The following is a 144,179-nucleotide window of genomic DNA, read 5'->3' on the forward strand; positions in this document are numbered from 1 at the left end:
TCAATTCCAAAGATGGCACTTCCCTTCCTTTTACGTCAGAAAGAGGGTGTCATGCCCCTGGTGGAGACTGACTCTGAGGAAGAGGAGGAACAGCCAACAAGGAGTGGGAGTGTGGCTCCAGAGGTGGTGGAGGAGGCTGGGGAAGGGCAGAGGCCGGCTGAGCAATCAGAGGAGGATCCAGGCCCATCCCCTATCCATCCTAAGTCACGCAGGGAGGAGAGGATCAGGGAAAAGTGAGGTCTACTCAGGAGGAGATTATCATGATCCTCCTCGTGGCTTGCAGCTGGGAGCTATGTATATAAGTTTGTAACTGCGTAGTCAGAATTGCTGGAGTCAAAGTTTAATGTTTCCCGTGAAAGAGGTTTATCTTTGCTGGCGTTCTTCCCATGGACTCTCCCTGTTATCTTCCTGGAGTGTATGATTAATTATCTTGGCTTGCTTCGGAACTCTCGTCAATGCGTTTTGTTTTGGTTTTCTTTTTGCCTCATTATTTACTTTTGTGACTTTAAACTGTGCCTAATAAAACAGTGAAGTTAAGTTGAAGGCATTATCGGACTTTAATGTATGTTTTGGGTTATTTTGAGAGACTACGGGTCATCACATTTTGACTCCAGCCATCCCTTCAACTTATTTTTGTTTTTTGTGGGGTGACCATGGATCAGCTCAGAGCAGAGATTGCCCAGTTAACCCAGCAAGTGGCTCTTTTGACTGCACAGGTGGCACAAATGCAAGCTGCCCAGCCATGCCGAAAATGAGGTGGGGTTTTTGATTAGTTTGTTGTCAGGCTCTGCAGCACGTTGGGTGATGCCTCTGTTGACCCAGCCCAACCAGGTGTTGGACAATTACACCGAGTTTTGCCGTCAGTTTCAGGCCATGTTTGAGAACCCTGTTCAAAGCCAAACAGCAAACAGACATTTGAGAGAGTTGAAGCAGGGGCGTGGCTCACTCATGGATTATATTGCTAGTTTTCGGGTGGTTGCTCAGGATGTACAATGGAATGAGGCAGCACTATTAGACCAGTTCCAGGAGGGTTTGTCGTCGGAGCTCCTGGATGAGTTGGCACGCACTGAATGCCCTCGCACCCTTCAGGAGCTCATGCATTTGTGTCTTGGTATCAATGCTAGACTTCAGCAACGACGGGTGCGACAACAGACAGAGACCGTATTTGTTTCCAGCAAGACGGCGCCCTTGGTGGAAATGCCTTTGAAGGAACCCATGAGTTGGGGGCTGGCCGCCCTCGCCTGACTCAGGTAGAAAAGAATAGATGACGTCATGATGGTTTATGCCTCTATTGTGGCAATCGAGGCCATTTTGTGCCCAAGTGTCCTGTTAAGATATCCACAGCGGCGATGCCTGTGGTGGCAGGAAATGAGCATCGCTTGGCCTACGTGGGTCTGTAGGTTGGGGTGTAAAGTCCTTAGGCCTGCCATCTTCATCAACCTTGCCATCTTCACCACCTTTGACATCTCCACAATTGTTATTGGTGAAGCATCTTGTGCTGACAGTAAGTGTGTTTGTGCCTGGTGTGGGAGCGGTGGAGATCCAAGCCTTGGTTGATTCAGGGGCCACAGCCAATTTCATGGATGCTCATTTTGTAGGGCAGTGGTTCATTCCTCAGCAACAGGTGTCCCCGCTAGTAATGGTAGAGACGATTGATGGTCGGCCCCTTCATCCGGGACCTGTGATTGCTGCAACCAAACCCCTTTGTATGCATATTGGGCAGCATGTGGAGAAAACCATATTCTACGTTACTGCAGTGCCTCATTTTCTGGTGGTGCTGGGTTTGGAGTGGTTACAGGCCCATGATCCACAGATTGTCTGGTCATCTGGAGCTGTGCAGTTCCTTGTGTGCCAACCATTGCTTGCTCTCCCGTGCAGGGAGTGTGGCTACGCCCGTGGACCTGGATCTACCTGCGAAGTTGGTGGACTTTGCTGATGTGTTTGGGGAGAAGGAGGCGGATCAGTTGCCTCCGCATCGGGCATATGACTGTCCAATTGACTTGTTGCCCGATGCAAAATTGCTGGTGGGTCGGATATATTCCCTGTCGGAACTGGAGTTGGCCGCGTTGCGGGATTTTATTGACAACAACCTCTGGAAAGGATTTATCTGGCCTTCTACCTCCCCATTGGCTGCACCGGTGCTTTTTGTAAAAAAGAAATCAGGAGAGCTACGTTTGTGTTATGATTGTTAGGGATAACATTGTTTACCCTAACTGGTTTGGGTAAAAATAATAAATAAGGTATCATGGTTTGTTGGTTAAAGTGTGTGTAACTTTAACAGCAAGAATGTAATTAAGGGTGTGGTTGTAAAAGCACTATATAAGAAGCGAGGCAATTGCAGCTCTCTCTCTCTGGCTTACTGATCCCTAATTACTGGATGGATTGATGACTGCGTTCTTGCTGGAACAGGGAGAGAAAAAGGAGTGTTGATTTTTCTCAACGGAGAGAAGATAAAGATTGGACTGATTTATTGTAAGTGTACTGACATTGGCTATTCAACACGGACTTTGCAAAATAGAGTATCCCCGACAAGACTTGACTGAAATTGATATATGATTAATGGACCGTTTATTATGACTATGCTATAATTCTTAAATGGAATAAACTATATTTTTGATAGCACAAGCGTATCTATATTTTTACTGCGTGTTAACTAGAAAACTTATCTCACACATTTACCTGTCTTCCTATCTGACTTCGCTGCACGTTCTGTTTAGTTTGTTTTCCTTAACACCCGTTGGGGAATCCAGGCTTAACACTGGTTATGGGCCCAGAGACTGCAAAGTCAGTTTAACTAGGATAAAAAAACAGGTTTATGTAAAAAGTGAGATTTTTGTGTTGTTACACGTTACAGTAAACAGACAGCTGTGTTTTATCAATTATAGTTTTATATCCATATAGTGAAACATGGCACAAGTCAGTCTACAAAGTTTGTCCCTTATATCCAAGCTGGATGGAACAAACTATGTTTCATGGTCTATGAAATGTAGTCTACTTCTACGAAGAGAAGGTCTGTGGAACATAATTGAAAACCCACCAAACGTAGAAGAATGGGATTCTGAAGATGAGGAAGATAGTCAAAAGATAGAAGACTTTAAACAGAAAAATGAACAAGCTCTTTGCATCATAGGACTAACACTATCTGATCAGCAACTTGTTCATATACGCGGAGAGCAAACTGCTATTGGGTGTTGGCAAAAACTGAGGAGGATTTATGTTCGAGATAACGTTGGTGCTCACATAAATCTAACACGGAAGCTTTTCCGAACGTATCTCCAAAAGAATGGTGATATGCTGAGTCATTTGAATACTATGAAAAGCATTTTTCAAGAACTTCATGAGAAGGAGTTAATTTTCTCTGAGCTACACCAGGTCTACATAATTTTATCTTCATTAGACGAAAGTTTTGATGACTACGTAACTTCCCTTGAAATATTGCCTTAAAAAAGCCTAACTTTAACTGATATCACTGGCAGATTGATTGAAGAGGCCAGAAGAAGGCTTGAAAGAGATCAGTTAAGGAGGGAGCAACCTCAAAAGGAAAATAATGAATCTCCTACTGCATACGCAATTAAAAAGTGTTTTAATTGTGGAGGGAGAGGACATTTGGCAAGATTTTGTAAGAAAGCAAAGAGCCAAAATGCAAGCCAGAATGCTGTAAGCCATCAAAGAAGAAATAAGAATTTTGAGTTAGCCATGTATAGTAATGGAGTTGTAAAAAATAATTTATGGGTGGTTGACAGTGGTGCGTCCCACTGTATTACAAATGATAACAAAAAATTTGTAAAAATGTCCATGAGTTCACAGCATATCTCATTGGCAAACGGATGGAAAATGAAGGCAAAAGGTGAAGGTATTGCTCATTGTTCTTGTATAAAGGAGAACATAAAAATGTTATATGTACCTCAACTTAAATTTAATTTGCTTTCAGTTAGAATGTTGGTTAGATTAGGATACATAATTACCTTTAGGGGAGATACTTGTTTAATTGAAAAAGAAGGTAAGAAAATTACTGCGTCTTTAAGAGGTGAACTATATGTGTTAAATGATAATGGTTTAGAGGTGGCTAACACGGTTTATGATAATAAGAAACCTCATGATGAATGTATTCACTTGTTACACCGACGGCTAGGTCATTTAAATTTTAAAATGATTAAGAGAACTGTTCAACTATCTAAAGGAATAAGTTTGAAACCTTGTAATAAGTATTTGCAATGTTCTGCTTGTAATCAAAACAAAAGCAAAGATATACCGGCAAATAGAGTTGATGGATTTACTACCAAAGAACCTTTAGAGGTAGTATTTGCCGATATAATAGGTCCTAAAAAGCCAAGTGTAGGTGGTGCTAGATACATATTAAGCATAATGGACCACTATTCTAGGTATGGTTTCTGTTTTCTAATGAAGAGAAAAACTGAAACGTATACAAATTTCTTTAATTGGTTAAAATTTGCAGAGAGGAAAACTAAAAAGAAATTAGTAACTCTTATAACAGATAATGGTGTGGAATTTACAAATAATAAATTCCAGAATAGACTTAGAATGGCAGGTATTCAACATAAAAAGTCTGCACCATATAGGCCTCAACATAATGCCTTTATAGAGAGACGAGGCCAAACACTGCAATCAATGGGAAGGACAATGTTATCTGATTCTGGATTACCTGACAATTTGTGGGGAGAAGCTATAATGTGTGGTAATCACATATTAAACAATGTTGTTAATTCAACAACAGGTGAATTACCATTCACACTGTGGCATGGTAGGAAACCTGATTTGAGTTATATTCACACATTTGGTGCACCAGCATGGGTGCATATCCCTACAGAACTCAGGCACAAAGGACAACGTAGAGCTAAAAGATTAATTTTTGTTCGATATCAAGCAAACCATAGATCTTATAGATTCTGGGAACCAGGTACATCTAGAGTATACTGTAGTGCTAGTGCACAATTCCTAGAACATATAGGATGGAATAGATTAGAGCAAGATTCAGATAATGATGTTATTATAGAACCCTATAAGAGGCAGAAAGAAAAGACTAGTTATAAGAAAAGTCCAATTAAAGAAGAAGTCCATGAAGAGCAAATAGAATCAGATCAAGAGGAAATAATTGATCAAGAAGAGGTAGATAGTCAAGAACAGGAAATAAAGGTAAGTCCTGTTATACCTAGACGCACAACGCGTATAACCAGACCACCTGAAATATATCAGGCGAGTATTGTTTGCCAAGTAAATAAAGTTCCTTCTAGCATAGATGAACTTAGGATGTATCCTGTAAAGGATCAGGAGAATTGGCAAAAAGCAATGGAAAAAGAGTTAAATTCATTAAAGGAAATGAAGGTTTATGAAGAAACCAAATTACCTCCAGGAGAAAAATCCATTGGGTGCAAATGGATATTCAAAGTAAAGACTGGAAATAATGGGAAAGTAACTTATAAAGCTAGATTAGTAGCACAAGGATTTAACCAAAATACATTTGATTATGATGAAGTATTTGCACCAAATCTTAAGGCTACAACTTTAAGAGCAGCTTTAGTGTGGGCAGCTAAGAATAATTATATAGTTAACCATTTAGACGTAGAAACTGCATATCTGCATGCACCATTGCAGCATACAATATATTTGAAAAAACCAGTTGGTATAAATGATAATAAAGTAAATAGCAATGATTGTTGGAAACTCAAAAAGAGTTTATATGGATTGAAACAATCTGGCTATGAATGGAACCAATATATTGTGAAAGAATTAAACAATATAGGGTTTAAATCTGGTTTAGCAGATCCATGTATGTTTAAAAGAGAAAATAATGGAACAGTGTCATTATTGTTATTATTTACAGATGATATTGCTTTGATTACTAAGACCAATAATGTAGCTACTGAGATTATTTCATTATTAGCCAAAAAGATAAAATTAAAGCATTTAGGTGAAATTAAAAAGTATCTAGGATTGACAATTAACAAAACCACAAAAGGATTTAAGATATCTCAAGAGGATAAAATTTGCCAATTAATTAAATTGTATAAAATGGAACTTTGTAAGCCTGCAAAGACTCCAATGAGTCAGGAAATTTGCAAAATTGATGCTCAAAGTCCCAAATTTGATAAGACCATATATCAATCTTTGATTGGTAGCTTATCATATATAAGCAATTGGTCAAGGCCAGATATAGCTTATAGTGTTAATCAGCTGGCACGATATAATAATGATCCACATCAATGTTATTGGCAAGCATTAAAGAGAATTTTAAGATATCTTAAAGGAACAATGCACCATGCATTGTATCTAGAGCCAAAAGGTGATTTGAATCTTAGTGCCTATGCAGATGCAAGTTTTGCAACTGACATAAACACTAGAAAATGAACATCTGGGATGGCTATATTATTTGGTAAGACACTAATAGGGTGGAGGTCAATCAGACAACAGCATATCAGCTTGTCCACGATGGAAGCAGAATTTTCATGTCTGTCATTACTATGCACTGACTTAATTCTGTACAAACAGTTATTATTAGACATGGGTATAACTGTTAAAGATTATATTATTGTATACGAGGACAACCAGGCAGCTATACAGTTAGCTACTAATATTGCTGTAAAGACTAGATCAAAGCATACTGATTTAAGATACTTAAATGTTAGAGAATCTGTTAAAAATGGTCTAATTAAACTAGAGTACTGCATGACGGAAGAAAATATTGCAGACCAGTTTACAAAAGCTCAAGGTGTTGTAAAATTTAAAGAGAGTTGTGACAATTATGATTTAAAGGTGTAAATGGTTATATTATTGTAATATTATTATTATTACCCAAAAGGGGAGAATGTTAGGGATAACATTGTTTACCCTAACTGGTTTGGGTAAAAATAATAAATAAGGTATCATGGTTTGTTGGTTAAAGTGTGTGTAACTTTAACAGCAAGAATGTAATTAAGGGTGTGGTTGTAAAAGCACTATATAAGAAGCGAGGCAATTGCAGCTCTCTCTCTCTGGCTTACTGATCCCTAATTACTGGATGGATTGATGACTGTGTTCTTGCTGGAACGGGGAGAGAAAAAGGAGTGTTGATTTTTCTCAACGGAGAGAAGATAAAGATTGGACTGATTTATTGTAAGTGTACTGACATTGGCTATTCAACACGGACTTTGCAAAATAGAGTATCCCCGACAAGACTTGACTGAAATTGATATATGATTAATGGACCGTTTATTATGACTATGCTATAATTCTTAAATGGAATAAACTATATTTTTGATAGCACAAGCGTATCTGTATTTTTACTGCGTGTTAACTAGAAAACTTATCTCACACATTTACCTATCTTCCTATCTGACTTCGCTGCACGTTCTGTTTAGTTTGTTTTCCTTAACACCCATTGGGGAATCCAGGCTTAACAATGATTACCGCAAGTTGAATGAAATCACAGTGAGGAATCGGTACCTGCTTCCCCTCATCCCTGAACTGATTGAGTGGCTTCATCAATCTAAGATCTTTATGAAGTTGGACTTACATGGGGCCTAGAATCTGGTTTGCATTCGTGCAGGGGACGAGTGGAAAACAGCTTTCCGGACGAGGTACGGGCATTTTGAGTATACTGTGATGCCTTTTGGATTAACCAATGCCCCAGCTGTATTCATGCATTTCATGCACAATGTTTTCCATAATTTGTTGGCGCAATTTAGATGACATTTCAATTTACTCAGACTCCCTGCAGGAACACTGGCAACATGTGTGGCTGGTGTTGCAACGTTTGTGTGACCTGTTTGCTAAGCGTGAGAAGTGTCTGCACAAACCACGATTGACTTCTTGGGACATTGTATTTCACCTGCTGGGGTGAAAATGGACCCGGAAAAATTACAATCGTTGCAGGCGTGGGAACCTCCACAGCGGGTTAAGGATGTGCAATGACTGTTGAAGTTTGTGAACTACTACCGCATATTTATTCCCCGCTTTGCTGCCTTGACTGCTCCCCTTTCTAATCTGCTCAAGAAGGGGGAGAAGTTCCATTGGGGTGCTGAGGATCAGGCAGCTTTCGAGGCATTGAAAGTCGCCTTTGCTTCTGAGCCTATCCTCAAATACCCTGATCCAGGCCAGCCATTTGTGGTGGAAACAGATGCTTCTGATGTGGCTGTTGGTGTGGTGCTCCTCCAGGCCTATGCTCCCGCAGGCATCTTGTTCCCATGCGCTTATTATTCCCGGAAGTTGTCGGCTCCAGAGCGCAACTATACGATTTGGGACAAGGAGCTATTGGCAGCTAAGGTTGCTTTTGAGACATGGCGGCACCACCTGGAGGGGGCTCATCACCAAATCGAGGTTCAGAGGGATCATTGCAATTTGGAACACCTACGTACAGCTCGGACATTGAACCAGCGTCAGGTGAGATGGTCCTTATTCTTTGCTTGAATGATGAGATCTTGTTCTTTGCTTTAATGATGAGATCTACATGATATAAAATAGATATTAGAAATTTGAATGTTATAATTTTAGAATGCACAAATTCAATGTTTAATGATATTTCATATGATAATAACAATAAGATTTAAAGGTGTTGTACTTCAATTGGCAATCATAGGGGGAATTTTACTTCTTAAGAATGTTGGAAGAGTACATATGAAATTGTAAACAAGACAGACAAAAGTATAAGTACAATGAATAAAAAGATATAGCAATTTAGGTAAAAGAAATACAATTGAATAAGAAGAAAATGAGATAACCATAAAAGAAAATTAAGAGAAGTAAAGGGAGAAATAATGAGAAGTTGGAAAAAGAGTAATAAGATATGAAGTTGAATACATAAGATGAATATGCATATGAAATTGTGTCTGAATGGAAATGTGATAACCCGGAACGATGCTGTACTCAGATAAGATGTTTTATTTGTTTTGTTAAAACTCAATAAAACTTTATTAAAAAAAACACACATGCATCCACCCATGTGTCCCCTTTCTTTGCTAACTATGGGTTTCATCCACAACTTTTCCCTTTAGCCCAATCTGATTCCCCAGTTCCGGCAGTGGACATGTTCTCGCAGGAGTTAAAAGCCATGCACCACATGGTCCACGATCAAGTAGAGAGAGCCAAGGAGGAGTATAAATGGTTTGCAGACTGACATCGTCGCGATGTTCCACCTTTAGTGGTAGGTGATAGGGCTTGGCTCTCTACTTGATACTTACCAATGACGCGACGATCAAAAAAGCTCGATCACTGTTACTTAGGACCTTTTCCAGTCAAGGCAATGATCAATCCTGTGGCTTATCATCTCACCCTGCCACGGACCATGCGTATCCATCCTGTTTTTCATCATTCCCTGTTAGTCCCTGCCTCGGCCAACAGTCTGCATAGACCGGCTCCATCACAGCCCCTCTGGGAGAGGAGGAGTATGAAGTGGATAGCATCCAAGATTCACGCCAGTTGCGAGGCCGATTTCAGTATTTGGTGACATGGAAAGGTTATGGACCAGAGGACTTCACCTGGGTCGATGCCACTGATGTTTATGCTCCTCGTTTGGTCCAGGACTTTCATGCTCAGTTTCCTCAATGTCCTCGTCTGCCTGGTCCCGAGAGAGGGGGCAGACTTTAATGTATGTTTTGGGTTTGGGGTTATTTTGAGAGACTACGGGGCATCACAGAAGGAAAAAATGTTTTAATGATAAAGATGTTATTCCTACTGATATTACCATAGCAGAAAGTGCAAAATGCCGAAGACACCAGACATCAATGCAAAAAATTATACAAAAAAGGAACTATCATGAAGATGGTGGCTGAGCAATGTGGAACCTGCCTGATGTTTGACTACAAAACCCTCGCTCAAAAATATCCTGATGAAAAGTCAGAGAATCAGAAGGTGGGATGTGAGGAATATTAAGAATGTTTCTGGCTGCTTTATCCCTGCCCCATGCCTGTAACTTGGAGTTAGTATAAGAGGTGTGAGGTAATGCAGAGTAATTGATAATGAGTAATTCTATGGCTCTTATTTTATCAAAACATTACACTGCTAAAGGTCATTTCTTTCCTTCTACTTTTAAAGAGACCAGATATGTTTTGAATGAACCTTGCAATGCCAGGCAATATAGAAAATACCAGAGCTTATTCTTAGTTTTGTTTTTTAATTAACTGGTATATGACTTCTTTGTAAGAAACAAAATTTTATAATAAATGAGTGGTATTTGCAAATGGGATCAAACAACAGTATAAGAAAATATACACAGAAATTTCAGAATATTTGCTTTGTTGAGGCTCAAACTCATGCACAATAACTTATTGTCTGTAAAAGCATGTATACAGTACATTTATAATCTGTCAAAGCTAAATTCACTTGGTTATTAATGCCAAGCTGTAGGTTCTTTTGTTTTACTTATAGGTATGCCTGATCCAGGAAGTAAGAAAACAGTTCTCTATCTCACAAATGTCTTAAGGTAAACTGCTATGTGTTTCAACATGTTTGTGATGATTACAAGACCTCTTAACACTGCAGAACAGGAAAGAGGAGACAAATGGCTTTTGTACTTAAAACAAAAGCAAAGGAAGACCAGCTGTTCCCTGAAGGCTACTGGTTCTTATGGGGCTTTGATAATTACAAGATGCTAAGAATGTGGAGATAGAAATTTAAGGGGGGAGGGGGCTCTTCAAACGCAGCAACACTGCTGAATGCTAGCTTTCAGAATACAAGCTGTAGGAAAGGATTATTTGGGATCAATTATATAGATGGAAAAGTACGGTACCCATAAAATCAGGTCAGAATTTGTTTGTTGTCTGAAGACCAAACTAGATTTAATGCTCAATGCAGGCTAGACACATTGTTGGTTTCCTTATTTTTAAAAAAGGAACACTGCCCCACCCTGCTCATAGAAAAGTACCAAGGAGAGCAGGGATCCAACAACTTTTTCTAAGTGGAGGGCCACCCTTGGTCTTGGAAAATTCTGTAAGTGTCAACCCAAAAAGCAGTGAGTGAAGCCAGAATTAGATCTAAAATTGATTTTATTTCATTTAGTTTTAAAAATGAAGTATATAGTTTATATTATTATAACTATAACAACTTTGTTAAGTGTTGAACATATGAAAAATTATATCATGCTAATAGCCATGTCTAAGATTTTTAGCAATTGAATGTAGTCTTGGGGCTTCCGTTGGCAACCTCTAAACTAGAGCTAAGATTGAAAATTTCATCACATTTGTGAGTAAAGGTAGAAAGACGAAAATATCCAGAACTGATGACTTTAAAGATACACTGTACCTATGAATTGATTTGCCATTACTTTCTTCTGAATTTATTTACTCCCAATCTATCTTAAAGCCCAGTCAACTGCATTGTTTAGTTTTGAGGGGAATAGCCCAGGTCATCTGTGAGCTGCCTATTAGTTAGGCTCTTCTCTGTATGTGATGAGGGGAAAATAAAGAATCCTCTAAGTTATACTTGATTCCTTGTAACTGTCCTGTTGAAAAATTGACATCCCCCATTCATATAGTTAGTCATACCATCAGCCACATATTTTGATTGGATTTGCCATTTTTATTCACCTATCAAGTTCTTCCCAAGGACCCAAGAGAGGCAGATGTTGTTTGATGGTATTAAAAGTACCATTGTAGGATGTAAACTGTTCCATGTGAAGCTGCCTTTTACAATTGACTGATGGTCATTTTGTCAATGCTAATAATATTCATAGCATTATATTCATAGCGTAATGTTATATTTGTGTGTGTATGTGTGTATAGTTATATATAGTTATATTCATTTGTTATGTTCATAGTGTGCATACCAGTAGCGCTAGCAACAGCACTTAAACTTATATACACTTCACAGTGTTTTACAGCCCTCTCTAAAAGGTTTACAGAGTCAGCCTATTGCGCCCAACAATCATTTTACCAACCTTGGAAGGATGAAAGGCTGAGTCAACCTTGAGCCGATGAGAATTGAACTGCCAAATTTGCTGGTAGGCAGCAGGCAGCAGAAGTAGCCTGCAGTACTGCATTCTAACCACTGTGCCACCATGGCTCTGGTGCAGTTGGCCTGGGTTTGAGACCTGAGCACCACACAACAGGGTGAGCTCCCATTTCTAGATCCAGCTCCTGCCCACCTAGCAGTTTGAAAACATGAAAATGTGAGTAGATAAACTAGATGCCACTTTGGTGGGAAGTTAACAGTGTTCTGTGCCCCTTTGGCATGTAGCCCTACTAGCCACATGATCACAGAAAATGTTTTTGGACAATGCTGTCTCCCTCCACCAAGACATGGAGATGGGCCCCGGGCCCCAGAGTCAGACATGACTAGATATAGAAAGTATTAAAAATATTATTTTAATGTCATGACTTCCAATGGAAATTTACCTTTATTTCTTGTTTGGGCATTGCAGTTGATTAGGGATAATATAGTTTGCATTCTGACACTTTTGAAAGCATTAAGCTTGGGAAAAGCTGTGACAAAAGAAAACATTATGTGTTTCTGTTCCTAGGAATCTGATTATCCACAAAAGTTAATCATAATTTAATGTGAAAATGAAATTGCTACCCTATCAAAATGATCTTCATTAGCAATATTTTAGCATTTCCTACCCAAATAGTACTTGTATTAATATGTCTCCTGAATTAGTCATTTTAAATATTGTCTCTTATTATGATTAGGAAAAATGTACAACATATGTCTTCTGTTATAAAGTGGGTCAATACAAGGAGTAAATAATGCTATATTATTATTTTGTTTATATAAACAAATCACTACAGTGGAATAAATATCTCTCAATATTATCTCAATTTCTTTGAGACATGGGAATCAAATTTAAGAATTGATATCTCAGATACACTTTGGAACAGCTCCCATTATGATCACTATCAGCAAATATTAGGAAAATTATTTAAAGTAATGATATGAATTTATTTATATCTGATTCATTATACCCCATTTAAGTTGATAAAATTACTGGGAAAGGCCCATGTATATCAGAAAACTTAATAAAGGTAGAAAATATGGTTACTGTTATATAGTGAAATACTGGTAACTCAAAGAATTGAAAATATAACTGCATTTCACGATTGTTGTTACAAGGTTGGCTGTAGCACAATATTGTGAAAATCCAGAAGCTCCATCATTAAATGTCTGGTAGAAAGCATTATGATAGTGTTCTAATGAAAAAATAATACATATAAAAGATGGAAGGTATTGGGATATATTTAAAAAGTTAACTTTGCTTCTATTAGAGAAAAGGGAATCTTTTTTTTCAAAGCAAAATAAGCCAAAAACTAAAACTAAATAAGCTAGGAAATGTGTTTTGCAATGTCTTCTCATGTAGATAAACTTGGAGGATAATATAAACCACACTAACATATTTTTTCAGATATGATATCTGGCTATCACTCCAGAAAGAAGGCCCTGAAGCAGAGCAGGCACAACACTTGGGTCCTACAAAATGACTCTGCTTAATTGATGGGACTTGAAGCAACCCTCTTTGCCAGATCTTGCCCAGAAACAACCAGACAGAAGTGTTCCCTTGAATAATCACAGCTGTGTAGAGGTGGTATTCAGCCAGTTCTAACGGGTTCTGGAGAAATTTTCAGTAGTTCGGAGAACCGGCAAATACCACCTCTGACTGGCCCTGCCCCCATCTATTCTCTGCCTCCTGAGTCCCAGCTGATTGGCTGGGTCTTTTGTTGCCCTGCACAGGAGAACAGAGCTGGAAAGCAGGTTAGTGGATGGGGAGGGAATGGAGATTTTGCAGTATCCTTCCCCTGGAGTGGGGTGGAAATGGGGATTTTACAGTATCATTCCCCTGCCGTGCCCACCAAGCCACGCCCACAGAACCTGTAGTAAAATAATTTGAATACCACCACTGCAGCTATGTCATGACAAACATGTTTTCCTGTACTATCTGGGAATTGGAAACTGTATGTTTCTGTTCTATTCCTATTTCCTCTTCTTCTGCACTCCAGCAGCTATACTGAAGGATTCCTCAAAACTTTTTTTTTAATCTCCAATCCTGTCCATTATTCATACAAAGCCACTGGAATCAATCATCAAGCGTTTGAGGGCTAGCATTATCAGCATTATGCAAAATTAGCTAAATTAGATTTAGCTTTACTTCTGGTAACTTCTACATCAGGAAAGGCTATGCATGTCTAAACACAACAATGGGATGAATAAATCCTGACAAGCAGAGGCTTTGTTTGGAGTATGGTTTCTGGCTGTAGGAACTGGCTGTTATCTGTTGTAAATGGAATGTATTTTCATTGTTCCTGGATTCACTGCTGTAATAGTCTCAATAAACTCTGCAACCACCTAGAGTGGCAAAATATCTCCTCCTTTATATCTGACAAAGACCGATCATTTCACTTACATGTCTTCTCCTGTGAGGATGTTTTGCTTTTATCAGAACTGTTAATATATTATTTTTATTAACAATGGTATTGTAAGCTGTTTGAAGATATGCTCATACAGGAAGGAATAAAATAAAATAAAGACCTACAGGCAAACATTTCTGGAATCTTTTTATATAACTTTGCTTACACATGTTATCCAACTACTAATACAATGCTTGGTGGAAAGTCTTAACTAAGAAGACTAATTCAATTTACTATGATAGCTGACATTTCAATATCCCATTCCCCCTTCCTGTTTGTTAGATTTATATCTTGCCTTTCTTTTGGGAACTCAAGGTATCATGCAAGAACTCTGTTGTTCAGTTTTTCCCAGAGTAACAACTTCATGAGATTAATTATCCTTCCAGTATTTTCTGAGTATTATCATTTTTATTTCAGGTTTATTCACAGAAATTGTAACAATTGACCTAAAAACCATATGTTTGTATTTTAGACTATTTAAAAACAATCATTTTGAAGTTCTGACCTTAATTGTTAAAATCAAAGTGTTGTTTTAGTAGAAATTGACAATTAAAGTATAAATAAGTGACAGCAGATAAGTGTTGAAAATGATCCCATCTTATCTCATTAATCCTTTTTACTTCAAGATTCTATTTTCAAAAGAACAGATAAGGAACAAAGGAAAGAGATAATAAATGGCCTTGGACAAGATTCCACCTTTCATCTGGCATTTGAATATTGATCTCTGAAGGTCTAAATGTCTAAAATGCTAGCAAATGGTCAGATAATTAAGATTTTACTTTTACTGCCTTTAATTTTCTAGGACAGGCATGAATTAAGCATAAAATAAGTCTCCCAGCAAAGAAAACAATATATTTCTGCTTTGCAGAAATTAGCCCCTATTAAGAAAGGGCCTAGTTGCTTAAATATCTCAAGTATTGCTGGAAAAGTTGAAATAGATTACATGTTTCCTAGTGAATAGTACTTACATTCTTGAAAATGGTTGACAACAATTTTAAAAGTCATGTGTACAGAGTAATACTATCTAAATCCATAGTATTTGAACAAGCACAACTTCCCATGTTGTTCTAGAAGTATGAAATTTTCACTGAATGTCTGGGTATCTTCACGTGCTAAGATGTTGCATGGAATTATTTAGGACCAGGTATCATCAGTATGGAATAACTTCACCTAGTTTCAGCTCAGTTACCTGAATTACCTACTCAGTCACTGAATACCTCAATTAGCTTCTTTTTCTTCTCCTCAGTTTTGGTCACCACAATACAAAAAAGATGCTGTGGCCCTAAGAAGAGTGCAGAGAAGAGCAACAAAGATGATAAGGGGTTTGGAGGCTACATCATACAATGATGAACCTACGGCACACATGTCAGAGGTGACATGCAGAGCTCTCTCTGTGGGCACATGCACCATCACAAGCTGCTCTTCTGGTTTCTGGTGCCAGCTGGTCTTCACAGGCACTGGAGCACCGGAAAATGGTCTGAAAATCGGTCAAACAACGGGCCATTTTTCAGGCCGTTTTCAGGCTGTTTTCAGGCCGTTTTCAGGCTGTTTTCCAGGCTGTTTTCAGGCTGTTTTGGGGCCATTTTCAGGCCATTTTTTATCTGGTTTTGGCCCCAAAACGGCCTGAAAATGGCCTGAAAAATGCTCAAAAAATAGGCATGCACACTGGCCAGCTGGACTTCGGGTATCCAGTGTTCTGGCACTCACACATGCACACACATGAATGCACATTCCAGTTTGGGCACTCAGTGCCGAAAAGGTTCGCCATCACTGGGTTAGGGGAACTAGGTATGTTTAGCCTAACAAACAGGAGACTTAGAGAGACATGATAGCAGTCTTGAAGTACTTGAAGGGCTGAGAGAAAGAGGGTATCAATTTACTTTCCATAGTAACTGAAGGCAGCACAATGGGTGAAAGCAGTGGGTGGAACCTCATCAGAGGGAGATCCAACATGGAAATAAGGAGGAATTTCCTGGTAGTGAGAACAGTTAATGGAACAGTTTGCCTCCCTGAAGTGGAGGTGTTCCATCATTGGAGCTTTTCAAGGAAAGACTGGATGACTATTTGTCCAGGATTGTATAAGGATTCCTGCCTTGGACAGAGGGGTTGGACTAGCACTAGAAGATTAAGGTCTCTTTCCTTTCTATTATTCTAAGCAAAGATCTTAATTTCCCAGATCTCTCATTTTTCCTTCTCATTTCCACTGTTTTTAGGTACTTGTATTTCCTATTAGTTTAGTTCAGTAGTTAGTTTAATGATTCCTTTGCTTTGGGGACATGTTTTAGTGGTGTTTTTATTGTACTTCAATATAAGAATTCTCACTTTAGAATGACTAATACTTATTACAGTAGAAACAAATAAATATAAACCAAAGAAATACTTTCCCCAGTGTACATGAAAGAGTCATTTCAATGGCTTGAACCTTTCCAAAGGCTATTGCCTAAAAAACCTTACAACTTTATAGTAATTACATTATTAATTACAATACAATTGAAAGAAGTATGTATCTTTTATTAGAAAAATGTACAATATTCATCTTAAACATTAATAGTTTTTAAATGCTTTATAAACTTGAGTAAACCATGGAGAGAAAGACAACAATGACAACTATGATTAATTGTACTATTATTTTGTATTAGATGAAAAGGGTAATTGGGTATTAATAAATAGTCCCAATAATCCCCAAACAACATTAGGCAGTTGAACCACAACAATTAAAACATTTTTTTAAAGATCTGTGGAACTCAACTCCCAGAATTCCCAAGCTGGCATAATCTGGGAGTTGCCAAAGATTGAGAAAAACTGCTTTAACATATCAAAACAAAGTTAAAAAGTACCTTTAATAGGAATGTCTGAGTTATTACCATTTAGTATTTTTTCTTGTTTTTCTTTCCTGCCACTCCCTCTGTTTTGCAAGCCTTTCCTCTCCATTCTCTGTGCTCTTCAAGGAGGGGAAAAAAGAAAAGAAAATTTGCAAGGAATCTATAGGCAAACTTTCCTGAGCTTGACCTGTTACTTCTTCCTTCCATCTTGCATTCACAGAGAGATTAGCTGATTCCTAAAGGGTCAGTGTGTAGTGAATTCATTTAATCTGTCAGTATGTCCCGTCTGTCCGTCCCCCCCAATATTCATACTTATGTTCAAAGTTCTCCCTACAGTTCTATTTTTGCATCTTCAGAATTTGTTTTTCTGCATGGCAATATCAGCAAGTAGATATTCCAAAAGGCTTTAGTCAAACTTTCGTTATTTTCTACCATGGCCTTATATTACCAAAATAGTTTGCTAATTTACCAGCAAAGTATAGCTGAAGTGTGGCATATAAGCAAAGAAGACTCTTGGCATCAGTAGCAAATGTTTGGATTGGATTGGAATGGAGTGGCAGAGTTGGAAGGGGTCTTGAAGGTATACTAGTCCAACCCTATATCATTTCAGACAAATTATTGTCCAATCTTTTCTTAAAAACCTCCAGTGTTGGACCATTCACAACTTCTGGAGACAAGTCATTCCCACCACTGATTAATTGTAATAACTGTCAGGAAATGTCTCCTTAGTTCTAGGTTGCTTCTCTCCTTGATTAGTTTCCATCCATTGCTTCTTGTCCTGCCTTCAGGTGCTTTGAATTATGGGACAAGCTGTGTGTCTGTTCTGTAGTTCTGCAGTTCTTTTGTTATATGTTAAACAGTTGTGTTACACATATTCCTCAGGATACACGTGTTCCGAACTGTTTTGGGCTTCTTGGCACTGGCACTTCATGGATTTTGAGGGCCTGTTACAAATGGACTCACAACTGGCACAATCAATCATATTAACAGCATCACACTGAAGAGAAATCAAACTGCTTTAGCATTACTGAAATCAGTAATGCTAAAATTTTTTGCTTATGTATCTAAATATAAGGTAAAAATAATATCACTATGTATTTTCATTGACAAAATACAATGTACCCATTTCACAGCATACATGCATAGATATGCACACACAGTGGTCAATTATAGCTCATTCTATCAATATAGTACCTCTTTTCATAGAAATCCACCTACAACATTTTGTTCTTAACAATCCAGAATGAAGTATGCCAGCCTCCTAACTGACTTTTTACCCTTACTTTATAATATAGGAGGAATCGAAACAGGGCGGGTAAGTTATTTAAAGCTCGGCTGGGAATTATTTTCTTATTTTACTGAACCTCTCAATTAGCAGTGATAATAGTTTCTAAATGTTAGGCTTGAAGTAACCTCCTCCACACAACCAGCCTCATCGGTCTGCACTCACGCCTTTCATCTTCCCATGCCACATGCCATGCAACAACCTACACCAATAGTTATACAGTAAGTTCATGAGACTTAAAAAAGTAAGCTTCCCTTTTTTAAAAAAAACTAGATAGGAAAAATCCCAGTGTTTCTTTTCTAAAGCTTAATTGCAGTTTGTAAGTCATACACTCAGGAAGATTCCTTGGATGCTTAAATGAGAATTCAGAGTGGAAGGTCAGGTCAGACTTTTCTCCGCTATTTGCATTAAAAGTTAAAATTGCATTTATTTATCTACAGTGTTTTTATATTGTCCATGTCACCAAATGTTGGGCAGCAATGTATACAATGAAGATCCACTTCAAATGGTAGCTTCTCACTGTGTGTACTATCTTGTTCCACAATATTCATGTCAAACGGTATGAATACATAAGTGAGTTTCCTCCTGCAACATAGAGATGTAGAAAAAATATTAAATAATTCTCAGTTATCTGCTAAAAAAAAGAAACCCATGAAACCGATGTTTTAAACAGAACAACATCAAAATAAATCAACCCTACTGCTCAGAATTCTTCTTTTTTTCCCCTTTAAGAACAATTAATACAATCCATTGCTAATCAGATATAGATATACAATACTTTTTCAATAGTTTATGATGATCAATTACATGCTAGAAAAATATACAGTACTCTTCATATCTTAATAGATTCCAACAACAGATAGGAAATAGCCAAGAAGTACAGATACACATGAAAAAATAAACCTAAAATCATTTTAATAATTTCAATCAAGTGTGAGACAATAGGATAAGTTCCAACCATGACGTTTAATGTCCTACTATCTGAAATGTTTGTCCCTCCACAAAGTAGTTGTAACCAGCCTTTATTAAACATTTTCTGAAATATCCAATATACATTACACATTTTATGGTCTTACTTTAAAGCCTTACTTTAAAATCATATTCTTGTGATGTTTTGTGCATATGCTCAAAGATTCTGAAAACAATCTGCATCTGAATGACTGCATAAGTAAAAAAAAAAAGGGGGGGGGTTCTTCTGAGATCAAAGGAATCTTTGCATGCCTCGAATGACTTAAAATCATTAAGTATTTGATTTATTGCCCACTATTTAAAAAGGGTTTGGGATTATTTAAAGGTATGTTAGAGGTAAGATTCCAAATAGTTCATGTAATCTTCTTTATCCATGGGCAAAGACAGACAGCACATAGTTGAATTGCATAGATCTCTTATAAGCTTAGAAATGTGCATCTGATTTCTTTGTAGTCAAAAGCAACAGCAAATACTCGTAACACAATCTGCATTATTCCCATTTTTTTGCTATTTTTTATTGGTTGTGAATTCAGTCTGACATGTGTATTAGCCCAGATTCAGGAATAAGTGCTGTATTTTGCAAATTGTGCTAAGAGAAATAGAAAGGAAACCAAGAGTGATGGGGCTAGATTCAATGGAAATATTTCCAAGATTTCTCCTAACCCAGACAGGCATTGTTTTAGTTTCTAGCACACCGTTTTTGGCACATGTATACATTGCCTAATGCTAATGGTAAAACAGTTTGGAGAGCTGAATGATATGCAGCTAGCCAAAGATTGATTAAATCACTGCTTCCCAACCTGAGCAACTCTGTGGACTTCAATTCCCAGAATTCCCTGCCCAACAACTTGAAGTTGCCAAGGTTGGGCAACAGTGGTTAAATACTTTCAGCTCATATGAAGATACTAGATTCATCAGATTCCACTCCATATTCATTACATGAATCAAATCAAAGCAGCCTAGGCACTCATTGTTGAGGTGCTGTTTGAAAACATCCAACAAAGAGGAGCCCACCTCTTAAGTTCATTGGTTTCAATTCCTTATAAAAATATCTTAACCACAATCCCAGTATACACTTACTTGGGATTAAGTATCCAAATTATGTCGGATTGTTTGTGAGTGTGCATGCATTTAATGGCATTATAAATTATAAAATATCAAATTGCATCAAGATTATCTCCATATTTATTTATGTATGTAGTTCAGATCTGATTTAGCACTTTCTAAGGGGCTACTTTTCCCACCATGGACCTGTCCAGCCACTTAGATTAGCAGTCTTCGCTTTTCTGACCACTTCCTATAGCTATGGAATCCTCTCTGTACAAAAGCGTGCTTGATTCTCACTATCCCAGAGGTTGGGAAAAGGACAAAAACACATTAATTTCACCAAATTTTTAACTGAATTGAGTTTATTGATACTCATTTTAATTGCAGTTATATAGTTTCTTTCTCTCTCTTTATAGGTGTTGTATATATTTGCATACTCGTAATACTGCGTTCTGATTGGTCCGCCAATGCCGCCTATTGATTGGTCCGCCTGACGACGGGAAGTTAAGAAGCTGACATTGGCCGCGAGCCGCAAGCAGCTGCTATAAAAGAGGCTGCCGCGGCTCCAGTTTTGTTGAAGTTACTGAGAGCAAATAAAGAGCTGAATTCACACTGGTCTCGAGTCAGATCTTTCCCGCGACAGAACAATAGGAACTGGAGGCTTTTTGTCAGGAAGAATGGGCAGCTTTACCATCTGAGAAGATAAAGAGCCTCATCCACACATACCACAAAAGACTTCAAGCTGTCATTGATGTTAAAGGGGGCAATACACCCTCTTAAGAACTGGGGTATGTAAACTTTTGGTCAGGGTCATTTGGGTAGTTTCTGTTGTCATCATGATTTAAAAAGAGTAAACACAGTTGATTGATAATAAATGGCTTCAGCCAACCACTAACCATGAGTGATAGAAAAGTTATTGTGTTAGAGCAATAGCACTTAGACTTATGGACCGCTTTATAGTGCTTTACAGCCCTCTCTAAGCGGTTTACAGAGTCAACCTATTGCCCCCAACAGTCTGGGTCCTCATTTTACCCACCTCAGAAGGATGGAAGGCTGAGTCAACCTTGAGCCTGGTGGGATTTGAACTGCCAAATTGTAGGCAGCTGGCTACAGATGTAGCTTGCAATACTGCACTCTAACCACTGCACCACAGAGGCTCCTTCATCATATTCTTTATTCTTTATCATTCATCTTCTCTGAAAAATGGCCAAGAAATCATACATTCTGCCAGGGTATGTAAACTTATGAGCACAACTGTACGTGTGTGTGTGTGTGTGTGTTTTCGCGGGTACTTACATGTTTGGTATTCAGCTTTGTTCGGGTATTTTCCCACGTCATTATAGTTGTGCTTTTAAAGTTGTAGCAACGTTTCGGCAGAATCTCATCTGCCATCATCAGGCTTCTGTATTTTGTTCGTCTGTGAGTCAGACTTTCACAGCCGTTTCTGTTTTAAATTTGGTGCTAGCCTACTGCTGTGCCAGAATGGTTTTTTCTTCATCCTGATTGGTTGGGAGTCTTGGTCTGTGTTTATTGGTCTTGGAGTTTGCTGTGTTCTGCTTGATTGGTGTTTCTAATATCTTCTGTCTGTTTTGTGGCTTTTTTTGTCTTGATTGGCTGGCAACATTATGTTCCTGTATTGGAGGCTTTTAGTGCAGCTTGGCTCCGAGTAAATGGACGGCTATCATTTATTAGGAAGCTAGGTTTTGTCTGGGTGCCTGGTTGGGGTGTGTTTGAGCTGGAGGTATCAGGGGGGATCTGTTTGTGCCCAGGTGTTTGCCTGGCTTGTGGTGTGGAGATTTTTTTGTTTGTGAGTGCAGGCTTCCAAATAATTGACAGTCTGGTGGAATCATCTCTTCTATTCATGCTTTCAGGTCTGACTCACAGATGAACACAATACAGAAGCCTGATGATGGCAGATGAGATTCTGCCGAAACGTTGCTACAACTTTAAAAGCACAACTACAATGACGTGGGAAAATACCCGAACAAAGCTGAATATCATACACGTAAGTACCCACAAAAACTTAAGAAAACACACACACGCACACACACATATATGTATATATGTATATGTACACACACACACACACACAGACACATATATATACACACACACACACACACACACACACACACACATATATATATATATATATATATATATATATATATATATATATATATATATATATATATATATATATATATATATATATATATATATATTCAGCTTTGTTCAGGTATTTTCCAAAAATACCTAAAGTTCAACGTTTCGGCAGAATCTCATCTGCCATCATCAGGCTTCTGTATTGTGTTTGTTCATCTGACTCACAGATGAACACAATACAGAAGCCTGATGATGGCAGATGAGATCTGCCAAACATTGCTACAACTTTAAAAACACAACTACAATGACGTGGGAAAATACCTGAACAAAGCTGAATACCATATATATATATATATATATATATATATATATATATATATATATATATATATATATATATATATATATATATATATATATATATATATACACAGAGAGAGAGAGAGGGAGAGAGAGAGGAAAAAAATATATAACTGGATATAAATGCATTTTAACTTTATATTATTTATATATAATTACAAAAAAGATTGTACAGAACCTCCACACACACAATTAAATTGGATCATGTGTAAATGTAATGAAAAAAAAAATAAAGGAGAGAAAAGAAAAAGGATTTTAAAAACAAACAAATTAACAAAGGAAAAGAAAAAAATAATGTTAAAAATTAGCTTGAATGTTCTCTCTCTCATATATATACATATACACACACACACATAAGTATGTATGTATGTATATGAGAGAGAAATTATAAATAAATAATACATAACATCATGATTTTCTCTATTCTATTTTCCTTCTACTGAAGAATCTGAGTATTTCTTCCCAGCAACCCTTGAGAAAAATCTCAGGTATAACCCAAAACGGCCTTAGTGCTCAATGAAGCCTAATTTGAATGTCTACAGCCTCCTCTCACATTCCATCTGAAGAGTGTAACTAAATATGGATTCCGCCACCACACCTTTCTCTCTCGCTCTCTTTATTTATTCTTTTGATTGATGTAAAAATTATGGGGAACTTGGAAGTCCACACCCTAATATGCAACTGTAAGTGGCCTGATAAAAGTACATAGTCTATTTGTCTAATGGCTATTAGGGATGTGCAGCATGCTGCATTCAAGGGAAAAGTACATAGGATGCTCATTGCATCACCTGTTAGTAACTATTTAAAGCAGCTGTATCTTTTCCTGGAATCTTTTCCTGCTGCAGCTGCTTTAAAAAACTGCCAACGTGCTATGTGAATAGTTGCATGCATTCTTTTTATTTCCTTTTGAGGTGCTGCATAAACTTAAAAGTTACTCCTGTAAGTTAAATCTGCTAAATTCCCTCTTCCCTTTACTAAGGGTTTGTCCTCTTTTATATCCAAAGCAAGATCAAAACATGGGGGAAGAGGAAGGAAAAAAAAAATCAATGTCTGGGCTTGCTTAAAGCATTTGAGATTATCAAGCAATTTAGTTCATATTTTACAAGCTGAAATGCTTGATTTTTATCAAAAGATTTGGGTCAGAAGTTTTTCCTGTTTGGAATGAAATATCTCTAAGGTTCCTTCATGGAATTTAAGTTTCTAGGTTAGTTTAAGTGGTTATTACTTCACATGTTATTTTTATTTTTCATAAAATAACCACAGAAGTATTATGGAGAACAGTACAGTGAAAATTACTTAGCTCCTTGGATTTTGTTTACACTTTATAGTTGAGGCACACCTTCCCTAGATTTAAGCTCAGTTATTACTCAAGAGGAATCAGACTTCATGACCTCATATGTTATCCAAGCACTGATAGCAGTGTTTACCAGTCCATCAAGATTAGCAGTGTGAAGGATGGTTGCAGTATGTTTCCATGGAAATGCTCAAATACCCTATAGAAATTACTGAGTTGTTCAGTAGACAATAGGTATTCTTTCACCAAACTACTTGCTCACAATGCTGTGTTTTAAATCAGCTGTAGCTCTGGGCAGTGACAACCTTTTCACATATTTTTCAGCTGCTGAACAGCTTCATTTTTCCTTGGATCTGCTTTTTCAAGAGTCAAATGCCTGCCGTTTCAGGGCCTAGAGCAGGGGTGTCCAACCTTGGCAACTTTAAGACTTGTGGACTTCAACTCCCTTTGCTGGCTGAGGAATTCTGGGAGTTGAAGTCCACAAGTCTTAAAGTTGCCAAGGTTGGACACCCCTGGCCTAGAGAAAGAGGGGCCATGACTGTGGAGCTGCTCTAAACTCCAATTATTTTCTACATAAAAGAGGAGTACACAACAGTAAGTGTAAAAGTAGAATTGCTCCTAAAGAATTATGGAGAAGATGTCCTCTTCTGGCCCTCTTCCAGTCCAACAGGATTTTGCAGGAATAGCTGGCTACAAAATCAGTGTTTCAGAGAGATGTAAAGATTTGTGCCCAATGTTGTTTTAATTTATTTAGTGCCCGGAATGACATTAGATCATGGGTGTCAAGCTTGCCCTGTCATATTGCTGTCACACGACATTTTGCAATTTTTCTCCCTTTGTGGAGCTGGCCTGTATGTGACGTATCCGGTGCAGGCCACCAGTTTGACACCCCTGCATTGGATGTATTTAATGAAGTGTCTGCTATTACTGGAACAGCCAGCTATCAGCAGAAAATTTTCTTCTCCTTTTGTAGATTAAAGCAGGGGACTCCAACCTCGGCAGCTTGAAAACTTGTGGACTTCAACTCCCAGAATTTTCCTGCTAGCTGTGCTATGCTGGCTGGGGAATTCTAGGAGTTAAAGTCCACAAGTCCTCAAGTGGTGTAGGTTGGAGACCCCTGGGTTAAGGCAAACTAACTGTCAAATTGAACTTAGCTGCTACTGACTTCATGGACATGTCCATATTGTTTGTTTGGCAACAATACAAAAGGTTATTTTATTGCCCCCCCCTTTCTGGCCCCCAAAAGGCTTCCTATTTGGCCTTCTGTCCAAGAATTTCCATTGATTTTTCCTTCCATTTGCTAAGAATCTAAACAAATTCTAATGATAATGTGATAATGGTAAATAAGCTGATGTACAAGATACAAATGTCACATCTACCTATCGTGGTATCAGTGTTAAAAAAAACCATATGAGATGAATTAACAATAACATAACTTATAAACAGAACATTTAAAGCAAACAAATTTGGGAGTTTGTATCATAGACAAAATGCCATAAGAAAAGTTGATCAGATTGCTTGAAAGTCCTTACCCACGAACCTTTTGTTGAAAAAAGATTAATTCAAATATTGAAAAATATTATGTGGCATGACTTCAGTGTTACAAAATGGATATACGTAAGTTTATCTTTCTAATATGGCATACTTCTTTTAGCTGTTTCCTTTACTATCCATGCTTGAAGGATCCATCATGCTTGCTGCCTTGATAGCTGCTGAGAAAAAGAAAACACATTTCTCCGTGACAATCGGAGCTCTCTCTAAAGTCATGTTGACATTCCTGTTGCTCTGGATTCTGCTAGAATGCCAAGGTTCTGGCAGCTATGCAAGGACACCAGGTGCTGGTTTTGACCCTGGTTTATATTCTCACAAAAGGATTGACTGACTCAGTCGGCATGTTTACAGTGCCAACAATACAATAACACAAGGTACATAGTTTTATACTGAGTCAGATCTTTGGTCCATCCAGCTCTCTGAATTTGAGGGCAGGAGAGGGGAACAAAAATATTCAAATCTTCCCATTGAATTGAACATGAAGGTGTTTCCATACAGTTCATTCTGCCACTATCTTAAGAGGGGTGGATGTGGAAATCTATTCCTTTGTTTCTGCAATATTCTGGCATAAATGTAGGACTAAATAAAGATAACAGAATAACAGAGTTGAAAGGCACCTTGGAGGTCGTCTAGCCCAGTCTCCTACTCAAGCAGGGGATTATATACCATTTCAGATAAATGGTTGTCCAATTTCTTCTTAAACTCCTCCAGTGTTGGAGAACCCATAACAACTTCTTTTTTTTAATTCATGTTTTATTTGCAGTTTTCCTTTCACACCATACATATTTTGTGGACAGTGTATTGACTGGGTCAATGTCCTTTTTAAACAATGCTAACAATAATAATAATTATGCATAATCCTAATCTTCCAACTTCAACAATACCATTCTCTCTTTATAATTCTTTATCATTTTTTCCATTAATTAATTTCAACATAAATAATATTTCTTTGCACCATATATTTGTTATCTCCTAAGTCACTAATATTTAATATTTTAAAAAATTACTCATTATTCCATCACAATTTCAATATCCCAAATATCTAGAACTACTAATAAGGCCAAATATTAACAAATTTTAATCAATCCCAGGATTATATCTCAAAGTCCACACAATTTCTAATCCTTAAAACTTTTAAGTTCACAATATATTTTAACTCACTGTTAATATTAATAATACAATTAGATTACTTAATCCTAAACTTCTACCTTCTACCCTTAATTTGTTTGTAATTGTAATAAATTCCATTATCTGTTAGTATATATGCTACTATTTTCCCTATTTATATGTTCTACTTTTTCATTTTATTAATATATTTTATCACTATCCATCATCTCTTAATCTTTTTGGAGTTCCATCATTTGTTGACTTTTTAATCACCTTTTTATTCCTCTTTCTTGGAATCTTATAACTTTTTTGATATTTTTATATCCACTGAGTACCCCCTTTGAGTTGCCCTTTGTCTCTTTCTGCTGTATCATTTGAGCACCCATCCATAAGTCTTCCTTTTTTAAAAGAGATTTTTATTTTTTTCTCTAAATCTTTTTTTTTTTAAGAAATTTTTCTTTCTTTTTTCTCTGTTCCATTGTAAACTTTTAAGGAATTATCTATTTGATTCCTACTTTCTCTTCATTATCTTTGTCTTCTTGCATCTCATTTTGATTTTTCTCTTCCACTGCTTCTTCTAATTTCTCATCTATTTTCTGAATATCATGTTCATCTTTTCCCCCCAGTTGTTGAGAGGCTTATACACTCATTTCTTTATCTTTAAACAATTCCCCTGTCTTCTTATTGTTCTTTATAGTTTCATGCATGCTTTTGAGCATCAACAGTATTTCTTCATATTATCCCCTGATAATCCATTTTGTAACAATTTAATAAAAAATACTCAATATACCTCTATGATTCCATCTCAATATTTAAAAACTCCAACAGAGCCAATTATTGATAGAATTTAGTCAATCCCATAGTTATACCTCCAAATCCCCTAAATTTATAATCTTTAAAATTCTTTAGTATTTTGCAGTTATTTGTCTTGCCAATTGTCCAAGACAAGTTTAACTTTTCTTCTTTTCTTTTTTCTTCTATCACCTTTCTTCTTTTGCCTCGTAGAATGTTCTCTCAAATAGCATTAATGATCCAAATCCAGATTAATCCACTAGGTTTCCTCCAATCTTTCAAATCCACAATCCAATAACCAGTTTCAATAGAGTTTAGGTAAAGGTAAAGGTTCCCCTCATTCATATGTGCTAGTCATTCTGGCTCTAGGGGGCGGTGCTCATCTCCATTACAAAGCTGAAGAGCCAGCACTGTCTGAAGACATCTCTGTGGTCATGTGGCTGGCATGACTAAATGCCGAAGGCGCACAGAATGCCCACCAAAGTGGCCCCTATTTTTCTACTTGCATTTTTACATGCTTTCGAACTGCTAGGTTGGCAGAGGCTGGGGCAAGTAATGGGAGCTCACTCCGTTATGTGGTGCTAGGGATTCGAACCGCTGAACTGCCGACCTTTCTGATCGACAAGCCACTGAGCCACTGCGTTCAATAGAGTTTAGTTATTTGCAATTTAGTTCATCTTAAAAATCTTCAAAAAAGAAAAGAAACTCACTAAATATTTCAAAATATCCAAGTCGTCTTTTAAAATAGAATCAAGGTCAGTCTGCCTTCCAGGTGTTGTTTACTTTCTTCTGTTATGTATATTAGACATTCATTGAAAGTTCTCATGCTGTAGTGCTCTTCTTCTTCCAGTAGATGGTTCTCCTGCTCCAAATTCCAACATTAAACAGTAAGTCAAAAACAGCTAATTATTCCATAAGTCCAGGGGGGTTAAAAATACAAATAGGAAAGACAGTTTCTCCCAAAAGCCACCTTTCAGATTTTTTAAACTTTTTTCCAGGTTTTCTATATTTTAAAGCTTCCTTTGGGCATTATTTTAGCCTCTTAATTTCCAGTCTTTAGTCTTCTCTGTTTGTCTAATCGCCGCTTCCTTAGCACTTGGAGTTTATGTTTTGAAATTCTTGTACTTAAGTCTTTAGTGTAAGAGTTGGAAGTTATCTCACCCAGTTTCAATGCTCTGTCTATGAACCGCTCCAGCACAAATCTTATGGTCCTGGTTGTCCCAGCTTGTGACTTGCCAAAAATGGCCATAGTCCCTGCTGCCACTCAGGAGAGCTTGCTTTGGACCTAATGAGGAAATTGCAAGTTCCTTCTATGAAGCACCTCTCCTTTCTTTGCCACCCCTACAAGGCGGCTTTGACCCCGTAGGGTCTCCTGACAGCAGTTGCCAGCTGGATTTTGCGGGACACGGCTGAGCCTGCTATTTTCCAAGTTGTTCTCACCGTGATGTCAACCGGAAGTCGAGAACCCACAACTTCTAAAGGCAAGCCATTTCATGGATTAATTTTCTGTCAAATTTCTCCTTATTTCTATATTAGTTCTCTCCTTGATTAGTTTCCATCCATTGCTTCTTGTCCTGCCTTCAGGTGCTTTGGAGAATAGGTTGTCCCACTCCTCTTCTTTGTGGAAGCCCCTTAAATATTGGAACACTGCTATCATGAAACCCCTAATTCTTTTTTTAATTAAACTAGACATACCGAATTTCTGCAACTGTTTTTCACATGTTTAAGCCTCCAGTCCCCTAATCATCTTTGTTCCTTTTCTTTGAGATTCTTTTAGAATATCAACATCTTTTTTATATTGTAGTGACCAAAATCGGATGCAGTGCTCCAGGTGTGGTCTTGCCAAGGCATTATAAAATGATACTGACACTAACATTAGACATTGCATCTATCCCTCTGTTAATGTAGTCTTGGACTTTGGTTGGCTTTTTTTGGCAACTGCAGCATACTGCTGGCTCATATTTAAATGGTTGTCCACTATAACTCCTAGATCCATCTTGAGTTACTGCTATTGAGCCAGATACCTCCCATTCTACACCTGTGCATTTGGTTTTTCTTGCCTAAGTGCAAAGTGTTACTTTTCTCACCATTGAATTTCATTTTGCTATATAGGGCCCAGTGTTAAAGTTTGTCAAGATCCTTCTGTATTTTGAGCCTATCTTCTGGAATATTGTCTATTCCCACCAATTTGGTCTTGTTCCTCTTCTATCCCCTCATCTAAATCGTTTATGAAGATATTGAAGAGTATTGACCCTAAGACAGAATTTTGAGGTGCTCCACTGCATACTTTCCTCTATGTCGATACAGTTCCATTGAGAAATACATGTTGAGTGCGGTTAAATGGATTCCTTGAAATGCTTTTTTCTCATATATTAAAGGCAGTGATGGACAGACTTCAGGCTTTTAGGATATGGGATCTATTTTGGCTACCATTAGAGCTGAGAAATCCATGAGGTGGAGTCTGCTGGATTTACCCCAGGTTTCCCCTAAACTTATTTTTAGTGGTACATTTTACAAGATATTTTGTTGCTGCTATTATGGCACAAGTTGTACTCTGAAATCTTCATGGTTTATTCAAAGAATTATCAACAATCTGTTATTTTCGCTATCCTCACTAGGAGCCTGCTATTCAAGATACAGCACTTTCACATTATTTTCTAATACTTATTAATAATATTCATGGGACACTTGTACACCCTGAGTACTTCCACTCATACTCATTCATATTCCTTACAAAGCAGTCTGAACCTGGTCCATTATCTTCTTCACTTCTGCTGACCAACTGCTTCAGAGAAAGTGCAATGGTTATCCCCCAGCTAATTAAGGGGGAAGTGCCAAGAAAGCCATCCAGTTGGGATACCACCTCTGAGCTACCAGTGATCATAGAATAAAAAAACACTTCCCTCCATTCAACATGCAAACAACATGCAAAAATTGTTTGCACCCACCCTACATGTGTTTCATTATGTGTATCTGCATTTGTTTCATCTTTTTAAAGAAACTGTAGCAATGGGAAATTGTGGGAAAACAGGTTAATTGAGAAATAATATAAATCTACTTACTGCTGTTCCTCTGTGTATTTAAAAGCATAAATGCAATGTTGTAGTCCTATAAGTGTAACAACTGACCATATTTATTTGGTCAACTCTGGGCAGTTGAACATCAGAAAGAGGATAATAAATCTCTGTGTAAACAGTGGTAGGGTGTTGGTGGGGAAGAATAAATATTGTCTGGCACCCAGGAGCTGGATTACAATAATTCCCAGCAGGGGGAAAATGAATTCCCCACATTTGCAGAACAATGATTCAGCGGAATTATCCGCTTTACTTTGGTTTCAAATAACCTGCAACAGGATCAGAAAAAAATCAGTTCCAGCCCCCAAAAGCATACAATGGGTTGTGCTCAGTTTGGAGCCAGTTCCAAATTGGGCACAAATTTGGTATGGAGGTGCCAGTAACTGAATATGTTTTTCCTTGTGCTGAAATAAGAAGCTAGTTGCTCAATGCACATTAGAATCGAACCTGTATTGTCTATCAGTTGCTCAGAAATATTTCCTTTGTTACCAGTGAATTAGAACAATTTATGATATACCACGAATATGCCAATTCATTATACTTTGCTTTGCTTTTGCTTCTGGAAAATTTCTGTCTCTTAACCTATTTTCTCACTCAAATAACCACAAAGGGTAGTTATGCCTGCAGGAAATTTTTGAGCATGTTGAGATCTGTGTGCACAGCATGGGAAAATAGCAGAAGAGGGAGGAGAGGGAGAAAAGATTAGATATATTTGCCTCCAGGAACAAGTTTCCCATTCTTTCTTCTGGTTCGGCAGGTAGTTTTAACTTGCTTTCATACATATAGATCCAAGCTTATCATTGCTCATTGGGCTTGATTCCATCTACTTCATGCAGACAAACCTTTCTTTTAAGTTTGCTGGGCTAGAAATAAATTAGCAGATTTTGACTTTGTATGCCGCAAAACAACAAAAATAAATGTTTCACGAATGATTCATATTTTCTTTCATGTTCCTGTTTTCTTTATTAGCAATTGGCTCTTAGAACAACAGCAGACTTTGATTACCTAGATTCCAACCTTTGTCTAGATATAGTCTGTGTATATATGCTGAAATGACAATACTTATGTGCTGACAAATTAGCTAGGATCTGACAGATATATCAATCCTATTTTGCTGCAATATGCTTGGTAAACTCTGGGCAGTATCTGGAAAGTCAGCTGGGGTGCCTGCCCTGTTTATGACTAACAGCTCAATCCTCTGCAGTTCTATTTTGATTTAGACTCCCTGAATTCAGTGAACCTTATTCCCAAGTGAGTCTAATCACAATATGAGATCATAATCCAAATTATGGAAATTAAAGCCTCATGTTGGAGTGGAAGAAAAAATAGTGTGCAACATGGAGATCTCTGGATATGTTAAACCATACCCCAGCCATCCCTTACAATTGAACGAGCTGAGTGGGGCTTATTGGAACTGAAGGTCTGTTAGCCTATTCCTGCTTTGGGCTATATTGCTTCATAATGAAGAACGGGCTTGTATGACAGAAAGTTCTTATAAATATACACCATATTTTCTTGACAGAAAGAATGTTTTTCCTGAAATAGTAGAGGGTGTTATTTTACATTTGCTGTTAAGATTAGAAGAAATGATTGAAAACAAAGGAATTGACAGCAGGTGCCTAAGGCTATAAAGTATTCCACCTTCTGAAGTTTAGGTACTTTTGAGAGGCACTGTTTGCTGGTGTTTTTAACATTTTGTAACATTTAAACAAGCTTTCTCTCTCTTTTTCATTTTCCTAGGTAATTTTTTCCATTGCCTTATCACCGATATTCTTTTTCCTTTCACTCTTTTCCTTCCTAATGCTGCCAACCTTCCCATTATATTTTTCCTATTTCCTTTTTGCTGTTTCTGCTAGAAGAATGTATCTATTAATGAATACTTTTTCCAAGGGATCTCCATAAAAATAGCGATAGCACTTACATTTATATACCGCTTCATAGTATTTTACAGCACTCTCTAAGTGGTTTACAGTGTCAGCAATTGTCCCCCAAACTATGGGACCTCATTTTACTGACCTCGAAAGGATGAAAAGCTGAGTCAACTCTGAGCCTGTCACTCAGTGGGCAGAGTTTGCCTGCAATACTGCTTTCTAAACCACTGCGCCACTATGGTATAATTCAAAATAATTCACAGCATTAGAGAATCATAAGTTATAAGGAGCCATTTATGCCATCAAGTTCAGGTCTTGCTCAGTGCAGAGTTCCAAGGCAAAGCACCCCAAAAAGACGGCTGTTTAACCTCTGCTTGAGTAGACCTAATGGAGAGATGTTTTCTTTGTATTTGGTTATATTCTTATTGTATAAATTTTGTTGAATTTTTCTTTCAGTAAAATAGTTTTTTACCTTCATTGTAGCTTCAGAGACACTTGATTTTCATGACAGCGATTATACAAAGTTATTGATTATAGAGTCCAGGCACCTAGCCCAGCAAGCTATCTATAGGATACCCTGGTATCTCTTCTTGTCTAAAGCTTTAAAATATAAAACAACAAAGTTGTACCTACACATAACACAAGGGCTAGTTGTGTGATTCTATAGTTTTTCTTGAATTAAATCAATACAATCAAACTCTAGATATAAAAATAAGTTGATTGGGAAAGAGTGAATAGAAGGAAGCATGAGGGAAGACAAAAGTTGTACATACAGAAATCCAGGTTAGCCCTAGATGAAGTAGTTATTTATCTACTTCTTGGATAAATTCTTGGTACATGTTCAGAGTTCAGAGAATACAACTAAAAAGAGATCATCTAGGCTTCTTGTTTAGATGTTATTAAGACAGATCCTCCTTGCTAGGTTTCCCCTCCCTTCCTTTTCTTCTTTCATTTGTTCTTTTTCAAACGACAGATTATATAGAACAGGGATCCCCAACCACCGGTCCGCAGACCGGTACCGGTCCGTGGAACAAATCCTACCGGGCCACTGGTTTGCTGGCGCCGCCATCTTGTTTTGATGAAAAAGTGCTTCCGGTGAGCTTTTCCGGGTAGAAAGCTCACCGGAAGCACTTTTTCATCAAAACAAGATGGCGGCGCCCCGGGCGGCGCCGTGATGCTGATGCACGCTGATGCCGTACCGGGCCGCGGCATAAAAAAGGTTGGGGACCACTGATATAGAATACACAGGAGACTATAAGCAAAGAGGCTGGCTGTGCTTTGCCCAATCAAGTCAAATGGTCATTTCTGATATTGGTCTAGCCAGTAAATTGATATTTCTAACAACCTTTGTGGAATGAGAAATATGTTGCCTAGTTTTCACCAGTTGCATCACTGGTAAAAGGAGATATATGGAAAGCTGATCTGAAAAACAAAATATCAGTTCTGTTGATTCAGGTTGTCAGCATTGGGTCATTTACCAGATGCTTTGGGAGACAGTAGTGGCTTTATCAAAACCTCCTAATCGTTTGTCACAAAATTTAGAGTTAACAAATGCATATATTTACTGGCAATGGAACAATTTACAGAAGTAGTTTCAACAGGAGTTGATAATGCTGTGCATTTTTTCTGCGTATTCTTATCAGAGAGAAAAATTGCAGAATCAAAATTCTGTGCATGTCAAACTTCCTTGCCTTGTCAATCTTGGGTTGCTAAGCCAGCTGTAGCTGGAACCATTCTTGAAGATTCCCTTCTGTAGCTAGATGGTAGACCTAGCTGACCTTAGCTTGTGTGATCTACCAAATTGTATCAATAAAACTTTTGACATTATTGTGAGAATTATCTTTTTCTGGGGAATTAAAGATTCTTTGGAATTATTTTATGACAGAATTTTTATAAATGAATAATATGGAGAGAATCATTTTTCTCTTATACTATATAGGAATGGCTCTCTGATATTCAGTGGCTATAAATTTCAGGAAATTAGATGCATTATGCATTATGGAATACAACCTTGCATTCCAAATTTTGGTACACTCTCCATAGTTGCTGAAATAAGTTTGGTTTAATATTTTCTTAAGTAAATTGCTATTTAAATAATGGAAATGAAAATTGAAAAGTGCCCAAATTTATTTTTTTGATGAGTCAGTTTGATGCTGTTCTCCATAAAGTTATGAAATCACAATTTAGTGTAACTTGCAGAATCCTGTAGAAAATTAGTACCCATCCCTCTGCTAGAAGAATGAAATATTTTGAGAAATATTAAAAAGTCAGAATATTATATTTCCCTGGATGAGAAATGGAGAAACATTTTTAGAGGGAGAAAGCAGCCACCACCTTTCCTTAATAGCCCATAGCAGATGTCAGCACTTAAGAGAAAGAGATAGATAGTTCTATTCATAAGCAAATACCTTCACCCAAGATCCAACACAGGAAAAAGCCATTAAGCCACAATAGGAATTACCCAACATCCTTTAAGAACACAACCCCCTTCATTGCATTACTCCAGACATCAACCAAACTTAGACAAAAATCTAGGATTTGTACTTTGCTATAGAGCCAGTTATGACCCCTATATAACCCCTACATGGCCCCCTGGGAGCCTGATAACAGTCAATAGAATACATGTTCTTGCACAGGAACAGGAAGTTCAAGTGCAAAGCCCAAGAGAAGGTATAACACCCTCCCCCCACTCTCAGCTCCATGTGATCAGCTGCGCAGAATCACACGCTTGGTGGTTCTGCTTCATCAATAAATCAATCAGCCTCCAGCCTCCATTTTGTCACCAATGCCTTTCTCCCAGGTTGGAACTTAACCAGATGGATATTTCTTCCCACAACCCTCATTCGTGAAATGTAGGACTTCTAAAATGGCATCTGGCTGAAGTTTGCTTGGTGACAAAATTGTAACTTACAATGTATGCTCCTTCACTGTCCTGTGAAGGATGTATGCTCCTTCACTGTCCTGTCCTTGTGGCATGTATTTTGGTTTCTGTTACCAGCATTATAACCTTACTGTAGCATACATGTGTACATAAACATACCATCATGCTATTCAGTTTCACTACTTAATACATTAAGTATTGATCAATCAAAACATTTGTGTCATTTTTAAAGTAAGATAAAAAAGGTGCAACCTAGGTTACTATCTTTATTTGTATCACGCACAATATTTCCTTTTAACACCAAGAACTGTGCTGGTTAATTCCGCAACATTTTGTCCACTATGCCATAAATGCAGCCAAAGCCCTGCTTTCAAGCTTATCCTAATTTATGCAAGCTAGGGCCTCTAACATAGAGACTACCTTGCAAACCAGTATACTATTGCCCACATCCCCTGACCTAGGACTATATACATATGCAGGATGCTTCACTGCATCTTTTTCAGCCTTTTTGGAAAGGTGTTACATAAAACTCTGTGATAGTTTCCATTGAGAAATTAATGTAATATATGGTTTTCCTAATCATTGAGAAGGAGTCACTTATGGATCAAGTCCAACTTCTGCTCAGTACAGGAAACAAAACAAACAAACCAAATAGTATTCTGAAGAGATCCTCCACAAAATAAATATTTAGTTGCCAGTTTCATTTGTATTTCCTTAGAATTAACTGATTCTTAATTTTTATAAATCAAGTACTTAATATACTAGGTTAGAAAATATTCCTTGTTGATCCATTTGTTATCAGAAACAGGTTTAAGAAAATCATTGGTCAACTTTGGGCAACAGTTTAAACATATGTTCCTCACTACCTGCCTAGAAAAAAGTACTGTTCACAAATGCAAAGGCAAAATTTATTCAATTTTTCCCCATCAACCATTGGTCTACTCTCTTTTATTTAATCAGCATATACAGATGATATAGACTGAACTTGGATTTAGCAACGTCAAGCAGATACGGCGTGTAAGAGTTCAGAAATGTTCCCTTTAGGTTGAGTGGATAACATGAATTTCCTTCCATGTTTTGCTTAGGACAAATGTTTTTCTTTAGCATTTGTTCAGTCTACCTCTTTGTGGTCAGTATCACCTGCAATGGATATTATACTCTAATTTGCATCCGGGGAGTAAGCTGCTATGCATTTTTGTTTCCAGAACAGAACCCTCCTATCAGTTGCTACAAATGATACAAGTGGATATATGATGTCAGTTTGGAAAGGGTCCCTCAATATCTACCAGGAACACAGAATGAAATATGAAGGGTATTACGGAAAAATGACCTTTCACCCACCTGGACCCAAATATTTACGACATGATAGAACAGACGAATTGGTGAATTAATAACTGGCAAACCAATTTCAATGGGAAGAACTGCTTTCCATCTATTAGATAAGCATTATACTTAATTAGCAAGCAATTTTGTAAATATATTACCTCATTTAGATCACGAGATGGATTCAGCTTTTAATTTTACTAGGTAAGAGGACCATAAAATATTACTTTAACATTAGACTATCTAATTTCAGGTAACACCCCATGTTGTCTTATGTGTAGAGTGGTATCTCCATCACTATAATGGAAATGATACATGAAACGAAGCACATATCACAACACAGACTATCCCCACCTGACTTCCACACACTTTGTTCCATTAGATGCAATGAATTGGTCTATGGAAGCAAAAGCAAAACTTAAAAAAAAATTATTTTTTGCTCAGTTAGGCTCTTGCACTCCAGGCAGGCATATCCTAGCTTTACATTGAAGCGTTCTTCCTCTGCTTCTTTAAAAACAGTATACTTGCATTTACTACTTTTTACCCCCACCTCTTTCTTCATTGATCTCAACTCTCCTAAAATCTGTCTCACACCTATTTCCTGCAGCTGATTAACAGTAACCATAATCTGCTAAAGTAGCAATGATTTCTCTAAGAGTGTGAAATTCTAAAGGGCTTGGCATTTCCAGTTCCTAGGTTAACATCAGCATACACCTCATAGTATAAGCCTTTTATTCCCTGTATGTTTGGTATCCAGCAACTGATTTAGGTTTGGTGTCCAATGAGCTTCTGCAAACCCATCCAGAGGTTGGTTGTCTTCTTTCAAGTAAAAGTTAGTAGCTGTACATTTGCTGCTGTTGTTCAGGTTGAACCTGCTGTTGCCCTGTCTGTTGGGATGGCTGGGGCTGAGACTGCAAGACATCAGTTTGAGGCACTGCCCTCCATGTTAAGGGATGCTGTTCTGATATTTGGCTCCCTAGTGGAGCAATGGAGTTCACCAGAGTTGTTAGGTTTATAAAATGAGCTACTGATGGCGGGTTGGTTGCCTCAGGCTGCGACTGTATCTGGATATCATTTTGGCGGTTGCCGTGCAACATGGCAGAACCAGTAACTGTATCGAATGTCACTGTGAGAATAGAATTGTCTAGCTGCAATTGGCGTTCAGGCGTGGCAAGGTGACCTACAGCCACAGGCTGTAGATTTGTAAATTGGGTTCCAGCAGCCGTAGTGATTGGAGTAACACTAATATTGGTCAAACCAACGGAGCTAGAAGGAGCTGACACATTTGGATCTCCGAGGGCCACCACCACCTGAAAAAAGAGTGACGAAAATTAGCACTGATAGGGCTGAAATTATCAATATGATTATTAGAATTGGAAATACAAGCCATATAAATGACAGAATGGAATAATTTAATCTAATGCTGAACCAAAAAATGGATAAATGTGATTATGATTTATCTTTATCACTACATTAAGCACTAAAAGCATTACTGAATACTCAATATGCTTCATGCTAGTAAAATGAAAATTTAAAATGAATTTCCTTGGGAAGTATTCATCATGTTAGCAATTCATAAATAGATTCAGTCAGGTTTTGATTAAAATGTGAAGCAAAATTCATGCTAATGCTAATATATTGAAATAGGATTCTCTTCCTATTTCCCAAATTCTCTTCTGTCTGTAGCTGAAATTTAAACATTTTCTCGCCCAAAATGATCTGATTATTTTTGGGTCAAGGTAATTTTATAAGTATTACATAAAATTACAATTATGCCGTAAGACAATATGGCATTAGCTTTAATTAACTGTAGAGAATTTACTAACACATCACATAAAGCCTCAATGTGACTTGTTTAATTTTGGATTCCTTTATTCTATAAAACCAGCACCATTATTTATTTATTTATTTATTTATTTATTAATTTAAATTTATATAATAGCCCTACTCACAGTGACTCTGGGTAGTTTACAAAAATAAAACCATGATTCAAAAGCCAATAAACCAATTCCAATGGTAACAATCAGACCAACCACTTGATAGGCTCCATATCAACCTGGAATTTCTAGGTTTGTTAGCAGAATCATGTCTTCAGGGCTTTTCAAAAGAGTATGAAAGTGAGGACCAATCTTATTTCCGCAGGGATGGTGTTCTGCAGAGAGGGAGCCATCATGGAGAAGGCTCTTCTTCTTGATTCCAATAAATGGGCTTGCTTAAGAGAGAGGACCCATAACATTCCCTGCCTCCCTGCTCTGGTCGGTCAGATATGATTGAAAAAACTTAGTCCTGGGCCATATAGGGATTTAAATCAGCACCTTGAATTGGACACAGAAGCAAATTGGCAGCCAATGCAACTCCTGCAACAGAGGGGATACATTTGAAAATCTAGGCTTGCACAGAACCATACAGGCCGCCACATTTTAAACCAATCAAAGCTTCTGGATACTTTTCAAGGGCAGCTCCATGTAGAGTGCCTTGCATTAGTCAAGATGGGAGGTGACTAGGCATAGGTAACTGCGAACAGGGTTTGTTGGTCCAGGAATGGCCTCCAGACAATGACAAAGTGTTTAGTAAGTTATGTGAACTTACCTAAATGGTTTACTCAGCGAGTCACGATTCAATAAATCAGACCTAAGAGCAATGAGTAAACCCACCTACAATCTACCTACCTACCTACCACACACACACACACGCAAACACATACACGTGTGTGTGTGTGTATAAATGTGTGTATGTGTATGTGTGTATAAATGTGTGGATAGGTAGGTAGGTAGATAGAATATATATAAAAATAAAAGTCTCCCTAACACTCAGCCCAATACTGGCTCTCCTCCGCCAAAATCACGATGGAAGGAATGCCTCACACTATGGATAAGCATCATTAAGTTTTTCCATGCAGACACAACGGAAATAGAGAAATAAGCCCGCTTCTCTGCACCCACTGCCATGGAATAAGATTTCAAACAAGTCTTTAAAAAAGCCTCAATCTATTTGGATTCAATTTGTTACAAGAGTTCTTCTATCTGCACAGAACCATGCTTGGCTGCTCTTATCCATCACCTAATAAATCAGTGTTCACTAAACTCTGAAAGAAGGAAGAGCTCATTTTGGAACAATGGTGTCAACCACCTGGCTTATTTCTGTAGCCGAAACATTACCCAGGATTTAAACAGCATCATGAGAGATGAGGTGGAAAACTCCCAAGTCCATTCATAAAACCTTATCAGGTACCAGGTCAGAACCATTTTTAATAGACTCCACTCTTGTAGAGCTTTACTTCTGTCTAAAACTGACTAGTGAGAGATTGTCTGTGGCAACAGAATTACAGAAATCTTCCATTTCAATACATAAGTAACTAGTTGAGCATAATATCAACTCCAGCATGTGGCCTACTACATATGAGAGTGACTATTTCAGCAGAGGGCAAACTTTTTTTTTCACCCAAAAGATGTATTATTTGTTCTGACTAGAGAGGAAGCTTGGCATTATACAATCCTAATTTTTAATAATTTCCCCTTCCTTTCTTTTACTTAGAAGCATTTTACAAATCCATTTGTAGATTCTTAAACATTGTTGTGTAAATACTACGCATTAAAATATTTGATACAAGTCACATTTTTAAAAGTTCTATCCCATTTTTTGGCTTGCAAGTGGCATTCACCTGTTGAAGGCTTTGCACTGCTGAATTAGTTTCATCTCCTACATTTCCTGTAAATTCCACTTCTTTTTCTGTATATTCAGTGAAGGCAGAATCTTCAGGAAGTTGTGTTTCTTCTTCTTCGGCAGGTTTGTGCTTCTGTTTATGACCTCGTTTATGAACCTTTGTATGCTTCCCTTCTGGTAATTCACTTTGTTCCAGAGCTAGATCTGACTATAGAAAAACATTTTGAAAAAATTCAATTTTACCTTTCCCATTTTACAATACTTTATTTCAATAAATGAACCTCATGATAAACTCTAATTTGAAAGGGGAAGATTATAAAATTATAAGTAACTCTGATTCTACTTGTTTAGGATTCAGCCAAGATATTGCCCATACTAAAACAGCACAAAAGCTACTAAAATTGAGGACTTCCACTTTGAGCTTCTTTGGCAACGGACTGAAATCTGCGATTGTGCGTGGTTTTGATCCATGCTGGCCGCCGGAGCACCCCGAGCTGGCTGGATTCGGGGCAAAGCCACCCTGTAGAGGTGGTGAAGAGGGGGGAGACGACCAGTAGGGTTAAGGAGAGCTGCATCTCTCCTCCCCAGCTGGCCATTACTCCCTTTCCCGAAGGCAGTTGCAGCAGTGGTCAGAAATGGCCACCTCAAAGAAGAATTTGACCGAAAAAGAATGTGCAGGAGGAAGATAAGAAGAGAAAGTTTTGGTTGACTGGGTTGAACTGAAAAAGCAATAACATAAGGTACTCTGGAATTTGAACTATAAAGAATAACATTGTTCCCAAAGAAGATTTTGAAGCGGCGAAGGAGAGAAAGTGGAAAAAAGCAGCAAGAAGAAACAGCTTTGGATTATTTGGATTACTTGGTGATCTTTGGTTATTGGATTTAAATGACTAAAATCAATCGGGTAGTTGTTTAAAAGTGTTTAAAATGGCATCACTCTTGGAAGAACTGAAAATGGAACTTAAAAAACAGAAAGAAGATGCACAAGAAGGTAGAGGGTTTTTTGGCTTTGTATTTCAATTTTTAGAAATGGAGATCTGGAACTATGAGAAACAACAAGAAATGCTTATAGAACAAGAAGGGTGGGACAAAGAAGAAGCCATCTTTAATGATCAAGTAATTTTATGTGGGGGGAAAAAAGGAAAGGGGGGAAAGAGAGTGAAAAGTTTAAGATTTGAAAAACAAGTGTGATTAAAATCATAGATAAAATACTCATTGTAATGTAATGTAATGTTTGTTAATAAATAAATGAAATAAAGAGAATGAGAGAATGAAATTAGTAAAGGATGGGAACATTTTAATTATTATTAATGATTTATAAAATTTAAGTGAAGAGAAATATGAAAGAAATATGAAAAAAAATTATGGAAATATTATAAGTGTTCCTAAGGAAGTATGATATTCAATTGAAAAGAAATGTGAAAGATGTTAAAGAATGTAACTAACATTAATGATAGAGCTGAACTGGAATAGAATAAGTGTTTTATTTACTATTGTTATATATATATCTTCTCTTAAAAAACATAGTGTGTATTTTAAGAATGTACCAAGCAGAATTTGATTAGAAGTTATGTGTTATAATTGTAAAGGCATAAATTGAAGTTTAAATAAGAGTTGAATGGACAAAATTAAAAGATACAAAGGTATCATACTCTAATCAGTGGAAAATTTGTGGAAAACAGTGGGAAAATTTGTTTAATGAGAAAAGAAAATATGAAATTGAAACAGGACAGACAAAAGTATAAATATAATGATTAGAAAGACATTGAAACTTAGAAAAAGATATATAATTGAATTTAGATAGGTATGAGATAATTAAAAACAAAGTTGAGAAAACTAAGGGAGGGGAAAAATTACGGAGAAAATGTTAAAATAGTAATAAGATATGGAATAGAACACAAAGATGAATATGAAATTGAGTTTGTGTCTGTATGGAGAAGTGATAACCCGGGATCATGCTATTTTTTAAAAAAAAGATGTTTTATTTGTATTATGTTTTGTGAAAACCCAAATAAAATTTATATATATAAAAAAGCTACTAAAATTGTATTCTGGTTAATTACCTCGGCTATAAATTATCATAGTGTTCAGTTATCTTATATATGTTTGAGGTTGAATAGAAATAGCTATTAAACATAATTATAGAACTTTAATAGAAAGAGGATATGATGTAGTAGTTAAAGAGATGGATTAGGACCCAGGTTCAAGACCATCCTCAGTCACAGTCAGAGCCTCACTGGGTGACTTTGGGCTGGTCAATTTCTCCAGCCCAACCTACCTTCCAGAGTGGTGGTGGTTGTGGGGAAAATTTGGAGGGAGTGTTATGACTGCCGCCTTGAAGGGAAGGCGGAATATAAATCTAAGAAATAAATAAAAATATCACAAATGATACCTCTTGCATTTCCTACTCTTCTGCCCCCAGTGTTTAGATTTTTTTTTGAAAAATAGCATTTGTTGTAGCTGCTAACCAAGGGAAATATTTAATGCGTATGGTAAATATGCTCTAATCCATGAAGTAACAGAACACTGTTGATTTTTAAAAGTGTAACAGATTTGTGGTTTTCCTGTGACTGAACTCCATATGTATCTCATCAAAGAAGTGCCTAAGATGTCTCTCATCTAAAACTGGAGAAATATGAGAGTCCGTATCTCTAGGAATTTCAGATCCATTGTCCTTGATTTAAATACATGATTGTTCATATGCTGCATCAACATACAAGTATTCTTATTCAACAAATAGTAAAATGTTTGACACCAAATGTATGCCTAGTATAAAAGCAGTACATTTCATTTTTTCTATTGAATTTGCAAAATCTCTATCTATAGGATAAAAATCTGTATTCTGAAAAGGTTTCCTGATTAAGCTCCTGAGAACCCCCAAGCAAGCATGCTTGGATAATTCTTTTTACAAGCTATGGGCTTTATTAGACAATATGAAAACATGTGATTGAATGCAGCATCTTATGTGACTACATGTGAACTTTACCTGCACAATTCCTATAGATGAAGCATCAACAGTTGTGGTCTCTGACAGCTGCTCCAAATCATCAATCCTAACTGAAAGAACCTGAAATAACCAAAGCAACATTATTTTGCAGTTATGCAGAAAGGATAGTCACTCAGTAGGAAAGAATGCTGTGGAGACACAGAAAAGATACGAAAAAAAGGACTGAGTCTGTTTTTCAATTGAAACCAATAGCCACAATTTCTTCTTTGTTCTAACATTAACAGCCATCCCATAATTCTGTAGCAAAGAAAGAGAGGGAAGGGTCTTTCCACTGATTAACATCTTTTTGAGATCTTTTCCTCTTCGAATTGTTTTCATCCATGCTGGCTATAGAACTATAAGTAGATGCCAAATATTGTATCGTTTGGTCTCAGAGCATATGGATTAAAGTTGTAAAAACCCAAAATAAAAAAAAATGCTCTAATTTGGTTCTTTTTATAGGTATCAAATATTTTGAACATCCACATTTCTCTTCTTGTTAAAAAGTGATCCAAGACAACATTTAAAATGTCAGAATATTTAGACAAAGGAGTCCTAAATACTACAGTATATCAGGAAAATATGACTTTCTATTTTAACTTATTAATATTAGGCATTAGTGCTTTCTATTTCTCCCAAATTAAAAACCAAGATCCATGTGGTCTTTAACTGTGGGCAGAGAACACTGCATCATGTATTAACCTTATCGAGATGAGAAGCATCTTAATAAGCACCACAGAAAAACAAATGAGTTGTTGCAGGGCTCTCCAACCTTGGCAACTTTACCACTTGGGGACTTGATGCTGGCTGAGGAATTCTGGGAGTTGAAGTCCACAAGTGGTAAAGTTGCCAAGGTTGAAGAGACCTGGGTTATTGGATTGCTAGTAGTGCCCCAGAACAAGAATTTGTATTTCTTATGTGTCTCAGAGAAAGTCAACAAAAATTCTTACTTGTTAATCTGCCACTAACTCACCTCTGGATGTTTTCTTCTCATATGACGACTCATTGAAGCTCTAGTAGAAACTTTTGTCCCACAGAGTTGACAATTCTGAGCTTCTACTTTATCATGAGTCAGTTGGATATGCTTTTGAAGCATGTAATCTGTGACATACTTTTTATCACACACTGAGCATGTCCACTGCTTTCCCACTAGTAGTCAAACAAAACGTTTTGTATTAATATGCAATCACACTTCTTAATATTCAATTTCTGAGGACTTCAATTTTAGCCCTTTTTAATGAGTTTATGGTGAAAAAAATGGAACAGGAAACCTCTGGCCCTGTAAACTATTCTGCATTATAAATTCTAGCAGCTTCAGCTTAGAATGGCACTAATTAATTACGTTGGGAATATTAATTTAGCGCCATCTGGAAGACTGGATTCTCCATTCTTGGAGCAGAACAGCTTCCTCAACTTGGCATTTGCCTGATGTTTGGGGACTAAACTTGCAGGGATCCTAGAAAGAATAATCAATAGCAAAGCAGAACAGTGCAATACAATACTTCACAGAAGCATAAGTTCAGGGAAGAAAGAAGGCATTATAGAATATACATTACAATAATAATGCATGAAGCAGGCATTTATTAATTGATTAATAGTGAATCAAAAAAGGCAGAACAATGTAAGAGATGAGGAAGACTTATTTTTATTTTAGGATTAATATTCTAACATTTACCTGTGTGAATTAGTTTATGGGTTTCCATTGTGTTCCTCTCACTAAAGGTCTTTCCGCAGAGTTCACACATGAAATCTTTGATCCCTGCTAATTAGAAACCATGGTAAGTACCAAAACAATGGTTTCTTATAGAGCTGTATATCAAATATAAAATTGTATGTAACATGATATGCCTTTCCTTAGTACTAAAATAATCCAATAGGAACAAGAGTTCTAGCAAAAAAGATTGGGACCCGGGATAAGCTGCTCTCAATACCATATCAATAACAGCCTGCTTTTTGCTCGTTCATTGATTTCATGAGAAACAAGTCTCAGGACTGAACTGGCAATGTTGAATTTAGCATGATTAAGGACAATAAACCTAAACTTCCATTTTATAGGGCATTTATTTCTGCAGATATGCAGTTTGTCTTTCTTGACTGGGTCTCTATCTGCAAAGAAAGAATTGGCAATGTTTTGTTGGCAGGGGAGCAAATCTTGAGGGGGAAAGGGAAGAAGAATTCTCTTACATGTTTCAAAAATACAAATATTCTTCAGCTTTTTATAATCAGTTCTTCCATTTTTACTTCTTTCAGTCTATTTTCTGGAGTTTAGCAAATACGCTAAAATGTATTCCTTTAAACTTGGCTTTTATTATTGTTTTTGTAATTTGTTGGGTTTTGGTATAAATGTATTATGTATATTTCTGTGCATCATTTTACTCTGATGTTATAGTGGAAAGTAAAAATATTTATTTCCAGAAAAATAAAATATGTTAGGTAAAATTATATTTGGTTAAAGAATGCTAACCATAATCTTTACACCATGTGTGTATGTGTGTGTATAGCCATAACAACAATATAGCAGCTCAAACTCTTTGGACATTTCCCAGGAACAACTGTCTGTGTACAGGTGTACTGTTCACTCCTGAAGATATCTGGAGTATAACTGCCATAAAAATGAGCTGACATCATTTTAATTTAAAGTCCAACAACTTCCGGGCAATGTGATTCACTCTCTGCAGAGTCCACGAAGCTCCTATCAATGGGACTCACCTGTGTGCCTTTTATAATGTTTAAGCATGTTGACTTTCTGTGCAAATTTCCGATGGCATTCCATACATTCGTACTCCTTTATCCCTTTATGCAGCTTCATGTGGTGTCGCAATGCATGCTTTGTTTTCATTCCTGCAAGGAATAAATTCTATGCTAAAACATGGCGGGCAAGCCAAATTAAGCTCATTTGATTAGATTTTATTTATTGTTACAATTATATCTTGCCTTCCTTCAAGACCTAAGGGTAGCATACATAGCACCCTCTCCTCCATTTTTTCCCCAGAACAATCCTGGGAAGGAGGTCAGGCTAAGAATGAGTGACTGTCCTGAAGTTATCTACTGAGATGCTACAGTTGAGGATGGGTTTGACCCTAGCCTTTCCTGGTCTAACACTTGAACCATTATACCATACTGGCTCACTTCATTCAAAAACATGGAAGAGAAACAGCAGTTAGACTTATCTCTATCCTTGGGCCACCTGGTCTTTATCTATTTCCCCTTCTAAATAGGGTGGGACTGCTGATCTTCTGAAGACCAAAAAGGTACTCCATAATATATGTAATTGCTGTTTTCATTCATTGGAGATGGATCTGACAAGAAAGAGACCTTCAGAGCAATATTCATGGGATATATGTAATTTATAGCACTCTGTGACACAATGCAGCCAAAATCTGAGTCTGAAGATACAAACTAATCTATTTTACAATGTTTTACAAGAGTGATTTTAACCCAGTTATTCTATAAGCATTTATTAACAGTAATCTGCCAATAAGGCTCCTGATGCAGTTGCCCTTCTTACAGAAAATGCTATGAAACAGAAAAATGGGATGTGGCATTTTGCTGACTGTGATAATGTATTTTCTAACCTACCTGTAAATTGCTGAGTGGGAACTTCAACTCTCCTAATTTTCTGTTTGTAAAGATATGCATATATCCCTCTGAGAGTTAACCCAACTTTTCCAGTGTCGAGTAGTAAATTAGGACTTTCAGAGGGATGATTTCTAGGAAAGAATGTGTGAGGGGCACTTAAGGACTTCTGCTGTTAGTGCCACAAATTTCTTGCCTTTTGTAGCACCATTCAAAGGTGTACCCAAGTGACTGGTTACTCAAGATGGCCTTGACTGCTGAAACTGTAAGATTCACGTAAGCTCATTATACAGTACGTATGTAAGCATGACACATGCTTTTATGTCTCTTCAATACATGATTCCAAGTGGCTTATAGCATAACGCACAATACACATAATACCTTACAAATAGATTTTAAAAATCTCAATTATCAGATTTGCTAAGAAAAATAGGAGGAGTAAATACTACTGCACTGGAGTGAATTCAAAATAAATATAATTACATTGCCTCAAGCAGTTTAATTTGTATTGTACCGTGGAGAACAGTGAAAAAGATGAGAATGGGCCAGAGTCATTCTTTTGCCCAGAGCACCAAAAACATAACAATCCCCTTTTGCTCGGGGACTAAGAAGAGCTCACTGTCATGGCCAAGGTGAGAAGGACATTGATCTTTTCTTGAGATTTCATGAAAATCAGATGGATAACCCATTCTGCGACAGATGCCAATGATTTAGTCAATCCGGAAATGTGATAAGCAATGCCTTTTGTATATTTCACTGATATGAACACTAAAGGCCCTTCAACTGGATTCATCCTAACTATTTCAATGGTTCTAGTTATAATTTTGCCATTTTACACCAGCTGGCAGTACTTTTTCACCTGGCCCAACTCTGATTTTAGGATTAGTGGTACTGCTCTTCAGTCTAGTTAGATGACCAGCAATGCTGACTCATAATGAGGCTATATTCCATGCCCAGTCCTCTTTTGCAAGTGAGCTGCCCATCCTGTTAGACTGGCATTTATGGCCATCTTCTATTCTTTAACTGTCCTCCTGAGTGACATTCCTGTGCCAGACTGACTGGGACTAACCACCAGCACAGGATTTAAATTACCTTATTTGGCATCATTACACACAAGTGGATTCTGCTAAGAATCCGATCCTGAAACCGGAGAGGGAACCATCTGCAATGTGCAGTAGAAAGGTCAATGGGAACATGTCCAAAACTATAATAATCATAGCCTGCAAATTTGCCAGTTTCATAAGGGACAGTCTTCTGAATATTACGATTCCCTTCCTATTTTGAGAGTTTGTTCCTGGAACAGGAACAGCTTCCTTTCTTGTATGTCTACAACAACATTAATTGTTATGATTAATAGCTGTCACATACCTAATGTCAGCTTTCTGAAGTGACCATCTAACTCTGCCTAATGCTAAGGCCAACTCTGTGGCTGAGATTTCATGAAGAGAAGACCTGAACCAAGAATGCATCAACATCAACAGCTATAATATCTTATTCCATTTCAGAAGCAATAAGAATGTGCTTAGGACACCACATACAAAGCCAACAGAAATGAAGCAGGATATCACACTATAAGATCACATTTTCATATAAAATTAAATGCTCAATTTTAGTATTTTATGAAAAAAATAATTTAATTTAAATAGCCACGGAAATCTATATTTTCATGCCTTACAGATAAGATACCATACCTTTACCACATTCTGCACATAGATATTCTCGGATGTTATCATGGACTCTCATATGTTCTTTTAACATGTCTTTCCTTGCAAATGATTTGCCACATTGTTCACAAGCATGACTTTTCACCCCTTCACAAAAGAAATAATATTTTTATTTCTTTAATAATAAAAAGAAAGCCAACAAAAATGTCGCCTTAAATAAAAAAAGAGCAAAATCCTTCCTGTTCTCTCAAGAAAAAAATTGAAAAAAATTATGTGAAATAAGGCAGAGGCAAATACAAGAAGATCTAAGAGTCCTTTATGAGCTACAGAAGTGAACAGAAGAAAGAATTTTAAGGTGTGGCAAGATACAAGTGAAAGTAAAAGAATACTTGTTATGAGAGGGAGAGGAAGAAGGAGAGATTAAAAAATGCAGTATCAGAATGACCAAAGCAAATAAGATATTTTAAAATGTTGAATATACTAAGTTGGAGGGCAGAAAAATGACCACAACAGGTTTCTATTCTGGATGGAATCCAGATGGAATATCCAACTAAAACAGGAGTTACAGAATGGAAAGTCAATTCTTCTCAGTTGTCCAGCTATAGCAGTTTTTACTTTGGACTGTTGTGAAACACCCCCCCCCCACACACACACATACACTCCACCTTGCAAAGATGACTTGAACAGAACAAAAGCAACAAATGTGGACAATATTACCACTTTAAAACATAATATTCAGCAAACAGTGAATTGCCCCTCTGTTATAATTTGCACGAGCTTTGTCTAATGTAGGGATAGTCAACCTTTTTATACCTACCTCCCACTTTTGTATCTTTGTTAGTAGTAAAATTTTCTCTAACCGCCCACCGGTTCCACAATAATGGTGATTTATAATGTAGGGGACAAAACCCCTACCGCCCACCATGAAAGCTGGAACGCCCAATAGTGGGCGGAAGGGACCAGGTTGACTACCACTGGTCTAATGTATAAGAATCCATCTAATCCAGTAATGGCTAACCTTTCCGTCCCCGCATGCCAAAAGTGTGCGTGCATACATGCACACGCATGTGTGCCAGCATCCATAAGGCAATGCACGCAAGCCCCCCCACACCCATGCGCATGCATGCCTGACCCGTGCGCCCAGTACGTCTGCGCATGCATGTGTGTCCCCGCATGCCCCCACATGCGACCCCTCCATATGCCCCTTGCATTTCTCCACATGCGCGTGCATCTCCCACACACACCCTGCCCCCCGCACATGCGCGGCAGCTACCCGACGATCAGCTGGAGGGCAGGCGACATATGTGCAGGCGCAGGGGACCTGCTCCGGGCAACGGCTCGCGTGCTGGCGGAGATGGCTCTGCGTGCCACTTCCAGCATGCATGCCATAGGTTCGCCATCACGATTCTAATCCATACCAGCAAAATGTAGGTATTTGGAAGAGCTTCAATTAAAATAAAATCAATTTTTATTGGCTTTTCCCAACTATAGGATTTATTTATAGAATTAGGATGAGCAAAATCTTTCTTATTCAGAAAGAAGAAATAGAATGAGTTTACCTGTATGAATAAGTTTATGTCGTTCTAAATTTCCTATGCTGTTAAATATCCTTCCACAGATTTCACATGGATGAATATATCTAAAATGGAAAATAAGGAACAATTTGTAAGACTGAATTCCTATAGTCTCAGAAATGAATTTTTATTTGAAAATAAATATTGGAAAGAGCTTATTACAACTAGACCATGCACTTGGAACTAATTGTACAAATACCTACTTGTACATTTCAGTAAATTTCGCTATATTAGCACAGCCTTCATTTATAGGGAGCTCAATTCCAATATTTTCCACCCTATGTCCTTTGGGAGTTCTAGTCCCACTCTAGCAAAAGGGCTGCCCTTGGAAGGGTCTGCTGCTGTTTCTCGTTCTTTTCTCCTTCCTTGCACATGGAGATGTTTCCTGAGGCTATTTCTGAGGCATATTTTAGTCACAATGTCTTGATAGAATCAAATGAAGAAACATTTTCAAGTTTGTTTTGCTTCTATTGTTACGACAGGTTTTTTTTTAATGCCTTCTAGTCAGTGTTGACTCTGAATTAGTCCCTGCAATTTTTTTGGCAAGCTTTCAGAAGTGGTTTGCCATAAGCCTGATTTCTAGGGCTGAGAGAGAGTGGCTGGCTCAATGGCAGCCAGATGGCTTCCTGCTTAAAGACGGACTAGGTTTTTGGTCTGTTGCCTTAACTACTACACCACGCTGGCTCTCATGTTGATTATACTACCTTTCAAACAATATCCTCTCCTCTGACAAGGAAACTGATTGCTACCAGGACAGTACATGTGCAAAATTATTTTCAACAGATAAATAACTTTAAGTAAAAATAAAACCAGGCCAGTTTTACAGTCCATCGTTCCCCTCAGTTTAGTTTGCTAAAGTTTCACCATTAAGTTTATGAAACTGCTGGCATGCAACATTTCCCCAGGCAAAGCTGTTCAGAGTGCACTTAATTTAGCTCTATTAGACTTTTTTTTTTTTTTGCTTACTTTTGCACATTGGGGTCTGGTAGGTTCTCCCGATGTATGACCATATGAGCGTGGTAAGTTGCCTTCAAAGCAAAGCGCCTGTTGCAGATGCTGCAACCATAACCCTTCTCTTTGTGCACTTCCATGATGTGCTTCAAGTACTCTTTACCTCGGCCAAATGTTAACTGAAAAATGAAACAGCAGTGAATGCACAGCACTGAAGGAGACAGGTATCATTACCAGCTACGGATATTAACTACTATGATAAAAAAAGAACCATTCTCATGTCTAACTTGTTTGTTTTTTGTGTTGTTGCAAAACAAAAATATATATGAAAAATATAGCAGAAAAAAAATGGAAGTGGAATATATACATGTCATGTCGCCTTGGCTTAATGACCATTTATTTGATGACCATTGAAAGGTATGATGGCCCTGAACAAATGGCAGCCCTCAAAGTCATGGCTGTTGCAGTGACAATACAATCGTGCAATATTTTGTCTAACAACCACTTTGCTTAGTGACAGAAATTCTGGTCCCAATTAAGGACATTAAATGAAGACTATATTTGCTGTTGGTTTTTAAACATGCCTTTTTAAAATAATGCAGTTTTAGTAATCACCGGTAGTTTATAAGGAAATCTAATCCGGATTGCAGCCACTTCGTTCTTCCGGGAAACAAAGGATTTTCGATGTTTAAAGGGAGGAAAGGAGGCCATGGGGAGATCCAATCGCTGGAGCCAAATTGACAAAAGAGGCAGAGAGGCGCGCCGAGCTCCCGAGACGGCTCTGCCAAGTTTTAGTAATATAGTTGACATTTAGTTAAAACTATTCACAATCTATTTATGTTTGAAAAACAATTTAGAGTTCTGTTGGAGAACTTATGATCTACACTAAGGGTGTTTACTGGTCAAATCTGTTGTTCTGCCACCTGATACAAAGATTCCAATGATATTTTAATTCAATGATGACAATACATGCATAAAGACTTCTTGTTTACAGTATATCTTTTCATTTCAATAGAGGCGAAATGAATCCTTTTTTGCATTCAAAGACCTATCTTTACTGAAAAGTAAAAGCTTGCATGTGCAAGAAATCTATGTGTTCAATAAAACATACCATAGAAACCTCTGGATCAGGAAATATGTTGGAATATTTTTTCACCATCTTCAACACTTTTCATGGCACTTTCAACCAATCCCACCCCAAAATGTTGAATGGAGTAAATCTACCTGGCACCTTTTGCAGCTATACTTGTGGGGCTCAGAATCCACACTTCCATCTGAGTTGTCATCATTTTCTTCTGAAGAGATTCCAATTTTACCAATAAATTCTTCTCTCTGGTGGTCATCCATTATTGCTATGTCCTGTACAAAGGATGGTTCAAATGAAACGTCTTATTCAACCCAAAAGGAAGCTGATGCTACTTAATTACTCTCTAATATTTTCATAAAACCTCTGAAAAAACAGCTAACATATGTTTTGATGCCTCATATATTTTTCTCCTGTTGCTAAGCTTCTCTCTGATGTTAAATATATAATTATCCTAGAGAAAGCAGATTAACTGAGCCCTTTTCAGTTATGGTTTAGGCCTGGATTGGGGATGGAGACAGCATTGGTCATTCTCCTGGATGACCTGTCTCAGGACCTGGATGAGATAATCCTTAGATCTCTTGTTGATTTTTATACTGATTGACCATGGTATCTTTTTGGATCACCTGTAAGGATTGGGAGTTGAAGCTATTTTCTTTAGAGAGAGATTCTGGGCCAATTTATGTTGGTGGGGGAGTAAAGATTGGCCTAGTAGTTTCTGACTTGTGGGATGCCGCAGGATCAGTCTTATCTCCCTTGATTTTCCACATAAATTGGATAGGTAAATAAATAAACAAACATCTGTATCAAGCTGCTGGGACATATTATGCGATCTTTTGGAGTGTGGTATCATCAATATGTTGATGATACTTAGCTGTGCATCCTCACCCTGGGCCATGGGGGAGATCATGTTCTCTCTTTCCTGGTGCTTGGAGGCTGTCAGGGTCTGGATGGGGAGAGAACAGACTGAAGTTGAACCCTGGCAAGTTAGAATTTCTGCTGATACATCAGCATCCTAGTCTCCAGCTGGACTATAGTAGTGTGCTCTATTTAGGTTGCAGCTGGTTCAAAATGCAGTAGTCCACATGCTTTCATATTAGGAGCACAGAACACCAGTTTTGCAGATTCTGCATTGTGGTTACCAACTGAAGGTGCTGATTTTGACCTATAAAGCCCTTCTCCTGATTGGGTGTCTTCAGCAGGGGTGGGATTCAAATTTCTTAACAACCGGTTCTGTGGGTGTGGCTTGGTGGCCATGGCTTGTATGTAAATATTATAAATATTGATGTAAATATTGATTTTTTTATTTAAAAAGAGCAACTTTTTACTCAAAATCAGGCAAACCAGGCAGATTGAGTTGCTCACAGAATCACAGATTCATTCATAGATCTATCTTTCTACCATTGGCTACCTGAGTCTGTCACATAAAATTTGCTTGCAAGCAAACTCACAAAATTAACTCACAACATACTATGTATGTAAATATTGAATTTTTTATTTAAAAAACAGCAACTTTTACCCCAAATCAGGCAAAGCAGATTGTTGCTCACAGATTCACAGATTCATTTAGAGATCTATCTATCTGCCATCGGCTACCTGAGTCTGCATTGAAAAATAGAAGCTTCTGTCCTAAAGAAGGTTCAGCTCTGCTCTTAGATTAGCTAGAAAGCAAGAAATGCAACGATTTCCTGCTTTCTAGCTAATCTAAATCTCCTGGCACAGCAGAACAGCTGATGGTCGGGCGGGGGGAAGGAAAAGTAGCAACTTAGCAGGCAAGTTTGATGAGCGCATGCCAAGTAAGGAGTGAATGGGTGGGGCGGGGTGGGGCCAGCCAGTGGCATGATTTGCCGGTTCTCTGGCAGGTAGAATCCCACCTGGTGAGAGTGCATTTTGTGTGAGTGTGTAGACCATTTCCAAAAAACCTCAGCCGTGCTGCCTAGACCAGTGGTCCCCAACCTTTTTTGTACCAGGGACCAGTTTCACGCAGAAACACTTTTTCAAGGACCGGTGGGGGGGAGTCCGAGTTTGGTGGTTTGCTTGCAGACGTTTCATTGCCTGACTAGGTAACATCTGATGTTGTTACCTAGTCGGGTAATAAAACGTCTGCCAGCAAACCACCAAGTTCAGGGAGCGCCAATGCCTCCTCATTGCAACCCTGAGCGACAGATATTCTCTTCTATTGGGACATTTAAAACGGAGGGTTTCAGCTGCAGATTCAGGAACTGCGCCTGGCTGAGGAGCGCCTTCAAAACTGAGCGCTGGGCGGTGGCCCATGGCTGTCTCCGCGGCTCAGGACAAGTCCCTGCAGGATGGCTGAGAAGCCCCGCCTCTTGGCCCTGCCTTCCTCAGCCCCATCCCTCAGGTGTCTCCCTCCCTCCCTCAGCCTCATCCCTCAGGTGTCTGCCTCGTTCCTCTCTCAGTCGCTCTCTCGCTCCTCCACCAGCCCAGGAAGAAACTGCTTCAAAGAAGCCAGCAGGGTGGCTTTTCCTGTTGGCGCAGCTCCTCCGAAGCACCCGTTCACCCCCACCCCGCCGCCCGCGCTTCAATCCAGTGCTCCGTTCTGCCTGCCTGCCTGCCTGCCTTCGTTTCTGGTTGTTTCGGAGCAGCTTCGGCTGAGTAAAAGAGGCAAATAGTTATTATTCTCAGCCGAAGCTGCTCCGAAACAACCAGAAACAAAGGCAGGCAGGCAGGCAGAACGGAGCACTGGATTGAACCTGGATTGATTGGCGGCGGGGTGGGGGTGAACGGGCGCTTCGGGGGAGCTGCGCCGACAGGAAAAGCCACCCTGCCGGCTTCTTTGAAGCAGTTTCTTCCTGGGCTGGTGGAGGAGCGAGAGAGCGACTGAGAGAGGAACGAGGCGGGAGGAAACCGAAGCCACTGAGCCAGAGAGTAGCACAGGCTTTGGTTGCTTCCTCCTTCTTTCATTTGTGTCCTTGATCCCTGATCCCAGCAGCATTCACCGAAGGCGAAGAAAGCCGCCATTTTTATTTTATTTTTTATTTTTATTTTCTTTGCGGCCCGGTGCAAAGTGATCCACGGACCGGTACCGGTCCGCGGCCCGGTGATTGGGGACCCCTGGCCTAGACAGCTGACAAGCGCTGCACGCGGGCGTGCAGCGTTTCAAACTCCTCTTCTTTCCTGCTTTTTCAACCTCAGCCTGTGCCACACAAAGCAGCTGAGATTGAAAAAGCAAGAAATAAAGGACAGCCAAGAGCCTGGGCAAGTGGATGGGCCAAACAGAGCAGCGAACCAGTCCGGTGTCTGCTGTTCTTCAGAGCTACCAGTTCTATAGAACCGAGCCGAACCGGTAGCATCCCACCCCTGGTCTTCAGGATGACCTTCTCCAACTCACTTCAGCCCAACCAATTATATCTAGCAGGGAAAAACTACTGCAAGTGTCATACTTTCAGTAGGATTGGAGAGAGTTTTTCTGTTGAAGTGTGATCACTGTATAACAGTTTTCCTGTGGAGATCTGATTGCCTTCCTGTTTGTTGGTTTGTATAAGGTTCTAAAAACAACTTTTGGGAGGAACCTTCTCCCAATTTGCAATTTCATCTGTCGTAAAACAATTTAGGCAATGGTCACTGAAGCATTCTCACTTTTCAGTATTTTCTCAGTATTTCTGAGGAACTTCTTCCTACTCCTGTTGAGCTTCAGCCTTGCATAAAACTGTTACACACAGCTAAATATTGTACCTTAAAATGAACATGAATATGATCTCTCAGAACATCGACTCTGAAAAATTTACGGCCACAAATCTCACATGTATATTTCTTATCTCCGTGGGTCAAAAGGTGTTTATTCATATTACTCCTGCACGAAAAAATCTGGAGACAAAAAATATTGATAACAATTATTCACACCTTCTCACTTCAATGATTTCATTCATAAATTGTTACCCAAAATTCAGCAGAATTGTTTTATAAAAACTACCTTCTTATTTATGTTAAATACAATACAAATACCAATAAATCAAAACATATAGTAGTGGGTTTTATCAAAATAACCCACAGTGATGTGACATTGGTACTACCACCATTGCAGATACTAGCAATGAGGCCACTACACTCAGGATCACCTGTAGTTTCTGGACAGTCTTTATAGGTGACCTCAAAGAGATAATGGAAGGTAGATTCCTTGGGTGCTCTGCTGTGAGGTACCATAAAGCTTATTCCTTTCCCTGCTATTATGCAACACTACATGCAACAACTGACAACTAGGAGCAAAGAATGAACAGATGATACTCTGCTGTTCATCACCAACCTGGGCTTAGATGAGGGGTAGCTAATCCTTGATGCTCAAAAGTTGTTGGGATCTGATGGAGAAACAGGCTAAGATTAACCTCAGAAAGATGGGAGTGGCTTTGGAAAAAATGCTGGAGATAGTCTAAATCTATACCTTAGATCTGGAAGAGGTAGAACCCTCAGATGGAGATAGTTCGCAATCTGGGAGTTCTTGGACTCATAGCTCAGACTAGAATAGTAAGTAGAGTCTAAGGCCAAAGATTTTTGCACAAATACATCTGGTGTACCCGTTGTGACCAATCCTGGAAGAAAAGGTTTTGCTTATGGTAAGTTGGCACCTCATGTTTGGTTTTCTGCAACTTGCTTTATTAGTTAAAAGTTGTTCCAGCATGTGGCAGCCCAGGAAGTAAAAGGCGAACTGAGGTTCACCTATGTGACACCTCAACTATAGGAACTGCATGGTTGCCAATTAACTTCTGTGTACAGTTCAAGATTTTAAGTTTTAACCTTTAAAAGCCCAGTGCCTGGGAGATTCACAAGCTACTTCTCTGAACAGAATCTGCCTGTCCAATAAGATGAAGCAGAGAAAACACTTTAAAGATCTTCTGGGTAATGGCACCACTTCTTTGGAATGATTTTTAAATTTCTGAAAGCCCTTCTCTTCAGTAGGGCATTTGGAGAAGAGAGAAAAGTGATGATCTCTTCCCCAAAGCCTGTTCTATCATTTTGACAATGACTCTCAAAAGGCAAAAAATCTGAGGGAGCCTACTCAGTATAAAATTGGCAATCAGACATTTCAGATATCCCAGAATAGCTTTTCCGAGCCTATTGCCCTTGAAATGTTTTATACTTCACCTCTAACTACTGCACAAACGTTTTTGGAATGGAAGATAGGAGATATTCTCCAAATATCTCCTGGACAGCAAGTTGAGGGAGCTGGCCATGGTAACACAATTTGCTCTAGTTTTTTAAAATACCAGACTAGAAACTCTTGAGGCCATGAGTTCTAGCTCCACCTTAGGCATGGAAACTGGCCTAATGGCTCTCTCTCAGCTCACCTCACCTGACCTCACAGGGCTGTTGTGGGAAAAATAGGAGGAAGGAGTATGCATTCATCACTTTGAGTTATTTATAAAAAATAATAAAGGCAGGATAATAAACAATAGCTAAGTTGCCTGAAGTATGCACTAAATCCATAGCTTCATTGGTTATGCTGTTTAGCAAGATTTGTCCAGTTGTCATATGGCTTTTAATGACCATAAATACTGAATCAGTGCAACAAAGCTGTTGTACTCCAATGCATGAACATATCTCTAAAATCTACACCACCACCCTGCCCCCACTAATTATGGTCAATGGGAAATCCTACCTTTCCACACACTGGGCATCTGGAAGGCTCTTTCTTGTAGCGAACCATATTCTCTGCATTGTGCTCAAATTCCTCTCTTTTTACACGTCTCACTCCTTAATTCCCACCAAGAGAAGAACACAGAACCATGTTTTCTACTTTTCTCTTTAATAGTGTATATATTACTAATGTGATCCAAACAATAAAAGATGTAACAGTAACAAAATAACACACTCTACACAATTGATTTAGCTGTGCTGTTTGCCTGTGCACAGACTGGACTGAGAGATAAAGCATTACCTAAGACTATGTGCTCAAATGACATGGTTTAATTTTTGTCTGTTACACACAATTCTGACTATTCATTGCAGTGCATTGGTTCAATTCCTGTAGAACTTCCTAGTTCAACAGAAGCTATTAGCTTCCTGATTTGAACACAACTTCCAGAAGCTTTATCCATAGAAGCCAATGGTAAGAAATGCTACAAACTGCAGTTCTTCATTTGCTGGAGAACCAATTGCCCACCCTGATCTGCACTGTCATTACTCGATATATTAGAGCAAGAAGTTACTTTACACATGTCCTGAAAAACACTGTTGGCTAAAGCCAGAATTATACAGTTATTATAGAAGCTAAATTTGTAATATACACTTAAATCATTCTGAAAATTTATTATCAGATTTTCTGTTTTTCCCTTCTGGTTATACCTTTCAGAGTAAGTAGAAGATAATAATCTAAGCTTTTACCCAGGAAAACAAATTGTAAAGAATATGTTGTAAACAAGGGTTATGTTCGTATCAAATCCTTTTAAAGTGCAACTTTAATTAGTTTGAAACACTGATTTCAACAGAAAAATGGCTCCCTTCTAAATTAGTTTCACAGTCGCTTGTTCTATTTTAGCAATACAAAAAACAATATAGGGACTTTTCCAGGCTCTTGCAATGACTCAAGCTTGGGAGAACACGATGTGATTCTCCAAGACACACCCAAAATGGCTACAGAAATAATTTTTGTGTAGCAGAAACAAAGTGGTGCCTTGTAATAAGCATTTTGCTCATTTTTGTTAGCATTCAACCAATTATTGTACTCTGGCTTTAATGACAAGAAAAGAAAAAAGTTGTTTCCAGACATCTAAGATGTCTTTTAGTTGCCTAAAGACTAATAATTTTAAATTATGAAATTATCACAGCACAACCTTTGTGAACTGGACTGCAATCTAGTCCATAAAATCCTTGTTTTACTAACATGGCTAGTTCCCTTGAAAGAGATTCAAAACAGACGAATCCTTGTGCTAAATCAAAAGACACTTTGAAGCTAATGTGTCTTTCCCTCCTTAAGAAAAAAAAAGAAATTATATATGTCTGCAGGGATGAAAATATGTATGGTTTTATCATACAAACATTGGAACACACATGATAACTGTTGTGAATCAATAAAAGTTACTAACATAAATGCAAATCAGGGTTTGGAAACCTGCACACCTGATTGGCCCTTATACAACAACTAGGGATTGGTCCATAAGTAGTCCCTGATTGGCCACTATTTGTACACTTCTCATTGGTTATAAGTTTGAACTTATGGCACATGTCATTGGTTAAAAGGTAGCAGATAACCCTATAAAAGGGTTGCTGTTGCCCATAGCCTTGCTCTGTTCTGTTCTATTTACGATTATTAAAGAGTTGAAGTCACTGGTCAGATGTCTGGTCTCCATTATTTCCCAAACTTAACACTGGCGACGAAGGTGAGATGCGGAGACCGAAGAGCTGACTGAGTTACAGAGCAACCAACAGAGCACGTGGTCGAACACGCACCATCAACGACAACATGGCCAGCGGTGCCGTACCACCCGCTCCATTCAACCCAGAAACCGAAGACTGGGAGGCATACATGGACCGGTTCCAGATGTTTCTGGAGACCAACAATTTGAAAGATGCAACAACCGGGAAAAAAAGAGCTATCTTTCTAACTCACTGCGGGCCTACCGTGTTTAAAATGGCAAAGTCACTTGCCAAGCCAGCAGAGGTAAAAGAGATGGACTGGGACGTCCTCGATCCCTTACTACGGGCTCACTACGCGCCCACCGTGCCAACCTTAGTCAGAAGACACGAATATTACCAGAGGGACATCCGGGTATCGTGCGGATGAAAGCACTCGCACGCAGCTACGCTTGGTGGCCGGGAATCGACAAAAGAATCGAGGCCTGGGTCGCTACTTGTCAACGTTGCCAGGACGTCAGCAACGCCCCGCCTAAAGCAAGCCCAACCGAATGGGAAACTCCGAGGGGACCTTGGTCCCGTATTCATATTGACTTTGCGGGGCCTACCAAAGGACACACTTTCCTTATTACTGTCGACGCCTATTCAAACTGGCTCGAGATTCATTGAATGAATACAACTACAACGGACTCAGTCATCAATAAATTAAACAGACTATTTGCCACACACGGGTTTCCGGACGTGTTGGTCTCGGACAACGGCCCACAGTTTACTGCATTACCCTTTGAACAATTTCTTGCTGATCGAGGCATCCGCCATGCGCTAACCTCGCCAGCGCACCCTGCGGCGAATGGACGTGCAGAACGCATGGTACAATTTGTAAAAAGACCCTTCACAAAATGGAATTTGGCAACATCGACGAGAAAATCAATCGAATTCTCTTGTTGCAGCACATCACGCCCCACAGCGTGACCAACAAAACGCCCGCTGAACTTCTTATGGGGCGGAAACTACGATCGCACCTTGACCGGCTCCACCCGCATTCGCACCGGAAAAGCCCTTCGGCTCCAGCAGCAAATGCCGGGAATTTAAGGTAGGCGATTTAATCTTTGCCAAAAACTTTTCCGGCGACCGTTATGGATACCCGCAACCGTTACCCACCTTACCGGGCCTAGATCTTACCGCCTGCTAACGGACGATGGGAGGGTGTGGAAACGCCACATAGACCAACTCCGATCGAGATTACCACCCAGCACCCATGACTCCCGGGTTCACCAACTCAAGGGGAGGAAATATCGAGGAAATTGACTTTGATATGACAAATAGCGGGCCAACGGAAACCCTACGGCCCAGCAAACACCGAACTTGAAGCGGGGAGGGAGTTGAATTTTTCAGGGAACTTTAATACGGGGAAACCGAACTGCAAAACCCGAAGAAACACGGAGTAGCAGAGACAACCACAGTGGAAGCAGCACGGAATCACCGTGCAGCGAAACTGAATTTAATAAAGATCATCCAAACGCTCCACCGGAACCGGACCTTAGACCAAAACCGGTGGAGCCACGGAAATCATCCAGACAGACCAAACGGCCTGTCTATCTTGAGGATTTTATTACAGCTCCCTCAAACGGAACCCAAGGGGAGGGGTGTTGTGAATCAATAAAAGTTACTAACATAAATGCAAATCAGGGTTTGGAAACCTGCACACCTGATTGGCCCTTATACAACAACTAGGGATTGGTCCATAAGTAGTCCCTGATTGGCCACTATTTGGACACTTCTCATTGGTTATAAGTTTGAACTTATGGCACATGTCATTGGTTAATAAGGTAGCAGATAACCCTATAAAAGGGTTGCTGTTGCCCATAGCCTTGCTCTGTTCTGTTCTATTTACAATTATTAAAGAGTTGAAGTCACTGGTCAGATGTCTGGTCTCCATTATTTCCCAAACTTAACAATAACATTAGCTGTTATGATGCAAATGTGTAATAACCTCTGGGTGAGAATATGCACATTTTATTTCAGCATCACTATTCTTATTACAGATGTTGCTAGAAGAAGCAATGGGAAAACATTATACTGTAGGTTACAAACAAAAGTAAGTTTGGGTGCTTCCAGCATAACAAAAATAAAAAGTAATTTTCAAAGAACTTTATAAGCTCAATCACAGGTAATAAATTATAACATCAAAAGAGATTTTGTGAACAATCTTTAAGCTCAAACAACAAATCAGTAACTTAGATAAGAACTTTAGAAAATGGTTCACAGATGTCTCATCATCTTTTACAGTAGATCATTACTACATCAAGAACTATCAACCTTTTGAGTAGTTGTTGTCAACCCAACTGACAACTTGAGTACAGAAGGTCCCAATCACAGACTCAAGCACAAGATCCAAGAAGGCATTAATCACAAATGTACTTACCTTCCAGATGACGCCTCTGATGATCCAACATCACATCCTTTCGGTAGAATAGTTTATTGCAAATCTCACAGGCAAATTTTTTGTCCCCATGCTTCTTTTTATGTTTTGAAAGATTACTGTTTGTAGAAAAGAACCTGAAACACATCTCACACTGAAATGTCTTATCATCTGAAAGAAAAGGGGATTAAGGAATTTATATGATTTTAAAAAATCACACAGGTAGTCCTCAACTTATGACAATTGAGCCCAACATTTCTGTTGCCAATTGAGACATTTGTCAAGTGAGATTTGCCTCATTTTATGACCTTTCCTGCCACACTTTTTAAGTGCATCACTGTAGTTGTTAAGTTAATAACAAAGTTGCTAAGTGAATCTGGCTTCCCCATTGACTCTGCTTGTCAGGAGGTTGCAAAAGGAGACAATATGACGCTGGGACACTCAACCGGCATAAGTATGAGTCATCTGCCAAGCATCTGAATTTTGATCATGTGGCCATGGGGATACTGCAATGGTCATAAATGTGAAAAATGGCCATAAGTCACTTTTCAGTGCCGTTGTAACTTTGAATGGTCATTAAATGAATTATTGTAAGTCGAGGGCTACCTGTACACATCTACAGGATCAATTTCTAAAATAGAGGAAGCAGCTTTCTCTGCCTTATGCTATAAAATAACCTGATTCAAAGTGATTAATCATATTGTAAAATTTTAAAATTAAAGAAAACAACAACACAACATATAATTCAGCTAGTTAAAAAAAAAAGACAGAACAAGGATATAACCAATAAAACATCATCTGAAATTGGATGAAATTATCTGTAGATTATTCACATTTTAGCTGGCAATGTAAATTAAGACACACAAGTAGCCCTTGGTTAACAAACACTTGGGATGTCTTCCTTGGATGATTCCACAGATTCTTCTTCAGAGATCGGCTCAAGGGAGGATGAGCCCATTCCTTTGAACATCAGGAACTGAGTTGATTAATGTCTCTGAACGGCAACCGAAAGAGAATGGGGGGGAGGCTTCAGCTGGGGAAAGCTTGCAGTGGCAGATTGTCAAGCAAAGAGGAGGAGGAACTACCTTCTGCACCTGATCCAAAAATAGACAGGGCAGAGAAAAAGTAGGAGCAACGGAGATCAACCAAACTACTTGAGAGGAGAAGGCCCCACCCATCTTGATGGACTACTAGAAAGGTGGCTATTTGTCACAACAGATACGGGGAGGTGTTGCTGGGAACAATGTGTTGGTTTTCTAGTTGTCTGTTTGGTCATCATGATTCCTGCTTCACCCTGGATTGACACAGTGTTTGGAATTGTGCCTTGGAGACTGAACTTTTCTTGCCAAGTGAACTCTCCTATGTGGATTTAAGTTTTGCCTGGTGGATTTAAGTTTGTTTGGTGGAGTTATTTGTTTGAGCAACTTTCAAGTGCTTTATGGACTATTGGGCCATTGCTTTGTGAACTAATACTGCTTATGGCTAGATTTAATTGGGACAGTGTTGAATCTTGAAAGGAATTGCTGGGGAACATTAATAAACTCACCTAAACCACAGTTAGTTGTGTGTGTGAGTGAATGGGGCAGCACACTTGTTCAACAATCACTGAAATTTATGCAGCATTGAATGAGTGGCGGTTATGGTTGGGCCTCAAAGTTCTAGCCATCCCAGTACAATCACAGTCACATGATCGCAATCTGGGTGCTTGGCAGCCAGCTTGCACTTACAACAGTTCAATCTTCCCTGCTGATTTCCTACAAGCAAAGTCAATAGGGAAGTGAGAAAGGAAAGTTGCAAGTGGCCTTGGTAAGTCTCCTGCCCTCCGCAACCCCCCGCATAAGGAGGTGCTCACTTAATGGTCCATGATCCTCACTCATTAATAATAACAGGGATTGCGAGGATCACCATCGCTAAGCAATGCAATCACGTGACACTGCACCTTATGACTACATTGCTTAGTGACAATTGCCATTGTAATTCAAGGACTATCTATGCTAACGTTTCAATTTTATTTGTCTTTTCTTTTCAGGGAATTAAAATCCAATACCGTTTCATATCAATCAGAGTTACCTGATTGTTATCATACCTGTCCTGCAATTGTGGAATTCCAAGGCGCTTTCTATCCGAAAAGCTTTCTCACATGTAGCACACCTGTATCTATATTCACTGTTAACCTAGAGGAGGCACAAGAAATATGTCACAATTTATTCTTTTAAATTACAGGTAATCCTCGACTTACGACCACAATTGAACCCCAAATTTATGTTGTTAGGTGAAACATTTTGTTAAGTGAGTTTTGCCCCATTTGACAACCTTTCTTGCCACAGGCGTTAAGTGAATCACTGCAGTTGATAAGTTAGTAACCTGGTTGTTCAGTGAATCTGGCCTCCCCATTGACTTTGCTTGTCAGGTCGCAAAGGATGACATGACCTTGGGACACAGCAATGGGGGTCATAAATATGACCCAGTTAACAAGCATCTAAATTTTGACCACATGATCATGGGGATGCTGCAAAGGTCATAAGTACGAAAAACAGTCCTAAGTCACTTTTTTCAATGCTGTGGTAACTTTGAACGGTCACTAAATGAACTGTCATAAGTGAAGGACTACTTGTCCTGGTTTTTAATTTGTTTCCATAATAGAACTTTGCCTAAAAATAATCTCAAGGAAAAGCAGACACCTTTAAATCCGAGGGAAGCCTTGCACTAAGACTTTTGAGGATTTTTTGTAAAAGCAAAGGATTTACTTTACCGTATTTATATGGAGGCAAAATAACTATGAATATTGTGATGACCCAAAGGAGCGTGGCACAAAAGCAACAAAGTCACAAAAGTAGGTAAAGTCCCTTTAATACCACCAACTTGGCCCCCAATGTCCAGTTCGGCTGGAGAAAAGAAAACTCTCCCAAGAACAGTTTTTATAGGGAAGAAATTCCGTCCGAACCCAAAGTACATATAAATTATCATTGAAAACCAACACAAACCACGCTGCAATAATTATCAAGACAGGGCAGGATAAGGAATTGCAGACTTCAAAAGATAACGAAACACACACAGTTGGGAGGATGCCAGAACCCAGATAAGACCTGACAAAGATAATTCACGCTTTGCTTCCAGCAAGGTGCTGTGCCCTTTTTAAATCCTGTTTTCCCAGCTGCAGCTAATGAAGGGAATCAGGGCCCTTTTCTCCCCCGCAACCCATGTAATTCACGTTGCTCCCTCCTCCCTACCTCCCTGTGAGTGTCCTAGAATGAAGAGGGGGTGGGCCTGGGTCTTCCTTTGAATGTCCAGCCGGACTGTGCCCTTCCCCAGTTTCTTCCACAACCACTGGAACCACACTCCCACTCCCTGTCAGCTGCTCGACCTCCATCTCGGAATCAGATTCCAACAGGGGCATGCATGACAGAATATAGTCTATGGCAGAGGTCTCAAATTCAAGACCCAGGGGCCAGATCTGACTCGTGGGGTGCTAAGATCTGGCCCGCGGGGTCGCCCTGGAAACAGCGAACGACCGGCCCATGGTGCCTCTGCCAGCGAAAACAGAGCTCGAGAGGGCTGCACGTGGCCTTCACGAGCTCCATTTTCTCTGGCAGAGGGCTGCTGGAGGCTATCACAGCCAAAAAGGGAGCCTGGAAGAGCCGCGTGTGGCCCTCTCTGGATCCGTTTTTGCTGGCAGAGGGCTGCACAATGTCAAGCTGGCCACACCCACACACCCGGCCACACCCACTTGCCTCCCCCCACCCCTGAGGTAAAACACAACTCTGATGCAGCCCTCAATGAAATCAAGTTTGACACCCCTAGTCTACGGTCCCTTGCAGGATATCACAGCTGGACGATAAAATGGAATTCCCTGTCAAAAGAGAGTGAGAGTGAAAAGCAGAGAGGAAGGGCCATCTATATAAGCCTCCCACATACAATAATGAGAATGCCTATGTATGTTGCTTCTCTACTGCTAGGACTTAAGAGAGAGAAGAAAGAGGTGCTCCAGTCAGTCACTCATGCCCTGGTCATCTCCTGATTGGACAATTGCAATGTGCTCGACATAAAATTATCCTTGAAAAGTATCTGGAAGCTGCAGCAGGTGCAGAGTCTGGCCACCCAAGCCATATCAGGTGCCTAAAGAAGGGCACATATAACACCCTTGCTCTGCAAATTGGACTGGGTGCTGGTTTGCTTATGGGTCCAATTCCAAGTGTTGGTCATTACTTATAAAGCCATACACGGCATGGGCCAGGTTACCTAAGAACCAGCTTCACCCCATCCCATCACCCTAACCCACTTGTTCAGGCAGGGAAGGGCATGCTACAGACCTCGTCAGTCAGATAATTTCAACTGGTGAGGTCAAGGAAGAGGCCCTTATCTGTTGCTGTCCCTGAATTGTGGAACATCTTACCCTCAGAGGTAAGAACAGGCCCCAAACTTCTGGCCTTCAGCAAAGGGGTCAAAACCTGGCTATGTAGCCCTGCGTGTGGGACACATGAGCCCACATAACCACGGGGTAGCTGGCCCCATGAGAAAGCCCCTCGATCTGTACTAACAATTTGAAATTTTTATGTTTTATAATTTGAAAAAAAAAGTAATCCTAAAATTTTAAAGGCTGATTTTGATTATTGATGATTTTGATGATATTGCACATTGCCCAGAGCCCTTCTGAGGGAGATGGGTGATTAAGAATATGAAAAATAAATAAATAAATGTTATTTCCCTTTCATTAAGAGCAACAAGAAACATTATTGTAAAATGTTTGAAAAAAGAAGAAGAAAAAAAATAGTTTTAAAAGAACTGTGATCTTTCTGCCTTGTGAGCATAGAAAGGGATTATTTTTTGAAATTTATCTTCCTCCTTGACTTTGTATGAAGCTGACCAATGTCTATGCATAATCTATTTCTGTTCCATAAATGAAGAAGTACCATACTAACCTCATTCCTACTGTGTTTGTATGAAACATGTTGCTTCAAACTCTCTTTTCGACTAAAAAGCTTAGCACATTCCTCACATTTGAATAGTTTGTCACCTAAAGGACCAATTAAAAACACTCATTATTTTTAGAAAGTTGGAAAATTTAGGAAAAGTTAATAATGCTTAAACCAAAAATTATTAAATGGTTAGGCTAGGTAAAGCAAATCAATTTGATCTCACATGGCCTCCAAAATTTAGCAGTCTATATTTAGCCTTGTCCAGTGGCACTCACTCCTACCATCATGAAGCAATTTGAGAAACTGGTCTGCCGGCACATCATTTCTGGTCTTCCGCATATATTTGATAAACACCAGTTTGCATACAGAAGAAATAGATCTACAGAAGATGCTATAGCCATCACTCTTCACACCGCTCTGACTCATTTGGAACAGCAGCCGGGGTGTGTGTGTGCTATGTGAGGATGCTTTTTGTAGATTTTAGCTCTGCATTTAACAGAGACATATAGACTTGTGTCTAAAATTATGGATCTTGGACTTTCTTATTCAATCTGCCTTTGGATTATGGATTTCTTGTCTGTCTGGTCTCAGAGGGTCAGACGAAATAATCATACCTCTTCAGCCCTTATTCTTAACACTGGTACACCACAGGGTTGTGTGTTGAGTCTCTTACTCTATACTCTTTATGTGCATGACTGCATTCCCACCATGCTAGTAATAGTATTACTAAATTTGCATGTGATACAACTCATCTCCGGGAGGGAGGGGAGGGGGTTGAGTCTGCCTATTGAGATGGGGTGGACCGGTTGCTTTTGTGGTGTGGAAACAATAACTTGGTCCTTAACACCAATAAGACCAAGGATAGTGGACTCTAGAAGGAATAGATCAGACATCCAGCCCTTGCTTATCAATGGAGACCGAGTGGAGCAAGTGACCAGTTTTAAGTTTCTGGGTGTTATCATAAAAGACGACCTGACCCAGGGTCCCCACATTGCAGCCCTGGTCAAAAGGGCCCAGCAGAGATTATACTAACAGGTAGATTTCTCAGGAAACAACTGAATGAAAAACTGCTGGTGACCTTTTACTGCTGCACCATTGAGAGTATTTTAACTTACTGCAGCTGTGTATGGTTTGCCAATTGCACAGTGGCAGATAGGAAAGCACTCCAGAGGGTTAATGTCATTGTTCAGAATATCATTGGTTGCCCTCTCCCCTCTTTGGAAGAGCTTTATAGCTCCCGCTGCCTTAAGAAAGTTCAAAACATTCTCAAAGATCCATCTCATCCTGGGAAACCTTTTTTTGAACTATTACCATCTGGCAGATGGTACAGAACAATAAAAACAAGGACAAATAGGCTGAAAAATATCTTCTATCCCAGGGCAGTAACTATATTGGATTCTACTGTAATATTAATGCAATATCAGCTTTTCAATTCAATTGTATAGAATGTGAAGGAGGTGTGTTTGTGTTTTATTTTTATAGTTATAATGTACATTGAAGATGGCATTTAATTTCATTGTACGAAGTGCAATGACAATAAAGTATACTAAACTAATTATGAACAGATTGTGCTTTTTCAAACTGTTTTAAAAAATCTGATCACTAGTATATTTCCTAGTTACTTAAAGGAGCAGAAATTGAGGAATGTTGAAATTAGAAAATCCATACAGGCCATGCAAATTCCTTTGCCCAATTTCTCTGAAACGAACAAGTGCTGCTCCTGGGAGTTGACAAATTATTTTACCATCCTTTTAGCCTAAGCCATGAATGCATGCAGTTGATCTATTTAATTATTGCTTTAGCTTCCAGGTGTTCTCTGCTTTTTGTATGCTGGATTAAAGATTTATCTTCCACTGATAATTTGCTTTGTAAAAGAAGAATTCAGCTAAATTGAAATTTACCGTGAGAGCGGATGTGTCGGCTAAGATTGCTACTATTTTGAAACATTTTACTGCAGATACTACACTGATACACCCTCTTGTGTTCCCCAAGCTGCTTGATCAGCTTGCGTCGAATCCCGTGTCGGCTGGAAAGGATTAAACTTCTCTTAAGGGATACAGAGCTCTGATGGTGAGGAAACCTAACAGATTAGAAAGAAAGCAGTAATGAGCAAAAAAGTAAAAACAAAATCAGCACATATTGGCATTCATTGCTGACTAGAACTTTCAAGATTTACCGTATTTATCGGCGTATAACACGCACTTTTTTCCCCCTGAAAATAGGGGGCAAATGATGTATGCGTGTTATACGCCGATATAATGTTAAGAAGCCTTCGGTGAATGCTGCTGGGATCGGGGATCAAGGACACAAATGAAAGAAGGGGAGGGAGGAAGCAACCGAAGCCTGTCCTTCTCTCTGGGTCAGCTCTCTCAGTTGCTCTCTCGCTCCTCCACCAGCACAGGAAGAAACTGCTTCAAAGAAGCGGGGGCTTTTCCTGTCGCCTCTCCCCCACCCCCCACCCCGTCCGCCCGCCCGCCCGCCCGCCCGCAGTGCTCCGTTCTGCCTGCCTGCCTGCCTTCGTTAATGGTTGAATCGAACAGCTTCGGCTGAGTAAAAGAGGTGAATAGTTATTATTCTCAGCCGAAGCTGCTCCCAAACAACCAGAAACTAAGGCAGGCAGGCAGAATTTTTTAAATTTTTTTCCTGAAATTTCCCCCTTAAAATGAAGATGCGTGTTATACGCCTGTGCGTGTTATACGCCGATAAATACGGTACATTCTCAATACATCTGCAGGATGCCATACTTAGCAAAGCTATCTCACTGTGGATATCCCTTTATCTCTAATGTAAGTTGCTATTTATATACCTAAATAAGCAGATTGCCAATTTATAAGTAGTCCTCGATTTACAACAGTTCATTTAGTGACTGTTTGAAGTAATGACAATGAAAAAAGTGACTTATGACTTTCACGCTTACAACTGTTTTAGCATCCCCATGGTCACGTGATCAAAATTCAGACGCTTGGCAACTGACTCACATTTATGACAGTTGTAGTGTCCCTGGTCTTGTGATCATCTTTTGCGGTCTTCTGGCAAGCAAAGTCAATGGGAATTCACCCAACAACCATGTTGATAACTTAAGAACTGCAGTCATTCATGTTAATAACTATGGCAAGAAAAGTTATAAAATGGGGTAAAACTCATTTAACAAATGTCTTACTTAGCAACAGAAATTTTGGGCTAAATTGTGGCCATAAGTCAAGGACGACTGGTATTCATTGTCAGTATAAGTATGCCAATTTATTCATTGTCATTACAGGTAACAGGATATTTATTTACTTCCATGTTCCACTCTATTTAATATGGTAAGATATCTTTTTTCCAATAAGCTTTTTCCATATGCCCTCCACCTCATGATCATCATAAGTGATCGATATCTAAGCAGAGTTATCATAAGAAAGCAGGACTTGTTTCTTTGCTTACTTGGTTAATGAACTCATGTTGTTTGCAGTACTGGGTAGCTTTGCTAACATCAGCTCCATAATTTGATCTTCTGTTGCTGGAGGAATCGCTGTGTCATCAGGTGAGACCTCAGTGATAATTTCAGCCACATGGTCCACTGCTACCAAGAAATAAATGATAGTGTTTTACAAAAAACTGATTGAATTTGTTCATCTGTACCCAAGTTAATTCAGAGCTGATTCACATATCTGTTTACTCAGAAAATAAGCATAAGCATGATTATAATCTTAATGCTATTTTGACTATTGTACATAGAGGCATTTAACCAGTTTAAATTCATGTTGTAACTGATACACAGATAAGACCATTATTCAAATAGAGATGTAAGGACTGCTTTTAATGGTGTCTAATCTGGCTGTACATTATAATAGCCCTTTAATTACTGACATTCCATTACTATAACATGCATAGCAAATATGCAACAACAAGGTACAGCACAAAGCTATTTTTAGGATATTTATTTCTGTTTAGTTAAGTTATCCATTCTGTAATTTGATATTGCACAGTAAAAAAGGTGAACAAATTGTCAACCATTCTGTGAGAGAATTAAAATAATAAAAATTAATAATAGCTGGACCAGAACTTTTGTTACCAGTCGTGCTATAGTGAATTCCTGAGAGCTGGAATTCAGTAAGCTGGGAATGTCATATGTTTTGAAAACAATTTAGGTTTTGAGAAATGTAACTTAAGGTTGTCGCTTGACACCACTTAAAATGATTTTCAGAATTCCTGAAAAAGTTTTGAAGTCAGAAAAAAACACCAAATTATGGAACTTGCATATAATACCTGTTTCATATGTTGAAGGGAAAAATAAAGTGACAGGATACATAATGATAGATTGCCAGTGTCATGCCTGTTTTGGTAAAAAAACAACTGCTTTGACCAAGAGTCTAGAAAGCTAAAATCAACTAGAAAAGATAATCCTGAGATAGGTGGAGCAATTATCAGACACACATTAAGCCAGCTGCATTTATGCACAAGTTTTGCTTATCCAGAGAGTCCTTGACCTACAACCATTAGGTTACACATTGTTCCACTGGACAACTGTTACCAAGAGCCCCATGGTCATGTGGAAGCCAGCAGGGAAGAGCACAAACTGCTGGGATGGCTCTCCCTCTTCTACACACCTTCCCCCAGCCCTTTTAGGGGGATGACCCAACCACTCACTCTCCCCAGTGCATCTCTTGACTCTCTCCTGCACCTCCATGCATTGCCTCATTTCCTGCCCCTGCCCTATAGCAGCTCCTTAGCTCTCTGAGGGCTTGTTGGATTCCCCACTGACTTTGGTTGTGAGAAGCTGGCAGGAAGTTGCCTTATGTGATGACTATAAGATTCAGTTAATAACAGCAATTATGTCTGCAGGGATTGTTATTGCTAAGTGATGCAGTCCTGCAAATTTCTGTCCTAAATCAAGGACTACCTGTACTTCTTCTTTCTCACAAGTTCCCTGATGCAATTACATCATAAGGTGGAAGATTTAAGCTCTCCATACCCACTCATTTACTTCCCACTTGCCATTCTAGAATAATTATTTCATTATCATTGTATCAAATATGAAGTATGGGGATTACTTTTAACAATTTCCTCATCTCACCAGTAGAATCTTTATCACCCACAATCACAAGAGGAGTTTCTACTTCTGTTCCTTTGGCTTTCCTGCCCCGTCGAGATTTTTTCTTCATATCCACTTGGGAATTGGCACTTTCACAGAGAGTGGTGGGTTGATCAGTACGGGTAACTTCCACAGCCTTCTCTAGATTAACATCATTTTGATTGCTTTGTGGAACTGTTTTAGCTTGCTCCAAATGACCCGGCCCATGTTCTACAAGGAAAAAGTGGTAAGAGTCTGCACCACAGGGGAAAGGGGCCCAGTAGAACTTTAGAAACAACTAAAAATCTATTATTTTAATACCGCCATCTGAAGTCAACAGTATTATACTTTCACCCTTTGCATAAAGCTGAGACAATATCAATACCACCCAAGGTATACAAGACCATGAATGCTACCACCTCCAACCATAATATACAAAACGTTATAAACTTACTATCATAGAAATCATCAAATCCTCACTATCAAAGCATTTTTTTAAAGGCATGATGGATATTGTATGATCTTCTTTTACATTATATACACCAGCTCTTTGAAACTTAATGAAGTTGTCAAACACTGGCCTCAAAATAATCTGCTGAAATCTCATAGAAAAATGGCTGAGAGAGAAAACAGAACTAAAAAAAAATCACCACAAAGCAATTTATATTTGATAACTCTTGTTATTATAGTTGCAATTTTACTTTGTGGGATAATACACAAATACAAAATATTCCAAACTTACATTGTACATATATACTAGAGATGAAAATGTGTTGATACCTGAAGGATCAGTTCTGGAAGATTGATTATTCTTGGCTAATTTCTTGAGTTTCTCAAAAGAAAAGGCAGCAGGATAAGTGCTTTTATTTCGTTGTTGTTCACATTCCACCACAGCTAAACACATATTAAAGAGATCATGTTTTTATTAGTTTGTTTTCCCACTTAGCAAATGTCTGTATCAATGCTAAGAGAGCATACAGCTTGATGAACAGTTCTTCACTAATGTCCAAAGCTATCTTCATTCTGGTAATTTATCATTTATTACTTTAACAAATGCTTGAAATGTAAATTATTAAATTAATATTAAATTCAAGAAATTTAAAGGCAAGGTGTACATTTTTTTCAATCTAATTTAGCAATATTTTTCAAGGTGTGCATAGAAAGAAAATGGAAAAAGAGAACCAGTTATAATCATTTATTTTGAAGGGTTGTGGAATATTTGAAATTTCTGTTGTAAATCAGTAACTACATCACACATACAGAAAAATTAGACAAGCCAGGACTATAGGTAACTAAGAAATGTCATTCTAACATAGTCACTGTTCATATATAGAGCTAACTATGAACCAATTAGATAAAGTTTGTTCGATAAACAAAGTTTTAAAGAATTCTGACTTAGCATTATGTAAAAACATAGCACAGAAGCCCAGGTCTGGAGTATATCACATGTGCATGGTATGTATTTTCTCTTTCTTAACAGAATATAAACAAGGTTTAAACAGCAGCATTTTCTTCCTCCATTCTCTATGCATTCTCTACACAATTCTTTGAAGCTTTGTGTTTTAAAACAATCAGTTGAATGGTACATAAGGCTGCATCATGTCCACCCTTTTTTTTCTCCTCCATGGAGTAAGGGAAGGTGCTAGGGAAAAGGAATATTGATTCTGGGTTTTTTCACCCTCTTTAGAGCTCAGATAAGTGATGGAGGCTAAAGAAGCTTCCACTCTATAAAATCTGAAACTATGACTCTAATCCATAGCCTATCAGTCCAAAACAACTCCAACATCAACATCAACTTCAACCTGATTGGAAGTCAGAATTCTAATGATTGATTAGGTGCTATCAAGTCATTTTCAATTCCTAGTAACTACTGTATATAGGTAGACTTAACATAGTCCACACAGATAGAATACTAAACAATACCAATTAAATTGATATGAGTCTGGGAAGGAAAAATATGTAAAGTAGTAGCAGAATCTGAGATGGTTAATGAAATCATGTTTGTTTAGCCCAGCTAATGCTCAGTATCTGGAGCATTAATGGATCATGTTTTTAGCTTCATGCTCCTTGGATGTGGTTGCTGACTTACATTGGCTGTGGATAATTCTCAGCAATTAACATCTCTGAGACACTGATTTATTAACTTTTGATCTCAGTCTTCTGATTATTCTTTTTTTCTGTGTCCTAAGTCTCTTTCAAACAGAATAAAACTGGCTGCATATAATAGGTTGGGTGCAAATGTATCTTGAAAGAAAAGAAACACACTTTTGCCTGCACCAAATAAAATTACTATCAAATTATTTTCATTCTCCCAACTATTGAAATCCTTGTGCTTATCACATTCCATTCCACAGGGACTCTTGAACTTCATCAGAGGCTTGGAGATGGGAAGCAGAGTTCTATTTATGTATATTTGGATCCAATTTAGCAGCCTCACCTTCAAATAACATGTGAATTAGAGAAAATAATGTATCAATTTTGATGTGGAGAAGATGCCTGCATGAATATCCTCACCCCAGGAAAATATCCACAATAACTGAGTCAGATAAAACGCTATATGATAGTAAAGGACTTCCCCACAAACAACCAAACATACCATTGACAATGCATTGCTTTAGAACGGGTTTTTCCATTTTTTTGGCGTAGAAAGCTGCATACCATACTCGTAACTCAGTTCCCGGAGGGATGTCCCGAGAAGTAGTGAAGTAAATGTCATTATCATGTTGGAAAGCAGTCAGGTTTTGATGCTCATATAGACTGGCAGGTCTCACCATCATCATCCAGTTACAGTCATCTTCATTAGATGTATCAAAATAGACTGGAGACCCCTCCTTCTGAAAGACCTATACAAAACCCACGTAGAACTTCAATACAAATGTGCTCCGAATGATCATTTTGATAAAGTAACAAACTATACAATGACTCACTTATTTTATTAGGTGTTTTAGGGTGTTACCATAAAAGAGGACCTGACCTGGGGTGCTCACATTGCAGCACTAGTCAAAAGGGCCCAGCAGAGATTATACTACCTGAGGCTTCTCAGAAAACAACAACTGAATGAAAAACTGCTGGTGACCTTCTACCACTGCACCATAGAGAATATCTTAACTTACTGCACCTCTGTATGGTTTGCCAATTGCATAGTGGCAGATAGGAAAGCACTCCAGAGGGTTAATGTCATTGCCCAGAAGATCATTGGTTGCCCTCTCCCCTCTTTGGAAGAGCTTTATAGCTCCTGCTGCCTTAAGAAAGTTCAAAACATTCTCAAAGATCCATCTCATCCTGGGAAACTTTTTTTTTTCAACTATTACCATCTGGCAGACGGTACAGAATAATAAAAACAAGGACAAATAGACTGAAAAACAGCTTTTATCCCAGGGCAGTAGCTCTTTTGAATTCTGCTGTATTGGTGCGGTGTCAGGGGTTTTCGGTTCAACGTGTGGAGGGTGAAGGATGTGTGTTCATATTTATTTTCATGGTCATGATGTGCACTGAAGATGGTGTTTGATTTCGTTGTACAAGGTGCAATGACAATAAAGTAAACTAAACTAGAGCTATTTTCTCCAGAAGAAAGATCAAGGCACCCTCAGCATTTTTCATCTGGCCATTTCAAATATATCACACTATTTTATAGTTGTATGCCGTAACATTTCTTAAAAATTCAAAATGTGCCCAAGGTCCCCCTCAAATTGGGGGACCCCTAGAACCAAACATGACCTGATTTCAATGGGTTTCCTATGTCCAGATAGTACTGTAATGGCATAGAAACAACTCGATTTCGTGCTCCAGTGATTAGGAAAACAACGTTCTGAATTGCCTTGACTCTTCCTATCTTAAAAGCATCTGGGCTTTCTTTCCAATTCTTGGTCTGAACAATCTGAATTGTGTTTGGTAGCTGCCATTCATTTACTAATTTATTTAACATGTTTTTAACATGTCTTTCTTATTCTACCGTATTTGCCGGCGTATAAGACGACCCGGCGTATAAGACGACCCCCCACCACCACCGGAAACGCCTCCAGAAATCCCGGGCTGCAGCGGCAGGGCAGAGTGCCAGGGGCCGTGGGAAGAGCAGGAAGGCTGCAGCCTCGGGCGGAGCGAGGCGAGCGGGATGAAGGAAGCGACGCAGGGGATCCAGGAAGCCAGAGGCGCCTTCGCTGCGTCCCAACAAGCATCCGAAAGCCGGCAGTGGATATACCGGCGTATAAACGACCCCCCACTTGGAGGCATGTTTTTCGGGGCAAAAAAGTCGTCTTATACGCCGGCAAATACGGTATTTTTCATTCTTCATAGATCTTCTAGAATTTTTCCTTTATCTTTCACATATCTGACAATAAATGTTAATTGTCCCCAATACAAATGCAAGGTCTGCTTTGTTATATCTGATTGAAAAATCTATCTAGCTCAGTATTCCCTTAGGAAAATCAAAAGCAAGATATGAGGATGCCTGTTACAATGATCAAAGCATTGAATCATTGCCCGAAGGCTTTTAAATTCAATACTTCCATCTAGATCAGAGGTGTCAAACTAAATCCTGCATCAGAGTTGTGTTGTACCGTGGAGGGCCAGGTGAGTATGGCCAGCTTGACATCACTCGTGTCGGGGGCGCCTGTGTGGCTCAAGCACTGTGCTAGCGAAAATGGGCTCCCAAGCTCCATTTTCGGCTGTGACGGCTTCCTGCAACCTTCTGCCAGCAAAAACGGAACTGTGGGTAGTTCTCCCGAGCTTCGTTTTTGCTGGCAGAGGCACCGCGGGCCCTGTTTCCAGGGTGGCACCACCAGCCAGATCAAAGCACCCTGCAGGCTGGATCTGCCCCCCCCCCGGGCCTTTGAGTTTGACACCTCTGAACTTGATTATGAGAATAAAATTTGTCCAAGGCCATCTTGATTCTCCATATTATCTGAAAGTTATATATAAACAAATGATCATCTAGTAGCATTGGACTGTAATTCTCAATGAACATAGCCATGCTCATCTTAGAAATTCTATATCTACAGTTTTGAAGACATCAGATCAGGGAAAGCTAACCATATTTTCAAAGTCCTTATAAATTGATAACCCTGAATTTGGAATCACTGTACCTTCAGTGGAAATGTTAATTCCTTTTCTAGTTTGGCAACTCTCTTGGATTCAAAGGGACCAAACTGGGTACGCTTCACAAGTTGAGTTATTGCAAAAACACCTTCAGTCCCATCTTCAAGTTGTCTGATCTCCAAGTTGGAAGGAAGGGATGATCTAAACATTGAATATTGTGATACTAAAACATATCTGGCAATAGTTATGAAAGAAAGAATTCAACCCTTATAGAATGAACCCAGCATCTTAACACGGATAAGGATAGATGCTCTACAAAAATGTCACATAGCAAAACAATAACTAATATAAAAGAAAAGCCATACTCTTTGACCTTACTGTTTTGTAATGAACAGGAGTCCCATGTATCTTCTGCTATTTGATCATTTGTCATTTGAAATGAACTGGGACTGAAAGTGAGAAAAAATATTTTCTATCCCATAGCCAAAGTTGCTCTATAAAAAGCATGTTATTGGAAACAATTATGGGAAAGGCTTGAAAAATTTGTGGGAACTATTTATTTTCACAGCTTTTTCTGCATTACTCTTTCTCTATAGCTCAATCAGTTGTGACTCGAGTTGCACATTTATAACACAAAAACAAAAATTGAAAAACTCCCGACACATTACAAATTATATCTGGTAGTAAGAATTCAAATACACACAGACTATATGGTTTATTAAACCAAATCTCCACTGTAAGTTAAGTTTATTGAAAATTTAGCATTACTATGTCTGACAAGAGAAAACTAATCTTAGTAATGTTTACTTTAGCTTGTCTTTATCTAAACAGATAAAAACATGATTTCACTTCTTGGAACATATTGGCCTTTCAAAATAGGATTTACAAATGTGGATAGCTAGTCCTTGTTTAATGACAACAATTGGAGACCGTCAATTCGGTCATTAAGTGAAAGTCACTAAGTGAAAACTACAGCTATGCTTAGAATCTTACTTCACCTTTCCTTTGCTTTACAGACCTGAAAATACAATAATTGGTTGCAAAGTTAGTTTTTCATCAATGTCATAAATGCAAACAATCACTGTCCAAGGTAGCTCCTATACAAGGACTACCTGTATTCTTTATATAAACATGGCTTCTTTTGCTCCCATTTTATGCTACTAATATAGTGTAATTTTCATTAATCCCTCATTCTGCTTTTTCTGTAAATCCTAGAAAGTTGCCATCTCTCTGAGGCTCCCCTATCCTGATAACCGTCTGGATGAAAGGGTACAACTTCAAGAATAATACATGCTGTGTTCTGTAGCCCACAACACATTTTGAGGCCATCAGATTGGGATACTTCTCTAACCCTATAAAAAGGTAATTGGTCATGGATTTCCACTTAGTTGAAATTGAGTAGTTCGCTACACTACTTGGCTTCTTGATATTAAAAAACTCCAGAGGCTAACCTGAAGACACAGATAATGACCATGACGACTATCTACTATATTCTACTACTTTCCTTTAGGAACTCTAGGCTGAAAAGAAAGTGGCTGGCCCAAAGCCATTTGGTGAATTTTGATGACTGAGGGTAGGCTTATACATGTGTTTCTCCAGTCCATTTCCAACTCTTTAATCACTACACATACTAGCTCATTTCAGTTGACATTTAGAATTAGTTAAAATCAACATAAGACCTAGAACATTCTCCATTTAAAATGCAACACCTAAAGCAAAATTCAAATTCACAAAGAGGCTTCTCTTCTGAAATGTTGCCAAATAGGTTTGGTTTACTCCAAAAATGCAATTTTGTAGAAGTTACCTTGCTCTACTTAACACAAAGGAGTCTTTGACTGTCACCACAGGACCCAAGTCTGGACATTCTGAATCATGATACTGATTGCAATCTTCACACCCTGGAAGAGACAAGAAAGGTACCCTTTGCTCATATATTATCAAGTAGCTATACTGAATATTCGAGTCTTTATTTCAAACAATTGTGGCATTTAATAGCCCATGATAGCCCATTTAATAGGCAAAATGTAACAACCAGCAGATAGCCAGAATCTGCAAAGACGAAGTCAGGATAGCAAAGGCTCAGAATGAACGAAGACTTGCAACAAAAGTCAAAGATAATAAAAAAAGTTTCTTCCAACATATAAATAACAAGAAAAAAAAATCAAGGAAACAGTCGGTCCACTAAAGAGAGAAGATGGCAAGGAAGTAACAGGCAACAGAGAGAAAGCAGAACTGCTTAACTCATTCTTTGCATCCGTCTACATGCAAAAAGAAACTATAGCTCAACCCACCAAAAACATAACTGTAAAAGACAGACCAGAAATAAAAGTTAAAATAAGCAAAAAAAATAGTAAGAGAACACCTGTCTGATCTTGATGAAAACAAATCACCGGGGCCTGATGGATTACATCCCAGAGTTTTAAAGGAGCTGGCAGAGGCCATCTCAGAACCACTGCACCATATCTTTCAAAACCAGGATGATTTGGGGACTGGAGGCTAAAACATACAACAAATGGTTGCAGGAACTGGGCTTGGCTAGTCTATTAAAGAGAAGGGGAGACATGATAGCGGTCTTCCAATATTTGAGGGCTGCCACAGGGAGGAAGGGGTCAAGCTATTTTCTAAAACGCCTGTAGGCCAGACAAGGAATAATGGATGGAAACTGAACAAAGAGAGATTTAACCTGGAAACAAGGAGAAACTTTCTGACAGTGAGAACAATCAACTAATGGAACAGCTTGCCCTTGGAAACTGTGGGAGCGCCATCACTTGAGACTTTCAAGAAGAAATTGGACTGCCATTTGTCAGAAGTGGTGTAGGGTCTCCCGCTTGGGCGGGGTGTTGGACTAGATGACCTACAAGGTCCCTTCCAACTCTGATTATCTGTTATCTTGGTGGTGGTATGGGCCGGGCGGAAGGAGAGGTGGCTGCAGAGCCGCTGAAAGTGAGGCAGATGCCAAAGGTGACCAGGGGCAGCCCCATGCCTGACTCACACAGCTGGCAAGAGAGCTGCAGTGCCCACCAGGGCCCGAAGGGCACCGGGCTCAGTGTAGGTGTAAGTCCAGTGCCTGCAGCACTGAATAAGCATGCAGGCTGGCACTCAGCAGCCCAAAGGTGATGGGCGAGGCAGCCCAAGTGGCATGAATCCACTTGTGGACACTTGTGAAGGGGCCCTGGCAGGCCAGTGGTGGACCGGAGGTTTTCAATCTGGGACAACTCATCCCATACCAGGCAGGAGCAGCCCAGCTGGGCAGCCGAGAGCAGCTCTGCCAGGAGGGCAAAGAGCCCTCCAAGGCCAGCAGCAGCATGGGCAGCTGCATGGCAGTCAACATGAGGCTCACAGCAGCTGAGAAGTGTCCCAGAAGCAGCTGGGCCAGTAGGCAGGTGGAGGCTGGGGCATGCCAAGAGCTTGGCCCATGGCAGCCATGGGTAAGCAGTGGGATGGAGAGGGTGGGGCGAGTGGCAGCTGCGCTCCCACTCCCTTTGGCCCCACGCTCACTGCCTCCTGCACTTAAAAAAAATAAGACCTCCCTGAAAATAAGTCCGAGTGCTTATTTTCAAGCTCAAAAGAAAATAAGACCAGGTCTTATTTTGGGGGAAACACGGTAATATAGAAGAACAGAATGACAAATTGAGTTTTAACGACACAAAAAGTCATAGCAATGATTTATTCTTCCTTCTTGAGCACTTACATATAAAATCGCCACCTTCTTCAGCCATTTCCGGTATCTGCCAAAACCAAAAGGACAGAAATATCAATCAGATCACTAGAATTTCTAGAATGTCTTCCATAAAATTAAGCCATCTTAAAACTCACTAATTTTCCTGCCTTAAAAACTATGCACAACATGAGTAAAATTAAGTATCTGCAATGATACACTATCTCTGATCTGATTTTCTATTATCTACAGGCTTATATTAAGGACTGTCTGAATTACTAAGAATTCCAAAAGAAATACTGTTTCCAAAAAGAAACATGTATATCACTATGTATACCAACGTACCAATGCTTATGCTATGTTATCCATAATACAAAACTAAGTTCCATATGTATGACTTACCAGCCGTATTACCCATGTGAGTTAAAAATCACATCTTGAATTGAATTGCATACTTTATTTGGGCAAGTGTGATTAGACACACAAGCAATATATTGCAATATAGTCAATATTATGAAATTCCTTATGGGTATAGGAATTACTCAACAGTGGTATATAAATTTAATAAATCAGTAAATGAATGAATGAATGAATGAATGAATGAATAAGGAGCAATGTAAATTTCAGACTTCTAATCTCTTCCAATGCCTTTTCTTGATTCCCAAGATTTCTAAGCACTTGTGATGCAATCTACCAATCCTTGAACTGGCAGAAAAGTATGCTGACATTTGTTCTCTTAATTACTGAGTAATAAAGGCCTAAAGAGTAAGGGATGAGGAATGCCAGTAGATTATTTTTAGATTCAGATTTAGCACTCTTTAAGTGTTCAGTCCATGTTCAGAAACAGCATTTCATGTGTACAGAGAAGAGGTTATGACCATCACAAGCACTTCCTCCCACTTCAACTCATGCTCCTCTTCAGTAACTGAAATCAGTCGGTTGGGCTAGCAGGCATGGAGGACTGCATAGAACAAGATGTTACTGATAAAATAGTGTCCAGTAACTAGAAGGGAGAATGTGTATCCACAGCAACCTAAAGTAGAGAAAAACAGCTCAACTAATACTTGGCCTGATCACATTGTTGATGAACTGTGCTGGATTGTATCTGTGGTAAAAGCTGTGTTTGAAGAAGAGGGAAAGTATTACTTTAAAATTGAAACACTTTTTAAAAGGGTTGCTTTAGTCATGGACTAGAATTGTTACTGTATGTCTAACTGCCTTCCTCTCAAATAGACTGTGGCAGTGTTTCTCAACCTTAGCAACTTGAAGAGTGGACTTCAACTCCCAGAATTCCCCTGCCAGCAACTTCAATTCTGGGAGTTGAAATCCAAACCTCTTCAAGTTGCCAAGGTTGAGAAACACTGCTGTAAGGGTACTACAAAAAAGGTTCACATGAAAAAGGGTTAAATTTGACAACCTTACTGAGGTTTAGAGAAGCATCTTTTCACTTTGGAAAAAGTAGGAACATTTGATAATTCTCTTGAGAAATATATTCTTGTGTAGGGAAAAGTCAACAGGGAACCTGGCTGAAAAACACATTCTCTCCGCCCCATAAACTTTCAAGAACATTTCCAAAACCACATTTCATAATATTTAAAACTATGTTTTTTTTAAAAAAATGAAAGAAATATATTTCACAACATTGTGTAAAACAAAGCCTTGGGTGTAACATCTATCTCTGCTGCAACAAAAGGATACTCCATGAACCACACCTATCCCTAAAGTGACCCTCTCAAAAAAAAACAAAAAAAAACCCTCCCAGATTTATTTAACAGACAAGTGGTGCAATCACCAGATAGGTAGAAATTTGCATCCGGTCAAAAAACCATTATTTTACAGTGCAGGTCAATTCAAAGTATGCAGTCCAGTCCTTTCAGAAACATAAAATGTACACTTATTTTAAAAAAAAAACCTCATATGAAGAAAAATGATTTAATGCAGAAAATAAAAATAGAGTATTTGTAGCTCTGGGTTGAAATGAGGGGTGCTCTCTCAATTTGCTTCTTTTCTTGCAGATGTTTCATTACCCAAACTAGGTAACATCATCAGTGCTATTAGCACTAAGAAAACAACCAGGCTCAGAGAGCACCAAGACTCCACAGAAAATAAGAGAAGGAATAAATCACAAAACTCTAGTGCAAAATGTAGTAGTAAAATGTTTCTTGTTTTATTAGATTTATATACCACGTTTGCACAAGAGCTCAAGGCAATATATACAGTACACCAGGGGTCCCCAACCACCGGTCCGTGGAACAAGTCCTACCGGGCCGCTGGCTTGCTGGGCGCCGCCATCTTGTTTTGATGAAAAAGTGCTTCCGGTGAGCTTTTCCGGGTAGAAAGCTCACCGGAAGCACTTTTTCATCAAAACAAGATGGCGGCACCCAGCACTTCCAGTGAGCTTTTCTGGGTAGAAAGCCATTTCTACCTGGAAAAGCTCACCGAGCAGCTAGGCGCCGCCATCTTGTTTTGATGAAAAGTGCTTCCGGTGAGCTCACCGAAGCACTTTTTCATCAAAACAAGATGGCGGCGCCCAGCTGATGTCGGTACCGGGCCGCGCCATAAAAAAGGTTGGGGATACCGGGCCGCGGCGTAAAAAAGGTTGGGGATCACTGCAGTACACCACACAACTGAGGTGTTTGATTGATAAGGAGTGACCTGCTCAATATTGCCCAGTGAGCTTCTGTAGCTGTGAGTGGACTGCAACATGGGTCTCTACCACCTCCTAGTCCAGCACCTTAAACATATCACATTTTTCAGCTGCAAAAAGGAAGTTCCACATTTCATTTACTTTTAGAAATAAATGCGAACTTCTTTAAATACTCTACTACATTTACTGATCTTGATAAAATAAAAAAGCATTCATTTTAATAATCTAGAAGGAACAACTGGTTAATAGAACTGTTCACCAGTCATATTCCAGGGGAGCTAAATTGTTATATGAATTGCAAAGTATATTTTTTGCAATCCAAAGAACATTGGAAAAATACTGTTCTTAACAGGAACTGACAGTAGACGTGTTTCCCATTGCATGTATGCCCAATTGATATATTAAATACTATTCAACTATTTCACACTAGTTTACTAAAACCCAGGCTGAAAACATAGATCATTGCATAAGACTTAATTCTCCAGAGAAGGCTTTAATGATGGGAAAAGCAGAAGCAAATAGAAGAGGACGAAAGCAACAAGATGGATGGACTCACTTACAGTGGCAATGGGTACATCATTTCAAGACTTGAAAACATTAACATAGGGATAGACTCTCATGGAAAAAATCTATCTGAATAGTCACTAACTCGATGGCATGAAAATTTATAAAATAAAATTGGCAAATTATCTGATAGTGCTGATCTTTGAAGTTAGTTCATTTTGCTCCAATGTCTAATCTTTAAACCAACATAAAAACATTTTGCTCTTTGTCAAAATAATACTGCTACTGTTAACAGACAATTCCGTATACATACTATGTAAGAGTTGTTGGATGTAAAATTCTTTGTTTTTGCTATAGTGTTTAGATTTTGCCCATTTATTCCATGAATTTGATTGCTTGTTATGGAATTATCATTGGAAGATGAGTTACATAATATAGTCACACAATGGGACAGTAGTCAATCTCTTTCCAGAATCTTCTTTGTATGTGCTACAAAAATACACTACTTCCTACCATTCCTACCCACAGATTTAGTTTGGATGGGTGAGATATCAAGAATCTGTTCAGCTGGAGGGAAATTGTATCCACCAGTAACAATTCTGCAAAACAGAAACCATTTTTAATCCCTAACAAAAGAATGAGATTCTATGAGATTCAAGCATCTAGGATCTAATTCTAAAACAGAGAATATTACCTTCCTTTTAGTGTATAGTTTACATGATTTTTTTCTTTTAAACTGTAAACCTCTACAACATGGCTGTCAAACTCCCAGCCCGTGGACCAAATGCATCATGTGCTGGCCACACCCACGCCCGGTTAGCAAAGGGAGAAAAAATCCTGATACATCACATGGCGCCACTGTGACGTGAGTTTGACACCCCTACTCTACAGGATTCTATTATTTCAGCAGGGTTGATTCCCAGGCACGTTTTATAGTATTACAAATATAACTCTGAGCATTTTTTTCTGAAAAAATATATGTATGGTTGTACTGTGTAATTTTTAGAATTTTCATAGTGCAATCCTTTACACACATCAATTGAAAAAAAAATCAGTGAATTCAGTGACGCTTGCTTATAAATATTAGGGTAACAGCTATATTCTCTTGCTGTTTTATATAGCTATATCTTCACTAGCTTTTGGTAATCATGATGTGCTTTCACCGGAGAAAGGACATGGGGGTTGAGAGCTATGAGAACTTATTTAGTTCTTACAGTTTTAAAAGTTAGTTTTATAGTCAGATGAACACTCTCTGAGTGGCATAAACCATGATACATGAATACTCAGGAATAAATCTCAAACTCCAATGGTAGAGTTAACTTTATCGGAGGCTTCAACCAGTAGAATTGCAAAAAGAATGTTGAACTGCTGTTTCAAAACAAAACTCCTTAATTCTCATTCTGCTATAAGCTTTGGAAGACAGGTAAGCAAGGGATCAAAAATGCTCTGCTTATTTCATAGCAGACATTGTGACAATGAAGGGGACAAAACTACTATTCAATCTTATAAAGTCACACACCAACAAAATGACAAAAACAATGTAGGATATCCCTTACGTCTCTATGAATAAAATGGTTCTCCATTATCTTTTAAAATACTATTTTCAGAGACCAATGGCCAAATCCCAATTTGCTATAAAAAGTAATGATAGTTGTTTAATAACAGTATATATGAATAGGGACACCAACTGAAGAAATAACATCAGCTGGTAAAAATAGTTAATATCTCCACTAAACTGTTCAGTGGTAGATTATTCTTCAGGATAAATGAGTTGAAAATCTAATAATTATAAGAACACAATCAGAAGAGTCATATCATTATGTCATAAGTGAGTGTTGAGGAAAAAGATGGCCATCTGAACAAACTGTTTAACATCAATTCTGAACAATGCAGGATTTAAAATATAAACATATACTATAAAACTATTTGCCCAATCAACAGATTTTTTAATTCATTTATATTAAAAAATAAGATGAAGTGTGGATGGGAGATGACAGATTAACATATGAATTCATACTTGAATTGATTCCTGCCCAAATCCACTTCATGTCTTACAGTACTCTCTCCCAGTATTTAAGATTGCCTTAATTTTAAGCCTGAACAATGCCTTTAAAATGTAAAGAGGCCTTGGTTGCTGGTATGAATGTGACACAACTGACCCCTACTGGCTGCAGAGAGAGTTACTAAAATTGTGTTTCCCATTCATATCGAATAAAAATGTACTACACTTTTGACAGTATTGCTTCAGTGATAAAAATGTTATTCCATTTATAACCATTACCAAGAGTACAGTAGGTGGAATATATCAGTGCAACTGATTGGAAGAAAGAAAATTAAAACTATACTCACTTACCTGGAAGTAAATCAGTTAACAAATTTAGTTCTAAGTTCTGATTTAGTTCATTTACAGAATAGTAATTATTAGTACTTTAGAAATGAGATAGAAATAAAGTGCTGAAATAAAATGAACTACAGGAAAAATTCTAGGGAATGTAGAATATTATTTTATACATTTTAAGATGAAAACATATCACTGCAAATCCAGAGAGTTAAACTGAAAAATAGCAGTCTGCAATAAAAAACATATGTTTTGCTAAAACATCATATAACTGTAATTAAAAGTGTCTCTGCCCAAATGTCGTTGTTCTGGTTCTTTCAAAGTACATGTAATGCAGCATATTTATTTAAGTTTTTTCAGAAAACAGTGAAATACGGCCCTAAATGCAAGCAAGTAATATAAAATGTCCAAGCAGTACAGTCCCTTGGAAACACTTCTGCTGATCTTTCATTATTTTGATTTTGAAACACAATTAGTGATATTTAATGGCAATTGTGGAATTCTATACAGTACACATGTAGATGTTCCACTGAATACCATAAGCTGTCTTAACATGCCATTCAGTCACCATTTCTCCATATCCCTGATAAATCTGTAATCACTAACTCCATTATAGAGGAAGAAATGTTTACTACTGTGGAAGAAGAGGAGATGCAAAAGATGATGTCTGCATATGTTTAATATTATCCACACCTTAAGAACTATCCAATCACTAGTGATTAGTACAGTATTCCATTTCTTACTCTGTGGTCATAAGAGGGGGAAAAACGGTAAAAATATGTGCTTTGCTTAAGGTTTCAAGTATTCTTTCCATGGTTTTGCTTATCCATGCAATTGGTGCTTGGAGTTACTTTGCATACTGCGCTTAAAAGAATGAGATACGTTCGCTGGGTCAAATTCCTTCATATGAAGTTCGAGAATAATAAACTTTTGCATAAAAAGGACAAAGAGGTGGTCCCTTCCCGTCTTGGTGGCTAAGGAAAAGCCCTTCGTGGATTTTGGAACATGCCGCCGCAGAACTGAACAGGTGAGTTTTGCAGCAGTAAAAGCGCTGCATTCCAGATGTGGTGCGGTTCTGTTCTGGCCACTACGAGAGGACGGACGTCGTGTCCGACCCAGCCAGACTAGAGAGCGCCTGGCTTTTTTCTTTTGCTTTGCCGACGATTCGAGTCTTAAATCCGGGCGAAAGGAGGAGGAAAGGAAGGATCCGAGGCGGCTCCGTCCTCCTCCTCCTGCACACGCCAAACCCCATGCCCTTACTAGGCTGGCAAGGGATACCCACCGCCGCTCGCCGGACGGTTCGTTTTGTGCCTCAGGTTATCCCACCCGGTTCTGGCGCGGGATTGGCGGGGGGGAAGGGCGGAGGAGCCTCGACAGCCCGGGGCAGCAGCAGGCAAACCCGTCACCTCCGCGCAGGGAGGCAGCGGCTTGCTTGGGTCGGGCCGGGCCGGGGATCCGGGAGCGGCTCCGCCGGGTTTTGCCTCGGACCCGCCTCACCCTTCCACAGTGCGCGCGGCCGCGGGCGGCTCCTGCCTGTAACAAAGAACAGGCGGCGTGGAGGACGCGAGCGGGACGGAGGGGAGGGAGGAGGAGGCGGCAGCCAGGGCGGAGAAGGGACCCCGCCGCGTCGCCCTGGGAAACTCCCCGGGTGGAAAGGGGCTCACCGGCACTGGGTCCCGCGTACAGGGCAAGGAGCAGGTCCCGGCAGTAAAAGAGAGACGCGGATCGAGGCAAGGGCTTGGCATTACCTGCTTTTGGAATGTTGACACCCGGATCGAGTCCGGACTCCAGGTTCCTATCCGAGCCGGAAGCCACGCGCCACCGGAAACTAAAGCGTAACGTCGCAAAGCATCGTGGGAATTGTAGTTCAGGGAGAACTAGATAGAGGATAAAACTGACAACTGTCAGTCAGCCAAGGTGATTGGCAGCACCGAAAGGAAAGGGGTGAATTAGTAGCTGCTGTTGGGACATTAAGCACTGGAATTACAAGCAATTCCATATCGAAGTCCGGGAGAAATTCTGGCATTAACAGAATGCGAACGTACAGATTTGGTAATAGAAGTGGATTAGGTAAAAGCAGTACAACGAATAAAAGCTGATAGCATCCAACTTTTGATCAAGCAGACTAATGTGATGAAGCTAGTTTGTGTTAATGCAGTTCCTTCAAGTTACTAGCGAAAGTCAACTGTCACTGGAGACGATTTTAAAATACGAGAATATAGTGGCATTGAGAATGGAGTTGAAAGCTATAGCTTTCCGTTCATTTTTGTAATTAGGATATAAATTGAATGAATAAAGACATTCCAATTAAACTGTTATTTCACGAATGTGTTGTGTGTCTCAATATGACCAGTCTGACTTCCAGACTGAAGGCTCCTTTTCATCACTGTTAACCATAGTACAAAGGCATCCCGCTATTTTTAGAGGACAGATCCTCAGTGAGACAACTTTTTATCCCCAGTCCATTATGGAGGCAACCTTAATTTGTCTACAGTTGTTCCCATTTAAATCAGACTTTTCTATTTTCCCCTGACACAAGCCTTGATGTATGAACAACTACTACAGTGCATATAATTCGTATTGATGGCCAGGAGCTCATATTTGGTAGTACCAACTGGTCAACTGAAGCTACTGGGGAGAGGAACCTGCTCTCTGGTCACTGAGGTCCAACTTCCGTGTCCATTTCAACTTGGCAGAAAAAAACAACATCCGGATTCTGCCCCATAATATTTGACCTGCACTTCTACCTTAGGACCTTCTATCAAAAAATAAATGTTTAAGAAAGGACTTTTCGTTAAATTTAAGCTGGAGAGAGAGAGAGCTCTATTGGTTTTGTCTGAAATAAGTTGTTCTTTCAACAAAGAATTTTATGTGTCTGTGTTTTGCATTGTCTTTATTACTTTGGAAAGCAGAACATCATTTTAAATATTATATGGGCTCTTTCTAGGTGCTGCTGACTGGCCATTCATTATCAGCACCATTACTTTCCTGCAGGGCTTACCAATCTGGTATATTTGGGATCTGGGTTGAAAATGTCAAAGAGTTTTGCCAGTTCTCCTGCTAGCCCAAGAAGGCCCAAAATTATCCAAAGATAGCCCAACTGAGAGGGTGATAGGGTAGAAGACTGGCTAGAATGAAATGAGAGGTAGCTCTCAAAATGTGTCCTGTCAGCTTTCTCCTAGCTTATTTGCTCCATCAATATGTCAAAAACTAGTGGAATATTCATATCCATATTTTAAAAAAACGGGTTAATGATATGGAGCATGGGTGTAAAGCTTGATTGTATCAGGCTGGATCATGACGTATTGTGATTTTTTTTTTAGTGGAACCAAGGTGGGTGTGGCCTGCGCGTGACATATCTGATCAGCCACTAGTTTGACAGGCCTGAGATGGAGCATTCCCATGACTTATGATTTTAAAGTTACATGCTTTAAGAAGAACAATCCTCACACACACACTTGCTGATGACACTAATCGGATGGAGAAATAAAGCCAGGAGAATCTATCAGTTATTGCCCTTAAATTGTCCCTCAGCAAAACTGTATAGATAGGACCGTCCACAAGCTGCATTGCTGAGGCAGATTAGCGCATGCCCATCAGAGCAAATCAAATTATGCTGACAAATTTTTCTGCCAACTCAGGTCCTGGAGGAATGAATGCAGTCATGAGGAAGAACCCTGGACTATCTTTGAATAGGCTGACCTGGCTCACTGAGTAGGCTTTGATGTAGGAACATCCCAAGAGGATAATGTTAACTATATGGTTGCTGCTGCATAGTTGGTACAGCCTAATAATTATCTCTTTACAAAAATCTTCAAACTGTTCTGTTGCTGTAACAGAGGAAAATTGTTGGGAGAGATTTCATTGTGATCTTTTCCAGCTTGGGTCTGCTAATGCACTGGATAAGAACTCCTGACATTCCCAACCAAACCCTGCTAATTGGGGCCTCTGCCTATTCCTTAAGCCAAACCACTTATTCTGTTTTCACTGATACATTGGTAGCTGTTTGCATAAAATAGGTATATGGCTAGCCTGGGGAGTGAGTGGAGTTCATTTTCTTTTGAAGGGAGCGTGGGAATCTATTCTTCCATAGAAGACAGAAAAGAATGTTTCATTTTCAGCATTTCTATATTAGTAAAGAGAAAGCAATTTAGATTGTTTTCCAATTGTTTTCCTAGATTGTGCATGTGCAAGTAAATAACAGTTTCCATTTTCTATCTCTATCTCTGTCTCTACCTCTATCTCTATAAATTCCCTTTTCACCTTTATAGGTGGTCTGTGTCTTCCTCTATGAATTCTCCATGAAAGGCCTGTGGTTCCTGGGATCTTCCATCTTAGGAGCCACAGCCCCAAAATGCGGCTATCACTTTGGTCTTTACTTTCTACATCCTCTTCAGTTCCTCCTTCAGGCCCTGGTACTTCTCCAGCTTCTCACATTGTTTCTTCCTGATGTTGCTGTCACTTGGCACTGCTGTATCTATCACGACTGCTGACTTTTGATCCTTGTCTACTATCATATCTGGTTGATTGACTAGTACCTGCTTTTCTGTGTGGGTCTGGAAGTCCCACAGTATCTTAGCTTTCTTGGTCTCCATGATCTTCTGTGGGATCTCCCATCTGGACTTAGGAGGGGCTAGCCCATATTCTGTGTGCTGATGTTTCTGTATGTAATGCCAGCTACTTGGTTGGACCATTCAATGTATGCTGTTCCTGCCTGCATCTTACACCCTGCCACTATGTATTGGACTGTCTCTGATACCCCTCTGGATAGTCCGCAGCTTGGATCTTGTCTAGTATGGTAGACTCATACTTCTATGAATCTGGTGCTTAGTGGCTATACTTGTGTTGCTATGACCAGTGCCTCAGTGCTCTCTTAGTCCAGCCTTTTAGTCCAGCCCTTCCCACTGGCAGGATTTCCAATATCTGCCATCTCAGCTATCTGTCGATGGTATATTCCATGCAGGGTCTTGTCTTGTCACAGCACTTTCTCTGCTTGATTTTCCTCCCATGTCTGTTTTTGCCTCAAACATTCTCTCGGCAGCTTGTTTTGGGTGCCATCTTAATGATGTATTCCTGGGTGGTCTGAGTTTCATCCAGGACAATGGCTTTGACACTCACTACACCCCAACCACCCTCTTTCGAAGTAGTGTATAGTCTCTGGGTGTTGGCCTTGAGGTGAAAACCTCCATACATAATGAGGGGCTTCAGCGGCTTCTATGTTCTTTGGCCAGCTCATTTATTCTTCTAAGCATTCACAGATCATTGAGTCGTAAGCTTTCTTGTAGTCAATCCAGGCTGTGCTCAAATTGGTCTGTCTAGACCAGGGGTGTCAAACTCGATTTTATTGAGGGCTGCATCAGGGTTGTGTTTGACCTTGGAGGGCCGGGGGTTGGCATGGCCGGGCATGGGTGTGGCCATGGTGGATGTGGCCATGATGGGCATGACATGACACTTGTATTGGGGGTACCTGTTGTGGCCAAGTGCTAAGGCAGGACTTCCCTGAGACCTTCCCTCATTCTCATTATAATCTTCCTTCCTTCCTTTCTTCCTTTCCTTCCTTCCTTTTCTTTTTCCTTCCCTCTTCATTCTCCTTCTTCTTTCCCCTCTTTCCTTATCTTTCCTGTCCCTTCTTTCATGCTCAAATGCAAAAAGGGAAACATTTCTCCTTTTGTTTTATTTTTAGTTTGTTTTGATAGCCCTCTGCCAGTGAAAATGGAGCCCAGGGTGGCCACGCATAGCTCCCCTGAGCTCTTTTCACTGGCAGAGGCAATGCAGGCTGGTCCTTTGCTATTTCCAGGCCGGGCCCCACAAGTCAGATTTGGCCCCTGGGCCTTGAGTTTGACACCCCTGGTCTAGACCTTTAGTCTTGGGCAACTTCTCTATTTATGAGCAACTGGCATTTTAGTCTCTGGTGGTGTTCCCAATGCCCGTCCAAACTGTGCTCATGTACTGGCCCATGAAGTACAGTAACTAGGTGGCTGTGAAGCCTGGTGGAACTTTATATATTTATGGGTGGAAGGATCTTTCCTCCAACAGTTCGGATATGGTCCTTGCAACTTAATACCTCCAACTCTGCAACTTGACTTTCTCTCTATCGTCTTATACAAATAGTCCTCAGGTTAAGACACGGGATTGCCATTTCTAAATAATATACACTCAGATAGGGAGTGTCATGAAGATATTTTGTGAGAGTGAGGGATATTGTAGGGAGGTTCTGGGGGGGACCCGCATAGGGCAGGGATGAGGTGGGGGAGGCTGGGGGAGTGCTTGAGAGACTTCGTGGAGGCTGCATATGCAGGGAGCCCAAGGGAAGGATGGTGCAGTGTGAGTGCAAGAAGTCGAGAGGGATTTATCAAAGCTACATGTGATCTTCCCTGCTGGCTTCCCCATTGCCTTTGTTTGTGGGAATCTGGCTGGGAAGATTGTAAATAGTATCAGTGAAACCAATTGCCAATCACCCAGATCATTGCAAGGGTCCTGCAATTGCCAGAACTTGAGGACTAGTTAAAAGTACCAGTCCTTCATTAGTGTCCCAACTTTGAATGGTCACTGAGTGAGTGGTTGGTAGATAAGGACTACCTGTATGTATGTATGTATGTATGTATGTATGTATGTATGTATTTATTTATTTATTTTATTTAACAAAGGAAGTAAATGCAGATAAATGGAGACAGTAAAATAGGGACGGTAGGCATGCTGGTGCGCTTATGCATGCCCCCTTTAAGGACCTCTTAGGAATGGGGTGAGGTCCATGGTAGACAGTTTGAAGTTGAAGCTATGAGGGGTTGAGGCTGTAACAACGGAGTCTGGTAGGGCGTTCCAGGCATTGACCATTCTGTTGCTGAAGTCGTATTTTCTGCAATCAAGTTTGAAGCAGTTTACCTTGAGTTTGTATTGGTTGTTGCCCATGTATTATTGTGATTGAAGCTGAAGAAGTTATTGACAGGCAAGATGTTATAGCAGACTATTTTGTGAACTATGCTTAGATCAGGCGCAGTTCCAGATTGTCCAGGCCCAGAATTTCAAGGCATATTGTGAATGGAGGAGTGGAATACTTTTCCCAAGAAATATCTCTGAACCTGCTCAATTGTGTTAATGTCTGATATACAGTGCAAGTTCCAGGCGGACGAGCTGTATTCGAGAATTGGTCTGGCAAAGGTTTTGTATGCCCTAGTTAACAATTCAATATTACCAGAGAAGAAGCTTTGCAAAACAAGGTTAACAACTCTTAATGCCTTTTTTGCAATGCTGTTACAGTGAGCTCTGGGGCTTAGATTGTTTGAGATGAGTACTCCTAGGTCCTTGACAGAGTGAGGGTTGTCTATGAGATCATTTCCGCCCAACTTTTATTTGGTGTTCTGATTTTTATTGCCAATGTGTAGGGCAGAGCATTTATTAGTTGAAATTTGAAGTTGCCAATTATGCGACCATTCTGACACATAGTCAAGGTCGCTTTGTAGGGCAGTAGCATTGTCAGTGGTGTTAAAAAAAATACGTCATTGGCAAAGAGGATGTAGCTGCTTTTAATATGATCACATAGGTCATTGATGTAAAGCAGAAAGAGTGTGGGTCCTAAAACGCTGCCTTGGGGGACACCGCTGTTAACTGGTGCCCAATTTGATAGGGCCCTCCCTATTTTGACTATTTATTGCCTGTTTGACAGGAACACGGCTTTCCACTGGGTGCAGGGATCCAGAGATGCCATAAGAATTTACTTTCAAAAATAATTTGTCATGCACCACTAAATCAAAGGCTTTGTAGAAGTCTATGCAAATTGCATCTATTGCTTTACCCTGATCAAGATGTGTGGTCCAAATGTTTCTGCAGATTACAGGACAATTTTTTTCTGAAACCAAACTGCTTGTTAGAAAGTAGGTTGTTTATTTTTAAGTGGAGGGTGATGGATTGGTTAATAATTTATTCCATGACTTTACAGGTGATGCAATACAGTGAGATTGGTCTGTAATTTTCTACTAGACTAGGGTCTCCCTTTTTAAAAATAGGTTTGACTGTGGCTAATGACCATAAGTCGGGAAAGGAGCTATTTCAGAAAGATACCTCATAGATTGTGCATAGAGGTCCGGCTAGGGTAGTGACAAGCTTTTTCAAGAAGTAGGCACATAATCCATCAGGGCCAACAGATAAAGATGGCTTTAGGTTACGTAGTGCCATTTCAACATTCCTACTATAAAATCAATATGTAGTAAATTGTTACAATTTGTTATGATATGACCAGGAAGTGGGGGGCAGCAGCCATTGTTGTCAACAAAGACTGAGCTGAAGAACATATTGAATAGGTTGGCCTTAACAGCTTCATTGTTACAGTCTTTCCCGTTAGGCCCTTTTAGGGGTGGGATAGATTTTGAGGGTTTAAGTTTGGCATTTACAAAATTATAGAAGGCTCAGGTGGATTTCAAGTTTAACAATTCTTCCTCCTGTTTGCAATGGTAATTGGTGCATTCTGCATTTATCTGGTGGCATAAGGCTTTGTAACAGTTTTTAAAGTTAGCTACCATACATAGCCAATTTTATTTTCTCGCCAAAGATAATTTTTTTGGATTGTAATTTTCTTATTGTTATGGGTAATTTGTTTTTGTTCTTTGGCTTTAAGGATTATTTTTGGAACATATAGGTTAATGACTCTATTGACTTCGAGCAAAAAAGTGTTATAATTGTTTTCTGCAGTATTACAACCTGTGAACAAATGGTGCCAATCAAGAGATGCGAGGTCGGCAGCTATGAGATCATAGTTGTCTATTTCAAAATTATAATTTGGAGTCACATCATTAAGATCCTCTTTGCAAGGACATAAATTGAGACAAAAATCAATCATACTGTTATCACTGTTGGAAAAAGGTTCTTTAACTTTTAGGCCATAAATTGAGTTTAAGCTATTGCAGAAGATGAGATCCAAGCAAATTGTATCAAATTATTATATTAGACAAAAAAAATCTTCTTGATGATTGCTCATATGTCTCCTGAGTAGAAAACTATCTCCAGGCTAACAAGGTCATGAACGATGGCCTGAAGATGGCAACCTTACTATGTATCTGTGGACAAGCCACGTGATATCACTGAAAACTTGATAGCAAGCGTAGAGACTGTGATCTACGCAGACCTCAAGAAAAAATTAAGGGAACATTTTGAGCATAAACTCTTGGTCATCACCTGGCGCAATGCATTCAAGCAACGTGAACACAGATCCAGGAAATCTGCAGCAGAGTTTGTGGCAGCCCTCTGCCAAGCTTCGCGCCAATGCGAGTTCCCTGATCTGAAAGACCATCTCAGAGACAGGCTCATTTGCAGCTTGCCTAATAGTAAATAACAGTGGCACCTATTCACCATGGAGAAACTGACTTTCCAAGATGCATTGAAGGAAGTCATGGCAGATGAGGCTGCTGGAGGGGCCATGAAGACTCTCCAGTCACCAAAAACACACACCAGCCCCCCAGCAATCCACCAAGAGACCACAGAAAACTCGGGGGAGGTCAGTGAGAGCGAAGAAATTGATTGCTTGTGGAGAGAGCCACCAGACGGCCACATTTCACAGAGCGAAGCAACTCCCCCACAGAGCCACGCAAGCTGCAGGGAACAGCATGAAAGACAGAGTGCAGATTCCACACAGCAGTATGCCATGCCTGTGGAAAGCAAGGGCACATTGCCAGTGTTTGCAGAGGTTGTCAGTGGGAAACAAAACCTGTTATGCAGCAGCACAAAGGGAGATGGCCCCCAGGACAGAACACAGTTGAATACTGCTTGGGAAGGCATAACATCCAATGCACAGGGGCCCAACGTCCCATCAAAGAAAAAATATGACTCCAACTAAAACTACAAGTGGTCCCATGCTCCATGGAGCTCGATACTGGATTGGCCCTGTCCATTATCTCCTCTACAACTTTTGACCAATTTGCAAACATAACCGACAGCAGGTACAGCTCAAATCATCAAGCTTCAACAATTCAGAGAGTTTGAGGGTCCCCTCAGCTTAATGGTCATAGAAGGGCCACACACCAGCTTCAAAGGACTGGACAGGTTCAAGGCCCTGGGCATCAGGGTAACGGGCATCCATCAAAACCAAATAGCCAATCTAGAAGTGGTATGCCAACAGTATGCTGATGTATTCAGCACTGAGCTGGAACAATACAAAGGAGTACTCATTTCACTCAACCTCAATCCAGCAGTAACTCCAATCCGATTAAAACCATGCAGGGTTCCCTTTTCATTGAAGCCTAAATTGATGTGGAGCTAGACAAGCTTGTACAGCAGGGAATGCTGTAGAATACAGTCCAATCTGTGGACTGTAGGCAGTGGGAGACTCCTATAGTGACCCCAGTTAAGCCTAATGGGGACGTTCACATCTGTGCAGATTACAAGTGCACCATAAACAAGGCACTTCAGCAGCATGCTTATTCTGTACCAGTTGTAAGCCACATCCTTGCCTCACTCCAGGGAGGCCGAATCTTCACTAAGCTAGACCTTGCCCAGGCCTGCAAGCAGCTACTGGTAGACAACACTACCGCAGAAGCACAAACAATAGTCAAACAAAGAGTTGCAGTCTGAGTGCACCACTTGCAGTTTGGAGTAAGCATAGCACCAGGGTTATTCCAAAGTATTATGGAACAAACACTGAAGAACATTCCCGGTATCTGCCCATACTTTGATGATGTCCTGATTGCTGGGGACTCAGCAGCAGTCCTGGCGGAACATCTCCTTGTAGTAATCAACATTACTGCAAAGTAGGCCTAAAACTCAAGAAGGAAAAGTGCCAATCTGGCACAAAATCCAGAGAATTCCTGGGTTTCTGAGGATCTGAGGTTGGTAAAATGAGGACCCAGATTGTTGGGGTCAATATGTTGATTCTTTAACCTGCATAGAGAGTACTATAAAGAACTATGAAGTGGTATATAAGTCTAAGTGTTATTGCTACTCATTTCTATTCAAATGATTTAAGATAAAAATGACAAACCACATGACATACCTTTGGTACTTTTCTTTAAAATCCAGCAACATAATTTTGAGTCATTCAAATAACAGTTTTAAAAGAGTTCAAGTATTTGTAAGAGTTACAGAACAAGTCCTCTTGTTTTTAATTTGGCATTTCAGTCTGCTTATGTGCCAACATAAAGCTATACAATTTTTTAAAAAGACAAGACGGAATGTCATGCAAACCAATTCTAACTCCAGGTACATGGAAGCAAATTTACATCCAAAGATATGTGTCTAAGGTAATCATAGCATAGGTAGTCCTTGCTTAAAACCATTTATTCAGTGACTGAAGTTATGATGACACTGAATGAAAATTCTGGTCCCAGTTAGGGTTGATAAGCAAGGACTATCTGCACTTACTATAGAAATAAAGTATTTCATATAAATAACCCCGTAGCAGTTAGTCTGTAATATATCACCATTACAAAAATGGGAATTTCCACAACTTTCCAGAAATTGCTGTTTCATTTCAATAATGTTTTGTATGTTGGACTTCATTAGGCTGTATTTTTAACATCATTATTGCAGTTTATGCAAATCATTGATCTACAGGAGGAACAGCCTTATTTCAATGAATTTTTTTCGTTTATTGATTTAAATTACAGCGATGGAACTGGCACCAGATTTACCCTGAACAAATGTAATAGAACTTGATTCTAGGATCTACAATCAAGCCATATATTCCACAGCAAATCCCTACTGAGTCAGAATACATAATGTTTGGTAAGATAGGCAGAATCACTAAGAAATTTATTTTTTTTAATGAACAAGTTATAATATCCAATATAAAGAAATGGGGAACCCATCCCCCATATCTTTTCAAATAAGCAAGCTGTGTCAAAACAGAAACATAACAGCTGAAACTTAAAAAGAGTGAACATGCTCTATGCTTAAAAAGAGTGAACATGTCAGTATGCTGCCATTAAATTATTACTATATTTTAGGATTTCCAAGGCACATTGCAATATTGGCAATGTTGTTTCTAAGTATTGTGGAAGTAAGAAAAGTAAACTTCAATAAGCTGTGGTTTCTTATCTTAGACTAAAAGGATATCTACAGAACAAAAAAAATAGATTCCTAATTAATAATTATATAAATTACCAGTTTGTATTACTAGCATCTATCAAAAGCAATACAGTTTTACATATGTTTAATAACTACTGTATCAGATTTCCAAATTCCATACTTTATTTTATCTCCAGAAACATGTTAAGGCTGAAATGTTATGCATTTTTATCTGAGATTAAGTTCCAATGCATACAACAAGAATTGTTCCTATACACATACACACAAGTGCATGCACACACGTGTGCACAAACATACAGCTGCACGGTAAAATATTTCCCAGATCATAAATTTGAAGGAATATGGTAGCATATTTTCAGATTTCATTAAAAGGTATACACTTTCATGAGCTGCAGTTTATTTCATCAGCCTTTATCAAGTTCATGAAAGCTTATGCATATTACTAATATGCATTAGTCTGCAAAGGTAAATCCAGACTCCATATGATTTTTGGATCTCATAAAGTAATACAGAACTCTCCTACAATTTTCTTAAATCATTCAACCTTTATCACATTTTTTTTCATTTTCATTTTTTCCATTTTCCCACAGGCACAATAGCTCATTTAAAATTTGCATTGTGGCTCTTTAAAAATGCAACCACTACAGATATGTATTAATGCAATAGTTTTTCATTGTAACTCTCAGCTATACTTGAATTTCAAGCAAAATGCATTTTAAACCTAATTTCTAGAAATTATATTTTAGACTAAGGCCTACTGAATTAAATTAGCTTAATTTCCAACTAAATATGAGTTATTCTCTACAGTTTAGTAACCATAGTTCTAACTCCAATCATTCCTAGCTATGCTTTGCTAATCTTCCATTAACCACTTTGCTAGTGAACCTCATAAAGGATATGGTAGTTCACTTTTCTGTAAACAATTAGTCACGTGCAGCTGATACAATTTGGCAGGTTCTAGAATTTATGCATGTGGTCCAACTGATGAGCCATTCAGTTTGGTTTTGCTCTTAAAAATTGTTTTCTTGTTTAGAATTCGTGTTAAGGTTCCTCCTTTCTTTTGAGTACCATCAGATCTGGGTTGCTGTAGGTAGGAGAGATCATTATGTGATTGGCTCATTCCTGCGTCTTTTTTATGGTGTCTTCGAAGAAAAAATAACTTTGCACTCTTTTTTAATATTCCACCTGTAACAATGAAAATATATAGTTAGTGTGATGACCAGGGGTGTGGCACAAAGGCAACACAGTCACATAAGTAAGAAGAGTCCCTTTAATACCTCCAATTTTGCCCCCAATGTCCAGGTTACCTTCGGCTGGAGAAAAAAACTCTCCCAAGAACAGTCTTTAAGTGGAGGAAATTCAGTCCGAAAACAAAGTACATACAAACTAAATAAAAATCCATACAAACCACGCTGCAGTAATTAACTGGACAGGACAAGATAAGGAATTCCAGGCTTGAAAGGCCAACAAAAAATACAGTTGGGAAGATGCCAGGAACCCAGATAAGCCTCAACAATAACAGATAACTCACAATTTGCTTCCAATGAGTTGCTGTGCGCAATCTCCCTTTTTAAACACTGTGTTCCCAGCTGCAGCAAATGAAGGGAATCAGGACCCATAAGCCACACAACTCACATTGCTCCCTTCTCCATTCCTCCCCGCGTGTCCTAGGGTTAAGAGGGGGTGGGCCTGGATCTTCCTCTGAATTCTCTCTGCCTTGCTGTACCTCTCCCCTGCTGTGCCCAGCTGGACTTTGCCCTTCCCCAGTTTCTTCCACAGCCAACGGAGCCACACTCCCATTCCCTGTCAACTGCTTGGCCTCCCCCACGGAATCAGATTCCGACAGGGGCATGACAGTTAACTTCACAAAATCAACTTTATCTGAAATCCTAAAGTTCCCTAAACTATGGCAATTGAGTTCTCCACAGCTGTACTGGATCCCATCAATTTCATAAATACTGGTCAGAATTGGTGTGGACTTCAATCTAGGGATTATGACTTTTTCCCCTCTAAATAATTAGTTAATATTTCTGAGCACCATCATAAAAGGCAGGAGCTGTTGACATGGCATACACCTTTTCTTAACAGTACTGTAGGACTGTCAAATTAAATTCAAGTGTTTTTGTTACAAAAAAACAGAAATGTCCCAAATCTCAGAATGTTAGGTTGCTACCTGAAACTGGAAAGACTTTGAGCTTAAAATGACAAATTCATAATACACAGCAGTGTTTCCCAATCTTGACAGTTTGAAGATGTGTGGACTTCAACTCCCAGAATTAGCATAGGTGGCTGGGGAATTCTAGGAATTGAAGTCCACACTTCTTCAAACTGCCAAGATTGAGAAAAACTGATATGCAGTATACATTGTACCAATAGAAATATTTTAAATACCAAAATGCCAGGAACAACCCACATTAACCTTGCAGACCTTCAGGGTTCCCTAAACAACAGGCTGTAATGAAAAGGTAATTAATCTCAGAGAACAGGAGTTATGATTGAAATAGTGGTATCCTTAAGACCTTTAGTTATACACTGTTATGTTTTGAATATATATAGTTGTGTTAAGCCCTGCTAAAGTGAAACTAACCTTTAGATGACCCTAACTGTTAACCCCAACTGTTTTGGAGGGAAACTTAGAACATTCATATTTTGGGTGGGCTTAATTATGATTGATTAAGGCCCTGTGGGCCTAGAGTATAAATTACAGGCATTTGCCTGCTGTTCTTCAGTTCCAGTTTTGAGTCAATAAATGTTGTTGTAGCTATGTTGGTCTGCTTCTTGCTTACTGAAGCCCACTACACAATAGTAGCAATGAAGATGGGATGCTGCAGAGGAGACAGCTGCTGCTAACCAACAGACTGAAATCACTGGGTGATAGGCTGGTTAATGAGCCCCAGCAGGACTAGTCTTCACCCCTGCATACCAGTAAACCACACTGGAGGCACGCTGAAATCACTGGGTGTCAGACTGGGTAAAGAGCCCTGGTGGGATCACGCTCCCTGCCCTGCCTGCCAGTAAAACACACTGGAAGCACAGACATACCAGTGGGATCCGTCTCCAGAACTCCTAAGTGCAGCTCAGCTCCAACCACAGCAGTACAGGTATTAACCAGTACCACAGGGGCCTTTTCAAAATGGCTAAACTGGGATGGCTCAACGAGTTCACTATTACTCACCCAGAACGTGAAGACTCTCCAGCCACCAAAAACACACACCAGCCCCCAGCGATCCACCAAGAGACCGCAGAAAACTCAGGTGAGGTCAGTGAGAGCAAAGAAATTGATCACTTGCAGAGAGAGCCACCCAGACGGCCACATTCCACAGAGCAAGCAATTCCCCCACAGAACTGCGCAAGCTGGGGGGACTGCATGAAAGAGCAGAGTGCAGATTCCACACAGCAGTATGCCGTACCTGTGGAAAGCAAGGGCACATTGCCAGAGTTTGCAGATCTTGTCAGTGGGAAATGAAACTTGCGATGCAGCCGCACAAGGGGAAATGGCCCCCAGGACAGAAGAGAGTTGAATACTGCTTGGGAAGGCACAGCATCCAGTGCACAGGGGCCCAACACCCCATCAAAGAAAAAATACAACTCTAAAACTGCAAGGGACCCCATGCTCCATGGAGCTCAATACTGGATTGGCCCTGTCCATTATCTCCTCCATGACTTTCAACCACATTTGGAAACATAGCCAATGGCTGGTCCTGCTCAAATCATCGAGCTTAGTGCTAATGGACTTCCAGAGTCACCATGTTCCTGTAAGGGGTGAGGCTACCATTGGAGTACAATTCAGAGAGTTCAAGGGTCCCTTCAGCTTAGTGGTCATAGAGAGGATGCGCACCAGCTTCATAAGTCTGGACTGGTTCAAGGCCCTGGGCATCAGGGTGACAGGCAACCATCAAACCCAGATAGCCAATCTAGCAGCAGAATGCCAATAATATGCTGACATATTCAGCACTGAGCTGGGACAATACAAAGGGGCACCCAGTTCACTCAATCTCGATCCAGCAGTAACTCCAATCTGATTAAAACCATGCAGGGTTCCCTTTGGATTGAAGCCTAAAATTGATGTGGAACTAGACAAGCTGGTACAGCACAGAGTGCTCCAATCTGTGGACTGTAGCCAGTGGGAGACTCCCAAAAGGATCCCAGTTAAGACTAATGGCGATACTTGCATCTGCACAGACTACAAGTGCACCATAACAAGGCACTACAGCAGCATGCTTATCCTGTACCAGTGGTAAGTCACAACCTCACCTCGCTTTGGGGGGGGGGGGAATCTTAGCTTAACTAGACCTCTCCCAGGCCTGCCAGCAGCTCAATTTTTACCACTCCTTCTTACTGCATACTGGACAAAAAAGCACCTGGGTCTGGTCGAGCACTCAAGACAAAACGTTCAAGGCAGTAAAATCATTGCTATCCTTGGACTCTGTCCTAGCTCATTTCAACAAAATCCCACCATAACACTAGTCTGTGATGCTTTGCCATATGGCATTAGGACAGTACTAAACCACAGGATGCCAGATGGTAGAGGGTCCCCAATCGCATGCTATTCTAGAATGTTATCATCAGCTGAAAAGTTATTATTTTTAGTTGATAAGAAGAAACTGAGTATAAGGTGTCTTTATTTTCACATCAGAAAGTGGGGCTACTACTAAGGAAAGGACGAGACATCAAACAAAACTTCTAGGAAACAAAAAGAATACATGGAAATCAGAAACTATATTCAGAAATGGATTTCATTTGCATAGGCTGTGAAAGTTTGATTTTTCCAGGACAGCCTAGATCAAGACTCTTGAAATGATCATACAGCCATTGAAGGGAAAAAATGAATTCTGTGAAACACATCTATGCATTATAGATAGCTTTCATAGAAAGCTGAAGAGACAGAGAAAAGAGATATCTGTAGAGAAAAGGCCAGCTCAAGAGAGAAAAGCCAACCAGTGCAATTACCTCTTATGTTTTTTAAGTTGGGATAGAATATAGGAGAAACAATATATTTAGGCAACTTTCTAGTCTGCATACATATCAATGCAGACTACGAGATGCAGGGAATGTTATTCTGCCAGGAGAGAACTCACTTGCTATGAGTACAGTATGCTGAGTAGTCACTTCTAACTCAGGCTGCTGCTGATTATTTTATGGCTAATGTTATCTATTCCAGGAAGCTCAAAGAGCAGGAAAAAAGAAATATTGCTTAGGATGAAAACTAAAGGCTTGTGCTGCTACGCTGCGAGAAAGAAAGAAAGAAAGAAAGAAAGAAAGAAAGAAAGAAAGAAAGAAAGAAAGAAAGAAAGAAGGAAGGAAGGAAGAAAGAAAGAAGGAAAGAAAGAAAGAAAGAAAAAAAAAAAAAAAAAAAGAAAGAAAGAAAGAAAGAAAGAAAGAAAGAAAGAAAGAAAGAAAGAAAGAAAGAAAGAAAGAAAGAAAACCACAGGTGGTGCCTGGCCTGCCTTGTCTTACATCAAAATCCCAAGAACCCACAAAAGAGTCTTTTTACCCAGCTTTTGTTTAGATCTTCTTCCCATCTATAGCTGTACAATTTCATACTGTCACTTGCAATTGTGTCATAGGAATTTTCTAGACTGCTTGTCCATATTGTAGGAAATTGTAATTACTTCTAAACCTGAGCAAAAGAACTGCACAATATCCTCAAATGTTACCATACACTCCTGGTATTCTCCTTGTACATGCTATTTATATTCAACAGAAATTTTCTGTAGCTTTAATGCAAAGAACAAGAAGATGCTTGTTTGCATCAATCACCACATTCAATCTAGAGGTGGTATTCGGCAGGTTCTGACCAGTTCTGGAGAACCGGTAGCAGAAATTTTGAGTAGTTCGGAGAAATGGCAAATACCACTTCTGACTGGCCCCACCCCCGTCTATTCTCTGCCTCCCAAGTCCCAGCTGATCAGCTGCGTCTTCTTTTGTTGCCCTGCACAGGAGAACGGAGCTGGAAAGCAGGTTAGTGGGTGGGGAGGCAATGGGATTTTGCAGTAACCTTCCACTGCCATGCCCACCAAGCCACGCCCACAGAACCAGTAGTAAAAAAATTTGAATCCCACCACTGATTCATGATTCAACACTCTGATCTGTTACGTAGATCAAAAGGAAAAATATTTATATTCAAAAGACAGATAAATGGATTTTCACAGGAACCATTCATTCTAGAACAAATCTGGATATTTTACTGCCCCCATCCCAGGCCACTTCTGACCCTTTGGGTGTCCCTGTCTGGCCCATGTGAGATCACTTGGAAATTAGAAATCAAATGTAAATAAGTGTACGCTATGCATGCATTACAACTTATTTTGAAGGTGACTGCTTTTTCAATTTAGGCACATGCATGAATGCATGCTTATGCACCTTCATATTAATAAAACCATACAAGTTACTGCTTTTTATAAAGTGATAAAATTAATATTGAACAGAATTATATTCAGCCTATTATTAATGTTTGGTTCTCCATAATAATCCCAGTTTCTCATGTGGCCCCTTGGGAAAATTAATTGCCCACCTGTTCTAGAATAACACATAAATATTGAAAAACCATAGAGAGGATTTTGTTACACACATACACACATAATTTCCATGTGTTTTTTTTCTTTTTAATTCTGAACTTTTTAAATGTTTTTCTTCAAAGACAGAATCTGAAAGTAAAACAAAATAGCAACATGGTTGTTCTGTTAAGAAGACTGTTCCAAATTACTACCAGGAAAAAGTAAAGTACAAGAGGAAGGGGCAAGAAATACCACCAGCTTTCCTCTAATCCCTATTCACAACCCCAGTGGGGGCATACACTCCATCCCCACCTCAGTGATTTTCTAAGTGTGCCCAAGGCTCAAAAATATTGCCTTCTCTGATTTAAGTACAAGACTAATTAGAACAGCTCTCCACTTCTGGCACTTAAAAAAGTTTTGGACTGGAATTCTAAAGATACCCAGAATAGAGGTGGGGAACTATGGCCCCTTTTAGGACTTGTGGACTTCAACTCCCAGAATTCCTGAGCCAGCATTCTGGCAGCTGAAGCCCATAAGTCATAAAAAAGGCATAGTTCCCCATAGTTCCATAGAAAATACCTGGCTGGAGAAAGCTATGCCACTGATACCTCTTTAATAGGAAAGATTCATACCTTTGGATTTCTTCCCAATTTCAGATTCTGAGATGCTTACAGAGCTCCCTGATATCTTATCACAGTCTTGGTCTAGTAGTGCATTGTTGCTCCATTGATGGTGACTGTCTAAGGTCCAGGCACCATGGCTGTGTTCCTGGGGTTCTTCAAGGGCAGATGTCATTTGGGAGGCAGCTAGCGATACTTTTTCATCTGAAGGGGATTGTGCAAGACACCCTTCAAAACTAAAAGTATCATCTTGTTTACAGGAGCCATCCATGGCTGCTGCATAGTCCATCATGAGTGCAGTTTTGCTGTCCTGAGATAAATTAGTCTGAAACATGAAAAACAAATACCACAACCAAAACATCATTAGTTTGGAATAAAATTAGGACCAAAAAGAATTTTTAGATATGCTTAAAATATTTGTGTCAATGTTCTACCATGCACACTTGGACATACTATGGAATAAAAAGTGAGTTTCCTTTATTTATTTTATTTGTTTAGTTTAGTTTGTCAACCGTGTATGAGAAAACAAGTATAAACATATAAACATATAAATATAAACTGGTGTAAGTATATGCATAATAAATGAGACGAATAAATGGGAAAAGTAGAACAGGGACGGTAGGCACGCTGGTGTGCTTATGCACACCCTTACAGACCGCTTAGGAATGGAGTGAGGTCCACGGTAGACAGTTTAAGTTTAAAGTTTTGGAGGTTTGAGGATGTAACAACAGAGTCAGGTAGTGAGTTCCAGGCATTGACCACTCTGTTGCTGAAGTCATATTTTCTGCAATCGAGTTTGGAGCGGTTTACTTTAAGTTTGTATCTATTGTTTGCCTGTGTATTATCGTGGTTGAAGCTGAAGTAGTCATTGACAGGTAGGATGTTGTAGCAGACAATTTTGTGTACTAAGCTTAGGTCAGACCATAGGCTTCTACGGTCTGATCTAGATAAATTTTAATTAATTAACTGATTACATCTATACCTGATTCTAATGACTATGTTTTTTACCCTAAGTACAGACAACCACAAATTATTGTTTTTGTTTTTACTTCATGACATGAAAAACTTTAGCAACAGTTAGTGTAATCTTTCTGATGCTTGCAGTATTCAGAAGAAATGTCTTTTTTTCTCTGGGAAACCATGCCGCAGTCTAGAAATTCAACTGCAAAATCGCGCATAAATCCAGTGGGGAGTTTTTAAAAGAATTTAGTAGGAAAAAAAATGATTTTGAATTAATTAAGTAAAAAAATAATCATGATTATTTTGTACCTTTGAAATCCCTGATATTACGATGGTGCTTTTTTTTCTGGGAGATTTGAGCTTTTGCTTTGCAGATTCACTGAGCTGTTGAATGGCTACTTCAGCCACAGGATCTGTGCCATTCAACACCAGTAACTCTGCCAAAATAAATAAATAAATAAATAAATAAATAAGAGAATGACTAGATAAAATAATCAAGTGCACAATACAGAATCAGGCAAAAATGCCTTAGTAGAAATTAAAATTCAATTCTTTAAAAAATAAAGCAATATTTTTCCATTGCTTTGCATTTCAAGAAACAGTTCTGAGAATTTTGCTTGCATTTCATCAATAGAGGCAATTCAAAGTTTAAATATACATACACTCAAAATACATCTTGTGAACAGTATAGGTTATATGATAAACAGCTTCATATCAAATTAGTCCTAAGCGCTTCAGAGGCAGATTTGCTTTTCAGGTTCTATCAACCAGTTTCTTGTAACTAAATGCCAGAGATTAGAAGCAGCAGTCATTAAAACGGAATATATATATTCTGGAAAAATCTCAGATAATCTCTATAGTTATTTGTCAAAGGAGCAGATTTGAGTAGCAGTATTTTCTTAATACTACATAGAAACTGCCCATTGATATTTCATATCTCCTATGGCATTATCATAACTATAACCCTCTTAGTGGAAGATTATGATATAGAAAATGCAGTGATCTTTTAGCTTGTTTTCTTTATGAAAGCAAAAAATGAGTCCCTAAGATATTCCTTTCCAATTCAAATTGCTCAATTTCTGTGACTCTGTTAAGTATTATTGTTCACCTTGGCATGTATAGCATATATGCAAATCAGGCTTATCATTATTCTGTGTGAAGTAAGCCATAGTATCAAACAGGCATTTGGTGGTGGTGGGACTAACATAACCCAGTGTCTTCCAATTCAAAATCAGTTGTATAAACCGACCCTAAAAACCATCACATGCCAGCTGAATGTTTGCTTGATATGAGTTTATTAGAATACCACAGTCTGGAGTGGAGGGCAGAGCTGGCATCGCGACGATACGGCATGCGATCTTGGAGGTCTGAGATCGCTGCCGATATCTTTGCTCCTGGACAGTCCTATCGGATCTAAACTGTCCCTAAGAGGCGGTGAAAGTGAAGAGCGCATCCTGTCGATCCCAGGGATACTGCAAAGTCCCTGGTAGATCCAGGAGAAGCTCTTCTTGCCAGCGGCAAAGAGGCAGCCATTAAAGCTGCTGAAGTTGGGACAGCTCCAAAACGGAAGAGAACAGAGAGTGTGCCGGTTTGGTGAGAACTTTTTCTTTATTCTAAGATCTGAAAGGACACCCTAAGGAAAAGAAAGAATCTGTAAAAGTTTTGACAGAAGTGATTAAGCGGCGATCTTAAACAGGAATGTCAAAGTAATGTTTTTTTTCTCATTGCTGGATTTTCTATACACGATCTTATATTTTGAAACTGGACTGGTTTTTTCTTTTACATCTATTTTTTTCTCCTTTTTGATTTTGTAATATTTTAGGCTATAGGCTCCCTTTTAGTTCTTTCTTTTTTTAAAATATCTTTTTCTTTTTTTATTAATTCTTATTATATCTTGCTTGGAAAAGGAGGGGGAAAGTGAGAGCAAAGAAACTTTGTAACACTGCCAACTATTTCCCTGTGACCAGACAAAGCTGAGAAAGAAAGAACTGAGACTCTTTTTCAAGGACATTGCTATTTAAGATAGAGGGAAGAGCATGGGAGAGTATTATTGCAGGTGCTCTTCTGGGTTTCTATCAACAGCTGGAGTCTGGTGTTGAAACCTAGGGGAAAAAAGGTGATAAGTTTTTGGAGAAGAGAGCTATAATAAGAGCCTTGGATAATTAAGTGCAGTGTGCTCTTTTTACTTTTTCTAAGTTGTGCTATCCCTCCTCACCAGCTTTATTGTATTTCATTTTATCTTTTTTTTTCTTGTAATAACTATTTGGGTTTTTGGCTTTGTTGGAGCTTGTCTTTGTTTTTCTTTTTTTCTTTGGAAGTCCAATCTCTACGTTTGCTTTTTATTTTAAAGGGAAAGCTTTAGTATTCATGGTTTTTTTTTTTAAGGGAATAGCTTTTTTTTTTCCCCTTTCCTGGTATTTTTGTTTTTTCATCTACCTTTCTGGTTTATTCTTATGCACTCTTTTCTATTTGAGACCCTTCAATTGGATTAAGGTGTTGAAGAACCTGAAGAATTTTTCCTTTTCCTTTTCCCCCCTTTTTTTCAAGCCTTTTTCTTCATCTGACTACTGATTGGATTGAGGCATACAAGAACCTGTAGAAATTTTGTCCTCCCCCCTTTTTTTTCTTATCATTATTATTGGGCTTCTTTTTTCTACTATTTTTATTTTGAACTATAATTGGTTACTTCACAATTGGATTAAGGTTTAGAAGAACCTGAAGATTTTGAATTGCTTAAAATGAGTAGGAAATTTACAGCCCCTGGTTCTTCAACTTCTACTTCTTCCTCTCCACCATCTGGAGGACAACATTCAATACAGACAATGTTAAAGCAAGAAAAAGAAAAAGAAAAAGTGACTCTGCAGATGATTATGCAAGGAATTCAAAATATTCAAGCAAGATCAGAGAATAGAGAACATTGAACAAAGAACAGAGAACATTGAACAAAGAACAGGGAAAACCGATGAAAAAGTGGAGAACATCCAACAAATGATGTTGAAGTATGATGAGAGATTCCAAAAAAATGAAGAAGAAGATAAACAAAGAGACAAGAAGATTGGAGATATTGATAATAGATTAACAGTGGTTGAACAAGATAAAGGTGGTATGTTGAGATGGGAGATGGATAGATCAGAATTCTATCTTAGATTCCAAAACGTAGAGGAAGAAAAAGGACAAAACTTAGCTGAGATAATGATACAAATACTGGCTGAAGCTTTGGAAATAACTCAAGAGAAGATGATGGATGGAATAGATGAGGTTTATCGAGTTTTCACAAGATATGCGATGAGAAATAGCTTACCAAGAGAAGTTCATATTAGATTTACAAAGAAAGCCATTAAAACACAAATATTGCAAGTGGCAAAAGAGAAAACATTGAAATATAAAGACAAGGAGATTGTGGTCTTGAAACAAATACCCAGAAGAGTGAGAGAAATGAGAAGAGAATACTGATTCCTGACTAAAATGCTACTTAAAAAAGAGGTGAATTATAGATGGCTGATTCCAGGAGGTTTAATGTTCACATGGCAAGAACAGAGACATAGAATTGACTCAATTGAGAAAGCGGAATTATTTTATACAGAATTTTTTGGAGGGAAAGAGGAAGAGGCAGAAAAAGAGATCTCACTAATTGAATTCCAAGAGGACTGCCAAATGGCGACTGAAAAAGAAGGTGCAGTAGGTGGAAAGGTGGAAGCCAAAGAACAACGTGAACTAAGATCTACGAGAGCTGCTAAACTTAACTACAAAATATAACCATGGAAGAGAAAAAACTGATTACAATTAATATAAATGGACTTAACCGTTAAAAGAAGGAAAACCTTTCATAAATTAGAGAAATTAAAATTTGATATAATTTGTCTACAAGAAGTACATATTAAAAAACAATATGAACAATTGTTGATACAGCCAAAATTAGGGAAAATATTTACTTCCTTGACACAATGTAAGAAAAGAGGAGTGGTTTTATATATTAAAGAGACCACCCCAGCAAAATTGATTTATACCCATGATGATGGAAGAATACTAATGGTGGAAATAATGGACAATAATATGAAAACACTCCTGATTGCAATCTATGCTCCGAATGACAAACAAGAATTCTACAAAAAATTACATATGAAAATAATTGAACTGCACTATGCTAAAGTATAGTTATGATGGGAGATTTTAATGGAATTGTAGACAATAAATTGGACTATACAGCACAGAAAACAATAAAGCAAAACAGAAAGACTCTTCCTAAATATTTTTTTTAAATGGTAGATGAAATAAACTGAAAAGATACATGGAGAGAAAGAAATGCTAAAACTAAACAATACACCTTCTATTCAAACAGACACTTATCATGGTCCAGAATAGATATGATATGGATGTCAACAGAATTAATAACTAATATTCAAGAAATAAATATTGAAACAAGTACTTGGGTAGATCACAATCCAATGACAATTAAATGGAAAGGACAAAAAAGAAGATCTAGATGGACGTTAAATAATACTATTTTAAAGGAAAAAGACTTCACACAGTGGATGGACAAAGAATTGGCTTTTTTCTTTAGAGAAAACAAAAAAGAAGATACATCAATTCAGAATGTATGGGATGCAATGAAGGCATATGTTAGAGGCTTGATAATAGACTATACAAAAGGAAAAGGAATACTATGAAAAGACTAGCCTCTAAGGCCTTAGAGGATGAGTATAAAAGACTTGAAAAAGAGCTACAGAAAATGCCACAGAAAAAGGACATCAAGCTAAAAATGGATATAATTAAACATAAAATGGGTCAAGTAGAAAAAGAAGAATTAGCACAGAAAATTAGAGGTGCTAAACAGAACTACTTTGAAGATGCAAACAAACCAGGTAGATTGTTAGCATACAAATTGAGAAAGAAGAAAGAATCAAGGAAAATATTGCAATTAATAGATGACCAAGGCCAAGTTTGCTATGGTAGTAAAGAGAAGAAGGAAATCATCCGAGACTTCTGTGGGAAATTATATATGCAAGAGAATATTGATGAGGAAAGAGTTAAACAGTACTTACAGAATGCTAATTTACCTCAGATACCTAAAGAGACTGAAACAATGTTAGAAAGCTATATAATGATGATGTAATTAACTGAAGCACTCAAGAAGCAAAATAATGGAAAGGCACCAGGCCCAGATGGACTTCCGGCAGAATTTTACAAAACATTACAAGAATCGTTGAATCTTCCATTGCTAGAAGTTATGAATGAAGTTATGTTAAAGAAGAAGATACCTAAATCATGGTCAGAAGCCTATATTACACTTATTCCAAAAGAGGAGGCCGGTCCATTACAAATTAAAAACTATAGACCCATTTCTCTACTAAATGCAGATTATAAAATCTTTGTTTCAATATTGGCAGAAAGACTTAAAAAATATTTAAATAATTTTATTCATCCTGATCAAAATGGATTTCTGCCAAAGAGACAAATTAAAGGCAATATGAGAGTAATCTTGGACACCTTGGAATATTACAAGGCACATCCTGAAAAACAAATGGCTCTGATATTTCTAGATGCACAGAAGGCATTTGATAATGTGAATTGGCGATTCATGTTATTACTGTTGGAACAGATGGGTTTTGCTAGAAAATTTATTCCAGCAATAGAAGCTATATACTATAAGCAAACGGTAAAGGTAATGATAGAGGGAGAACTGACAGACTCTATTGATATAAGAAAAGGAACAAGACAAGGGTGCCCACTATCACCTTTGTTGTTTGTGTTAACTTTGGAAGTGCTAAACAGAAATATTAGAGATGAAAATAATATAAAAGGAATGAAAATCAAAAAGGAAGAATTTAAGCTGCAAGCATTTGCAGATGATCTGGTTTTCATCTTAGAAGACCCTTTAGAAACAGCATCAAAATTGATAGAAAAGATAGAGACATATGGAAAGGTGGCTGGTTTGAAAATAAATAAAGATAAGACAAAGATCTTGACAAAGAATATGCTATTAAGACAAAAGGAAGGACTGGCAGACCTACTGAAAATTCAGGTCACGAATAAGATCAAGTACTTGGGGATATATTTGACAGCAAGATGTAGTACATTAAAAGAGAATAATTATATCAAACTTAAACAGCAGATAGCGCTAGATTTGGCGAAATGGGAAAATTTACAACTGTCACTAATAGGGAGAATTTCAACAATCAAGATGAATATATTACCCAGAATTTTATATTTGTTTCAAACAATTCCAATTAGGCTTGGAAAAGATTACTTTGAAGAGTTAAATAAAATTGTGTTGAAATATATATGGCAAGGTAAGAAAGCGAGAATAAAGTTAAAACTTTTGCAAGATGCTAGAATTAGAGGAGGATTTGGTTTGCCTAATTGGGAGTTGTACTATTAAGCTACAAATCTGATGTGGGTTAAGGAATGGATAACACTAAGAAATACTAGATTGTTGACATTAGAAGGACATGATTTGTTGTTGGGGTGGCATGCTTTTTTATGGTATAAAGCAGTGATCCCCAACCTTTCTTATGCCGCGGCCCGGTATCCCCAACCTTTTTTATGGTGCGGCCCGGTACCGGCATTAGCTGGCGCCGCCATCTTTTTGATGAAAAAGTGCTTCGGTGAGCTTTCTACCGGAAAAGCTCACCGGAAGCACTTTTTCATCAAAAAGATGGCGGCGCCAGCAAACCAGCGCCCGGTAGGACTTGTTCCACGGACGGTACCGGTCCGTGGACCGGTGGTTGGGGACCCCTGGTATAAAGGTAATAAAACACAGGGGTATTTTAGAAGACATTATATACAGGAGTCTCTGTGGTTAAACTGGGAGAAGATTAAAAGACAATGTTATTTGAAAATTCCAGTCTGGTTATTGACTATTGAAGCATTTTCTTATCCTATAATATACAAAAAGGAACAAATAGTTAGATATGGTAAAATATTGAATGAAAAGGGTGAACTCAAATGTATACAAAAATAGAGGAACAAGGTATAAAGATGAATTGGTTTTCATATGTGCAAATACATTCAAGGTATGATAAAGATTCTAAAATGGAAGGTTTCTATGATAAATTGACTGATTTAGATAAGATTTTGACAGGTACTGATGAAAAGGTGATTAAAAAACTGTATGGATATTTATTAGAAATTAAATTAGAAGAAGAACAAGTTAAAGAAACTATGATTGCTTGGGGGAAGAATTTTGGATATGGGATCAATTTAGAGAAATGGCAAAAATTGTGGTCTCAAAATTATAAAATGACAATGTCAACAGCATATAAAGAAAATTTGTATAAGATGTTTTACAGGTGGCATTTCCCCCCCGACAAGAATAGCAAGAATGTTCAAGAATAAATCCGAAAAATGTTGGAAATGTCACCAGACACCTGGCTCATATTACCATATGTGGTAGACTTGTGCGGATGCTAAAAAATACTGGGCTAAAATCCACATGTGGTTGGAAAAAATGACAAAAAAGCATATAGACTTGAAACCAGAGCTATTTTTATTGGGAATTTTACCTGAAATATATAGTAAAGACTTGAAATACCTGATTGTAAATGTATTAACAGTGGCTAGGATTGTATTTGCTAAAAACTGGAAAAATGAGAAAATATCATCACAGGAGGAAATCATTAAGAAAATATTGGAATGTGCTGAAATAAGTAGATTGACATTTGAAATGAAAGAACAAGAGGATAAACAATTTTATAAAATTTGGGATCTTTTCTATCAATGGTTAGACAATAAAATACAGTAATGAAATATGTAGACTTTTAGAAAATAATAAATATATAAAGATGTACTTCTTTCTTATTATATCTACAAAATGATTTTAGGATAGATTTGGGATGATAATATGAATTGTTATAAAATAAACTAAGTAAATTATGATTATCTTGTAAAACATGAATGAATAAAAGTATAGTCAAATGATTGATTAATAATGATACTAAGGTATTTAATTTTTGATTGAAAATATGAGATTATATGCAATGTAATTGTAATTGAAGACTACGAAATGGAAGCACAAAACAATTTGTAAACTAACCGGCACACTGTATGTATACCTATGGAAGATAGCTTGATGTTTTTATGTTTTGTTTGTTTATGTTTGTTTTTAAAAACCAATAAAAAAATTTTTTTTAAAAAAAGAATACCACTGGCTAATTGTCCCACACATTTCTAAAGAAAACACAAACTCACCAGTATCTGAGGAAGATAAAGCCTTGCTTACTGAAACATTCGGACAATGGATTGCTTGAATGGATAAATCCTTTTCAATCCCTTTCAGTTTAGCAGGACTTTGCACTGGGGAAACTATTAGATAAAATAGCTTATTGTTTCATTCATACCTTATAAAGGACAAAACCAGCAAAACATTCACCTTTGGTAAATGGATAAGAAATTAAATATATACAGTAGATCTGATATTTAGACAGTAAAAAAAACCCTTTACTATATTAAGCCATACTGTTGATTGTTTGCTTTGGCTTAGCTTAAAGTAGTGTATATACAGCATAATGTATATTCAAACTATTAAGCAAACCATTAACAAACTACTGTATTAATTATTGTAATGTATGACTCCAATCTATCACCTACTTCATTTCAGATTTTTTTTAAAAAAATGCTTTATGGGATATGAACATACACTGTCTAGAAATGCAAGACATAGACAGTCAAACCACACAGTTACTGTTTGTATTTCTTTTCCACAGCACAGATTTTTCACTCTTATTTTTGTTTTGTATTCACAGTACAGCATACAACATCCGTTTGTTCTGAACAACATAGTTTATTTATCATCATGCTTGGAAGGGATTTTAAACAGATCTTTAAAAAAGACTTATGTGTGAAAAATAATAACTGGCTTATTACTACTAGTAGTACTACTGTAGCCGTGTATTTTTTTATTGTTGCAATATAATTTTATCTACATAGTTAAACATTAGTGAAGCAGGAGTGAAAATCTTTCTTCCTTCTGGAATTTTCCATGTGCCTTCAAAATTTGCCTGAGGAGATGGGCAACTCTCCCAAACAGAATTATTTTACTGATACTGAATTTTTTAAAATATTTTAAATCAATGTGTTTGATAGTACTAATATGATTGTTGGAGAAATTATAGTAGAATACTATAGTAGAATACTATAGTAGAATACTAACTATGGATCATTCTACAATTCTACTAAAGCTTGCTGCTTTATGTAAAATAATCAAGACAGCACTTTTGTTCTATAGGAACAGAACTAATAGGTACATTGTTAATATATCTATATCTAATCTCTATCTCTATCTATCTACATTGTGTTTCTCTGAAAATAAGACCCAATCTTATATTTTGGGGAGCTCCAAAAGAAGCATGGCAGCTTATTTTTTGGGAAACGCAGTTTCGGGGTGATCAGCCTGGCTGAGCACTTTTCCCCCCTGGTGCATGCAGAAGAAGTGGCAAGTGCAGGGGAACTGATGGTATCTGCCAGCAGCTGCAGCTGGCCAGCTCTTTGGTCAGTGCACTCTGGGGCTGCACACCCCACACAGTGCAGGTGGGTTGATTCCAAGCAGCAGACAGAGGCAGAGGCAGAGGCACGGGGGGAGGAGGCAGGCTATCTGGACATGCTATGGAAAAGCCGAGAGTTGATGGGCTGGAGTGAGTAGATAGCTGTGGGAGGCTTGTCTTTGCACAGTGCCACTGGCAGCAGATGAGGGAGAGGTGAGGGGCGGAAGGCAGGCAGCCTCCGGCGCCCACCTACCCACTCCAGCCCACCGTTTCTTTGCTTTCCCACGGCCCACACCACACGTCTGGATCGCCTCCCTCCCACACCTCTGCCTCTGTCTGCTGCTTGGACAGATAATCAATTCACCTGTGCTGCATGGGCTGCAGATACTGCCAGACACCATTGGCCTGCATGTGCTTGCTGCCTTCTGTGCCCACCCCCTTCCCCTAGGGCTTATTTTTCAGGTAGGGCTTATATTAGCTGCACACTTAAAAATCAGGCTAGGGCTTATTTTCAATGTACACACACACACACACACACACACCTATTCACACCTATTAGCTCTGTTCCCATAGAACAAAAGTGCTGGATGGATGATGGGTGTGTGGGTGGATAGATAGAAAGATGGATAGAAAGAAAGAAAGATGGATGGATAGAAAGATGGATAGAAAGATAGATGGATAGGAAGGAAGGAAGGAAGGAAGGAAGGAAGATGGGACCAAATTGTAATACATATACAATTGTAATACACATACAGCATATAAAATTGTAATACACCAGCATATAAAATAAACAATTATGTTTGGGGTTGGCAAGTCCCTAGACATCCTGACATCATTTTGTTGTGCATGCCTTTAATTGTGTTAATCATACAGTCCAATTACCTCAGTAGGTGAAAATGTTTACAGTGCCATTTACAGCACCTGTGTGGTTATAGTCTGCTCTCCTAGAACATTGTCCTCAAAGTTCTGGGGCTTAAAATCTGCCTGCTAATTAAGCCAGTCAGCTTACTAACCTGACTGTGAAATGTGAATGTGAATGTGAAAGCTAACTTAATGTTTGACTTTTAAATAAAACAAAAATTTAATGAAATTTCACTGAATTACTTTTGAAATAATGTGCAACAAACAAAACAAAGAAACATGTTTCTTCCTTTTTGTTCACTGCATTTATGTGAAACAGAATTTTCACACTGTGTGAAAGAAATACAGAAACCAAAACACCAATCCCATTAAAAATCTTTTGTGCAAAGAAAGAAATAATCAATCAGTTCTTTTATACACAGAAGTGAAGTAGTTGTTACAAGGTAAAATTTATTTGAGGTTCATTACTATTATTTTTAATTGATTCAAAGGTTAAACAATTTTAAAATTACATATTCTTTTAAAAGAATTGAATCACTTTTTTTTTCAGTCAAACCACCCCCCTCCTTTTTAAGAACTAGCTTGCATATTATCTGTCAATATCTTCAGTCCCAGAATGTTCCACTGCCAAATAAGTTTGGGAAACACTGAGTCAATCAAAGTTGTATCCTGTCTTTCATCTTACATGTTAGCATAGAAATTTGTCTTTAAAAGTCAGGTTCTTGGAGCAAGGTAGACTTCCTCCTCCTGTGTTCTCACCTGAATGCGGAACAGATGATCTCCCTTCCACCAAAGTCTTGGCTTTCACAGCAGTTACAGTAGTGACCACAGTCCCACAAGGCATCACAGTTCGATCCTTTTCTACTTTTGCAACAGGAAGTTTGGCAGGAACTTGCTGTGATTTGGTTTCTGATGGTTCTATGTACAAAAACTAAAGAAAGAGGAGTCTACTTAGCATCTTAAAATAAGGATAGTTGAACATATATCTGGCTTTTGTGGGGGAAAGAAATACTGTAGATCAAATCATTCTAAAAACCTGTAAGAGTCAACACAGTTACACCCATTTTTAAAAAAAATCACGCACAAAGCCTCTGATGGGCTTGAAATGGGGTAATTTACTGTTTTGTCTACATTTTACCATTATATGTCATAACAAGTCAAATGAATAGGGTCAGAAAATTCAATTAGTGTTAAACTTTCTACCTCTGCAGACACAGATCCTACTGCAGAGCTATTATTGCTGATTTGGCTGTTCAGTTCAAAACTTTGCAGTCCAGAAGGCTGTTTCCTGAATAAATCCAAAGGAACACTAGCAGAAATGGAAGAATCACCTGAATAAAACAGAAGTAATTTATTAAAATTTTCAGTACTGAAAATTATGTTGAGAACAAGTTTTAAATATTTTGGGACATATTGTATTAAAAACTATTATCTTTCACATAAACCAGAAAAGAAGTTACTATTTCCAGTGTACCATTTGTAACTTCGTAAGGAAATCACTGAGGAAGAAGACATTGGGGCTCTGAGTTCTGCCATTTATGTTTGGACCGATGTCCCTCCTGATTGGTTAAGGTGACCTTGGAGACACGTTCCACTGTTTTAAGGAAAGTGGTGGTTCATCCTCTCCTCAAGATGCCATTCAAAAATCCTGGACAACTTTGGCCCAATATCCAATCTTTCCTTTTTAGAAGATATTGAGATGGTGATAGGCTTGCAGCTTCAAAGGGGGCATGAAAGAAACAGATTTCTAGGGCTATTTTCGTTTGGGTTTTAACTTAAGACAAATTACAGAGCCACTTAATAGATAATCTCTATAGGTTTAGGATGGGGCAGTGTATCTGTACTAGGCCTCCTTGATTCCGCAGCAGCCTTTGGTATCATTAAACATGGTATTCTTCTCAACTGACCTATGGAGCTAGGAGTGCAAGGCAGAGTTTTACAGTGGTCCTCCTCTTTTCAAATTGGTTCTGGTTCTGGTAGAGTAAAGAAAACCAGCCCTAATCCCATTTTGCAAGTGCTTGAGGGCTAATTTCCAATTTACCACTTATATGAAACAGATGGTAAGGTAATCTGTTGGCAGAGGGATAAGAATCAACAATGTGTTGATAATACTCAGTTATATGTCTCTGCCCCTGTTTTATGTAAACTTCTGGGTATAATTCAAGATTCTGTTTGTCATTTTTAAAGTCCTGCATTGCATAAGGTCAATTGACCCCAGTGGTTTCTGGCCATCCCTCCTCAGCTGGCAGATCTGCTTTGTGAAACAGTGTTCTTTAGTCGAACCAAGGATGCTTCTGTCCTGCTTGTCCCATGGCCTTTTTCCCGAATTCAGATGGCCCTGACTTTATTGACCTCCTGGAAAGCCTTGAAGGCCATTTCCTCAGACATTGGAGCTACAATGATAGTAGAGGATAGCATACGTGTTTTGCTTTTATGCTGTTAATCACACACAAGAGGAGATTCATTTATTTTTAATTTGGTGTTGGCTTTTGCATGGCAATGTTATTATATTTTTTTGTAAACTGCCCAGAGTTACCTCATTATGATTTTCAGTCACATAAATCTGCTAAATAGTTGTGACCATGTGGTACATAGTGGTTGGATGATCCTCTTTTCTCTGAAGCTAAATGTGTTAGTCATTAGATGGTTGAACAAGATCTTGGGTTTCATTGTTTGTTTAGAATTCATTGAGGAAAGAGTGGCTGGAGAAATAACACTTGGGCTTCTATGGTGTTCAGCAGTTTCTCCTGCTACACTCTTCTTCTCATTGGGCATTCCTCAGTTTTACAAGCAGAGAAGATAAGTTAAAGCCCCTCTTTGGAGAGAATGAGTCTCCAACAGTACTTACCATCCAACTCCCCATTTTCTGTAATGTTGATTTGCAGCACTTTTGATTTGGCATTTAATTCACTGTGGACAAACAAAACTTGTAGTTAGCAAAGCATCCAGATATATATATATAGTTCCATATTTGAAAACATAGTTTCTTAACTGCATAATAGAATTTCCAAGTAGTTGTTTGCTTGCCAAGTAGTTGTTAAAAGCAGAACCAACTATTTGGAAGGGAAAAAAATTTCCAAATGCTGGCAAGAACATATTTTATTTTGTTTGAGCAAACACAATCAACTTTATCAACAATTAATCATCATAAACTTACTGAATTACTGGAATTTAACGTTAGCATTTTCACTAATTCAGTAAGTTTACCAATGTTTAATTTCTAATATTTGTATTAAGCTAACTACAAAGAAAGTGTAGCTTTGTATCTGGGGTTGAAATCTGTAATCACATTCCAACTCATCCAGGAATAAGAATCACTGAACTCAGTAGAATTTACTTCTGAGTAGGTTTGCAGTGATATGAACTACTAAAAAAGATTTCAGTTGAACAGGAGTACATAGAAACAAAAAGCATATTCGTTCCATCTAAAATTCAGCCATAATTCATTATGCTTACAGCTATTATTCTAGCCCTGTCCTAAAATCCAGTATAGATTCCAGCCACCAGCAGCAAATTAATTTTGGTATCTTTTAGTAAGAATAACTGTCACTTACCCAGGAAACTACTGACAAAGTGACAGAGGGAGAGAGAAAAAGAAGAATGATCCTGTTCATTTTTATGCTGTCTCTAATAAATAACTACGAAGGGAACATCATAGGCAAACCATATAAAAAGAAAAGTTCCCTTTTCTATTAGGCAGTTTTGTCTTCTGGTACAGCAGTGAAAGAAGGAATAAAGCAAAACAATTTCAATACCTCCAGCAGAACAGGCTGGTCAAAGTAGAATAGAAAAGTGGAAGTGTGGCCATGTTGTTAGAGGAAGCAAACAGCAACATGAAGCAGAAGTTAAACTTTAACATAATAGACTCTCTGTGTGATCCATATTTCATGCTGATTCAAAATGTTCTTTATTTACTTTTGGCTTTGTCTTGTTTGAATTAAGCTGTTGCCACTTGGGGTAGTGTAATGTCTGAACTTAACAGGTTTCTTGTCCTCTAACTGTTGTTAAGTCCAATCGGTGCTGGAATCCATCATTATTTTTAAACACATTGCTAGATAATTGCTTCATTGAGGGGTTTTATAACATAGATGTACTCACCCAGGAAATGTACAAAGGTTCAAATAGTATGACAAAAGAAAAACAAAACCTAAAATCCCACCCCATCCTTATGCTATAATATTTGCCAGTGTGTGATCTGAATGTAATTGACACTCCAGAACAATCTACAATAACAATGGGATCATGCTCCTTATTCTTCATTATAATGCTATGCTATATACTACTCTGTGTAGGCTTTCAGCCTCAGTAAGCAAATAAGATTTTTCTCACTAGGAGGATAAAAAATAGGGAATTGTTTTCTATCACATTTATAAAAGTATTATAAGGAGTACTTACAAAATAAATTCCTCTTTCCAAGAAAGGTCCATGGGAAAATTGGCAAAAGAGCTACAAAATTTCTGCAAAGGGTCATTGAGTTGAACTATACAAATGGGGTTAATGATACCTATAATGAGGAAAATAGAAAACAACTTAGATAAAACAAGAGTTTCTTACTTGGTGTGCAACTACATTAAAAATGGTTTTTGCATTTCAAATTAGTGGGCCACTGGAATGTAGGCTCTAACTCATATAAGAACTCTTACTGTATTTGGGAAATTTTAAATGAAGAATCTAAACCTTTATCAACACATAAATATTGTAATGTTTACTATCCGTGTGATGACCAAATAGAAGTAATCTGGTAGAGATATCACAAGCTTGAGATGTCTCTTATGTGCAAAAGACTGATTTGTTCTTTCATGGTCTGGGGAGTACTTTGATTAATAAAACTTTAATGACAAAAAAATATGAAATTAGAAAAATACAACTCAATCTTTTTAAATTATTTAAGAAGTCAAAGTCATCATTAGTCATGTATAGCTTCATTAAGAAAAAGTAGCCAAACCATATTTTAAACCAACCAAAAACTAGTTCAAAGACTAATTCAATCAGGACAGGACCAAAGTTTAAAAAGCAGGAGGGAAATACACTAAAGAATCTACAAGCAATGTGGGTAAAGCACTTGTTTTCCTTAATGCTCACCTTCCCTGAATTCCCTGAAGGAAGTATGCAAGCACAGGCTCGTAAAAGCTTACAAAACCTGATGGACAAGTTATGTACTCACCTCTTTAAACACATATTGCATGACTTAGTAATTGATGTTATGACCACTTAATGTTATGGTGTATAGCACTTGAAAGAACTGCAATGACTCGCTTAAGTAACATTGGAAGAGTAAAGACATCAGCCTCACAACCAAATGCAGATTTAGTTAATACAATAATTTTTCCAATTCTTACTTATGGCTGTGAAACCTGGACTCTGAAAAAGGCAGATAGATGGGTTGACACCTCTGAACTGGAGGTGAGCTATTACGCATCCCACAGACTGCAAAAATAACAAAGAAGTCCTTGACTGACCCTCACCAAAAAATATTATTTGAAGCCAAGATCGCCAAACAGAGGCTGTCATACTTGGGTCATGTCATAAGAGCTGACTCACTCAAAAAGTCAATCATGCTGTGAGAAGGGGCCATCCCAGTACTCCCTGTCGAACACTATAAAATATGATGCTGGGATGACCATGATGGATCTGAAGGAGTAGTGCGAGACAGAGAGGCATGGAGGGTGCTGATCCATAGAGTGGCCAACAGTTGGACATGACTGAATGGCTGACGATGATGATATCATGACCACTCTGAATTTTTGACTTTCCAAATCTATGTTCAAGATAGCACGTGGCTAGCAGAATTATCCCACCGATTTACAGTATACTCAGTACATTCTTTATGTCTATAATCCTATTCAAATCATAAAAGTCCATTATACACAGAGACATCTAGAAGTGTTCATATGAATTAATGAGCCTCAATATGTAATGATTAGGAGAGAGAGAATAGCAAAGATATTACTGCAGATTTGTATATCATATTAGTTACCACATCCCAATTCTAATAAAAAAGAGAAAGAATATGAAATGTTTTTAATCCTGCAAGAGTATGTAATGTCCTTGAACACTTTCCTGTTCTCCCACCTATAAATATTAAGAACTAGTTAAAAAGTTCTTTGCACTTAAATTGCAATGATGTTTTTTTTTTATAATAGGAATTCATAGGCAACTGATTCAAACATAAATTATCCTGTTTTGAATGAAATTTTTGAAATGGTCCATTTTAAACTCAAAACAATGATTCCATATTTGAGCCAGAGGCATTTTGCACTTGAAATAGGGTGTTTTGTATTCCAAACATTTTGTACATTCTAATTAATAATAAATCTAGTAAAGTAGCCATGCTCAATATAGGGACCTCTAGATGTGCGTTATCCACCACTTCTCAATGGAAACTGGGCCACACAATGTTGTAAAGGGCAAACTCTAATTCCTGAAACAATAGACCTCTGGGGATGAATTTGAATTTTGCAAAAATGTTATGAAATGTCTCCCACAGAAACCAATGTTTCTAGTACAATATCATAACAAAAAGAGGATATTGAACCTTTCAGGTGATGACACAGAATTAAAAAGATTTCTTTATAAAATTTCTTGATACTTGGAACAAGATAGAGAACAGACATTAAAACCAATCAATAAAATAACATCTACTTTAATCTATCGTTGCAATTAAGACAGAATATATATTATATAATTCAGGAGGGTACAGGGATAGCAAAATATAAATTATTATACCTGCAGTGTTGTGATTGGTGAGTGTTGCTTTGATGTTTTTCATGAGCAATTTTAGTTCATGAGCCCTTGGAGGCTTAGGAGGACTAGCACCCTGTGGAATGGCCCCAGTATACTGTGCATTCTGTCAACAGGAAGCAAAAAATAAATAGCTCCATTAAAGATAAATGTGCAATAAATTATGCTGTTCTCATACATTAAATATCAACGTCATTTTGTATTAAGCATTGCATAGGCACATGAATCATTTATGTAGACTCAGTCGAGGCATTAAATCAGGAAAATCTTTCAACAGGAAGTATGAAAAAGGAGCCAGAGCAGCAATGAGCAAATCCATTAATTTAAATAAAATTATACCTGTATTCCTTTTATATCAGTAGATCTTGTACTCAGAATCATAACAGGTGATGTGCAACTGATAAGATTCTGCAACACACTTTTAAATGTTTCTAATGCAGTGCATATCCCAAGAGTCTGATCCTATAAAGAGAAAAATGGTGGCATTGCTTATAAAACTTTGAAGAAGCATATAAGAAAAAATCTTCAAGATTATTTTCAGCATGCTACTTAGCACATTGATTCAAACTATAGCATCATCTGTTGTACAAATTCTACATTGCTTCCAATTCTAGAAGAATAAGCTTGGATTAAGACAAATAATACATCTGGAGGTAGACAAATGTATACAGAAGTGAGATCTCCTCATGTATTGTATTTAATTTGTGCATAATGGAGAAATGAGAACCATGATATGGAACATATAAGCAGGCATGGAAAGTGCCAACGCAGCTCAGTGACAATACATCAAATATAATAGCCAGACAGCAAAAAGTCAAATTGCAAACGATTAAACACTTATTATTTATTTAGCATAGGATGACAACACAACAGAGAAGTCAATATATGCACACAGCCCATTAAACATAAAGTAAACATTTATGGTGGTACAGCAGTGGTCTCACAACTGGATGTCCAATTGAGATATCAAGGATATCTAGTATTGCTTCATGGGACTTCTACAAGTGCCATCAAATTTGGTACCCAGGAGAATTTAGTTTATATTTGAATATTGGGAAGGTTATTGAGATGTTGAATGGTATGTAGATTAGATTACACCCAATGGTACTTCTCCTTTCCTTTGTATGTTTCATTCCAGAATGGTCACCAAGGCCTGGAACCATTACCTGGAGATGTAAATAATAATTGTGAAAACAAATTGAAGTGTTTGAAGCATTGAAGTATTCAAGGAACAGTAGCTCTTATTCAGAAAATAAGAAGTCCAATTTGTACATTCCCTTTCAAGATACTAGTTTGTGGTTTGCAGGGAAAGAATCCTGAATCCCTTGATCTTGGGTGCTCACACTTCACATGTATTTCAGGAATATTTGTATCCATCCCATTCTCTATACTAGTTATGCACATTCTTGGAGTCAGTTTAATTGTCAATCTAGCTAAAACTATATTAATTTAGACAGACAGAGAGACAGACAGACATGCCTCACTTTTGGAGGAAGTAAAAAGTGGCTGCAAGGACGACAGAAAATAAATTGTTTGATGGAGATCATTAGGGCAAAGAGACGAATGGGTTCACTGGCTTCATGACACTAATTTTAAAGAATTCTTTGAGTAAATATTGTCAGTTACATTCAATTAATCCAGATGTTTTTCAAAAGTCAGCTCAGAAGATAAGTAATGCACACTAAGCAAACTTCAAAGAATACACACTGGCTGATTATTTTTAGAGGGCTCCTTATAACTTTTTAAAAAGTGCCGATTCACACAGTTCACCAAGATTGAAATTACCTGCTGATATTTAATTTACACTATGTAAAACTTTTTTGCTTTTTTAAAAACAAAGCTGAGTTTTTATGCAATGTTTAGCCATGAATTATAAATATTTAATCAGAAAATTGAATTACAGAATATACTCTCAATAAAGTCAATACAGTACATTTCAGCATTATTAAGTTCCATATAAATGCTATTCATTCACTCTGTGGCATTATGCCATCTATACTAGCTTTCCTCAAACTGGTGCCCCCTCCCAATATGAATTCAGGGGGTTGTAATTTCATTGAATTGGGGGGGGGTTGCCCACTATGTTGAACAAGACTGCTCTGATCCATTAATTTTTATTCACAAATACACTGTAGCCAATTGCACAGGTCTTTCATGCCCTGTCTTTTTTAATTCCTGAACATTCAACAGGTTATACAGTAGCTGTCTTGAATTCATGAATGATAGCTAGCACTCCTGAAGCACAAAGCATTTGAACCTTAAGAATGCCTTTAAAAAAACACAGGAGGCTATTTGTTAAAGTCTCCTTCTAGGAGCAGAGATCACCAGCAATAGTTTGAATTCTGTCCAATAAACAAGTGGAGACAAAAAAAACAGCCTTTTTAATTACTGCCCAAATAGCTTTTAAAATGCCTGTGTTTTACAGGCAGCTATATATATGGTGAAAATGATAATTTCCAAGGAAATGGTAGTAAAGTAATTGTGTATAACTGAGTTTGCTGTTGTTGTCTATCTCAATGGCAAATACTGAGAGATTTTATAGACTACTATTCAGAGGTGGTATTCAGCAGGTTCTGACCAGTTCTGGAGAACTGGTAACGGAAATTTTGAGTAGTTCGGAGAACTGGCAAATACCACCTCTGACTGGCCCCGCCCCCATCTATTCTCTGCCTCCTGAGTCCCAGCTAATCGGTTGGGTCTTCTTTTGTTGCCCTGCACAGGAGAACAGAGCTGGAAAGCAAGTTAGTGGGGTGAGGAGGGAATGGGGATTTTGCAGTAACCTTCCCCCAGAAGTGTGGTGGGAATGGAGATTTTACAGTATCCTTCTTGGAGTGGGGTGGGAATGGAGATTTTACAGTAACCTTCCCCTGCCACACCCATCAAGCCACGCCCACAGAACTGGTAGTAAATTTTTTTTGAATCCCACCACTTTTACTATTGCAATTGTTTTAGAAGTAGCAGCATATAATTACTCTTGCAAAATTTACAGCAGCCTGTAATTGTCAACCTTTCAAAAAGCTGTTACATCCACACTAGTATAACAGAAACTGCAGCTTTATCCCTTGCTCCTAATTATATTTATTAGAAGCCACTCCTTTGGAATGTAGAATCAAGGTGCTAGCGATTTAGAGATGGGACGGGTAAAATATTATTTATTTAGATCTGCTGCAGTTACATATAAGAAAACAGCAATATACTTACTTTTTGCACATTAGTAGGTTTGACTTCCATATTTGTTTCAGAGGAATAGATGAAAGACCACTTAATCTGGATGTCTTCCGCTTCGGATTTTGTTGAAAGTTTCAGCTGTTGATAATGACAGTTTATTAAGGATTGTTATTTTTATTTTGCAAAATTAAGCATGATGCCAGTTGCAGTTTTATATAAGTTGCAGTTCAATTTATGGTACAGAATCTTTCTTCTTTGAAATTTTTAAATTATGTTGTGAATATAAATTCAGATGGAAAATCTGATGTACTCTCCAAATACTTTGGACCTCAATTCCCAGCAATTCCAATAGTAAACAACTATGCAAGTTAAAAACTCTTGAAGAACAGCAGATTGACTAGTTATGCATGTTCATTCTCTGTAATAAAAATGCAATTTAGTACATGCACAATTCAGGGAACTATAAACACCTTCTGGATCAGTTAGTCCTCAATTTTCATAATTGATCATACTAGCTGGGCTATCTTTGGTTGGTGACACAAAATTCTGAGAGTTTGATCCTAGCATCCCTTTCCCCAAAGCCCCAGACTGGGAAAGCTACAAACTAGTGCATAATTTCTGTAGGACAACTGATTAGTAGGTGCTTAGCATTTACATTTTTGACATAATTTCTGATGGGTATACATTAGAATTTAGTACCTTGACTTACAAGAATGTACAAGATGACTAAATGAACCAATACATATGTAAGTTATCTTACTGCAAGATTTGTTAATTTACATTCAAAACATTACCTGCAAATGAAGTGGAGATAGTTTTACACTGTAAGACTGACATTCTCCAGTAAGAGGTGCAGTTTGGGATACACTGACAAGAAAATGGAAGGAATTTCCAATTACATTACAGGAAACCACCTAAAATAATAAAATATAGTTTTATCATCATTTGTATTTATAGAGAAAGCATCCTGAGCATTTATTTGAATGTTAAAGTGACTGCCATTTTTTGACATCAGAAATTCAGAATTCATATCTTGGCAGTTGCATTGGTCCAGAAAAGTAGGCTGTTTCTTGCCTCTTAGGTGAATTAAGCTTGTATATAATCTTGTCCATGGGAAACAAAGCTCATTGATGTAATTCTATTGCTATTATTTTACAACCGAACTAAAATGAACAAGCAGGAACCTGTAATGAAATGTTGTAAGATCATTTTTCAAGCTTTGTTACCCAGAGCATTCTCAGAAAAATGTTGTACATGGCTGCACCAGTATGATAAACTGAAGAAATAAAGTACTTGCCTTTACAGCTGTATGTGTATGTATGTACATACAGTATATTCATTCCACACAAATCAGAATGTTGCATTAGCAGGATCCTGTCTCATATGAAAGCCAATTCACATATAACTGCATGGATGTTGGTATCTCAAGAAGATCAATATCATTTGAGTGATATTGACAGAGGATTGAGTAACATCATAACAGGACTGAAGCCTTCCCAGACTTCCAAGGAAATCTTCCCACTTGGGCTCCAAATAGTCTAAAACAGAAACTTTTCTGTAGTGTGTGGCAGGAGTTCAGGAAGGGGCTATTATTTTTCACATTCCTTATCTAAATTATTTAAATTTAGGCTGTCTACATGTTTAGGTCTTGGATATGAAGATGATCGCATTACTGCTACATTAAGGAAGAAGGTTTTTTTTTCACCTTCCTCCTCCTAAAACTTTCCCCATAAATTCTACCACATGGGTATTTCCTCTGTTAGGGAATTGTTAATTATATTTGATAAAGATATGCCTAAATTTTAGCTTACACTGCCCTTTCCTCAACCCAATGTCTGTACATCCCATTCCAACACTACAGAACCCTATATTCAGTGCAGAGATATCTGGTTTTGTACCAAATTTATCAGATCAGTATGTTTATTCTTCTCTTAAAAGGGGCAAATATTTTACTTATTATTTATGAATTTAAGGTTTAGGCATTTAAGGACTATCAAGCAATCACAGAAAAATCCTATCATTTTTATCTGCTTCTGCTTACGGGTACTTTAAGTTTTCTCTGATCAAAATATATATTTAGGCTTATCTGGGAGCCTGGAAGAAAGTCTTTTCTCACAACCTTTGAAAGGGTTAATATTAGACCACTGTAATCTCATACAGCACTTCTGCTTCTCAGTCTTAAGGTATCTTCTTCTTTGAGAACAAGTTTGTCTACTGATATGTATTAACCATTTGGTATCATTTTTGCTTCAAATATGGACAGTGTGGCTCTCTGATTCTTAACACAGAAACATTTGTACTATTATTCAGGTAGCACTTTGTAAATAATTTACTGTTTGTTAATAGAATTCTTTATTGGCCAAGTGTGATTGGACACAAATTTGTCTAACAAAGGAAAGTAACCCATGAAACAGTCAGTCCTTTGCTAATTTCATACCAACTAGACAACCCCTGCTCTCTTGAGTCAATATTTCAGAGTTATTTCCTTACTTAAACAGAGAAACAGAAATACGCCAAGTGGACAAATAGGGAGTAGGAGTGATTCCGACTTTCTGCTGGTGGGCATTATAGTGAAGAAAGGGTTCCTGGGATGCACAAGAGGTATTGTGTTGGTTTAATACGGGGGTTTCCATACGTCAAGGGGAGGTTACTGGTGTGTGTAAGAGGTAGGTTATACAGGTAGTGGCATGGATCAAAAACAATCCAAAGGGATGGTAGAATATGTTAGAGGTCCCGGGCTGGTGGGGATAGCAGGAGTTGGGAAGGTGCATGGAATTGCTTGGGAGTGCACAAGAAGTGCCATGCTGGTTGGGGATGGTGCTCAGGGAGGGCAGCATGGATCAGGAAGAGTATGTGAGGCTGAAGGCATGCCACATGAATCAGGAAGGCACGCAGGAGGGGTTCAGGTTGGGTGGGTGAGTATGAGTGCATAAGAGTCTGCACAGGGCCGGGAAAGTGCATGGGAGGCAGCACTGGTCTGGGAGGGTGCATGAGCATACGCAAGAGGTGCGGTGTGGGTCGGGACAAGCATGCAGAGGGCACTGATTGGGGAAGTTGTACGGGTACATGGGCCAGCAAGGGTATGTGAGGTTCCCTCCTCCGGTTCCTCCCTCCCTCCCTTCCCTTCTCTTTCCTGAGGGAGGGAGGGATTGTGAGATTGACTGAGAAATAGTCACAGAATACTGAAAATGATCACATGACCACAGCAGCAGCCAGTAGCACTGAAGCAGCCATGATTTCCTCAAATTTCATTCCCTTAGGAGTCATGGGTTTTAGATTTTGGATGCATTCTGTATAAGTTACCTATTTGAGGTACCTTGGTCCAAAAATTGTTGTCCTATGATGCACTATTTTGTCCAGATAAAGGTCATGAAGACTTGTGTTTTAATACTGTATTGATAGATTTTAGAACCAAATTCCTATTTAGTAGTTGGATTACCAAAGCAATCAAACATTTGTTTGAACTTTCACAAGTAAGTAGAGTAAGCAACTTTTAAGAAGAAAAAGGGGAGGGGGAAATCAGCACACCTCTATGCATATTGGCTACTAAGAGAGGTTTTTCTACTATATATACAATAAGGTATATAGAAATGTATATATTATGGTTACCATACAAACTAAACATTTATTTGATTATATTGTTTGTTCTTACCATGTTTCAAATTTAAATTCCATTACTATTTGTTTGCCAAGGCAAAATTGAAAACAAAACCCATTTCAATTAGTGTAACTAACAAAGCTTTCCAAAATAGTTTACAGTAATCAATTTCAAATGCAGTATGATGAACAGAGAATGAAATAGATGAGCTTGTGAATACCAGGAGTTCACAAGCTCTATTTACAATGTTCCCTTTTAGGTTGCTCTTCACCTAAAAATTACATATACACTTTCTCTTTTCTTTTCTTTTTTTTGAAGGCTGGAAACCTATTTAGGTAAGTATAAAATATGCATAAATATGTATATAAAATATGTGTGAAAGTTGGATCATAAGAAAGGCTGAGCGCCAAAAAATGGAGCCCTTTGAACTATGGTGCTGGAGAAGACTCCTGCAAGTCCCTTGGACTGCAAGGCGATCAAACCGGTCAGTCCTAGAGGAGATCAACCCTGACTGCTCTTTGGAAGGCCAGATGCTGAAGATGAAACTCAAATACTTTGGCCACCTAATGAGAAGGAAGGACTCACTGGAGAAGAGCATAATGCTGGGAACGATTGAGGGCAAAAGAAGAAGGGGGCGACAGAGAATGAGGTGGCTGGATGGAGTCACTGAAGCATGAGCATAAATAGACTCTGGGGGATGGTAGAAGACAGGAAGGCCTGGAGGAACGTTGTCCATGGGGTCACGATGGGTCGGTCATGACTTTGCAACTAACAACAACAAAATATGCAGCTTTCAAATGTTCCTTGGTCCTAATAATTAAGTACAACCTGAAAGATGTACAGCACTTATGGGAGCCTAAATGGAATAAAATCTACAATTCTTCTTAAATACCAGGATCACCATGAAAACTTTTCTCCCTTAATGCTGTCAATTTCTTTCTTCCTCTACATTCACCTCCAACTGATGAAGGCAGAATCCTGACAATAAGATTGTGTGAATCAGTTTAATTTGTAAGCGGCTAAAAAATCTGGACTACCAGTAGATTGCATAAAAGAATTAGCATCTAATAATCCATAATTTGCAATATGTAAGCAGTAAAGCATATTTTAGCTGTATAAATTGATTAACCTAGCTTATTAAGCTTAGGACAAGAGTATTATGAGGTAAAGACAGCCACACACTTAAACACATTGAGGTTTAAAAGATTGCCAAAACAAGGTGGGGGAAAAGAACTAGAAATAACTATGAAAATTTAGAGGCTGAATATAACTCATACCAGACTAAGTGCTTTAAAAACATACCTTTGTACGCTAATCAGATAAATGTTTTTCTTACTTACCTTTATCCTCATAGCCCTTTTGGACTTTAATCAGAAACTTGAGTTACTCTGCTGCTATTAGAAAGTGATTTAAATCACAACATAATTGACTGCTACTGCCAGTTGCTGCTCAAGTAGGAATCAGCTTTGTGGAAGAGATATTGTTACTTCCCATAGAAAGCTAAGTAAAGCTACTGATGGCTGACAAAGGAGTGACTGTTGATTGTGCTGCCAGTTTCAAAGCCATGTCTTTCCAGGACTGAAATTCACAAGTAACCATTTGCAAGAAATCAAAATTTCATGTATAGTAATACTGAACAAGGTTTGGGGATACCTGGATGTTAAAGAGTGGGAGAGGAAGAATATAGGCTTCTTTGATCTTGAAACCTTATCCTATATGATTATGAAAATGGAATGTGGGAGGAAGGGCAAGTTTGAATACATTATGATATCTAGTAGGAAAGACAGGTTTCAGATTAAACTTTAAAGGTTGTAAACAAATGCACAATTAACTATTTCTGAATACATGAAATACAGTTTTTTTTCCAACCTTGGAACAATGCTAAAGTTTTAATAGATTAGAATAATTATAATAGAAGCACTAAGATTATAATAGAAGCACTAAGGAACTTGTCAGTTTTTATATTTTCTGGAAAGTAATGCTTCTTTTAAAACAGTCAATACAAGTCAAATGAGAAGCTGAATAATCAAACATAGTGTCATTTTCAAACCAGAGTAAGTCTACATATTCTTCCCTAATTATCAAATCCTGCCCTATATTCCTAATTTCATGTTTAGTCTAAGTTTCTGATTATCAAGAAAAAAAATATGTTAACACATTTAAATGATTTTTAACATATTTGCTTATTTGTAAAGACTCACAGAGAGCTAGCTGGGGATATCACTAGGGGCAAGAAATGTAGCAATAATTATTAACCTTTTGATTTCTAGTCTGTGATGATTTTTTAAAATCAATTATTGACATAAATGCATGCCCCATTCTAGATAAAAAAAATATGTATTTAATAATGTAATCAAAGCAATATGAACTTTGCTTAAGGTGTGCCACAATCCAAGGAAAATAAAACATTTCACATAAAGAAGCAAAGGTTTGTTTGCCAACTGATCTCGCCCTACTCTTATTTACCTAGGAATAGACTGTACTTCTGTATTTACTCCATAATGCCGCTTGTATTCTTTTTATTCATAACTATTCTTTCATTTTATAGTATAAGCATGATTTTGATGTCAGAAAGACTAATTTGTTATGGGACACTGGTAAACCAATATGCTTCCAGTATTCTTGGCCTACTTTTTTGTGTGAAAAAATAGTAAGCTGAAAACTATTATCTGCAAACATGTATCATCAGTTAAATCATATAATTTGTTTAGATTGGATTATGCCATGTGACCAAAGTACTAGTATATTTACTAAAGAAAGGATTTTTAATGTATCCATTTTATTATTTTGCCAATTCTATGCAACTCTTTTTTTTGATACACTATAACTATTCTACTGTACAGCTAAATGCCAATCCACTGAATCTACCCTTATTAATACTTTACAACTAAGCATTAATTCCTAATAAACACTTTTTGTGTAAGAATTAATATACCGTAGACAACAATCCATAGATAGTATTTACCAAACAGTGCAGAACAGCAAACAACAAATGACATAAATTGAAGTGAGATTTTTGAGGGCATGCCCACCTCAGTTTGAAATATTTTCCCCTTTTCCTGTACATGACATTAACAAGAGAGAGAGAGAGAGAGAGAGAGAGAGAGAGAGAGAGAGAGAGAGAGAGAGAGAGAGAGAAAGAAAGAAAGAAAGAAAGAAAGAAAGAAAGAAAGAAAGAAAGAAAGAAAGAAAGAAAGAAAGAAAGAAAGAAAGAAAGAAAGAAAGAAAGAAAGAAAAGAAAGAAAGAAAGAAAGAAAGAAAAAAAAAACACGAGACGAGAACATGCATTGGCCTTCATGGTAAGGAAATACATAAGCAGCTGACCAGTTTTATACATGGGGCTCCACCTTATAAATTAAGGAATGTCAAGAAAAGAAAAGCTCACGTTTTCTTCAGCAGATTTTACTACATTTATAATTCCTTGTACTGCAAGCTCTTGATTCTGATGAGTTGCATCTTCATCAAATGTAAATAAGCAGGTGTTCTGGAAAAGATAGGAAGAAAAAGTGACATACACAAAGCTATTAAAAAGACTTCATTACTGAAATTGAAAAATTGAAACAGCAAACATTGGAGAACTCTAAAACCAGTGAAAGTTGTGCTTGAAATAATGTTTATTAACAAGATGCATGGCAATGCATTTTCTGTGCAAGCCCTCAATTTCCCTTGAATAGGATGCTTGAGCTTTTGCCAAAGTACAACAATTTATATAGAAGAATGTCATATTATGTAGATTCTAGTCTGTGATACTGAGGAATAAAGTGAAGAACCCAATATTCAATTAAATCTTCAATTAAATGCTGCTTCATTATAAATCAAGACTTCTGCTATTTCAAAGTTTTACTAATGCATTTAATTATGGGAGACTCTGGTAACCACCTGCACTATGTTGCCAGTCTACTGCTTAGTTAAATGAATTCAAATCATTCTTATCACCAGTGTTGATTCACAGAGTTTTAAAAATAAGTTTTCAGTGTACACTCTTAGTTCTTTATTGTGTTACCTGTAGTAGGTGCATTAGAGTAAGGAATATTATGAAAAAGCAATAACACCTGCAGGAATTAAATCATGTGAACCAAAGTAAAGTGGGAGAAACATCTGTTTGGTTTCAAACTTCCATGGGAATAAATAACTAGGAATTGTAACTAACTGCAACTTATTAATCCGGTTTAAATATATTTGCATGTACTCTTAAGAAACTTTTTCTGCAGTTTGCTGGATGTCCATAACCAATTTTGCATTCAAATTTACAGTATAAAAATCTCTATGGACTTATAAAAATCCTACTTCTGGCTGATTAATCTGCTTTGAGATGTGACTGTATGCTATAAAATATATTAAATATAACATAACCCCTAGAATAAATGCAATAATTTTTCATCTCCATTTAAACATTGAATGCTTCACAGAATGCACCAAACCAGGGGTGTCAAACTGGATTTCTTTGAGGGGCTGGATCAGCATTTTACTTCTTCTTGCAGGCCGGCCGGAGTGGGTGGGTGGATGGACGCCTCCTTCAGCACCCTGCTGGCCCCATATCCCATTTTGGCTGCCAGAGGCACCATAGGCCAGTCCTTTGCTATTTTCAGGCTGACACTGCGGGCCTTGAGTTTGACAACCCTGCACTAAACCATCATTTAATTATGTTTCATTGAATACAATTGAGGATTTAAGACTACAACCGAGCCCAAAATTGCAATTGTTAAGCAAGGCAGTTGTTAAGTGAGTTTTGCCCCATTTTATGACTTTTTGCCACAGTTGTTAAGTGAATCACTGAAGTTGCTAAGTGAATCCAGGGGTCATTAAGTGAACTTGCCTTCTGCCTTTGATTTTGCTTATTGGAAGCCAGATGGGAAGGTTACAAATTGTGATCACGTGACCCTGGGACAGTGTAACTGTCATAAATACATGCCAGTTGTCAAGCACTCAAACTTTGATTAAGTGATTGTGTGAATGCTGCAACTGTCATGTGAAAAACGGTCATAAATCACTTTTCCCCTAAATGGTCACTAATGAATGGTTGTAAGTCAAGAGCTACCTGTAAAAATAGCTCTATACATTTACTAAACCATAAATCAAAGTTTATATATTATAGTGCCTTGGTTCAGAAACAAATTGCATAGAGGTTTAATGTGACATGTGAATCCAGTACATGTTCCAGGATGAGTGCTGATTATCTTAGAATGAGTACATGAGTAAGCTCTGCTCATTATCATATTTTCATACTGTGGCCTCCAATTGGACAATATTATATAGGGCTATAGTTTAAGGTCCAAAACATCAAACTGGTTCAGAAGCTGCTGCTACATACAAGTTTACTTATTCAGTGTATTTGCTTATCCTTCCATCTAGCTCTAGCTTCACTAGCACTATAGTTGGATATGTGGACTAAGGATAATGGAAGTTGGGTCCAATCTGGAAAGTGTCAGATTAGAGAAAGCTGTTCAGCTCATCTTTTTTTTTTAATCAATCATTAATTAACTTTATGGGCTGCCCACCCACCTTTTCTGGTATTTAGTTTATGAGGCCAAACCAAATGATTTAATTCATGTTTTTGAATGTGTTCTTGACAAAAGGCAGGAAGGCACAGAGAACTATTATCTTATTATACAGTCAGGCCTAATTTCACAGACTGTGGTATACTGTACGTAAAATTATGCTATACTAAATATAAATATTCATCACAAAATCTTTGGTTGAAATAAAATGAATTGATATATTTATGACTGCAAACTCTCTATTTTTTTACATTTTCAAATGTGTTTAAATATAAGAAATAATTTTAGTTGAAAACAGCTGGAATGAGAGAGGGAACAAACATGTTCACCTTATTTAAATATCTAGTGGAGAACAGAACTCAGATGTCATCTATATTGCCAAATACAATAATAAAAAATATAACATCGGTAGCATGTGCTTTGTGATGGACTGTGTTCTCTTTATTCCAGGGCTTGTTTGTTATGGTGGTGAAGCAGCAAAAAAAAAATGCAGTTTTGCAATAACAACATTGTTTTGAGTGAGGAAATAGAAACACTGCCTGCCAAGCAGTGAGCTAAAAAGAAGAGGATGCAGTTGCTTTCTGGAAAGGATGTACGCAGGCAAAGTATTGTTAATTTCCTATCAGACTTTCTACAGTAAGTTTGTTTCCTACTCTTTGACCCTCTTCCCAAAATTACTGTTTAATTTTCCATTTTAAAAGTTATTATTGGAACACACACAATAGCAGGCTGGAACGCACATTAAGTAGGATAAATGAATTATCTCAGTCATTCCTCCAGAACACGCAGGGGAAAATTAATGATTTTATCCTATTTACTATTACTTTCTAGAAATTTAGGAAGGAATCACCATGATAACAGATAACACATAATCAGAGTTGGAAGGGACCTTGTAGGTCATCTAGTCCAACCCCCCACCCAAAGCGGGAGACCCTACACCATTTCTGACAGATGGCAGTCCAATCTCTTCTTGAAAGTCTCAACTGATGGCGCTCCCACTACTTCCGAGGGCAAGCAGTTCCATTGGTTGATTATTCTCACTGTCAGAAAGTTTCTCCTTATTTCCAGGTTAAATCTCTACTTGTTCAGTTTTCATCCAGTTTTCCTTGTCTGGCTTGACCCCTTCCTCCCTGTGGCAGCCCTCAAATATTGGAAGACCGCTATCATGTCTCCCCTGGTCCTTCTCTTTAATAGACTAGCCAAGCCCAGTTCCTGCAACTGTTCATTATATGTTTTAGCCTCCAGTCCCCTAATCATCCTGGTTGCTCTTCTCTGTACTTTTTCTAGAGTCTCAACATCTTTTTTGTAATGTGACTATAACCCAAGGTAGTACTTGAGTTATGACCACAATTGAGCCGAACATTTATGTTGCTAATTGAAACATTGAGTGAATTTTGCCCCATTTTATGATCTTTCTTGCAACAGTTGTTAAATGAATCATTGCAGTTGTTAAGTCTGGCTTCCCCATTGACTTTGCTTGTCAGAAAGTTGCCAAAACTGATCACATGACCCCCAGGTTACTGCAACCACCATAAATATGAGCTAATTGCCAAGCATCTGAATTTTGATCATGTGACCATGGGGAGGCTGTGATGGTTATAAGAGTGAAAAACGGTCATAAGTCATTTTTTTCAGTGCCGTTGTAACTTTGAACAGTTACTAAATGAACTATTGCAAGTCAAGGACTACCTGTACTTTTGAGGGCTAGGAAAGAAGAGATTATCACCTTTTCCCCTGAAAATAGACCCCCCCCCATCCCATTAAATTCAAGATAATTTCTGTTTAGGATCGAACCATTACTAAGCAGGTTCAGTTGATTTTTTTTAAAAAAGCCACATTCCCACACACAACAGGATTGCATAACAAGACAAATCACTACTGGCCACTGCAAACCTTTTCACGCCATAGTCAAGACACAATTTGTTTAGCTGTAGAAGCTCCCCAGTACCACGATCATCACTAAGGCACTGCTTGAGCTTTGTCTTCTAGCTTTCCCTCCGTGGCTTAGTTATATCTGATGCGAAAAACTCCTGGCTAAAAGTAAGTAGCGAAGTTAACTGGAGCTCACGGACGTCTCGTTCAAAGAAAAAGGAGCTGGACCCGCTGGGGCCGGGCCGGGCATTCCCTCACCTCCCGCAATCCGGCTTCCTTGTTCAGCGCTGCGATCCAAGCTTTGTGCCATTCGCTCCTCCAGCTGTTGAGGGACAGCAGCCAGGTGAAAAGGGAGCCCCCCTCGTCCTCTGGCAGGAGTCCCGGGCGCGACGGACGGGGAGGAGGCGGCTTCCCACCGCCTTGCCGCAGGAGGCTCAGGCCATATTGCACCAGGTAGACGCTCAGGACGGCCAAAGCGGCTGTAAACAAGGAGAGCAGCGAGAAGCGCTGGAGCTCATCCAGCCAGCAAGCCAGCCACGACATGACTGACCATATTCACCGGGCCGCCTCGCTTCCTCTCAAGAGCAGGGAAGCTCTTCTCATGGCAAGGCGCCTGCCCTCCGCGGCAAACTCCGGGCATGCGTCCTTCCCTCCGGTCCCTCGGGGAAGCCTCTCCTCGGCCAAAAGTCCAGAGCCGCGGCTCGGAGCGAAAGGTGACGAGAAGGGCTCGGTCCAGGGGTTCGCCTTCCGCCTCGGCCAAATGGGCGCGCTTGAGAGGTCGGAGGCGCAGCCAGCAAGATGCGGCGAGTTGGGAGCCGCAACGTCACGGGAGCGGCGGCCCCGCGCGCAGCTGAGCTTTTCACTGGACTGAGGCGCGGCGGCACAGCTGCCCGCGAGCGCCGGCCGGGAGGAGGAGCGGCCAAGCGGGTCACCAAAGGAAAACATTCCCAAGCTAGAAAGGAAAAGCGGAGGCGACCCAGCTCGCGCCCCCTTCTTCCCGAGGAGCCAGGCGAGGATTTCTCCCGCTCCCAAGCTACGTCCTGCTCTTGGCGCGGCGTCCTCTTTTCGGCTCTTCAGGCCCTGAAGCTTATGCCGCCGGCGACGGGGAGACAAGGCTTCGCTGGAGGCTTATCCCAATCACCGGGGGCTTTCAAAAAGAGACTGGACAACCATTTATCTGAAGGGGCTAGGAGCCTTGTGGAAATCACCGACTAGAAGACTCCCAAGGTCCCTTCCAACTGTTATTCTATGCCAGTGGTTCCCAAATTTTTTCGGTCCACCGCCCCCTTGGTGCTACAAACTCACCCTCGGTGCCCCCCACCCAGGGGTGAGATTCAAATTTCTGTGGGTGTGGCCTAGTTTGAGGGTTTGGCTTGCTGGTCATGTGACTGGCTGGCGTGGCTTGCTGGTCACATGACCGGATAGGTGTGGTTTGGTGGTCATGTGACTGGGTGGGCGTGGCCAGGTGACTGGCAAACAAGTGGCCCTCACTTAATGGCTGGTTGTTTAGCAAGTGTTCTAATTTATGACTGGCCTCCCCAGAGCTACTTGACCTGTTTTTGGAGTTTTGACAGCCATGCACACACATACACGTGACACACTCCCTTCTAACCCTGCTGGAGCAGGTCATTGGACTAGAATCGGCAAAGCATCTCTGATTAGATTCTAGCAGTGAATAGAATCTATGCTCTAATCTATGCACTCTCTTGCACAGCTCCGAGGCGTGTGCCTGAATCCTAGAGCCCCTTTCAGGTGCTGAGTGCAATCTCTGCACTGGAAACAAAGGGCAGACCCTTGGCTTGGGGCTTTCCTGCCTTCCACTGGATGACAGCTATCCCTCTGTTATGTCTCAAAAACGAGGCCAACCAAATTGTGCCCACATAGGAGGGTAGGGTTGCAACTGCAAAGCAAAAGGAAAAGTCCCTGTTGCTCCCCCACCCACCCACGCTTGCTTGGGATCACCACTGCTACTCCCATGATGCTGGGAGGCAGCAGCAGTTCTCTTCAGCACTGGTGGAAGTAAAGGCTGAGATCTTGGCGAAAGACAGGCAGAGGCATCTGAAGGACTCTGCTGCTTTTATAAGAATGGCCCCTTTTGCATACTGTATGTGCAGGATCGCAAGATGGAAAAGGGGCAGCGTTTGAGTTGAAAAGCTGTGACACCGCTTTATTGGGCTTTCATCCAGGGGTGGGATTCAAAATTTTTAACAACCGGTTCTGTGGGCATGGGTTAGGTGGTGAACATGGCTTGGTGGTCATGTGACTGGGTGGACATGGCTTGGTGGTTATGTTATTGGCTGGGTGTGGCCAACTCAATATCACTCACATTGAGGCACGCATCTCCTCGCCTGGCCTCTCATGACTGTGGGGATGCTGCAACAGTCGTGGTGTGAAAAATGGTCATAAGTCACTTTTTTCAGTGCCATTGTAACTTTAAATGGTCACTCCACACAAGCAAAGTACCAGCAAAGGAAGGGAAAAAAAACTCCAGAGAAATTCCTGAGACAGGAAGTCTAGTCCTGCCAAGAATGGAATAAGGGTTAACGGAGAGGCAGTTTCTGTAAGCAACACCAGAATGTTTCCTTCCTGCCTTCCTTACAGGATTAGGCCAATAATTTCTTCTAACAACCCGTTCTCTGAACTGCTTAGAATGTTAACAACCTGTTCTAGCTAATAGGTGCGAACTGGTAGAATCCCACCCTTGCTTTCATCCCCATTCTCCCCTCCCCCTGCAGATGCCCCGGAAGTGGCTGGTAAGAACATTGACTTCATGGAATACTTTCCACAATGTTGGCATTCGGTGGAGCCAAAAAGAGAACAGAACAACTTGATTTCCACAAGGCAATGCTGTCTCCAGCAGCCAAAAGAGAAATGACCATAGAGAGTGGCAAAATGGGAGGGGATGGTCCTTCACTCCCCTCTCTGTGAATCCAGAGGGTGATCCAAAGGAGAACTTGAATTGATTTTTCATGGAAACCACTTCGGGATCGCTTTGATTCAGCCTGTGTTTGCTTTAGCGGCAGACTGGTCCTCATATGAAGGCACTGGTGTGAGGACACATCATCAAGTCTTAAGCAAGCCATCTTCGAGCTGAGCTTTATTGTGCCTCAGCAACATCTCACAGTTTTAATTGCAGGACGTTTCAAGGCAGTAGATTTACTTCTGTGTTTTCCTATCAATCCAGCATTATGTACCAATGGGGGGGAAATCACCAGTACCTCTCCAGAATTAATGCAAAAATTTCCTGCCCTTCGTGTTATGTTCCTTTTATGCTCTATAGACCCTAACATTTCCTCAGGAGCATTTTTTTTTTTTTTCACTTGTTAGGTTTAATATCACTTTATTCATTGTTTTGGAAATACACATTTTTTCAGCATATCAAAGAATTGCTATTCCCATGACAAAAATCTGTACTTTTCAAAGTCACTTCACTAAAGCCCCCTGCCAAGCCCTACCTCACTCTGTTATTGCCTTGTCTCTGCTTGATTTTTCTCAGCTCTAAACAAAACAGATCCTTCAGTTTTCATCAAACAGGGAAGCTACCCATCCATTTTATTTTCTAAGAAAGCTTATAAAATTTGTTTGGGGTTCAGAAACAAAGATTTTGCTTTGTAACTTGCCAACTCCCCACCTTTCTGATTAATTCTTTTTAAATAAAAAGGTAGCGTAGGGAATTTTAAGGCCACTACATGTGCTATCTGCTGGCACATTAGCATTTGTGTCCACTTTACTGGAGCCATACTAATGCAACAGAAGTAAACACTCCAGTTTTAAAATAAATTCAGTATAACATTCATAAAGGCTAATGGCTCCTAGAAGGAATGGATCCATGAGTTTAGCAATGAAAATTGTGGTCCCAATCTAGGGGTAAAATAGATTCCGTGTGCCTAAGTTTTATGAAAGCCTAGATCAGGGCTGTCAAACTCCTGGCCCACGGGACAGACGCATCATGCGCTGGCCACGCCCACACCCAGTTTAGAGGAGGGGGGAAAAGTCCCAATACATCACGTGACGCCGACATGATGACGTGAGTTTGACACCCCTGGCCTAGATGGACAATTCCAATGAATGAAGGTATGTATGTTCACAAAATGACTGCCATAATGGACATTGCCAGTAAAAATACACATTAGTGAGAAGGCAAAACAGATTTTTCTCCATCATCCACAGTAGGATTCTCGAAAACAAAGAAGATACAACACTGATGCTCTGCTGTGCCAAAGTATATGCTGAAAAGTGGAATATCAGTGTTTAGTATCTTTGTTTTGACAGAGTAACAAAAGGTAAAATTGCGTAGACAGATAATTTCAAGTAGTGTTGTATAAAGTATCTTGAATTTAAATAATTTATAATTCAAACAAGCTCTATTGCAACAGTTGTTTTTCTCAGTTCTGGTGTATCTTGAGTTCAGACCAACTCCAAATTGACTGAAGTAGTCTGTCGATTCAACACAGCTGTTTTGCCTGTAACATGAGAGGACAATTTGAGTTCAAGATGGTTTAGAAATTTATTTATTTTATTAATAAAATTTGTATAACTTCTTATTTCACCAAAAGTGACTGTGGGCAGCGTACAATTGGAATGATTGTGCAGAAATGATTTATGTACTGAATTTATACTTTCAAGAGAGCAATAAATTACCTACTTTTGCTTGTAAATTGTAACTGTTGACACTTTCTAGTATTGTTTTGATTAATTTTTGTATCCATAGGAAAAATTTAATAGTCAGAACATTTACTTAAAAGATTTGTTCATAAATAATACATGTCAGATTTCAAACCAACGTTTTTATCAGTGTAATGTAGTGCATAACATTTCTAACCTAAATGTAACCTTGATAGAAACTAGTCAAGTGTCATTTCCAGAACTTGTAATCTTCAGATGTGTGGAAAATATTTGCAGAATTTGCATCCAGCATTGCAGCCAACATTCCTAGCACATCTGGAAGTTACTCAATTTCAGAAGTCTGCATTAAGAGAGTACATAGCTTGGAACTTAATTTAAGTAAAACATGACTTTGATCTCTATTTGGAGTACTTTTTAAAATAATTTATAATAATAAAAAAACAAATTAAAAAATTAAAAAATGCATGAATACAAACAAAAGAGAGAGAGAAAAAAACTAAGAAAGCAAGTATTCTCTTCAAATAATTAACAGATGTAAAACTCTTCATCCCAGGTTATAACTTATCCTTAATTTTGGGCAAATCCAATAAGCAACACCTTCTCCACAAAGAGAAAGTTACAGAGAGGGTGGCTTCCCATAGAGGGTCTATGGGAAGACAAAAGCAAAAAACATTTTTATAAACACTATATGAGAGATTCTTTGATACATATTTGGAACAAAATTAGGTGAAAACATATGAAAATACCTGCATGGTTATCTACCAAGGAAGCGATGATACACCCAAACACATTGGATTTGGGGAAAAATGGTCAGATACAAAGAAATATTAGATAAACAGGGAAAACTAAAAACAAATCAGGAATTAAAAGAGCAAGGAATAACCATAGACTGATGGCCATATTTACAATGACAAAACAGATTTTAAAAAAGCTGTAGAAGAATTTGGAATCTATACGGAGTGGCAACAATTAGATAAAATTTTAATAGGCCCTGAAGAGAAGTTTATAACAAAAATGTATACCTATTAAAAGTTGGATTAGAAGAGGAGGTAGTAAAAGGTTGCATGATAGCTTGGGCAAAAAATATTGGACATAATATAGATTTAGAAGATTGGGAAAGAATGTGGAACAAAAATTATACATTAACAAGATCAGCAGCCTATAAAGAAAATATGTACAAGATGTTCTATCGATGGCATTTGCCACCAATGAGATTAGCTAAAATGTATCCTAACATGAATCCTACATGCTGGAAATGCAAACGAAATCATGGTACCTTCTATCATATGTGGTGCTCATGCCCGGAAGCCCAAAAATACTGGAAGAAAATCTGGAGTTGGATACAAGAGATAGTTGAAGAAAAATTAGAATTTAAACCAGAATTGTTTGTGTTGGGAATAATTAAGGGGAAGTATAGGAAGAAAATTAGATATATTCTACTACATATTTTGACAGCATCAAGGGTAGTATATGCACAATGTTGGAAACAAAATGATATACCTTCGGAGGAATGAATAATTAAAAAAATTCTAGATTGTGCTGAAATGGATAAATTGACCTTAAAACTAAAAGAGAAAGAGGAATCAGAGTATTATGAAATTTGGTATAATTGGTATAATTGGTTGAGAAAGAGAAACAAAGATAAAAGGAAATAAAGTTATAGATAAAAATATATAAATGTATATAAAGATATATAAATGTAAATATTTATATGAGATTAGTTTGTATAATAATGTGTATAATAATGATGACACAGTACTGTTAAAATTAAGATTAACATGTTTTAAAGCTGGAAAATAACAATAAAAATAATTGGGGGGGGAAAAGAGACACCTTCTCCAGTCCAGGTATCAGCAAAAAGTCCAAACAGAGCCCAAACATAGATTGATTGCATTGATTAACAGATCTAGAATTCAGCATTCCACAGCTTGATTCTTAATTGTAAAAAGCAAACTCACATTTAGAAGGCATAAAGTGGTTCCAGTATCCTGGTGTGAACAAAAGTAAATAAAATTTAACTTGACAAAGAGGGACAATTTCTCCCTTAAAGATAACATATC

The 144,179-nt window shown here is 38.6% G+C and overlaps 3 protein-coding genes across 8 annotated transcripts in view; all 3 read right to left on the reverse strand.

Moving 5' to 3' along the window:
- Nucleotides 1-36,393: 36,393 nt before the first annotated feature.
- Nucleotides 36,394-88,004, reverse strand: PRDM15 (PR/SET domain 15). Of its 6 annotated transcripts, none has more exons than XM_026673998.2 (24): nucleotides 87,936-88,004; nucleotides 80,732-80,768; nucleotides 78,845-78,938; nucleotides 77,088-77,241; nucleotides 74,603-74,849; nucleotides 72,787-72,900; nucleotides 72,010-72,237; nucleotides 70,377-70,515; nucleotides 68,855-69,033; nucleotides 66,957-67,051; nucleotides 64,124-64,211; nucleotides 62,041-62,208; nucleotides 57,922-58,016; nucleotides 56,004-56,135; nucleotides 52,448-52,582; nucleotides 51,239-51,402; nucleotides 50,258-50,337; nucleotides 48,726-48,845; nucleotides 46,168-46,299; nucleotides 45,134-45,217; nucleotides 44,432-44,607; nucleotides 43,459-43,539; nucleotides 40,471-40,680; nucleotides 36,394-38,119 (listed from the first exon to the last, which is right to left on the reverse strand). In XM_026673998.2, exons 2-24 carry the CDS (start codon nucleotides 80,757-80,759, stop codon nucleotides 37,643-37,645), a joined length of 3,420 nt encoding a protein of 1,139 aa, XP_026529783.2. In that variant the 5' UTR covers nucleotides 80,760-80,768; nucleotides 87,936-88,004; the 3' UTR covers nucleotides 36,394-37,642. The 6 variants fall into 6 exon arrangements, with proteins under 6 accessions (XP_026529783.2, XP_026529782.2, XP_087823667.1 ...); XM_026673997.2 differs by having other exon boundaries at nucleotides 45,134-45,220; XM_087967541.1 differs by having other exon boundaries at nucleotides 70,377-70,512; nucleotides 87,852-87,959.
- Nucleotides 88,005-97,162: 9,158 nt separating this feature from the next.
- Nucleotides 97,163-138,858, reverse strand: C2CD2 (C2 calcium dependent domain containing 2). The gene is made up of 14 exons (XM_026674001.2): nucleotides 137,752-138,858; nucleotides 133,509-133,607; nucleotides 127,320-127,439; nucleotides 126,559-126,663; nucleotides 123,697-123,819; nucleotides 123,343-123,463; nucleotides 121,012-121,120; nucleotides 119,465-119,526; nucleotides 117,820-117,947; nucleotides 117,376-117,547; nucleotides 114,464-114,577; nucleotides 106,586-106,713; nucleotides 105,329-105,641; nucleotides 97,163-99,384 (listed from the first exon to the last, which is right to left on the reverse strand). The coding sequence occupies exons 1-14, from the start codon at nucleotides 138,034-138,036 to the stop codon at nucleotides 99,164-99,166; spliced, it is 2,100 nt and encodes a 699-aa protein (XP_026529786.2). The 5' UTR covers nucleotides 138,037-138,858; the 3' UTR covers nucleotides 97,163-99,163.
- Nucleotides 138,859-141,737: 2,879 nt separating this feature from the next.
- The window catches only part of ZBTB21 (zinc finger and BTB domain containing 21), a 27,882-nt gene continuing 25,440 nt past the window's right edge, over nucleotides 141,738-144,179 (reverse strand). Inside the window, exons 3-5 of the transcript XR_015749941.1 lie at nucleotides 144,078-144,107; nucleotides 143,396-143,449; nucleotides 141,738-141,956 (exon numbers count right to left, since the gene is read on the reverse strand). The gene's annotated coding sequence lies outside the window, so the exon portion shown is untranslated. The remainder of the gene's footprint in view (nucleotides 141,957-143,395; nucleotides 143,450-144,077; nucleotides 144,108-144,179) is intronic.

This window comes from Notechis scutatus, chromosome 5, assembly GCF_049901735.1.
Source record: "Notechis scutatus isolate UNSWTSFEM ecotype Mainland chromosome 5, rNotScu1.2, whole genome shotgun sequence".
NCBI classification, from domain to species: Eukaryota; Metazoa; Chordata; class Lepidosauria; order Squamata; family Elapidae; genus Notechis; species Notechis scutatus.

What these genes read in the sequence shown, in the direction of transcription:
- PRDM15 (XM_087967538.1), bottom strand. Translation starts at nt 87,932, where the DNA reads ATGCCAAGCCCTTGCCTCGATCCGCGTCTCTCTTTTACTGCCGGGACC. An exon ending in AGAAGGTGGCGATTTTATAT is followed by an intron (nt 78,939 to 80,731) that starts GTAAGTGCTCAA and finishes TGTCTCTTCCAG; the next exon opens with GGTGTGAAGATTGCAATCAG. An exon ending in TGAGAAGAAAACATCCAGAG is followed by an intron (nt 43,540 to 44,431) that starts GTGAGTTAGTGG and finishes TGGTTATTTCAG; the next exon opens with GTTCTTTCAGTTAGGATTGA.
- C2CD2 (XM_026674001.2), bottom strand. Translation starts at nt 138,036, where the DNA reads ATGTCGTGGCTGGCTTGCTGGCTGGATGAGCTCCAGCGCTTCTCGCTG. An exon ending in TTTATCTTCCTCAGATACTG is followed by an intron (nt 106,714 to 114,463) that starts GTGAGTTTGTGT and finishes TTATTTTGGCAG; the next exon opens with AGTTACTGGTGTTGAATGGC. An exon ending in TAATATCAGGGATTTCAAAG is followed by an intron (nt 105,642 to 106,585) that starts GTACAAAATAAT and finishes TTCATGTTTCAG; the next exon opens with ACTAATTTATCTCAGGACAG.